This window comes from Macrotis lagotis, chromosome 1 (genome assembly GCF_037893015.1).
Source record: "Macrotis lagotis isolate mMagLag1 chromosome 1, bilby.v1.9.chrom.fasta, whole genome shotgun sequence".
NCBI classification, from domain to species: domain Eukaryota; kingdom Metazoa; phylum Chordata; class Mammalia; order Peramelemorphia; family Peramelidae; genus Macrotis; species Macrotis lagotis.
In genome coordinates, this window is record NC_133658.1 from 36,135,186 (window position 1) to 36,279,364 (window position 144,179).

Consider the following 144,179-nt stretch of genomic DNA (forward strand, 5'->3'; position numbering starts at 1 on the left):
ATTCACATTCAAAGTTATAATTACTAACTCTTTATTGACCTCCATGCTATCTTCCCTCTGTTTGTATTTTTCCTCTTTTTTCATTTTATCCATATTCCCCAACATTTTGTTTCTAAATATCACCTTCATTGTGTTTGTCCCCCTATATCCAACCCCCAAATCCCTTTCTTTTCTCTTTCCCTTTGCTCCTTCTTCCTTCCCTTCCTTCTGTTAGTTTTCTTTTTCCTCCCCCTCCCCTTTCCCCCTTTTAATACTTGAAATGTAAGATAAGTTTCTTAACTTAACTGAGTGTATGTATGTTAACTTTAAGCCAAATCTGATGAGAGTAAGATTCAGGTGGTTCTCACCTCCTCCCTTCTTCTCCTCTATTGCAACATGTCTTTTGTACCTCTTAATGTAATGAGATTTTCCCCATTAAATCTCTTCCATCCTCCCATTTCTTTATTGTTCCCCTTTTTAAGGAGGTCGTGTTTTTAAATCATACTATCTGAGTCACAGAGAAATCATGAGTGTCCAGCACTCCTGGCTAAGTATATTCTCTCTAATAGAGTTACAATTCTGGAGAGTTATGAGAGTCTTTCTCCCAGGTGGAGATATAGCCAATTTCATCTTACTGGATAGCAGTTTTTTTCTTTACCCCTTTTTAAAACCTTTTCATGTGTCTCTTGAGTCTCCTGTTTGAAGTCCAAATTTTCTATTAAGTGCTTGTCTTTTCATCAGGAAAAGTTGGAAGTCTCCTATTTCATTAAATGTCCATCTTTTCCTCTGGAATAGAAGAGTCAGTTTTGCCAGACAGTGAATTCTTGGCTGCATTCCAAGCACCCTTGCTTTTCAGAATATCACGTTCCAGGCCTTTCATTCCCTTAATGTTGATGCAGCCAGGTCCTGTGTAATCCTTACTGTGGCTCCTTGGTATCTAAATTGTTTCTTTCTGGCTGCTTGCAGGATTTTCTCTTTTATTTGATAGTTCTGGAATTTGGCAACAATATTCCTTGGTGTTTTCATTTTGTGATCCCTTTCTGGAGTGGATCAATGTATTCTTTCAATAACTATTTTGCCCTTTGGTTCCATGATGTCAGGGCATTTTTCCATTACTAAATCCTGTCTCTTCAATATTTTCAGGGAGTCCAATAATTCTTAAATTGTCTCTCCTGGTTCTATTCTCGAGGTCAGTGATTTTGCCAATGAGACATTTTACATTTTTTTCTATTTTTTTTTTTTGGTTTTGGATTTAATAGATTCTTGTTGTCTCATGAAGTCATTAGTTTCCACAGACTCCATTCTTTTTCTTAGAGAAAAATTTTCATTTACTTTTTGAACTCTTTTTCCAATTGCCAATTCTATTTCTGAAGGAGTTTTCCACTGGACCAATTGAGGTTTTGAATTATTTCCTTTTTCATTTGTCCAATTGTATTTTCCAAGTATTTTTTTTCTTGTTGCAAGGTGTTAATTTTCTCTCTCAAATTTTCCATTTGATTTTTAAACTCCTTCCTGATTTCTTCGAGGAAGTCTTTCTGGGATGGACACCAAATCATATTCTCCTCAGAGGTTCTAGATCTCTCTGAGTTAGGGTCTTTACTATCTAGGTAGTTTTATACGGACCCACCTTTCTCTGGCCTTTCTCCTTTTTCCTAAGATCTTGTGTTGGGGGAGGGGCTGGTTCATAGAGATTTGGTGAGGTCCCTAGAGGCTTTGCTCACTGGGTTTAGTAACTCCAAGTGGGCCAGTCAGTAGGGAGTGCTGATTACTTTCTCTGGAGTGTCTGTGACCTTGATTTGAGGCCCTCTCCCTTGGCCTGGAGGGGGTGGGTGGTGCTGCTGGATACTGTTATCTTTGAACAATGTGGGCTGGGTCCCTTATATTACTCTCCCTATTCAGCTGAGGAAGATCTGCTGCCCACACCTAAGGTGGGGGGGATGGCTCTCTTACTGTGTTTGTTCTGGGAAAAGGGTTCAGCTGAAATGGAAGTATGGAGTCTGAGGTACTCCAGAGCAGAGGAGCCCAATGAATCGAAGTCTGAATTCTCTGTGCTGGAACTCACCCTCTAGTCCTGCTGGAGTGTTCCAGACTGTCAGTCCCACAGTCAAAGCTTCTGTGCCTTAGTTGTTTCTTGGACCACAGCTCCCACAGTTAATACTTCCAAGGCTGATCTTAGGTTAGGGCAGCTCTCACCCTGTCCCCACTGGCTCTCTTCTCTCTGCCCTGGCTCACCCACAATCCTTTTTTTTTTTTAGGTTTTTGCAAGGCAAATGGGGTTAAGTGACTTGCCCAAGGCCACACAGCTAGGTAATTATTAAGTGTCTGAGACTGGATTTGAACCTTCTGACTCCAGGGCCGGTGCTTTATCCACTGTGCCACCTAGTCACCCCTCACCCACAATCCTTGAAGACAGACCTTGTTTGTAGATGTTCTTCTCCTAACTTCTTTTTCTAGGTTTTGTCCATCAAATTTCTGTTAAGAGGTTTGTTTCATATTATATATGAGGGAAGATCAGGAGACCTTAGCACAGTGCCTGGCTTCTCTCTGCCATCTTGGCTAGAAGTCAAGAGTTTGCCTTAAGGGCCCCTTTACCTCATCTTTTTTCTTACTTAGCCTTAATCACTGAATGGGAATTGCTTCAATCAAATTGAGACCTGGGGAAAGGTCAAGGTTTGCCATTCATATCTGCCCTCTGGACTCAGCTACTTCTGAAGGAGAAAGTAAGGCTGGTGTCTCTGCACAGCACTCCTTCACTCAAATCCAATTCACTTGCATATCATGGCATCAAATCCTTGTTGTCATGGTGATTTTGGCTATGGGCTAGAGCTGGGTATTGCTCAGGGCTTGTAAAAGACAACAGAGATTCAAATGTGGAAAGAATTCATTGACCCAAAAATGTAAGGCCATAAACCTTATTTCACATGTCACTTCAAGATTACAAGAATTACAAGAAACATGTGGAAGTATGTTCCTTAAGAAAAATAGCCAGGCAAAGAAGGCATGATAGCTGCTATAACAACTCAGTCCCATAGGAAAAAAGGAAGAACTTTTTGAAAAAATTTGTTGTGGGAGGAGTTGGGTGGAATTAGGATGGAGCTGGGGAAGAATTAGGATGGAGCTGAGGAGGTACTAAGTAGTGGCTTAACACATGAAGTAAGACAGCAGATGTCTGGTGGGGTTAACTTGTTCAGGGTTGTGATTTAGGGCTGTAATTAATTGATAGTCAGATGTGTCAAGGAATGCTTTAACATACCTGGTGAAGTAACTTGGAGGCACCAGTTTAGACTTCTAAGATGCCAGACCAGGTGATTTCTTGTCTAGAAGACAAGATACATGGCTTGGGAGTTAGCATGAAATATAGGAGTACATACCAGACAGTACCTTTGTTAGACTTTTTAGCATAGGGCTAACACTGTAAATGGAGAAAGATGAACTGTTTTGCCAGATTGCCATGTTAGTTAAGGTTTGTACATTGGGCAGGGGTGGTGGGGGGAGTGGGGAACTTTATTAATACAAGTTAAATACCGAAGGGAAAGGAGTATAATACAAAAAGAAAAATATTATAATTACTTGTTTAAATTATAATATTTTTCTCTAATACAAAAAATGGAAAAAAGATTACAGTATTTCTCTCTGTCCAGGGTTCATGGACTTCAATAGTCCTTTTCAAGAAAGAAGAACAGACATAATATTTTGCACTGGCAAAGAATTGGAAATTATCTGGGAAGTCCATCAATTGGGGAATGACTGGACAAGTTGTGGTATATGAAGAAAATGGAATATCATTTTTTCATAAAAAAATTATGAGTAGGTAGATTTTGGAAAACTCTGAAACAAAAAAACTGATGCTGGGTGAAGAGAACAGAAACAGGAGAACATTGTATACAGTAACAGCAGCATTTTATGATGGTCAACTGTTATAGATGAAAGACAATTCTAAAAGAATTGTTATGGAAAATGTCATCCATATCCCAAAAAAGAACTATGGAGTCTGAATGCAGATCAAATCATACTATTTTCACCTTTTTAAATGTTTTTTGTTTTTTCTTTCTTGTGATTTTCCCCTTTTATTTTAATAAAAAATTTATGTGTAACATCATGCACATAAAATCTAAATAAAATTACTCTCTTAGGTAGAAAGTTGAGGGTAGAAGAAAACTTTACAAAATTGAATGTTGTAATTTACCCCGTTCAATCTCCCCCTTCCTCACATCTCTTTGCTGTTCCCCCCTTTTTAATGAGACATTATTTTTAAATCATTCCAACAAGGTCATGGACATATCATGCATGTCCATTCCTTCTAATTAAGTATATTCCCTCTAATAGAATTACAATTCTCAAGAGTTATGAGAATCTTCCTCCCAGGTGGGGATATAACCAGTTTAATCTTATCAGATAACAGTTTTTTTTCTTTTCCCTTGTTTCCCTTTTCATTTAATCTATTGAGTCTCCTGTTTGAAGACAAAATTTTCTGTTTAACTTTGGTCTTTTCATCAGGAAAAGTTTTAAGGCTCTTATTTTGTTAAATGTCCAGCTTCTCCCCTGAAACAGAAGGCTCAGTTTTGCTGGATAATAAATTCTTGGTACATTTCAAGCTCCCTTGCTCTCTGGAATATCAAATTCTAATCCCTTCAATCCTTTAATGTTGATGCAGCTGGGTCCTATATAATCCTGACAGAGGCTCCTTGGTATTTGAATTGTTTCTTTCTGGGTCATTTGTAGGATTTTCTCCTTGATCTGACAGTTCTAGAGCTTGGCCACAATATTCCTTGGTGTTTTCATTTTTGGATCTTTTTCAGGAGGGCATCAATGTATTTGTTCAATGACTATTTTACCCTCGGATACTAGGATATCAGGGTAGTTCTCCTTCACTACATCCTGAAGTATGGAGTCCAGGCTCTTTTTTTTCCTTCAAAGTTTTCAGGAAGTCCAATGATTTTCAAGTTGTCTCTCCTGGATCTATTTTCCAGGTCAGTTGTTTTGCCAATGAGGCATTTTACAGTTTTTTCTATTTTTTTTTTTAATTTTGTTTAACAGATTCTTGGTGTCTCATGAAACCATTAGTTTCCACAGATACCAATCTCTTTTTTAAGAAATTTTTCTTCATTTACCTTTTGCATCTCTATTTCAATTGGTCAGTTCTATTTTTGAAGGAGTTGCTGTTTTTTCCATTTGCCCAACTGTGTTTTAAGAGAATTATTTTTTTGTACTTGTCCAATTGTATTTTACAATGATTTGTTTTCTTGTTCTAAGATGTCAGTTTTCTCTTGCATAGTGTTATTTTTCTCTTGAGTTTCTATTCCCAATTTTTCCATTTGATTTTTAAATTCTTTTCTAATCTCTTCTAAGAAGTCTTTCTCGGCTGGGGACAAATTCATATTCTCTTCTAAGGTTCCACCTCTCTCTGAGCCAGTATTCTTGTCTTCAAAGTAACATTCAATGGACCCTGCTTTGCACTGGTCTTTCTTCTTTTGGAGTCCTTTCCCTAGGGTCTTGTGTTGGGGGAGGGGGTGGTTTGCAGACCTTCCGTGTTAAGATCCCTAGAGGACTTGTTCACTGGGGTAAGGAACTTCAAGGGGTGCTCAGTGGACCAGCCTGTAAGGAATGCCAGAAGCTTCCTCTGGATTGTCTGTGACATTGATTAGTGGTCCACTCCCTAAGCCTGTCCTAGCACAATCTGGTCTGAACCCTCAAGCTAGAAAGTTAATCAACTTAATCAGCAATCAGCACTGGGGAAGATCTGCTGGGCCTTGGGGCAAGATACAAACACCCGGGGGCTGTTACTGTGTGCTAGAGAAAGTCATGCCCTCTCACAGGAAGCAGGGGAGGAAAACTCAACTGGAAACATGGGGAAATGGCAGAAAACAGGGGGGCTCTCAGTCTAAGTGTTCCAGACAGCTGAGCTGACTGGAGAGATATCTGGGCTGCCACATTGGAACTCTCCCATAAGCCCTGCTGAGCACACAGCAAATACTTCTGCTACTGTTCTCAGGTTAGTCCCCTGGCCTCAACCTCTGCTGGATCTCTGCTCAATGCCCCTCCCCCTTCACCACTCACCCAGGCTCCCTGGTGACAGACCTTACTGTGAGATGTTCCCCTTGGCTCTTCTTTGGGTTCCTTGGATCCAAAATCTGTCAAGAGGCTTGGTTCATGTTACTTCTGAGGGAAAGCCAGGAGAGCTTAAAACAATGCCTGACTTCTCTCCACCATCTTGATAGGAAATCCAAAATTAAATGTTGAAAACTATCTTTAAATATAATTGGAAAAATAATTTTCTTAAAAAAAATTCTAAGATAGTAAGTGGCAGGGCCCAGACTTCCACAGACTTTTTCCTTCCAGAGATCTTTTACCATGTTGCTGGTTATTAGTTACAGTTATGGGAATGCAAAATATCATGACTTGTTATTGGGCCTGTCCATTTACTAGAAATTTCCCAGGAATTAAGTCAAGATGGTAGAAGAATAAGAAATACAGGGAACTCCCTGCCCCCTCACTCCCACATTCCAAACCTCCTTAAAAGAGATCCAAAATCCACATAGACCAAATATCAATGACAAAATCCAAAAAATGAGACATTTGTCTAGTCTGGGTTGGTATAGGAAGATAAAGCAGAGAAATTTGTTGATACTGGGGAAGGGGTCTAACAGGAATACACCACTAGGAGAATTATAACCCAAGGAGAGTGCAAAACAGGGTTCCAGATGCATACTGGGCAATCTCAGTGAGAATAAATACAAACTGGCAGCTCTGTTGCCCACTACCTGGTCCTGAGTCCCAACTCCATAGAGATCAAAGGAGGGTACCTGCAGGGCAGTTAGGTGGAACAGTGGATAGAGCACTGGCCCTGGAGTCAGGAGTACCTGATTTCAAATCTAGCCTCAGATACTTAATAATTACTTAGCTGTGTGGTCTTGGGCAAACCATGTAACCCCATTTGCCTTGCAAAAACCTTTAAAAAAAAAAGGAGGGTACCTGCACCCAGGGAAATGTTTTGAGGTAAGGAGTGGTTGATAACTCCAGGTGGTATATTGAGAGAGGAGCAATTTCAGAAGCCAGCAACAGCAGTGAAGCTAAGATCTCAGAAGCAGAGTGGGGTCGCAGAAGAATAACCAGGGAAGGAATCCCAGACAAAAGGAAATCCTCAAGTTCTGTTCCAACAAAGCTTTCCAGTTTGCTGGTAGTGGTGAAATCCACCTTCAGTTAAGGAATTTACAGATTGGTGATCAGACTTTTCCCTGGATCAGACCATTCTGGCAGAACTGAAAACTTATAGGTTCCCAACATGAGCTATCCCTCAGAAGAATACAACACTCCATATTCTGTGAAAGCAGCAAGAGAACTAACCCAGATCTTCCCTTCAGAAGTATGCAGAGTATGACCCAAATATCAGGTTCAAAATCATGAAGAAGACTGCAAAAATAAGCAAACAAAGAATGCCACCTTAAAAAACCTATTTTGGTGACAGGGATGCCTAAAACACACATCCAGAAGAAGAGAATGACTCCAAAATATCTGCAGGCAACATCTAGGGGTTTTTTTTTGGCAAGGTAATGGGATTAAGTGATTTGCCCAAGGTTACACAGCTAGGTAATTATTAAGTATCTGAGGCTAGATTTGAAAGCAGGTCCTCCTGACTCCAGGGCCAGTGCTCTATCCACTGCACCAACTAGCTGCCTGACACAAGAATTTTTTTTTTAGGTTTTTGCAAGGCAAATGGGGTTAAGTGGCTTGCCCAAAGCCATACAGCTAGGTAATTATTAAGTGTCTGAGACCGGATTTGAACCCAGGTACTCCTGACTCCAGGGCCAGTGCTTTGTCCACTGTGCCACCTAGCCGCCCCTACAAGAATTTTTTAAAAAAGAATTTAAGATGTTATAAAAGATGATGCTAGAGGGGAAAAATGAGATTTTTGGAAGAAAGAATTACAAAGGAAATTTATAGCTTGGAACAAGATATACCAAATCCTGCTCTTACAAAAAAAAATTCCTTGAAAATTGCAAAAGACCAAATAGAAGTTATAACTCCTTAGTTTCAGTGACTTTCTGAGACAACAAGAAATATAAAAACAAAGTCAAAAGTTTGAAAAAATAGAAGAAAATATAAGGAATGCCTAATAAAAATAACCTGGAAAACAAATTGAGGAACAATAATAAAAGTCTATACAATTTCAAGAAATATTTAAAACCCAAATATAGTAACAACTGCTCAGATCTCTTAGAACCTTAGGACAAAGTAGAAATAGAAAGAATTCTCCTATCATTAACTAAAAGAAATTCCAAAATGAAAACTCTCAGGAATACTGCTGCCCCAAAATCCAGAGCTTCCAGGTCAAAGAACAAAAAACAAGGCAAGCAGTCAGAAAGAATTTAGGTACAGAGTCACTTAAATTATATCAGTCTCTTCCATAAAGGAATGAAGAGCTTGTACTATGATTTCCTTGTCAAATTTTTTAGGGTTTTTTTCAAGGCAAATGGGGTTAAGTAGCTTGCCCAAGGCCACACAGCTAGGTAATTATTAAGTGTCTGAGACCAGATTTGAACCCAGGTACTCCTGACTCCAAGGCTGGTGCTTTATCCACTACACCATCTAGCCGCCCCCTCGCAAATATTTTAAATGCATTATTTAATATATTAATAAATGTTTTATCATTGTAATCTGATATTATTTTATTCTATACATTTAAAACCATTATTCTGAGAAGGGGGTTCATAGCTTCACTAGATTGAGAAAAAGGTCTCAGTCATAAAGAAGTTAAGAATTCTATTCTGGAATCACTGGCTATAATAACCTGCTCATAGGTTTCTCCCCTGAAATTGTCAGTTTAGAATCAATCAGTCATTCTTTTTTTTTTAAGATTTTTCAAGGCAATGGGGTTAAGTGGCTTGCTCAAGGCCACACAGCTAGCTAATTATTAAGTGTCTGAGGCCAGATTTGAAGTCAGGTACTCCTGACTCCAAGGCCAGTGCTCTTATCCACTGCGCCACCTAGCCGCCCCCATTCATTCATTCCGAAATAACTTTTTAGAAAGGGGTATTTACCAAGTTGGTGTAGTAAGAATAACTGGTACAAAACATACCCTGAAAAGTTTGTGACAGCCACAGACTCTTTTCTCAACTCTAATAACTACTTTTCTGACATCTTTATCAGATCCTAGAAAACACATTATTGGGAAAATTTCCATTATTCTGCAAAGTCCCATCTTCCTACCTCATCACCAACCTCTCCCCTCTAATTGTGAGATGAAACCACAAACTCTAAAATGTCCATTTAAAGAAGGGACTCAGTCCAGACATCTTTCTCACCTGACTCTACTACACCGGAACTTCTCTGATTTTTCCATTATACTCCAAGTCAGGGTTCTTTCCCCTCTCCCCTTCTGGCATTTTTTGGTGTCTCTTCCCCCATTATATTATAAGGTCCTTGAGGGTGGACACTTTTTTTCATATTTGTATTCCCAGTGCTTAGCACAATAACTGCCATGTAGTAAGTGCTTAATAAATCTTTGCTGATTAAATCTGTATCCTACAAGTACCTAAAGAGCCCAAAGGAAAGTGAGCTCCAGTTTAGAAAGCACACAAAATAAAGGGGTGACAGTTCCTGGTTGCCAAAAGTCCCTTACTACCATTTGTGGAGTACTGAAGAAGTTACCCTTGGTTATGATGTTAGCTGTGTCCATTCATCCTTGGTCCTTGATGAAGTTACTTTTTTTTTTTGGCAAGGCAATGGGGTTAAGTGATTTTCCCAAGGTCACACAACTAGTATGAAGTGTCTGAGGTCAGATTTGGAAGATACTTTTTTTAACTGATCTGAGGATACTGCTAGAGTACAGATACAAAAATGGGAAGTCCAACATCTTCTCAGACCTTTGAAGTTCTCAAAGACATTCTTTAGCCATAAGGGGAAGGGAGAGACAAGGTGAAAGACCAAAATCAAGGGAACCCCCAATTCCATCAGATGATTCCTTCTTAATAAGGGTGCCAAGCTCACTCCAATTTCGGAAATGAATCTAACTCACTTAATAATTTATAGAACTCCAACCCAAAGGACTGTTTTGTACTTAGTCTAAGTTCAGTATTTCGCTGACATCTATGTTCTCACATAGTTACGTTTTCAAGTCTAAAATGGTGATTTCAAAGGAGTAATTCCAACTGGATTTTATGCAGGGGTATACTAAAATGTTTAGCAACCAACACCCTCCCCTCAAAAACAATCATACTCATATATTACATGTCTTAGTTTATCCCGCATTAACGTGTTATTCCTTTTCTTAAGTACAGATCAACAACAACAAAAACCCACAAAAATTTGACTCCTGAGTTGTAGTTTTGCAATTTCTGAGGTATAGATACCCACGCTGAAAATTTAATGACCAGCTGCCTATGTGGGCTGGCTCTGGCACCCCTGATTAAATGGTTCACAAGTGGTTTATTAAATATATTTTTTAAAAAACTTTGAACCATAGGTTTAGCCCACATTAGCCACCTGGTCCAAACATCTCATTTTCAGATGAGGAAACCAAGGTCAAAGGTGATTAAGTGACTTGCCCAAGGTCATACAGAGCTAGTCTTTAAACCCAGGTTCTAGTGTTCTTTACACTCTATTACATTAGCTGCCAGAGTTCTTGTTACTATGGTCATCTTCTTTGAACAGCCTCTGGCTGCTAGAATTGCTCTAGACCAAACTGAGCAAAGTAAATCATAAGTACCATGGTAAATGTAGAGTTTCATATCCTTGGATTGTTTCCTCCATGTTCTGAGACAAGATTGTAAGAAGGAGTATTTAAAAATTTACCAATTGCTAAGTTTTGAATAGAATTAGTTTACTGACTAGACTATTGTAAGAAATTTATTATTCTCATGAAATGCTTCACTTTTCTCCTGGGCTGATTTTTGCTTGTAGAAATTTAGTCAATGGCGCAGTTAGTCAATGGCCCTGGAGTCAGGAGTACCTGAATTCAAATCTGGCCTCAGACATGTAATAATTACCTAGCTGTGTGGACTTGGGCAAGCCACTTAACCCCATTGCCTTGCAAAAACCTAAAAAAAAAAAAAAGAAATTTGGTCAAAAGGAATCTATTGTTTCTCTGAAACTTGTGATATTGTCTCTCCCATAGTCTAGACAGCATATCAGACAATAAGGATATGGAATGCCAAGTGTGGGGAAGATCACAATGGCCAACATAATGGAATAATGAATGTGTGAAAAAAAATTAAAAGTAGATGGAGAAGTCCATATGGAGGCCAAGTTGAGGAGTTTGAATTTCAAGAGGCAGCAAGGAGCCATCACAATCTAATCAGTAATAAAATGACATGGTCAGACCTCTGCAATAGAAATTGTGGTAGCTCCATTGATTGTAGAAGCATGAGTGCAAAAGCTGGGACTCAGAGAGGAGATTGTTAAATCTTTCCATGTAGATCTCAATGGCTGAAAGAGGCTGAAAACTCTTTGGAGAAAATTGTAAAGTTAGGAGAGTACTGCCCTCTGGAAAAAGCCAGGAGATGTGGTCAAATTGGTAGAAAATGGGAAAAATAAAGAAAAAAACCTCACTATAAGAGTTTGTGATGGAGGAGGAGATAAGATCAGCTGTAGTTCTGGTCATGCCTTAAAGCAAAGAATAAAAAAGAGAGAAAAAGCAGTTCAACAAATTTAATAAACTTGCTGACTCAGACAAACATTACTACATCTGCAAAGGGAATGAAAGAATTCAGAAAGAAGCTCTTCTAAGATAGTATTATTTTGAAAAATAAACAAAGAGGAAAGATTTATTGCATTGAATATATTATTTGAGAAGAAATTTAAAAGGCAGTAAGATTTACAAGTTGTTATTATGCTGAATGTATTATTATACTAAATATGCTATATATATCACAATTTCATAATTTTAACATGGATTTTTATTGAGAAAGGAGGGGAAAGATTGAAAAATATACTCAATTTATGAGCAATTCTAATATTTTCTTATGATCCATGACTATCTCAAGTGGAAATTATAGAATAGGATTTTACTTTTACTTCCCTCTTAAGTGATAGATACAACCTATTATCAGATTGACTAGGGAAGGGAGAGAGATGGGAGGGAAAGGAAAAAAATTGAAAGTCAAAATCTTACCAAAAAACCTGAATGTTGAAAACTATCTTTACATGTAATTAGAAAAAGATAAAATACCAAAAAAGACATAGATATAAGAATGAATTATATGATTCGGTCCTGGAAAAATATTTTCAGGAATGTTAAAACTTAGAATTAGCTGAAAAAATTAGGGAAATTAAGGACAACAAAAAGGTGTGATGTTGTTATTGTTTTTGTTTCTCTTAAAATGTGGTGAACCAAACAAACAAAGTAAACCCTAATTATCACAGGCAGTTTAGAATTTCGTATCCTTGGATTATTTTCTCTACCTTCTGAGACTCATCCATTGGGAAAGGATGATAACAGAGAAGAGCTGCTCAATTTTTATTTCATTTCCTCTCCAAAGTAAAATGACCTCTACCCTGACAATTTTAAAACAGAAGTAAATCAGAATTGATGTCCTAACATACATAAGAAGACAATAAGAGAATACCCAGCTACCTCTGATTAATTCAAGTTTCTTGGATCAGATGAACTACAAATATGCTCAGTTATTGATATATGAAATTGAATGGAAATCAAGAGAAGTACCACAGAACTGAAGAAAGGCAAATGCTTTCCATTTTTTTTTTTGCAAGACAATCTGGGTTACAGGAATTGTCCAGATTGCCACAACTAATAAATATCAAGTGTCTGAGGTCAGATTTGAACTCAAATTCTCTTGACTCCATGGTCAGTGCTCTATTTACTGCACCACCTAGCTACTTCTGCTTCCCCAAATTAAAAAAAAAAAGTAAAAAAATAGATTGTGCAAATTATTGGTCAGTAAGTTTCATTTTGATTCTGGGGAAAATCTAGAATGGATAGTTTTTATTTTAAATTTTTTTTAATTTAAGGCAATGGGGTTCAATGACTTGCCCAAGGTCACACAGCTAGGTAATTATTAAGTGTCTGAGGCCAGATCTGAACTCAGGTACTCCTGACTCCAGGGCCAGTGCTCTATCCACTGCGCCACCTAGCCACCCCCTAGAATAGATTATTAAAGAGATAGGTGACAACAATTTAGAATGGGAAAGAATGATCATAAAGAGTCAGCACAACTTCATCAGGAAGATATGACAGATTAACTTCATTTCCTTTTTAGACATAATTAGATAAGAAGAAGGCTGAGGATGTAGTTCATTAATATTTTAGTCAATTTTTTGACAAAATATTTCATACTTTCTTGTGGAAAAGAAAAAGAAATAGGGATTAAATAAGAATGCACCCAGACAGATTCAGAACTACTCTAATAGTCTGAAGCCAAAGAGTAGTTATTAATGGTTCAATACCAATGTGGCAGTAGATTGCCTAGTGCAACCTGCACTTGACGCTGTGCTGTTTCACATTTTTATTAATGACTTGGATAAAGACAAGGCTAACAGTGTCATCAGTTCTGAAGGTGACACAAAGCTAAAGATAGCTAAAATGGGTTTACTCAATTAGGATTCAAAAGACTCTTGTAAGGCTACAATACTGAGCTGGATCCAAAGAGATGGCATTCAAAGGAGACAAACTTCCATTAAGATACAAATAATTGGGTCGGCTAGGTGGCACAGTGGATAGAGCGCCGGCCCTGGAGTCAGGAGTACCTGAGTTCAGATCTGGCCTCAGACACTTAATAATTGCCTAGGTGTGTGACCTTGGGCAAGTCACTTAACCCCATTGCCTTGCCAAAAAAAAAACCCTAAAAAAATGATACAAATAATTGATGTTACATATGAAAGGTAAGAGAAGCATACATGGATAGCAGCTCTGAAAAAGACTCAAGTATTACTATAGTTAGTAAGTGCCCTAGTCTAAGAAGGACATTGATAAATTGGAGATTGTGCAGAGGAGGGCAACTAGGATGGTGAAGGAACTTGAGTCCATAACATAAGAAGCTGGGATGATCAGCCTGATAAGAAGACTGAGAATGAACATGACAGTGTCTTCAAAACTGGGAAGGTCTTCAGGAAGAAGGATGAAATTTGTCATGTTTAGCCCCAAAAGAAAAATATAGGATCAATGGGTAGACAGTGAAAATTGGAAAATTTGTTAAGACTTAATGTCAAGGTGGAATGAGTTGCATTGAGAAGTGATGATTTCCTCTCCTTGAATGTCTTCAAGTAGAGACTGAGCTACCACTTGTCAGCTATGATAAAGTGAGGATTCCTTTGGTATTTGAGTTGGACTGAATCAATTTTTTTAAATTTGGGAAAGCAGGGACAGTTAAATGTGGTGCAGTGGATAGAATACCAGCCCTGAAATCAGGAGGACTCAAGTTCAATTCTGGCCTCAGACACTTGACATTTCCTAGCTACGGGAGAATGGGCAAGTCACTTTCCCCATTTTACCTTGCAATAACAACAAAACATATTGGAAAGCATTTGCCTTTCTTCAGTCCTATGGTACTTCTCTTGACTTCCATACAATTTCAAATATCATTGACAAAACTGCGAACATTTGCAGTTCTTCTGAGTCAAGTAATTTAAATTAATCAAGAGCAGCTAGATGCCCTTCTATTGTCCCCTTCCATATCTTAGGTTATAAGCTCTCAATTATTTCTGTTCTGAGATTTCCAGGGTAGAGGTCATTCTTTGGAAAGAAAATGAAATAAAAATAAAAATTGAGCAGCTCTTCTCTATTATCATCCATCCTCAGAAAAGGTCCTATCTCTTAACTTTCTTTTTCTTCCAACATAACTTAAAAACAATAGCAACACTATAGTATGCTTTGATCTGCATTCAGACTCTATTACATTCATATACCACAACTTGGTCAGCCGTTCCTCCAACTGATGGCATCCCCTCAATTTCCAATTTTTGTCAACATAAAAGGTTGTTTGTTCTTCTTTCTCGAAGAAAAGCACTTCATCAGGGAGTTGATGCTATGGCATGCAAGTGAATTGGATTTGAGTGAAGGGGTGCTGTGCAAAGTCACTAGTATCATTTTCTACTCAATTGAAATACATTTTAGAGATCAATTTGGAACTATACCCAAAGGGCAATAAAACTATGTATACTCTTTAATGCAGTAATATGACTACTAGGTCTGAATCCCCAAGAGGTCATTAAAAAGGGAAAATATCCATACGTACAAAGATACTTATAGCATGTCTTTTTTGTAGTGGCAAAGGATTGGAAAAGGAGAAGATTCCCATCAATTGGGGAATGGTTTCCAGTCAAAAGGGTCATGGGCATAAAAGTTGAGGAAAGGACAGAGAGCCTGGTGGAATTAGGCATTAAGGACTGGGAAAATGTATACATACTGGCTGTTCTGATTGCCAGTGAGATGTGGGAAGGTAGGTGGTAGAAAGAAATGGGGGAATGGGTTCCACATGGCCTGGTCAATTCTGTCCTCTGGAAATTGTAGGACTCTGAAATCTTTAAAACACATCAATTTCTTACAGGAAGCAAATATATTATAAACTAAGTTGTAAAGGTATTCTATTGCTTCAATATTTTGACCTATTTCCCAAGATTATGGAGTTGTTGGTTCTTGTCCTTCATTATGGAACAAAAAAATGACATCACTATATTTGAGATAAATTACACTGTGTCTGTGGCTTATGAGCCCAGTATGAGCTTGGAATGCTCTACCACAAGGTTGGGCACAAATAGTTCGTGTGAACACCTGGGGTGAGTACTCTGAAGTTACTTTTGTCATGTTTCTTTTGAACTGCTTCAAAAGCACAGCGTCCTCACTGATGAGGGCATGCTGGGGGGTCCTGTGCCAGTGTCTCCAGCGCTGCACAATCAATTAAAAAGTTCTTGAGACCTTCAGATTGTCCTAGTATCTCTTCTTCTGACCCCCTTGTGAGCACTTGCCTTATGTGAGTGAGTTCTCTACAGAAGTCTACTTCTGGCATTCTAACATCATAACAGTCCATCATAACTGCCATCTCTATAATAATGTTGGAATGCTAGGCAGTTTAGCTCGACAAAGGACCCCAGTGTCTGCTATCTTCTGCTAGGTGATCTTCAGAATCTTCCTAAGACAATTTAAATGGAAACAATTTAGTTCCTGACATGGTGCTGGCAGACTGTCCAAGTTTCACAGGCATATAAGCAATGAGGTCAGCACAACAGCTCTGTAGACCTTCAGTTTGGTAGTTAATCTAACACCTTTTCTTTCCTACTCTTTCTTTCAGTCTCCCAAATACTGAGCCAGCTCTGGCAATACATGTATCAACCTCATTGTCAATGTGTAACTCCCTGGAAGTAACACTGCCAAGGTAAATGAACCTATCCACAGTACTCATTTGCTGTAATTGATGGTTCCACATATGAATGGTGTGATGTTGGCTGATGGAGCCCAGGTCTTTTCTTGGTGTTATCCATAGCTTGTTGCAGCTAAGCTTCAGAGGCTGCATTGAGTACAAAATAGTCTGCAAACAGAAGATCAAGCACCAACACTCCCCTCCACTTTGGTCTTGGCTTGTAGCCTTTTCAAGTTGAAGAATTTGCCATCAGTGCAGTAGTTGACCTTGATGCTGTGAAGGTATTTGATGACATGGCTCAAAACATCATACTAAAAAGCATGTTAGCAAGGACACTGGGTTGGTGACTGGGAAATCTTAAGAGCATCATCCGCCATTTAGAACCCTGGCAAGCATGCCATCATGAAATTGAGTAAAATACTGATAAACTTCTCCAGGCAACCAAATTTTGACATAATTTTCCATTAAACCCACATGACTGGTGGTATCAAAGACCTTGGTCAGATCTACAAGTGCTGTATAGAGACCTCTGTTCTGCTCCTGGCATTTTTTCTGGAGTTGCCAAGCAGCACACACCATATCAACTGCTCCTGAACCTTTTCTGAAGCCACACTGGCTTTCAGGGAGGTGACCTTATTCCAGGTGAAGAATCAGCCTATTGAGAAAGACTATGGACTATGACTAAAAAAATTACTATTGTGATTGTCACAGGACAATCTATTCCCTTTACCTTTATAGAGATGGACAATGGAGACATATTTGAATTCTTGGGGAATAACCTTTTCATGCCATATGAACATTTGAGTCAGTTTTTGGATGAGCAATGGACCCCCCCCCCCCCACCTTGTAGATCTCAGCTAGGATAGAATTAGCACCAGGTGTTTTGTCACTTGAACTGATCCTAATGGCAATCAATGCCTCATCTTCAATTGGAACTTCAGCTAGAGACTGTTTGACTTCAACTTGAGACAAAGGCAATGGCTTCTGCACTGATTAAAAACACTATGGAAATGTTCAGCTCATCTCTCTCTAGGATTATGTCCCTATCATTAATCCATGTGGATCCATCAGCACTGAGTAGTTGAGATGCACCATAGGTCTTTGTCCTATAAACAGCCTTCAGGGCATCATAAAAGCATTTTGTTTTGTTACTGTCTGCATAAAACTGAATTTCATCTATCTTCTTACTGAGCCAGGAGTCCTGCATCTCTCTAAGCTTCATTTGTACTTTACTTTTGATGAAATTAAATGTTGTTTTCTTAGACATGGATGAATTATCTTGCTGGAAAACCCTGAGGAATTCTCATTTTTCATTTAGCAGCTTTTGTATTTCTCCATCATTTTCATCAAACTAGTCTTGATGTTCATAAGTGTTCTTACCCAGATGAACAAATGCAGTGCTGTATGCCAGATTTCTGAAAGCTACCCACTCTTTTTCAGCTCCAGTATTGCCAATTGTGTTTTGACTCAAGTTTTCCCTCCAAATTAGCAACAAACTGTTCCTCCTCTGAGAGACACTAATCTCTTGAACATTCTTATAGTAGTCATTTTGCCTTGGGGCTTTTTGGTTTGGTTAATATTTAGCTTGGAAAGGATGAGTCTGTGATCAGTCCAATACTCTGCATCACACGTTGCCTTTGTCACTCTGACATCCTGTCTGTCTTTTCTTCTTACAATCACATAGTCTATTAGATGCCAGTGTTTGCTCTGAGGGTGCATCCAGGAAGTTGATTTCATTTAGGCAAATATACCAAAATTTGGGGGGTTAATGAAAACACTTTTTATAGAATTTTCATCCTCCCATGTGGTAAGGAGAGTAACATCTTAATAGCCAAATGTCTTCTGTAGAAAGGAAAATCAGATACTCTTTATCCAGATGCATAAATTTGTAAAATCTACACTAAGAATATAGAAAATCAATTAAAAAATTTAAATACAAAACTATTTTTTTTTGAGACTGGGAATCATCATGTCACCCAAAGTGTAAGTGCAATGTCTATTTCTGGTCCTGAAGGGCTTTAATTAACTCTGTTTCCTACCTGGACCTTCCCAGCACCACCTCCACTCCTTTTAGACAGACCATTAGTCACTCTCTGCTCCCACTTATTCAGCATAATGGATCCAGATAGTGCAGGCACCTGATCTGCTTAACCCACAGCAACAGGATGGGCACTATCAACCTACCAGTATCAGCTTTCCCTGTAAACCTAGAGATTACAGGCATGTGATACCTGGCCCAGTCAAAAATCTATTTCCTAATTACTGTGGCCCATTTTTGTCTAAGCTTAAACTTTACAAAAGGTTTGATTCTTTTTCATATAAATTTCTTCATAGTTCTACAAATGGAGGAGTTAGTAAGGCTTATGGTTTGCCTAAATTATAGTTTTTATCACCTTCCAGGACTAAATTAATTCTTTTTTTTTTTTTTTTAGGTTTTTGCAAGGCAAACAGGGTTAAGTGGCTTGCCCAAGGCCACACAGCTAGGTAATTATTAAGTGTCTGAGACCGGATTTGAACCCAGGTACTCCTGACTCAAAGGCTGGTGCTTTATCCACTACGCCACCTAGCCGCCCCTTGACTAAATTAATTCTTAACACGAGAAGGTAATTTTTAAATATTTGCAACTTAAGTACTTCATAGCATGTTATTCAGAATTTTGTCCAGACCATACATGTAGTTAATGGTCTCAAAGATAAAGATTTTCAAACAAGAGTACAACTTTTGTTTGCAAGGTAATGGGGTTAAGTGACTTGCCCAAGTCATGCAGCTAAGTGTCTGAGGTCAAATTTATACTCAAGTCCTCCTAACTTCAGGGCTGGTGCTCTATCCACTGCACCACCTAGCTTGCCCCCACAAGTACAACTTTTTAGAAATGAAATATTCCTTTGGTCACATTGGGGAAATGTTAGCAATAGAGTTATGGACATGATAGCAAAATTATAATTATCTCTACAAGGGAGCTAGCATAATTATGGAGTAATTCCATTATTGCTTTATTAGCAGGAAAACAATAAAACTATTGGAAAAAAACAAAAATAAGTTTAAAAAGTTGTTCTTTCTTGGGGAAGTGGAGCAGATGATTCTTTTTAGATCGGTTGTAACCTTGGAATTCCCAATTTAACAATCCATAATACATCTAGAGAAATTATATTTAATTATTTTTCTTACTGTAGTTTACAAGATCATTGTTTAAAATTTTCAGGCCTAATTTGAATTGTTATCATAAATTTATTATCTTTATCTACAAAGCAACAAACCTAGAAATTAATAAGTTTTTTAACTCCACAGTTTTCTGTTTTCTTTTTCTTAGTCTCTCAGCCCAGCTGAACTACTGGGAAAGTGGCCAATGAGAAAAGAAGTTTCCCTTTCCAATCAGTCTCAGAAGAAAAAAAAAATTCTGTTCAGATGAGGCTTTAATACTAGTCAAAAAAATTAGAGGAACCACTACTGAAATATCTATTACTTTAAAACTCAAAGAAAGATATCTCACATTTATTATATTCATATACTTCTGCTTTCTACTGTTTAGTATCACTAAATGATGTAATAAGGCATGTACTACATTCATATTGTTTCTCTTCAGTATAAATTCTATGAAAAGTTAGTTGTACAATGAGATCTGCACTACATGAAAAGCCTATCTTTATTTATTACATTAAACAGAAATTGACATTATAATTAGGTTTTTTCCCAGAATGAATTCTTTCATGTTGAGTAAAAGAACTCTTTTTACTGAAGGACTCCCCACATTCATTGCATTTATAAGGTTTCTCTCCAGTATGAATTCTCTGATGTATCATAAGATATGACTTTGTACTGAAGGCCTTCCTACATTCTCTACATTCAAAAGGTTTCTCTCCAGTATGAACTCTCTGATGACGAGTAAGTTTTGACCTCACATTGAAGGCCTTCCCACATTCATTACAATTAAAAAGCTTCCCTCCTGGATGGAATCTCTGATGTTGAGTAAGTTCTCCTTTCATATAGAAGACCTTCCCACACTCATTACATTCGTAAGGTTTCTCTCCAGTATGGATTCTCTGATGTCGAGTAAGTACTGCCCTTCTGCCAAAGGCCTTCCCACATTCACTACATTCATATGGCTTCTCTCCAGTGTGAATCCTAAGATGTTGAGTAAGATCTACCTTTACATAGAAGGCCTTCCCACATTCTCTACATACATAAGGTTTCTCCCCGGTATGAATTTTCTGATGTACAATTAGGTATTTCTTCTGAATGAAACCCTTACCACATTCATTGCATTCATAAGGTTTCTCTCCAGTATGAATTCTCTGGTGTTGAGTAAGTACTGCCCTCCTACTAAAGGCCTTCTCACATTCACTGCATTTATAAGGTTTCTCTCCAGTATGAATTCTCTGATGCACAGTAAGGCATGACTTCTTGTGGAAGGCCTTTCCACATTCATTACATTCATAAGGTTTCTCTCCAGTGTGAATTCTCTGATGCATAGTAAGATATGACTTCTTGGGGAAGGCCTTCCCACATTCACTACATTCATAAGGTTTCTCTCCAGTATGAATTCTCTGATGAACAGTAAGTTGTTCCCTCAGAGTGAAGGCCTTCCCACATTCTCTACATTCATAAGGTTTCTCTCCTGTATGAATTCTTTGATGCCCAGTAAGAGATGACTTCTTGTTGAAGGCCTTCCCACATTCACTACATTCATAAGGTTTCTCTCCTGAATGAAACCTCTGATGTCGAGTAAGAGATATCTTATGACTAAAGGACTTCCCACATTGATTACATTCATAAGGTTTCTCTCCAGTATGAACTCTCTGATGCACAGTAAGATATGATTTTTTGGGGAAGACCTTCCCACATTCACTACATTCATAAGGTTTCTCTCCAGAATGTATACTCAGATGTTGAGTAATGTCTACCTTTACATAGACTGCCTTTCTATATTCTCTATATTTATAAGGTTTCTGTCCTGAATGGAACATCTCATGGTGAGTAAGAGATATCTTATAACCAAAGCACTTTCCACACTGATTACATTCATAAGGTTTCTCTCCCGTATGAATTCTCTGATGCCCATTAAGAGATGACTTCTTGTTGAAGGCCTTCCCACATTGTTTACATTCATAAGGCTTCTCTCCAGTATGAATTCTCTGATGCACAGTAAGATTTGACTTCTTGTTGAAGGCCTTCCCACATTCTCCACATTCATAAGGTTTCTGTCCAGGTTTTGCATGCAGAACAACTTGTTTGCCTTCAAGAAATGTTTTCTCACATTTATTATATCCATTATGTTTTTGTCCGATTTGAATTCTCCAATGTGGATGAAATGCTTTGTTCTCTGAAAGGAAGAATAATGGATTGATAAGAACTCTTTCCCAAAGACCCTGTCTACTCACAATTTTTATAACTGCTCTTCTGCCCCCCTGCTTTAAAGGACCAATCAAAATTTATTTATACAGGAAACTCAGTATATGCTATGCAAAAGTCAAAGAAATATAGTAACTATACTTAAAAATAGATTCAGGATTAAATTTTTTCTAAGTGTCCTAATATAAAGAAAAAGATAAAAAAAAAAGACCTATCCTACAAATGACCAACATTTCTATATAAGGTAAAGATTACATGCTCACATCTTACAAATATTATCCTAAACTTTAAGTTGTGACTAGAAAACTGAAAAGAAAAATAAGGAGAATCTATATAAACTTGTGAAAGAGAAGAGGAGAGATGTAAAGAGGCACCAGGGGAACAGCATTAAGAAGGAATAACATGGGGACTGATATAAAGCAGTTTAGAACAATAGGAAAAGCAATGAGTTTAGAGACAGGTTCAGTCCTACCTCTGCCATTTATGTCTTTTTGGTTCTAATTTATTTTTTGGATTTTTAATTTTAATTTTTTTTACAATGAACTAAAAAAAAGAACATTTCAGTAAACAAAGACGAATTTTTATTGTTTGCCTGTTTGCTTTTTTTGCAAGGCATTGGGTTTAAGTGACTTGGCCAATAGCATATAGCTAAGTAAATATTTAATGTTTGAGACTGGACTTGAACTCAGACCCTCCTGATTCAAGGACTGGTGCTCTATCCACTGTGCTACCTAGCTGCCCCAAAGAAGAATTTTTCATATTGAAACCATGAACTTTCATTCCATACAGTTTGAATGGTTTAAAAGTACAGACTAAATTTATTCCAGTAGTAACAAAACTGAGTTCCCTGTATGTATCTCTTTATAGCTGTCCTTCTCTCCACTGTGTATTTCTAATACAAAAAAAGTATACTTCTAAATGTTTTTTTGGAAGCTCTTTTTCTAATTTTTAAAATTCCATTGCTAATCACCAGATTCCATTACTCATCAAAAGCCTTCCTCTAAAACAAATAAATATAGTCAAGCAAAACAAACCTGCACATTGGTTACATCTGAGAATATATGTTTCATTTTTTACCTCTAGGTCAAGGGTTTGGACCAAATGCCAAATCCAGCCTATTGCCAATTTTTGCATGAACTTTGATACTGAGGCAATCAAAAAATTTCTTAGTAAGGATTTGAATTTAGTACCTGAAATACAGTCTGCTCTAGTCTATCAGATTCTACCAAGGAGTCAGAGTTTTGACTATTAATCATTTTTAAAAGAATTAAAGTATATTTTTTAAGGAGCAAATGTTTGCCTTCTCTAAACTTTTCCACCCTCCTCAGCTAATCAAAGAAAATCAACATTTCTGCTACAAACATGTAGAGTCAAGCAAAACATATATCCACATTGGCCCAATCCAAAAGAAAAATACACGTGTATATGTCTCATTCAATACCTGAATTCTTCAGTTCTCTACTAAGATGGGCAGTGAATTTCATCATGAATTTTCTGGAACTGTGGTGAGTCATTCTGAGTATCAGAACTCAATCTGAGATGTGGAGCTTTTACAATTTTATTACTGTATAAATTCTTCTCTTGGTTCTGTTCACTCATTTTGTATCAGTTCCTTAATCTTAGAGGTTTTTCTCAAATCATACCACTCATCATTTCTTATAGCATAATAGGATCTTAACAATTTTGCATACCATATTATTTACCACTTATGTACTGCTTGTTAAATGATTCCCTAACTGATGAGCATCCCCTTAGATTCTCATTCTTTGTTTTTTAAAGAATTATATTTTTAAATATCTTTAGATTTTTTTACTTATGACTAATCCCTTCTTTAATCATATTCTTTTTCTTTAAATGTTATTTTATTTTTTCCAATTACATGCAATGATAGTTTTCAAAATTCATCTTTCTATCCCCCTCCTTTCCTCTTCCCCTCCCCACAAGAGCAAGTAATCTGGTACAATCATGTTCAACATATTTCCACATTAGTCAGATTATGCAAGAAGAATCAGAATTAAAATGAAAAAAATGAGAAAGAAGACAATAAAACAAGTTTTTTTTTAAAAAAAGTGAAAATTAACATGCTTTTGTGTGCATTCATACTTCATAGTTTTTTATCTGGGTGCAGATGACATTTTTCATTACAGTTTTAAAATTGTTCAATTCTTGTCCTTCATTCTCAAAGAAGACCAAAATGACATCACTATGTTTGAGAAAAATCACAGTGTTTTCAATTGTGACTGAGCAGACCAATACAAGCTCAGAATGCTCTACTACAGGTTGTGCACATCTGCAGAGGATCATGCACCAACACTCCCTCCACTTTGGTCTTGGCTAGTAGCCTTTTCAAATTGAAGAATCTGCCATTAGTGCAGTAGTTGGCCTTGATGCTGTGTTTCATCTTCAGTGAAGGCATTTGATAATGGCTGAAAATATCATGCTAAAAAGCATACTAGTAAGGATACTCGGTTGGTGACTGGGAAATCTTGAGAGCATCATCCACCATCTAGAACACTGGCAAGCATGTCATCATGAAACTGAGTACAATATTGATGAACTTCTCCAGGCAACCAAATTTTGAGATAATTTTTCCATTAAACCTTCATGGCTGATGGTATCAAAGACTTGGTCAGATCTACAAATCTTGAATATAGACATCTGTTCTGTTCCTGGAATTTTTCATGGGGTTGTTGGGCAGCAAACACCATATCAACTGTTCCTCAACCCTTTCTGAAGCCACACTGGCTCTCAGGGAGGTAACCATCTTCCAGGTAAAGGCTATTAAGAAGGACTATGGCAAGAATCTTACCAGCAAGGACCAAAAGAGAAACACCAATCTGTTCCCTTTACCTTTATAGAGATGGTATATGGAGGCATCTTTGAATTCTTGAGGAATAACCTCTTTATGTCATATAACTGGGAAAATTTGAGTCACTTTTTGGATGAGCAATGCACCCCCCCACACACACACACACCTTGTAGATCTCAGCTGGGATAGAATAAGCACCAGGTGCTTTGCCACTTAAAAGGAACATATTGGCCTTCAAAGCCTCTTCTTAAATTGGAACTTCAGCTAGGGACTGATTAACTTCATCTTGAAGTAAATGGTCAATAGCTTCTGCACTGATTGATGATGGTCTGTTAGGAACACTATGGAAATGTTCAGCCCATCACTCTCTAGGATCATGTCCCTATTACTGATCAATGTGGATCCATCAGCACTGAGGAGTTGAGATGCACCATAAGACACTGGCTCATAAATAAACTTTAGGGTATCATAAAAGCACTTTAGTTGTTACAATCTGCATAAAACTGAATTTCTTCTGTTTTCTTACTGAGCCAAGAATCCTGCATCTCTCTAAGCTTCACTTATCCTTTACTTTTGACAGAATTAAATGCTGCCTTCTTAGAAGTGGATGAACCATCCTACTGGTAAACCCTGTGGAGTTCTCATTTTTTTCATTTAGCAGTTTCTGTATTTCCCCATCATTTTCATCAAACCAGTCTTGATGTTTGCAAGTGTTCTTATCCAGATGAACAAATGCAGTGCTGTACATCAGATCTCTAAAAGCTGTCCACTCTTTTTCTGTTCCACTATTGCCACCTGTATTTTGACTCAGTTTTCCATCCAAGTTAGCAACCAACTGTTCCAACTCTGAGAGACACTCTAATCTCTTGACATTAATTCTTTAAGTAATCATTTTGCCTTTGTGCTGCAGCTTTCACTGGATGTAAATATTTAGCATGGAGAGGATGAGTCTGTGATCAGTCCAGCACTCTGCACCACACATTGCCTTTTTCACTCTCACATCCTGTCTGTCTCTTCTCCTTACAATCGCATAATCTAATAAATGCCAATGTTTGCTCTGAGGGTTCATCCAGGAAGTTTTATTGCATTTAGGCAAACAGAAGACAGTGTTTATAATGAGAAGGTCATAATATGTGCAAGTCTTCAGGAGTAGGTGACCATTCCTGTGCTATTTCCAATTCCATTCCTCTCAAGGACTCCCTGCCATGTCTGATAATCTGATCCTAGTCTAGTACTAAAGTAGCCCAGAATTATAAGATGCAGAATTATATCTCTTTTCTTACATTGATGATAAGGGTCTCTAGGTCTTCATAAAATTTTTATTTGACTTCCTCAGGGTTTGTCATGATGACAGCATAGGTGCTGATGATGGTGGCATGACATTTTCCACAAGTGGCACTCTCATTGTCATGAGCCTATCCATTCACTCCTTTTGGTAGACATTCAAGAATGTTGACTAGATTAGTTTTGATTGTAAAGCCTACCCCAGCTTCATGGTGCTCTCCTTCACTGTGGCCACTCCAGAAAAATGTGTATCCAGCTTTGACCTCAGCAAGCTGAACTTCATTTGCCAGCCTCATTTTATTTAGGGCTGCTATTTGGATATGATACTTGCTGAGTTCTCTTCCAACAAGAGTTATTTGTCTTTCAGGTCTATTTGATCTTGTGTTGTCTATGATTTTGTATACTTCCCATGCATAGATGATGAATGGAATCTTCTTTGAAGAAATTTTTTTAGATTTTTTTGTGTCTTGACCTCATTGTGGGATCCCTGCCTGCAGTGGTAATCAGGCCAGGTCTGGATAAACAGACAACTTTTATGGCACCTTTTATAGCCCCTTCCTCACATCAGGAGGTGAGCAGTATAATCCTTAAAAGGGCTGCTCATTCATCCAGAGGACTGCCAAATCTTACTGCTGCTTTCAGTGGGGAAATAACCCTATGGCCTATCCAGCCTGTGTGTAAGTTATGACTACAGCTCCCAGCATTTCATTACTTACCTGTCATCACAGGACTTTGAGGAATGGTAAAGTATGGGTGATGCCTTTTGATGCATGTACAAATTGGATTTAAGTGAGCTAGAGTTGCACAAAGTCCTCCAGCTCACTTTCTGTTCTAAAATCATCAGGATCAGCATGGCAAGAAGGAGTCAAGACAACTGATGATGACTCTAGATGCAGTGAATGACCTTGGCATCATCAATGTCTAACCAAGCTCTAAGCATTCTACAGCACTTGCTTGAGCTGCTTTCATGGCCATTGGAATGAAGTATTCTCATCCATCCATTCCACCAATGGAAGACTTCACATGCTTGGGGTTGAAACCCCCCCACAACTCACTGATGAGTTTGAGACTCCCTTGGTTACCTTCAATCTGGTTTTGTCCAATTGCCAAAATGGTTTACTGGGATGTGGTCACTGTGCATGCTACAGGTTCTTGGAGCCACAGGTGAGAGTTAGGTGGCTCAGGTGGAAAGCAGCCCTAAAAAGGCCTCATACCAGAGATACTAGTCTTCCTTGAACACACCCTACACTCTTGATCACTGAACTGCTGAGAGGAGCCAAGTCCATTGTCGTTGAGCATCACACAATATTGCTCTTAATGTGTACAATGTTCTTCTAGTTCTGCTCACTTCATTAAGCATCAGTGAATAAAAGTCTGCTTTTCTGGCTTTTCTGACATTTAACCACTGATGATTTCTTACAGAACATCACATTCATATACCACATTTGTTCAGCCATTCCCCAATTGATGGGCATCCCCTTATTTACCAATTCTTTGCCACTACAAAAAGAGTTGCTTTAAATATTTTTGAACAGTAGGACTTTTTGATGACCTCTTTGGAATACAGAACTAAAAGTGGTATTGCTAGATCAAAGGGTATGCACAGTTTTATTTCCTTCTGAGCAGAGTTCCAAATTGCTTTCCAGAATGTTTGGATCAGTTCACAATTCCACTAAAAGTGCATTAGTGTCCCAGTTTTCCCTGCACCCCTTCCAACATTGATCATTTTTCTTTTCTTTCATTTTAAAAAGTCTGATACCTGGGAGGTGCTATTGCAAAGTTATTTAAATTTGCATTTTTTAATCAATAATGACTTAGAGCATTTTATCATTTGACTATAGTTTTGATTTTTTCATCTGAAAACTGCCTGCTCATACCCTTTGATCATTTATCAGTTGGGGAACTACTTGCCTCAGTTCTCTGTATATTTTAGAAATGAGTCCTTTATCAGAAACACTAGTTGTTTAAATTACTTTCTAGATTCCTGCTTTCCTTCTAATATTTGTTGCATTGATTTTATTTGTTCAAATTTTTTTAAATTTAATATAATCAAAATCATCCATTTTGCTTTTTATAATGTTCTCTATCTCTTCTTTAATCATAAACTCCTTCCATACATCTGACAGATAAAACTATTCCTTATTCTTCTCATTGGTTTATAGTATCACCCTTTATGTCTAAATCATGTACCCATTTCAACCTTATCTTAGTGTAGGGTATGAGATATGGGTCTATGCCTTGTTTATGCCATATTAAGTCTCAAATCCAATTCATGTGCTTATCCTGGCATCACCTCCCTGATAGCATGGTCATCTTCGAGAGTGAAGGACAAACATTAACATGTCATATTATTTTCCAATTTTTCCAGCAGTTTTTGTCAAATAGTAAGTTCTTATCCTAGAAGCTGGAGTCTTTGGGGTTATCAAATATCATTTACTACTGTTTCTTTTGTACCTAATCTATTCCACAGATATATCACTCTATTTTTTAGCCAGTACCAAACAGTTTTGATGACTACTGTTTTATTTTTTATTTTTTTTTTACAAATGATTAATAAATTTTATTGATTCCAGGGCCAAAATGAGCAGCATTTGGTCAGTTAAAGGTGAAAGGCACCTTGTTTTTTTTAAAAAACAAAACACACCACCACAGAGCTGCTGTGTTTCAGCCTCAAGAGTTGGGGAGAGGAAGAAATTTCTTTGGAAGAAGACAATCTTAAATTTTTTTTTTAAAAGGAAAAGAAAAGATTATTTTCACAGTGTGTAGAAAGAAGGCAAGAACAGAGGATGCACACTTGCACATCTGATGATGTCTTTTCCCTTGAGATTAATGGAGTGAATCAATATCAGAGGTAAGTAAAGTGGGAGGACTCAACCTTCCCAGGCTTCACCCCTTTAAGTTCAATTAAACAATATATCCAGCCACCCTTGTCACATACACTCCTCACCACCCTTCTAGACATGGGGACTGTTATTTAGTCACATTATTTGGGGTGTTAAGGTCAGCAACCAAAACCTACCCTGTTATGAGGTACAGAACAGAGAGGAGGCAATACAGGGAGTCCCTGCTTTCCCCATCTGGCAAGCTTAGAGGTCCATAAATGACAACTGAGGTCTTAGGTCAATGGCTTTTCAATTACAATCATATTCCTGGATGAAAGGTAACTGTGCCCAAGGGATCCTGTAGAATTAATACTAGGCCTTCCTCCTCTTTCCCACACCCTCCGCCTTGGGAGGTTTAAAATTGTATATTCCCTCTTCCCACAACATACTCTTCCCAACTAACTACTATTTATAAAACTCCCACTTGAATGGGAAAACACAATGGCCCACTAAAACAATCTCCCCCCAATACTTGTACCCCTTCTTGTTCCTCACCAACCCCTCCCCTCTGCCCAGCACTTAAAAGCTTGGACTCTTGCTTTGAAGTTGTTCAGCAATGATGTGGTCTTACTTGGCCTGCAGTCGTTTGGTGCTAGAGTGGTCTTGGGCAAGTCCCTTAACTTCTCTGTTCCCCAGTTTTCTCACATGTTGCTTTGGAGAAGGCTTCCAGGATGCTGGTGAACACCACATCTGGGGACTGAGATGCGTCCACTGCAGAATGGATCCCTCGTTTACTGCAGTACTGCACCGGGGGATAGTCTGGGAGGGGTATGCCTTTAGGTGGGTTTGTAAAGCAGTTTTGTTATCATCTGAACGTCGAACCAAAGGCTCCCCAGGGCCATCATCCTTCATGTGCTCTTTCGGGGGGTTGAGTTCCTCATGGTAGGAGCGGCCACTTGCAGAATGGATCAGCCTTCCAGTGATTCTCCAGATAAGTAGAGAGTCAGCGATGTTAAACTCAATGACCAAATCTAGCTTTTCTTTCCTCTTGTCTATGAGGTTATCAAGCATTTCTGCCTATCTCACTGTCCGAGGGAAGCCATCTAAGAGAAAGCCATTTTTGCAAGGAGGGCTATCTAGGTTCTTTTCCATCAGTTCCACAACCATATCATCACTCACCAGTTTTCCAGCATCCATGTCTTCTTGGGTCTCTGGCCCAGTTCAGGGCTGGAAGCTACCATGGCTCTCCGCACATCCCCTGCAGCCAAATGGCAAACACAGTCATTTTCAGCCAGCTTGGGAGCCTGCGTGCCCTTGCTGCCCCGGGCAGCCCCAGCAGCATGGCACGGATGCCCCTGGGCGAGCTCTCCTTCGGCTCCAGCGCCGTGGCCCCACTGGGCATCATCGTCCCCCGCCGGCCGCCTCGACCCGACAGCGCGCGGCTCCACGACCTCTGGCAGCCCCGATGACTATTGTTTTATAATATAGTTTTAGATCTAGGACAGCTAGGCCACCTTCCTTTTCATTTTTTTCATTGTTTACCTTGATTTGCTTGACTTTCTGTTGCTCCAGATGAATTCTGTTACTATTTATCTAGCTTCTACAAAATAATTTTTGGTATTTTTGTTTGATATGGCACTGGAAAGATAATCTAATTTAGGAAGGATTTTAATTTTTATTATATTAGTTCAGCCTACCCACAAGCCATTGACATTTTTTAATTGTTCAGATCTAACTTTATTTGTGAGAAAGTGTTTTGTAATATTATTCATGTACCTGGTTTTGTCTTGTCAAGTATTATCTACAGTTACTTTAATAATTTCTACTTCTATCTGTTGCTGTTTGAAATATATAGAAATGATGTTGATTTAAGTGAGTTTATTTTATATCCTGCTACTTTGTTAAAGTTGTTAATTGTTTCAAGTAATTTTTAGCGGATTTTCTAGGATTCTCTAAATATACCATCATATCATTGTATAGAGTGAGTTTTGTTTCCTCATTGCCTATTCTAATTCTCTCAATTTCTTTTTCTCCTGTTATTGTTAAAGTTAACATTTCTAATACAATATTGAATAACAGTGGTGATAATGGACATTCTTGTTTCATTCCTGGTCTTAAAGGAATGCTTTCTAATTATCCCATTAATGTATAACACTTGCTGACGGTTTTAGAAAGATACTGCTTATCATTTTAAGGAAAATTACATTTATTCCTATGTTCTCAATTGTTTTGAATAGGAATGGGAACTGTAATTGTTGAAAGCTTTTTTAGTATCTATTGAGTCAAACATGATTTCTGTTCATTTTGTTATTGATATGATCAATTATACTGATTGTTTTCTTAATATTGAATCATCCCTGCATTCCCAGTATAAATCCTATCTGATCACCATGTATTCTCCTAGTGATAAATTGCTGTAATCTTTTTAATATTTTATTTGAAATTTTATATCAATATTCATTAGTGAAACTGGTCTATTATTTTCTTACTCTATTTTACTTCTTTCTGATTTAAATTGGTGCCATAGAAGGAAATCCTTCTGCACCTATTTTTTCAAATTGTTTATATAGGTGTGGAATTAATTGTTCTTTAAATGTTTGGTAGAATTCACTAGTGAATTCATCTGGCCCTGGAGATTTTTTTCTTAGGGAGTTCATTTATGGCTTGTTCAATTTCTTAGTCTAAAATGGAGTAAAATATTTTATTTCCTTTTCTGTTAATCTGGGCAACTTATACTTTTATAGATTTTCATTTAAATCACTTAGATTGTTGGATTTATTGACAAACAGTTGAGCAAAATAGCTTCAAATTAATAGTTTCCTCCTCATTGATGGTTAATTAACCCTCTTCATTTTTGTTTTTGAGGTTTTTACAAGGCAGTGGGGTTAAGTGGCTTGCCACGGCCAGACAGCTAGGTAATTATTAAGTGTCTGAGGCCAGATTTGAACTTAGGTCAACTCCAGGGCTGGTACTCTATCCACTATGCCACCTAGCTGCCCCACCCTTTTCATTTTTGATACTGGTAATTTGTTTTTTTCTTTCTTTTTAAAATTAGATTATCCAAAGGTATGTTCATTTTATAGGTTTGTGTTATAAAACTAACTTTTAGTTTCATTTATTCAATAGCATTCTGACTTTTAATTTTATTAATCTCTTTTGATTTGCAGGATTTCTAGTTTGTTATTTAATTGGGGATTTTTAATTTGTTATTTAGTTGTATGGCCAATTTATTAATTGCCTCTTTTACTATTTTATCTATTTAGAGATATGAAATTTCACCCTAATGCCTTCTTCATCTGCAACCCACAAGTTTTGGTGTGTTGTCTCATTTCTGTCATTCTCTTGGATGGAATTATTGATTATTTCTATGACTTGTGTTGTTTGATCCACTCATTCTCTAAAGTTAATTAGTTTCCAATTAATTTTAAGTCCATCTTTCCCAAGGCCCTTTTAAAATATATAAAGTTTATGGCAATCATGATCTGAGAAGGATGTATTTAAAATTTTTGCTTCTGAATTTGACTGTAAGGTATTTAATGTCCTAATAGATGATCAATTTTTGTATAGTTGCCATGTACCACTGCAAAAAAGATATATTCGTTTCCCTCATTCAGTTTTCTCCAAAGGTCTATCATACCTAACTTTTCTAACATTATAATAACTTTCTTAAATTTTTTTCTTGTTTATTTAGTGGTTTATTTAGTTCTTAGAGGAGGTTGAAGTCCCCCACAGGTATAGTTTTACAACCTTCCTGTAACTCAATTAACTTCTCTAAGAATTTGAATGCTATATCACTTGGTGCATATATGTTTAGAATAGATTTTGCTTCATTGCCTATGGTACCTTTTAGGAAGATATAGTTTCCTTCCTTATCCCTTTCAATTAGATCTAATTTTGATTTATCTGACATCTGAACTACTACTCTATTTAGAGGCTTGATTAATGTTGTTTCTGAGGGAAGCTAGAGAGAACTCAAGGAAGTTCCCAACTTCTCAACAGCATCTTGGATCTGCCCTCTCTTTAATCTTATTTTAATTCATTTTCCCCTCCTCCTCCTCTCCCCATCCCCCATTTCCCCCATGAGTGAAACATATTTCTGTACTCAACTTGGTGTGTGTGTGTGTATGTATTCCCTCCTTTACCCAATTCAGATGAGTTACAGTTAAATGTCAGCTGCCCCCCTCTTTCCTCATTGATTACAGAGACATTTCCTTGTACAAGCAGGAAGAGAAAAAATCTGAGGAGTTTTGAGGACATATCAGACTGTCCAATGCTTTATAAATGTTCTTAACAGAGCTATTGCTTACAACTTCTCTTCTGCTTCATTTTCATTTTGTCACCCTAATTATTGCTTCTTGGATTGACTCCCTCTATAGTCAAGAATTTTTCCCCTAAATGACAGAGTTGTTTCTTGAAATGGTTCATCTGCTCAATTTTCATTTACTCACCTAAGCAGTTGTTTCTTAGGATATCTCCCTTTGGCACCCAAGATCCTTTTCTTCTCTCCAATTGATAAATGACATCTGGTTTGGAAACTACAAATCCTGTTCAAAGACAATGGAAAAATTCTAAGGACTGTCATCTAATTTAATCCTCCTATGCTTAAAGGAAAGGAAGAGGAACAAGGGCATGGAATATTACTTATACTGTCAAGAGTATTGACGATGTTAACTGGGTTTGTCTCTTTTTATTTCTTACAAGAGATCTTAATCAATGATTTAATGGGGAAGATCAGGAGGATATTTCAGAAGAATGGGTTTGGACATTTAAAGCATCCAAAACTTTAGAATTATTCATTTAATATTTTATTTTTCCCCCAATTACATGGAAAGATATTTTTAATATTTATTTTTTAAAATTTGAATTTGAAATTCTCTCCTTCCCTTAACTCCCCTTCATTTGCTGAACAAAGAAGGTAAGTAATTTAATGCAGGTTATACAAAAGCAGTGATTCAAAACATATTGCCATATTATTCATGTTGTTAAAAAAGAAAAAAATTTAAAAATATACTTGAATCTGCATTCATATTCCATCTGTTTTTCCATTAGAGAGGGTTATTATTTTTCACCATATTCCTTTCGCATTATCTTGGATCATTACATTGCTGAAAATAGCAAGTCATTCATAGTTGATCATCATACAATATTGTTGTTACGATGCACAATGTTCTCATTCTGCTCATGTCACTTTGAAGCAGTTCAAGTCTTTCTAGGTTTTTCTGAGAGCATTCTGCACATCATTTCTTATAGCATAGTGGTATTCCATCACAATCATAATATACAACTTGATGGCAAAGAATTGGCAATTGATGAGGTCCTCAATTGATAGGCACCTCATCAATTGCCAATTCTTTGCCATCACTAAAAGAGCTACTTCAAACTATTTTTGTATATAAAGATCCTTTCCCTTTTTGTTTTTTATCTATTTGGAATATAGGAGTAGTAGTAATATTGCTGAGTTAAGGGATATACATAATTTGATAGTGCTTTGGGTATAATTCCAAATTGCTCTTCAGATTCAATGAATCAGTTCACAACTTGGGTAGTGCATAATTGTTTCAATTTTCCCATATCCCCTCCAAAACTTGTCATTTTCCTTTTCTGTCATATAAGCAGATAGTGATTTAGAGCATTTTTTCATATGGTTATAGATAGCTTTGATTAGCTTCATCTGAAAACCATGTGTTTATATTCATTGATTAATTATCAATTAGGGAATGGCTCTTATTTTGATAAATTTGACACAATTCTCTATATAAAATAAAGCCTTTATCAAAGAAACTTGCTTTGTCAGTTATGATTAAGATTATTTTTTTTCCTTTTTTCAAGACAATGGGGTTAAGTGACTTGATTTTTTCAAGGCAATAGGGTTAAATGACTTGTTAAGATCACATAGCTAGCTAAGTATTAAATGTCTGAGGCTGGATTTGAACTCAGGTCCTCCCGACTCCAGGGCTGGTGCTCTATACACTCTGCCATCTAACTACCCCCACAGGTATAATTATTCATTGTATTTCTCTTCTTCCTATTTCCCATATATCCTACTGTCTCCTTTCACCCTGACCATTCTGAAAAGTGTTTTGCCTCTAATTACAACCTCTATCAATATACTCTCCATTTTTTTTCACACCCTCTCTTATCCTTTTCCTTATCCCCCTTCTTTTCTACTTTTTATTAAATATGTATATATATAATTCCCTAAGGCAATTCAAATGAAAGCAAAGTTTATGCACTTCCTAAGACCTCCCCCATTTTCCACTCCACTAAAAAAGCTCTTTTGTGCCTCTTTTATTGTGAGATAACTTACCCTGTTCTACCTCTCCTTTCCCCCTTCTCTTTATGGATTCCTCTTTCTCACTCCTTAATTTTGATTTTTTAACTATCATTACATCAAGTTCAATTGACACCAATGCCCTCTGTCTATGTATACTCTTATCACTGCCCAAATAATGAGAAAGTTCTTAGGAATCACAAGTATCATCTTACCATGGAGGAATATAAACAGTTTAGTCTTATTGAATTCCTTACAATATCTCCTCTTCACCTTTTTATCTTTCCATTGAATTTGAAAGTCAAATTTTCTATTCCTTCTGGTCTTTTCATCAGGAATACTTGAAATCCCTCTATTTCACTGAATTCATATTTTCCCATCACTCACTTTGACTGGGTAGCAATTTTTGGTTGTAATTTTAGTTCCTTTTCCCTTCAGGATATCATATTCCAAGCTTTTCAGATCCTTAATACGGAAACTGTTAAATTTTATGATATCATCATTGGTGCTCCATGACATTTGAATTGTTTCTGTTTGTTTGCAATATTTTCCCCTTGATCTGGGAATTCTGTAATTGGCTATAATATCCCTGAGAAGTTTCACTTTGAGATCTCGTTCAAGAAGTCATTGGTGGGGCGGCTAGGTGGCACAGTGGATAAAGCACCGGCCCTGGAGTCGGGAGTACCTGGGTTCAAATCCGGTCTCAGACACTTAACAATTACCTAGCTTTGTGCCTTGGGCAAGCCACTTAACCCCATTTGCCTTGCAAAAACCTAAAAAAAAAGAGTCATTGGTGAATTCTTACAATTTCTCTTTCCACTCTCTGATTCTAGAAGAACAGGGTAGTTTTCCTGGATAATTACTTCAAAGATAGATGACAAGACTTTTTTTCCCTGATCATGGGTTTTAGGTAGTTCAATGATTCTTATTTCTCCTCAGTCTATTTTCCAGGTCAATTGTTTAACAAAAAGATTTCACATTTTCATCTACTTTTTTCATTCTTTAGATTTTCTTTTATCACTTCTTGATGTCTTGTGGAGTCATAAGCTTTTACTTGCCCAATTCCTCATTTTAATGCTTTATTTATTTTCATATTACTACAATAATCTTGTTCTGAAAGTAAACATAACCCCCACCCCCAAAAAGACAGAGAAACCTCAAGAAAAATAAAGTGAGAGAAAAAAAAGTGTACTTCAGTCTGTGTTCAGATATCCTTGACTCTATTTCTGGGATGGATTACAGTCTTTATCTTAAGTCCATCAGAAAAGTAGCTTCAATAATTTTTTTTTCCCACAGCTGTTACTGTTAACTGTATTTCCCTCCATTCTATTCCTCCCCACTCCCATTTATTTTATTCTCTTTCCCCTCTCTGTCCCCCCTCAGAAGTGTGTTGTATTTGATTACCCTCTCACACAATCTTCCCTCTCTTCTATCACCTACATTCCCCTTCCCTTCCCCTTTCCCCTTTCTCCTATCCCTTTCCTCTCCTTTTTTTCCTCTAGGGTAAGATAGATTTCTATAACCTATTGACTGTATATGTTATTTCCTCTCTTAGCCACTTCTGATGAGTATGAAGGTTCACTTATTCCTCCTCATCTTCCCTTCTTTCACTCCACTGCAAAAGTTTTTCTTGACTCTGTTATGTGAAATGACTTAGCCCATTCTACCTATCCTTTACTTTATACCATTACATTCATTCCTCTTTCACCCACTGACATCATCTTTATAATATATTTTTTTAGGTTTTTTTTTGCTAGGCAAATGGGGTTAAGTGGCTTGCCCAAGGCCACACAGCTAGGTAATTATTAAGTGTCTGAGACCGGATTTGAACCCAGGTACTCCTGACTCCAGGGCCAGTGCTTTATCCACTGTGCCACCTAGCACTCCTATAATATATTATTATATTCAGCTCTCTCCTATGCCTTGTCTATAGCTGCTCCTTCTAACTACTTTCATATATATATATATATATATATATATATATATATATATATATATATAAATGAGTTATAAATATCTTCTTCCCATGAGGAATACATGTAGTTTGACATCATTAAATCCTTCATAATTTGCCCTTTCCATTCACCCTCTCTATGCTTCAACTGAGTACTGTATTTAGAGATCAAACTTTCTGTTCAATTCTGGTCATTTCAACAGAAAAGTTTGAGAGTCCCCTATTTCACTGAACATCCGTCTTTTCCCCTGAAAGAGGTTGCTCAGTTTTGATGGGTAGTTGACTCTCAGTTGTATCCAAGCTCTTTTACCTTCTAGAATATCATATTCCAAGCCCTTAATGTAGACACTGCCAAATCCTGTGTAATCCCACCTGTAGGGCCATGGTGATTGAATTGTTTCTTTCTGGCTGCTTGAAGTATTTTCTCTTTGACTTGGGAGTTCTGGAATTTGGTTATAATATTACTGGGAGCTTTTTTGGGGGGGGATCTCTTTCAGGAGGTGATTAGTGGGTTCCTTCCATTTCTATTTTACCTCTGCTTCTAGGATATCAGGCAATTTTACTAGATTATTTCCTTGAAAAATGAAGTCTGATTTTTATGTAGTCCAATAATTTTTAAATTATCTCTCCTGAATCTGTTTTTAAGGTCATGAGATATCTCACATTTTCTTCTTTTTCATTCTCTTGGCTTTGTTTATTGTTTCTTGATTTCTCATAAAGTCATCAGCTTCCCTTACCTCCATTCTACATTTGAAGGAGTTGATTTCTTCAGAGCTTTTTTTTTAGGCAATATGGTTATGTTTCTTGCCCAAGGTCACACAGTTGAGTAATTATTCAGTGTCTGAGGTCGAATTTGAATGCAGGTGCTCTAACTCCAGGACCAGTTCTCTATCCACTGCACCCCATAGCTGTCCCTTCAGAGAGGTTTTTTATGTCCTTTTCCATCTGGCCAATTCTAGTTTTTAAGGCATTCTTCTCCTCATTGACCTTTTTAATTGCTTTATTTTCATTTGGCCTAAACTGTTTATTTATTTTCATGCATATTTACATGCATATTTCCATATTACAAAATTTCCTTCCATCATCCCTTCCTACCCCCTCCCCTCAGCAGGGAACAGTCAAGTTTACATTTTACATACATATTTTGTTAAATATGTTTACAAATTAGTAATTTTTGGTATAAAGAATTAGGATTAAGGGAAAGAGATACTTAAGAGATAATTTTTATAAAGTGTTCATCAGATTCAGAAGGATTGCTCTTTTTCTGCATGTTTTGTTTTGTTTTGTTTTTCTTCCTCTGGTTGGGAATAATATAGTCCATAACCAGTCAGATACAATAGTCCTAGCTCTCTGGACTATGGAGAGAAGTTGCTTCCATCAAGGTTGTTCATCTCATAATGTTGTTGATGTGTACATTGTTCTCTTGGTTCTACTCCCTTCACTCAGCAATAGATCCTATAAGTCATTCCATGCTTCTCTAGAGTTTGACCATTCATAATTTCTTACAGAACAATAATATTATATAGTATCCATGTACCATAACTTGTTTAGTTATTCCCCAATTCATGGGAATTCACTCACTTTTCAATTCTTTGACACTACAAAAAGATCTTCTGTGAATATTTGGGAACATGTAGGATTTTTCCCATTTCTTATAATTTCTTCTGGATATAGACCTAGAATTGGAATTGCTAACTCAAAGGTGTGTGAACAGTTTTATTGCACTTTGGGCATAGTTCCATACTGCTCTCCAGAAAGATTGGATCCTTTCGCAACTCTACCAGCAAAGCACCAATGCCCTAATCCGCCCACAACCTCTACAGCATTGATCATCTTCCCTTTTTCTCATCTTGGCTAACCTAATAGGTGTGAGATGATACCTCAATGTTGTTTTAATTTCTCTAATCAATAGTGATTTGGAGCATTTTTATAGGATTATATATAATTTTAATTTCTTCATTTGAAAACTGTCTGTTCATATCCTTTGACAATTTATCAATTGGGGAATGACTTGCGATCTTATAAATTTGATACAATTTGCTATATATTTTAGAATTGAGACCTTTATCAGAATTCCTGGTTGTGAAGATTATTTCCCAGCTTTCTGCTTTCCTTTTCATTTTGGCAGCATTGATTTTATTAGTGCAAAAACCTTTTTAATTTAATATAGTCAAAAATCATTCATTTTTGAGTTTATAATGTGCTCCAATTCTTGTTTGGTTATAAATTTATCCCTTTTCCATAGATCTGATAGAGTATTTTTTGGTCTATTAATTTTATCTATGGTATCACTTTATGTCTAAATGCTGTACCCATTTTGAGCTTACTTTGGTATAGGGTGTGAGATGTGGATCTATGCCTAGTTTTAGCCATACTATTTTCCAGTTTTCCTAACAATTTTTGTCAAAAAATGACTTCTTATCCCAGAAGCCAATGTCTTTGGGTTTGTCAAATAGTAGATTACTAAAGTCCTTTACTACAGTTTCTTTTAAACCTACCCTAATTCACTGAACCATTACTCTATTTCTTAATCAGTATTATGCAGTTTTGATGACTGTTGCTTTATAGTACAGTTTTAGATCTAGTAGAGCTAGGCCACTTTCCTTTACATTTTTTTCCATCATATCCCTTGCTATTTTTGCCCTTTTATTGTCCAGATGAATTTTGTTACTATTTTTTCTAGCTTGGTAAAGTTGTTATTTGGTAGTTTGATTGGTATGGTACTGAAAAAGTAATTTAATTTAGGTAGAATTGTCATTTTTTAGCTTGACCTAACCATGAGCATTTGACATTTTTCCAATTATTTAGATCTGACTTTATTTGGGTGAAGAGTGCTTTATAATTGTGTTCATATAGTTTCTGGGTTTGTCTTGGGAGGTAGATTCCCAGGTATTTAATCTTGTCTTCAGTTATTTTAAATGGAATTTCTCTTTTTTATCTCTTGCTTTGGGGCTTTATTGTTCATATATTGAAATGCTGATGATTTGTGTGAGTTTATTTTATATACTGCTACTCTGCTGAATTTGTTCATTGCTTCAAGGAGTTTTTAAGATGATTTTCTTGGGTTCTCCTGGTATGCCATCATCTCATCTACAAAGTGTGAAAGTTTTGTCAATTCTGATTCCTTCAATTTCTTTTTCCTTCTCTTATTGCTATGGCTAGCATTTCTAATACTATACTGAATAGTAATGGTGATGATGGGCATCCTTGTTTCACCCCTACTTTTATTAGAAATGCTCCAAGTTTATCCCCATTAAATATAATATTTGTTGATGTTTTAGATAATACTATGTATTATTTATTATTTTAAGGAAAATTCCACTTATTCCTAAACTTTCTAGTGTTTTTAAAAGGAAAAAATGTTGTAGTTTATCAAAGACTTTTTCTGCATCTATTGAGATAATCCTATGATTTCTGTTGGTTTTGCTATTGATATGTTTAATTATATTGAGTGTTTTCCTAATGTTGATTCCATCCCTGCCTGCCTGGTATAAATCCAGCCTGATCATAGGGTATTAAATCCTGCTAATAACTTACTATAGTCTCAGTGGTAAAATTTTATTTAATATTTTTGCATCAATATTAATTAGGGAGATTGGACTATAATTTTCTTTGTCTGTTTAGGTTCTTCCTGGTTTAGGTATTAGCACCATACTAGTATCATAAAAGAAGTTTGGCAGAATTCCTTCCTTGCCTATTTTTTAAAATGGTTTATATAGAATAGGAATTAATTGTTCCTTAAATGTTTGGTCAAATTCACTTTGTCTTAGGGAGTTTATTGATGGTTCCTTCAATTTCTTTTTTTCTGAAATGCGGTTATTTAAGTAATTTATTTTCTCTTCTGTTAATCTAGGCATATTTTTGTAAATATTCATCCATTTCATTCAAGTTATCCAATTTATTGGCATACAGTTTGGCAAAATAGCTCCAAACTATCTCTTTAATTTCCTTCTCATTGGTGGTTAGTTTACTCTTTTAATTTTTGATACTGGTAATTTGGTTATCTTCTTTCTTTTTTTTAAAATCAGATTAACCAAAGGTTTCACTATTTTTATTGGCTTTTTCATAAAACCAACTCAGTTTTATCATGAGATCAATGGTTTTCTTGCTTTCCATTTTATTAATCTCTCCCTTAATTTTCAGAATTTCTAATTTGGTATTTAATTGGGGATTTTTAATTTGTACTTTTTCTAGCTTTTTTAGGTGCATATCCAATTCATTGATCTCTTTCTCTATTTTATTCATTTAGGCATTAAGAGATATAAATTTCCCCCTCAAACCTGCCTTGGCTGCATCTCATAAATTTTGGCATGATGTCATAATTTTCTTGGATATAATTATTATTTCTATTGTTTCCTATTTGATCCATCCATTCTTTATGACAAAGTTATTTAATTTTCAATTAGTTCTTGGTTTATCTTTCCCTGATCCTTTATTACATATCATTTTTATTGCATCATACACTGAGAACTATATATCTATTATTTATGCCTTTCTACATTTGATCATAAGGTTTTTGTGCCCTAGTACATGATCAGTTTTGGTGAACATGCCATGTACTGCAAAGAAAAAGGTACATTCTTTTCTATCCCTATTAAGTTTTCTCCAGAGGTCTCTCATATCCAAGTTTTCTAAGATTTCATTCACCTTTTTAACTTCCTTCTTGTTAGTTTTCTTGTTAGATTTATCTAGTTCTGAGAAAGGGAGAGTGAGATCTCCTGTTATTAAAGTTTTGCTGTCTATTTCTCCTTGTAATTCACTCAGCTTTTCCTCTACGAATCTGGATACTATGCCATCAGGTGCATACATGTTTAGTAATGAAATAGTTTCATTACCAATGATGCCTTTTAAGAAGTTGTAGTTTCCTTCCTTATCCCTTTTAATGAGATTGATTTTTGCCTTTACTTTGTCTGAGATTAGGATCGCTACCCCAGATAGTTTTACTTCAGCTGAGGCATAATATATTCTGCTCTAACCTTTTACTTTTACCCTGTGCATATCTCTCCGCTTCAAATGTATCTTTTATAAACAACACATTGTATGATTCTGGTTTTTAATATATTTTATCTGCTTCTGTTTTATGGGACAGTTCATCTCATTCACATTTACAATTAACATTATTAATTCTGTATTTCCTACTTTGCTATCTTTCTTCACTTATATTTATCTCTTTCCTTTTCTCCTATTTCTCCTAACCAAATTTTTACTACCTTTCCCTTTTGACTTTTCTTTTAAAAATTTAACTTTGAGCTTATTTTCACCTCTACTTTCCCTTTAATCAGTCCCTTCTTCCCTTATCTTTCCCTTTCCCAGTTCACCCCCTTCCTTGTAGATTAAGTTAGATTTTTAAACCCATGTGGGAAGGTATCTTATTCCCTCACTGGGCTAAATCTATTGAATGGAATTTACTCAGCATTCACATTCTTGGGGAGGCTAAATGGTGCAGTGGATGGAGCACCGGCCCTGGAGTCAGGAGGACCTGAGTTCAAATACGGCCTCAGACACTTAATAATTACCTTGCTGAATGGCCTTGGGCAAGCCACTTAAACCCACTGCCTTGCAAAAAAAAAAAACCTAAAAAAAATGAAAGACAAAGCATTCACATTCTCCCTTCTTTCCCCTCTAAAATTATAAATCTTTATATTTCTTCTCTTGGAGTTATTTATCACTCTAATATTGATTGCTTGAAAACTCCCATTGTTATCAAGATATCATCACAGATAGTTTACTTGATTGCTTGATTAGCAGCATTGACTCAAATTGTATCAAATTATAATAATAATCATTTTTTACCTTACCTGCTTTCAAGTACACACAACCACCCTCATGAGCCAAAGTATCATCCAAATCCATATCATTTCTTAAACTATTTGTGCCCCTCCCCCCAGGCCAATTTTCTTTCACTTAACACCTTGTTAAGTGAAGCAAGGCCTATTTTCTCTCCCATTTCACCCCCCTACCCCTACCTGGGGCACTTAACCCCTTGTTAAGTGAAACACCTGTTAAGTCAAACCCTGATTTAATTAACTGTAAGAGTCTTAAAGATCTCTAAGTACTGGGAGGCTCTAGAGGTCCCAACTGAGAACCTTACAAATAATGGTACATTACAGAGACACTGACTCAGGTCCTTTCAATTTATGACACCCTCATTAGACAAAGTGCTAATCACCATGTGATAAAAGTGAATCAAAGGATAATGAGAAACTTAAATTTAAAGTTAACACCCCTGCTTTTCTTCAGGGCTTTTTATTTCAAACATAGTGATGTCATCTTGGACCTCTACAATAGAGAGATAAGATCCAATTATACCCATATCCTTTAGGTTCATCCTCTTCAATTATATTCTACTCTCTAAATAGCCTTAGAGAAGTAAAGTGCTAAAGAATTAGAAGTGTTATATCTTCCCTTTTAGAGCTGTATACAATTTGATAGTCTTGACCAAATTTTGTTTTGATTTGATTTGTTTTTTTCTATTCCCTTTTCATTTACCTTTTTTTTTTTAATGGAACTTTTGTGTTCTGAATTCTCTGTTCAGTTCTGGTCTTTGTGTCAGGAATTTTTGGAAGTCCTCTATTTCATTGAACATTCATCTTTTTCCCTGACAGTATATGCTGAATTTTGCAGGGTAGTACACTCTAGGTTGTAATCCCAGGTCCTTAGTGCTCTTAAAATGCTATTCCAGTTCTTCTAATCCTTCAGTATTGAGACTGATAGGTCCTCTGTGAGTATGATTTGTTCCCTTTGTATTTGAATTGTTTTCTTTTTGCTGCTTGCAATATTCTCTCCTTTATTTGAGGGTTCTGGAATTTGGCTATTACTGCCCTTGGAATTTTCGTCCTGGCTTTCTGGAGGGGTTCTGTGAATTCTTTCAATGGTTATATTGTTATCGTGTTCTAGTAGATTTGGGCAGTTTTCCCTTATAATTTCCTTCATGATGTTTCCTTTTGTTAGTCCAGGCTCTCTGGTATTCCAATGATTTGTAGATTGTCTCTCCTGGATCTATTTTCCAGGTCATTCATTTTTCCCTAAAAGGTACTTTACATTTTCTTCAATTTTTTAGCCTTTTTATTTTGTTTGATGGAATCTTGTAGTCTTGTAGTTTCACTGGTTTCTATTTGTTCAATTTTAATTTTTAGGATTTTATTTTCTTCAATTTGCTTCTGTGTTTCCTTTTCGAGTTGGTTATTTTTACTTTTAACAGAGTTGATTTCTTTGGTCAACTTTTCATAATTTTCTTTCATGACTTTCATTTCTTTTTTCCATTTTTCTTATTCCTCTCTCCTTTGCTTTTTAAGTTCATTTTTAAGCTCTTCAATGAGCTTTGGTATTTGAGTCCTATTTATAGACTGTTTTGATACTTCCCCTATGAGTGATTTTTCATTGCTTTCTTCTTCAGACATGGCATTGCTGTCATCTTTGTTTGTAAAGTAGTTTTCTATAGTGAGTGCTCTTTTAGCATTCTTGTTCATCTTTGTTGTTTTAGTTCTGCTCCTGGGGCTGGGGTCTGATGCATTGCTTGTTGCTGGTCAAGATATTGCCTATGCAGTCCAGGCTTTGCCTCTACAGAAATTTTTATCTTCCTTTATGTCTAGGTTCTAACTTAACAGTGGATTGTTCCCAACCAAATCCTGTCTTTTACCCTAGTGTTTTCAGGGTTCAGAGTTTTTTTAGGGTTGGGATCCTCCCTATTGGTTTGCTAACTAGTTGCTGGGACCTCTGCTGTTATTAAGATGTTGGGACCTGGATTGTGCTGTAACAAAAAAGTTTCTACTGGCTTTCCCTGCTCTCCTGTCTCCTGGACTTTACTTATCCTTTCCCCCCAAAGATAAAGACCTTCACTGAAGATCCTCTACAATGACTACAGTTGAAAATTTCTTTGAATCTTCTCTTTTTCTTGGTAGGATCTGTAGTGTGAATGTCAGAGCAGAGGCTTCATTTATCTTTGGTAGATGAAAGCTCCAGAAGCATGTTAGCTTCCCAATGCTATCCTGGCTCTGCCTCTAAACTGGTTTTTAACATGTTATTTTCCTTGGTATTTTTTTGTATCTCCTTTACCAAGCTGCTGACTTGACTTTAGTGATTTTCCTGCATTGCTCTCATTTCTCTTCCCAACTTTTCCTCTACCTCAGTTACTTGCTTTTCAGTCTTTTTTGAACTCTTCTATAGCCTGAGACCAATTCTTATTTTCCTTGGAGGCTTTGGATACAGAAGCTTTGACTTTGTCATCTTCTGAGTGTATATTTTGATCCTCTCTGTATCCAAAGTAATTTTCTATGGTCATATTCTTTATTTTCTGTTGCCTGCTCATTTCCCCAGTCTATGATCTGATTTTAATGTATTTCCAAAGCTTTTGGGGATTTATGGGATACCTGCCCCCAAGGACTTTAATTTTCCCTATGTCTTATGAGAGGCTCCAACTGCTCTCCTGGCCTGTGCTCTGGTCTGTGGATGACCACAAGTACTCCCTTCTGCCCTGGAGCTGTGAGGAGAGTCCCTGCTTTGCTATGGTAACATAGGGCCCAGACTGTAATCTAGATCTGAGTATGGGGAAAGCAGCAGAGTCCTGCCCCAAGGATAGCAAAGAGACCTCTACAGTCTCTCCCTACCCCCTTACCATCTATGAACTGAGTACTCTGGAAGCAGTTGCTGGGTGGCTCCCCAGGTTCCCTGAGCAGGGTTGCCCTGAGGCCTGCACTTGTCTGGGCTCTGCACTCACTTTGGTGCAGCAGAGTTCTCAGGTCAACCCTCCAAGCACCCTTGGTGATTCCTGGGTCAAGAGGTCTGGAAATTGCTCCACAGACCCAGGCACCCTGTGGGTTCTTCCTGGAAAACTGGAAATGATTTGCTCCTGCCTGGGCTATGCTGCAGCTCTTTCCAATGCCGGTCTCATGGATCTACCAAGTTATCTTGGGCTAGAAAATTGTTTCACTAAGTCTTTCTATTGATTCTCAGTCTAGAATTTGGTTAGTGTCATAATTTTACAGTATTTGAAATTTTCTGAGGAAGAGTTTCTGGAAATTCCTGCCTCCACACTGCCATCTTGGCTCCATCCCCCCATTTCCCAATTTTTAAAGAATCATTTTCTTTGTTGAACTTTTGCACCTCCTCTTCCAATATGACCAGTCCTACTTTTTAAGGAGTTTGTTTCTTCAATGAATTTTTGTACAACTTTTTTTTAGCCAATTCTGCTTTTTAAGGTGTTTTCTTCACTGATTTTTTTGTGCTCCTGCTACCTTTGGTCAGTTCTGTTTTTTAATGTGCTATTTTTTCAGTATTTTTTTGGTGCCTCCTTTACCAAGCTGTTGGCTCTTTTTTCATGATTTTTTTTGTATCCCTCATTTCTTTTCCCAATTTTTACTCTACCCCTCTCTTTTGATTTTCTAATCTTTTTTGAATTCTTCAAGTTATTCTTTTGGGGCATGAGATAAATTTATTTTATTTCATTTTATTTGCTTTTTGCAAGGCAATAGGGTTAAAGTGACTTGCCCAAAGTCACACAGTTAGGTAATTATTAAGTGTTCTGATGTTGGATTTGAACTCAGGTCCTCCTGGCTTCAGGGTCAGTGTTCTATCCACTGTGCCACCTAGCTGCCACAAAATTTATATTTTTTGTTGAGAATTTGGATGTTGCAGTTTTGAGTTTGCTCTCTTCTGAGGCTGTATTTTAATCTTCCCTGTCCACATTACAACTTTCAAAGATCAGGTTATTTTTTTCCTTGATTGCTCACTTATCTATTTCTTGATTATTAATTTCATATTAAGTTCTACTCCCAATGTGGATGGGGCACTGTCCCAATCTTTGGGATTTTTTGTGCATCTATTTTTAGAGCTACTTTGGGAGAATTGGAATAGGGGATCATATAAGCTTTCAATTTTTCCAAGCTGGTATGATGTTTTGTGCCCTAGAATTGTGACCAGGATACTTGTTCCCCTGTGGTCAAAAATCTCTGGTGTGCTAGTGCCTCTCCTTGCCCTGGGACCGTAATGTGGATCAAAATACAAGTTATGCAACAGAGTTCTGCATCCAATGCTAGCAAAAAGATATCTGTAATATCTTTCGGACTAGTTGTCTAACCTCCTCACAATCTGAGGGCTGAGAGCAGCCAAACCACTATGGATTCAGTCAACCTTAAGGCCTGGTGTTGGTTTCCTAGGGAGAAGCCCTGTGCTGGACACCATTCCACTCTTACCTCCATGCAATAGACCTTTCTGGACAATTTTCTACATTATCTTGTTTTGGAAAATTGTTTCATCTTACCCTTTATGGTTTCTGCCCACAGTGAGTTTTTGTGGGTTTTTCCCACAAAATTCTGCCAGAATTTGTTTGGGAAGGTTAATGTTTGAAGAGGAATTTGAAGTACCTACCATTTTTCTAAAATCTTCCTAAAAGACTTTAATTAGTAGTTTTATTCAATAGGAACATTTTATATATGCTGGTATGTGCATAGAGATTTTTTTTTTAGATTTTTCAAGGCAATGGGGTTAAGTGGCTTGTTCAAGGCCACACGGCTAGGTAATTTATTAAGTGTCTGAGGTCAGATTTGAACCCAGGTACTCCTGACTTCAAGGCCAAAGTTCTATTCACTGTACCACCTAGCCACCTGTGCATAGAGATTTTAAGGAAGGATCTGAGATCTGATGCAAAAGGGAATGGGGAAGATAAATATTCAGGGACCAAAAATCAATTTGCTAATTTCCAGTCCTATAAAACAAAGATTTTTTAAACTAAGACACAAAGAACAAGTACCCTGAGTCTTGGGCAAAGAAGCATTAAGAATTTCAGATTTTTTCACAGCAAACAATAACTGTTAAAAACTTAAGACACAAATAATGTAGCAATTCTACTTGAGAAGACAAAGAACTGGAAATCAAGGGGTTATGGTAGTTGTTGTTCAGTCATTTCAATCATGTCTGATTCTTCATGACCACATTTAGGGTTTCCTTGAAAATGATTTCTTGAATTTTTTTTTAACAGATGAGAAAACTGTGGCAAACTAAGTCAAACACAAATAAATGTCTGAGTTCAGATTTGAAATCAGGAAGATAAATCTTCCTCATTCAGGGTCCACTAAGCCACTTAACTTCCCAATCTAAGGGGTTGCCCAACAATTTGGAAATTTTTAAACAAAATATAGCACATAAATGTATCAGAATGTTATTGTGGTGTACATGAAAGGAATATTTCATGGAAGTTTTAGAAGATTTGCCTCAACTTATCCAAATTGAAGTAAGCAGAATCGGAACAATTTATACATTAACAACACCACCACAAAGACAAACAATTTTTGAAAGATTTCAAATCAGTAATTAATGCAATGGTCAACCATGATTCCAATGGAACAATAATAAAATTCTGACAGAGAGGTGATAAACTTAATATATTGAAAGAGACACATATTGTTGGACATGGCTAATAAGGGAATTTGTTTTGCTTCACTATGCATATTGTCATACATGGATTTTTTTCTTTTTCTTTTTGCATTGTAAGGGAATAAAATGTGGGGACAAGATAAAAAAGCTAATTTTTTGAAACTGAATTAAAAAAATCTTGAAATAGTGCAAATATTTGTTAAAGGAAGAAGCAATCATCCCAATGGGCAGGTTCTTACTCATAGGGGACCAGCTGTCCTTACCCAAGCAGACCAAGTTCGCATAGTTTTCCAGCATCACATCCCTGTACAACTCTTTCTGAGAAGGGTCCAAGTATATCCACTCCTCTCTGGTGAACTCCACAGCCACATCTTTGAATGTCATAGATTCCTGAAAAACAAGAAACATTTGTGCTTACTCAGGAATCATTGCTCCTCTTGATTTTAGAAAAGTGAACATGAAAGGAATTTTAAAAGATTTATAATGTTTGAGTTTTAAGGACCTCCAAGGCATCTATTATTATTAAGGGTTCTCACTGAGGACTCTCAATGAAGATACTCTAATTCAGGATAATATTAATTTGTAGGTAGTTTTCCTTTTACAACTTCTATCAACGCATCCTATTTCTATCCTTTGAAGTCAAGCAGATAAGTTGACTCCTTCTTCTACTTGATGGATCTTCAAATAGTTGAAGACAACCATGTCATCCTAGGTTTTCTCTTAAAAACATCAATTTATAAGTATGATCGATATTCCACTCAGGTTGGCCTCCTCTGTTCATCTCCAACTAAACACTGTCCCTCTTAAAATGTGAGCTCAAATTTGGAATTAGCCCAAAGGCAATAAACCTGTGTGTTCTTTGATCCAACAATACCACTATTAGCTCTATATCTCAAAAAGATCATAAAATTGGGAAAACTCCCTCAGATTCAAAAACATTTATAGCAACTCTTTTTGCAGTGGCAAAGAATTGAAGATTGAGAGGATGCCCATCAATTGGGGAATGACTGAACAAACTGTGGTATATGTATATGATGGAATACTTTTGTTCTATAAGAAATCATGAGGGTGGGACTTCAGAATAGCCTGAAAAGATTTGCATGAACTGATGCTGAATGAAAGGAGCAGAACCAGAAGAACACTGTACACAATAACAGCAACACTGGGTGATGAACAACTATGATGGACTTGTCCATTTCAGCAATACAATAATCAAAGACAATTCTAAAAGACTTGTGATGGAAAATACCATCCACATCCAGAGAAGGAATTGTGGAGTTCAAATGCATAATAAAACTTACTATCTTAAAACTTTTTTAAAGTTGTCTTATATATTATTTTTCTCTCATTTTGGTTTGATTCTTCTTTCACAAATATGATTAATATGGACCCATGCTTAGCATGATTATATATGTATAGCCTATATTAGGTTGCTTTTGTCAGGAGGGAGGGGGAGAGAAGGGAAGGAGAGAGAAAAATATGAAACTCAAAACCTTGCAAAAAAATGATTGTTGAAAACAATAGGTAGGATAGTTCATTGAAGAAGAGAGTATTGTCCATAGGGGAGAACTTGGTGGTGGTGGTGGTGGTGGTGGTGGATGAGGAGATGGAATCATGCCTCTAAAAAGGAGGCTACCAGAGATTCAGTATGCAGAGAGGGATGACCCCAGAAAAATTGGCTGAACTTCTCTTGTACACATCTAGTCTTGACTCCACTTGACTCCACTCTACCCAAAGGACAGAAGTTGTTCAGGACTGGGATTGAAGGAGAAGGCAGGTCCTTGTTTATGGGTTTTAGGGACTCTTCAGAATTTCTCCTCAACTCTATTTTTCCCAGTTCATCAAGGAGCAACTCAGAGCACAAGAAGGATGACCCAACCTGGTCTGCCTCCCATGGAGCCAAATTATGGGGGGACTGCAGTCCTCATCTCTGTTGTAGATCTCTTTGAGACCTCCTCTGGGATGACGGGGCCTGCTTGTTTATCAGTGAAGTAAGGTAGAGGGGTTCTGGTCTGAGATGTTTGAGTGACTCTTCTACTCTCTTGGGGAAGCCCCATCTCTGGAAATGCACTCTATTTTCAATGTGCATTTCTAGAATCTTCTGGACTTCAGGACAAGGGAAGGAAAGGGTGCTAGGCAAAACTGTGAGGGATTGCCTAGTTGAAGGGTGTCTGGTCAACTGAAAGAACTCAGTATTCAATATGTCTTTTGATTTAAAATCCTTGGTCTATTTACTCAGCTTGATAGACAGGTCCCTGTCATCCTGTTTTGTTGCTGGGTTCTTGGATTTCTCTGGTCTGGAAGTAGAGGCCTCAGAGCTGGTAATCAAGGAATTGATTATATGGAGCTTCTCTCATTGGACTGGTCCAGTCCAATATTCCCTCAGGTCAGAGACCATGGGGGAGAGACCAGGAGCCCATCTCAGTTAAAGGAGTTTGGACCAGGAGTGGAGACAATAGGGATTTCCCAGATGAGCTTAGGTTCAAACTTTGGTCACAAGACAAAGTAGACATAGTCATCCCCTCTGAGCAAGAAGACCTTGATGTGCTCAGCAGTGGGGGAGCTGCGGGAGAGAGGAATGCAAGTCTTTCTCACCAGATAGCAGGCACTTGGCTTCCAAGGCCACAAATTACAGGTGGAGCAGGTGGGATCCTTACACAGCAGTTTCCAAATGCTGCTTTTGTTGGGAATCCCAGTTCTGAGTCTTTGAGATGCATTTTGACTTTTCTTTAAAGCCAGCAGCAGTTCTCATTAGCTGTTTTCTAACCAATGTACACATAGACAAGAGATGGTAGAGATGAACTGGTTCAGTGTCTCCCCTTCTCTCTTCTCTTCTCCCCTGGAGACATCCAATGTTCTTTTGCATCTCCTGAATCAATTCCAAAAAATCCTCTCCAGCTCTGGTGACTTGTTGAGACCTTGTCTTCTTATACAAAGCAAGCATCCAGCACTCACATCCCAAAACTACAGCACTCGATCCAATCAACTTCCTTCCTTTCAGCTTCCTTAGCTTCCATCTACCAGCCACATGGAAATTCCTGGAGGGAATGCTCAAATGCCCCTCCTTTTGTGCACCCTATTATCCTCTGGCCTCTCCTTCGGGACAGATCTCTCACCTGGAGGACTTCTCAGTCAGTCCAGGATGGTTCTGGACACCAATATCACCCTAGAAATCACCCCTTTATCACAGTTCTACCCCCAGATATTTTAATCACTCTCTGCTCCAAACCCAGGCCAATCTTCCCAGGAATCTTTTGAGATATTTCCCCAGGAAAAAAACACCAAGAAAGAGGGTTTTAAATCAAGCCATTTGCATGCATTATTTTCTTATGTTTTTCCTGGAAAATACCAGGAAAAGAGATTTACATTAATATCTCGAGATAAGCCCCCAAATTGTTACTAATGGCTCAAGAATACTTAGTTCGAGTGATTAAAATGGTTTTTTTTTTATTACTATATCTTAACAAAATGGCATACCTCTCTCATGGTGGGAGAGAAGGGCCAACTTCTTCTAAGTAATGAATATAGACTATGCTAGAAGGCACAAATGGGAAATAAAATAAAGAGGTTAAAGGGCAGTGGACTTGGAGTCTCAGGACCAGGACTGCAATCTTGGTTCCATTACTTACAACTTATACAGTTAGGTTTGGTTTGCTCTCCTCTAAACCATTAAGCTTTGATGAAGCATATTCTAGGGGTCAAAAACAATTCAAGGCACCAGAGATTTAAAAGAAGGAAAACAAAGAGTCCCTGTCCTCCAGAATCCAGAGGGAGATTAACACAACATGCAGAGCACTGAACACAAAGTAAATGCAGTAAGTAGTGTTATGGGGGTAGGAAGGAATAATCAGAGGATGTGTATGGCTCCTTCTCACACTCAGTCTACTTTCCAGGATGGTCACAAATTCAGGGTTCACAGAATATGGGAAAGGAATCCATCTACACATTTTGGAATGAATCGATATTTCAGGAAGCAGCAGATTCTACTCACCATGCTGGCCCTGACTGTCAGGGGGACAGATGCCATTCCTTCCTCTTCAATGTTCTCACCTCCTGGGGAAGGGCAGAAGCCACAAGAGGCAGAGCTGGGGAGGAAAGGGAATGACAAGTTAACATTGACTACAATAGCAGAGCTTACAGTCACAGGCTGAAGTCCCAAAACATGGTAGTAGTCTAGAAAGGCTTATCCCCCTTCCCCTCCCACCTTCCCATGTCACCTCCCCACTGAGGTGACTAGTAAAGAAGCTCCTGGGCTGTTTCCATGATACAAGTCAAGTCAACAAATACTTATTGGACATCTATTAGAGGAAAAAGCATTTTGCCACATGCTGGCTAAGGGAGAGAGAGGAAAGTATCATATTTTCCCATGCATAAGACACACTTTAATTTTGGGTCCCAAAATATGAATAAAGTTATTGAACTCATTTTATTCATTATAAAACTCATACAACTCCTCATCACTGTTGTAACTCCCTTCCATTAGCTCATTCTCATCTGTGTTGGATGAGGAATCCCTGTCTTAGGAGAGGCTCTGATTGCTCTCCTGACTGTGCTCTGGTCTATGATTGGCCACAAGCCCTCCTTGGGCAAGTCTGGTGTGTGGACACATGCTTAGTCTATTCCATTTCATGAATCTGAAGCACCCAAGTGTGTGTCCTCCTTGGAAATAAGTCACTTCTTTTTCAGCAGCAATTCTTGGCTCCTGCTGAACCATCTTTGTGGACACAGGAATTCTACTTGCCCTTTGCCCTTCAATCTATCTTTCAATTCCCTCTCTATCTCAGGCCATTTGACTGACTTACCTCTCCTGGTCAGTCTCAGTTGGAGGAGGACCAAACTTAGGTTTAACAGCACTATTTCCATTCACTTTTGCAACTGGATCACTTAGAGCTTGAATTCAAAATGGATGGAAATCTTTTCTGAGCCATTTCTAGGTAGAATGTGGTAAATCATAACCTAATATACTGGTAACAAATGTGAAGGCAACAAGCTCAAAAAAGTGGGAAATGCAAGTCAAAAAATCTATAATCTCCATATAAGAGGCTCCCAGGTTTTAGACCCCAAATTTTTTGAAAAAGGGTACATCTTATACATGGGGAAATACAATACCAAAGGGAAATACTCTTTTTCCCCTCAAGGAACTGACATGATCCTGAAGAGATATTGAATAAGCCAGGAAAACCAATGGGCAGTTAAGGAGGGCCAGACAACTATTAACTGGGAAGTAAGAAAGGCTTCCTGGGGAAGGTGGCATCCAAGGTAAGTGGTAAGTTCTAAAGGAAGATGGGGATGATAAGAGGGAAAGACTAGACAAGACAAGAGTGTCTTCTAGGTACCATGGAAAGTTCTATTGTAGTTCTCAGCTGGGAAATAGAATATTCAGTTTTAGAAACATCTTGGAGTGTGACTTTGCTGGAACAGATATAAAGGGAATATGAAGGCAATTAAAAACTATGAAATCAAAGTATGTTGAAACCAGATAGTGAAGAGTATTAAAGTTGTACCATATTTCCCTATGTATAAAATGCACTTTTTTTTTAAAAAATTTGGGGTCTAAAAACTAGGAGTGTCTTATTCAGTGATTGTACATTTTTTTACTTGCATTTCCCTCAGGAGAGCAGTCAGAGCCTCTCCTAAGATAGTGATTCCTCATCCAACACAGATAAGGACAAGCTAATGGATGGGAGTTTTGAGAGTGATGAGGAGTTGTGTGAATTTTATGAATAAAACTCGAGTTCAATAACTTTATGTAATACCTTTTTGTGGGAACACAGGCTATTGTAACAGCCATGACACAAATCATTTCCAAGTAAACCGCCACCTGGACAGTCTCAGGAGCTGGCATGCCTCCCTAAGAGATAAGGTGCACTGGAGTCCTTGGGAGCTGGACATTCTACCCCACAGCCCAAGGACACAAGACACAGCTGTGTTTTACCACCTCCCCCCAACATACCCCATTATGCTGTAACACAAGATGCTACACATACACCCTGCTTGGTCATTCTCTTCCCCCCCATTACCTCATTTTCTTTGTTCTACCCCGGAAGACCTAACAGTATATATGTAGAAGCTAAGCAGTAATAAAATTGAGCTAGAGGCATAAGGCAGTGGTGGCTTGACTCCTTATTCTAAGCTCCCCTCTGGGAGGGAGGTCATCACTGTGGGCCCCAAGGTGAAGCAAGCCACAACAACTTTTCTTTCCAAATTTCTGGTCCCAAAATTAGGTGTGTCTTATACATGGGGAAATATGATATTTACTCTCATTCAGGATCTGAAGATCTCAGAGGGCCCTCAGAAACCAGCCAGTTCATCCCATCCCTAACTGTAGAATTCTTCTACAAGACACCTGAGAAATGATCATACTGCCATTACCTGAAGATGTCCAATGAGGGAGAGCACCCTCCCTCCCAAGGAAGCAATTCCACTTTGGGAAACCTCTCTTTGTTGGAAAGTATATGACTTTCTATTAAGTCTAAATTTGCCTCTTTCTTAGTTCCATCCCTTGCTCTTGTATTTATCTTTTAGGGTGAAACAAAAAGGAGCCTAATTCTCCTTCGAAATGAGGGCCCTTCAAACAACTGAGAACAGTCATCACATTTCCTGGGAGCTTTCTATTCTCCCAACAAAAAAAAACTCCTTGATTCCTTCAATTGATTTTTGTATGGCATGTGCTACAAGACTTCACCATTATTGTTCTATTTTTTTATTTTTTTCCAAGTGCATGCTTATGAATTCCATATTTTTCAACAATCTCCTTTCCTTCCCTGATCTCTCCATGGAAGCTAACAATCTGATGAACATTGCACAGTACAGTCCTGCTTAGTCATGTTGTGAAAGAGGAATTAAAACTAAGGGGAAAGAAAAGAAAGAACATAAAAGATTATAAAAGATGAACATAATGTGCTTCATTCTGCATTTTTTTTTAGGTTTTTGCAAGGCAAATGGGGTTAAGTGGCTTGCCCAAGGCCACACAGCTAGGTAATGATTAAGTGTCTGAGACCGGATTTGAACCCAGGTACTCCTGACTCCAAGGCCGGTGTTTTATCCACTATGCCACCTAGCCACCTTACTACGCCACCTAGCTGCCCCAATTCTGCATTTTGACTCCATAGTTTTTGCTTGTTTTTTTTCTAGATGTGGATGTCATTTTCCATAATAGATCTCTCTGGAATTTTCCTTGATTATTGAACTGCTGAGAGGAGCTATGTCTATCACAGTTGATCATCACATAATGTTGCTGTTAATGTACAATATTCTCCTAGTTTTCCTGATTTCACCCAGCATCACTTCGTGCAAATATTTCCTTTCTAAAGTGTGGCCACTCATGATTTCTTACAGAACACTAATATTCCATCACATTCATATACTATAACTTGTTCAATCATCCCCTAATTAATAAGCATCCTCTTATTTTCAATCCTTTTCCACTACAAAAAAAAGCTGCTATAAATATTGTTGTACATGTAGGTCTTTCCCCCCTTTTTACAATCTTTTTAGGATACAGAACTAGTAGCAGATCAAATAGTATGCACAGTTTTATTTCCTTTTGGCCATAGTTCCAAATTGCTCTCCAGAATGACTGGATTAGCTCACTTCTCCAACAACAATGCATTAATGACCCAGGTTTTCCCACATCCTCTACAGCATTGATTATTTTGCTTTTTTGCCATATTTAGCCAATCTGATAGACATGAAGTGGTACATTAGAGTAGTGGTACATTAATGTGCATTTCTCTAATCAAGAATGATTTGGAGCTTTTTCTTATAGAACTGCAGATAGTTTTAATTTCTTCATCTGAAAACTGCCTCTTCATATCCTTTGGCCATTTATCAACTGGGGAATGACTTGTATTTTTATAAATTTGACTCAGTTCTCTGTATGGTTTAGAGATGTGTTCTTATCAGAAGCACTACCTGTGAAAATTGTTTTCTAGGTTTCTGCATTCCTTCTAATCTTGGTTACATTGGTTTTATTTGTGCAAAATCTTTTTAATTTAATGTAATCAAAATTATCTGTTTTGCATTTTATAATTTTTTATCTCTTGCTTGTTCATAAACTCTTCCCCTCTCCATATATTTGACAGATAAACTATTCCTTGTTCTCTTAAGTGACATTTGCTTTCCCCCTTTTTGTCTAAAACATGTACCCATTTCAATCATAGCTAGGTATAGGGGGTGAGATGTGGGTCTATGCCTTGTTTCTGACATACTATTTTCCAGTTATCCCAGCAGTTTTTATCCAGCAGTAAATTTTCATCCCAGAAGTTGGTATCTTTGGGTTTCTCAAACAGTAGATTAGAATATTCATTTGCTACGGTTTCTTTTGTACCTCATCAACTCCACTGATCCACTACTCTATTGCTTAGCCAGTACCAAACAGTATTGATAACTGGTCCTTTATTAAAATACTTTTAGATCTGGAATGACTTTAGCAATAAAAAAAGAAAAGAATGAAAGAATTAGAATAGACAATGAGGAAATAAAACTCACTCTTTACAGATGATAAGATGGTACACTTAGGGAACCCTAGAAACCACTTGAAACAATTAACAACTTCAGCAAAGTAGCAAGATATAAAATAAATCCATATAAATCATCAGAATTTACATATATATATGTATATATATATATATATATGCACATGACCAACAAAGCCCAAAGCAACAGGTAGAAAAAGAAATTCCATTTAAATGAACTAATCAACACAAAATACTTGGGATTCTACCTCCAAAGACAAACCCAGAAACTATATGAACACAATTACAAAACACTTTGCACACAAATAAGGTCAGAACTAAAAAATCTAGGAATGCCCATCAACTGGGGAATGGCTAAACAAGTTATGGTACATGAATACTATGGAATACTATTGTTCTATAAGAAACCATAAAAGGTTGAACTCTATAGAAGCATGGAATGACTTATGGGATCTGATGCTGAGTGAAGGGAGTAGAACCAAGAGAACAATGTACACATTAACAGCAATGGGAGATGAACCATGATGGAAGCAACTCACCTCCTTAATCCAGAGAGCTAGGACAACTGTATCTGACTGGTTATGGACTGACTATATGATCCCCAACCAGAGGAAGAAAAACAAAACAAAACACACACACAAAAAAAAACCCTTCCGAATCTGATGGAACACTTTATAAAAATTATCTCTTATGTATCTGTTTCCTTTAATCCTAATTCCTCATACTGAAATGACTAATCTGTAAACATGTTTAACACAAATGTGTACATACAATGTTAACCTGTTAGCTGATGAGGGGAGGGGAATGGGAAGGGAGGGTGGAAAGAAATTTTGTAACTTAAAAATATATAGGTATATAAATGAATGTTGAAAAACTTTTATAACATGTTAGTATTTGGAAAGAGAAAATGTCAATAAAAAATAAAATAAAATAAGCAACTGGAAAATGTTAATTGCTCACAGGTAGGCTGAGAAAATTAAAATAAAAATGACAGTTCTACATAATTTAAATTACTTATTCAGTGTCATACCAATTCAGCAAGAGCAACAAAAGGTCAAGAATAAGAAAATTAATGCAAAAAATGCAAAGAAGGTGGCTTAACCATACCAGTTATATTATAAAGCATCAGGTATGAAAACTGTCTATGGAGAAGTAGATAAGAGGTGGCTAGGTGGCAGTGGATAGAGCACTGCCCTGGAGTTAGGAGGACCTGAGCTCAAATTCGACCCCAGACACTTAATAATGACCTAGCTGTGTGGCCTTGGGCAAGTCACTTAGCCCCATTTGCCTTGCAAAAAAAGAAAAAAAAAGAAAAAAGTAGATAATGGAATTGATTAGGAACAAAAGAAATATTAGTAAATGACCATAGTAAATCTACTGCTTGAAAAACCTAAAGACACTAACTTCTGGGCTAAGAACCATTGGACAAAAGCTGCAAGTAAAGCTGGAAAAGAGTACGGCAGGAGCTAGGCAAGGCTCTCCGTTTCACACCCTATACCAAGATAAGGTCCAAACGGGTAGAAGATTTAGACTTGAGGGATGATTCCAGAGGCCAGTCAGGAGAAAAATGTCCGCTCTGTCAGATGTACGGAGAGGGGAGAAGTGAATAATCAAACAAGCGCTAGAGAATATTGGAAGTGTTCAATTTCAACTGTAGTAGATAAGGTTTTGTACAAAAACAGCGAAGGCAGCCAAGATTGGAATGAAGGCAGAAAGCGTGGCAACAATTTTCCCCCTAGTGTTGTGGGAAGGACTCCTGTGTGAAACAGAGAGCACTTGGCTGCTTGTTAGCTCCGCAACTCCTCTAAAACAAATGTAAAGCTCCCGGGCTCGGTGTGCGGGGCCCCCGGGTTAGGTGTGCGGGGCCTCCGGGCTAGGTATGCGGGGCCCCCGGCTAGGTATGCGGGGCTCCCGGGCTAGGTATGCGGGGCCCCCGGGCTAGGTAGCCCCCGGGCTAGGTATGCGGGGCTCCCGGGCTCGGTGTGCGGGGCTCCCGGGCTAGGTAGCCCCCGGGCTAGGTATGCGGGGCCCCCGGGCTCGGTGTGCGGGGGGGCCCCGGGCTCGGTGTGCGGGGCCCCCGGGCTCGGTGTGCGGGGGGGCCCCGGGCTAGGTAGCCCCCGGGCTAGGTATGCGGGGCCCCCGGCTAGGTATGCGGGGCTCCCGGGCTAGGTATGCGGGGCCCCCGGGCTCGGTGTGCGGGGCCCCCGGGCTCGGTGTGCGGGGCCCCCGGGCTCGGTGTGCGGAGGCCCCCGGGCTAGGTGTGCGGGGCCCCCGGGCTCGGTGTGCGGGGGGCCCCGGGCTAGGTGTGCGGGGCCCCCGGGCTCGGTGTGCGGGGCCCCGGGCTCGGTGTGCGGGGCCCCCGGGCTCGGTGTGCGGGGGGGCCCCGGGCTAGGTAGCCCCCGGGCTAGGTATGCGGGGCCCCCGGCTAGGTATGCGGGGCCCCCGGGCTAGGTATGCGGGGCCCCCGGGCTCGGTGTGCGGGGCCCCCGGGCTAGGTAGCCCCCGGGCTAGGTATGCGGGGCCCCCGGGCTCGGTGTGCGGGGCTCCCAGGCTAGGTAGCCCCCGGGCTAGGTATGCGGGGCCCCCGGGCTCGGTGTGCGGGGGGGGCCCCGGGCTCGGTGTGCGGGGGGGGCCCCGGGCTAGGTAGCCCCCGGGCTAGGTATGCGGGGCCCCCGGCTAGGTATGCGGGGCTCCCGGGCTAGGTATGCGGGGCCCCCGGGCTCGGTGTGCGGGGCCCCCGGGCTAGGTGTGCGGGGCCCCCGGGCTCGGTGTGCGGGGCCCCCGGGCTCGGTGTGCGGGGCTCCCGGGCTAGGTAGCCCCCGGGCTAGGTATGCGGGGCCCCCGGGCTCGGTGTGCGGGGCCCCCGGGCTCGGTGTGCGGAGGCCCCCGGGCTAGGTGTGCGGGGCTCCCAGGCTAGGTAGCCCCCGGGCTAGGTATGCGGGGCCCCCGGGCTCGGTGTGCGGGGGGGGCCCCGGGCTCGGTGTGCGGGGGGGCCCCGGGCTAGGTAGCCCCCGGGCTAGGTATGCGGGGCCCCCGGCTAGGTATGCGGGGCTCCCGGGCTAGGTATGCGGGGCCCCCGGGCTCGGTGTGCGGGGCCCCCGGGCTAGGTGTGCGGGGCCCCCGGGCTCGGTGTGCGGGGGGCCCCGGGCTAGGTGTGCGGGGCCCCCGGGCTCGGTGTGCGGGGCCCCGGGCTCGGTGTGCGGGGCCCCCGGGCTCGGTGTGCGGGGGGGGCCCCGGGCTAGGTAGCCCCCGGGCTAGGTATGCGGGGCCCCCGGCTAGGTATGCGGGGCTCCCGGGCTAGGTATGCGGGGCCCCCGGGCTCGGTGTGCGGGGGGGCCCCGGGCTCGGTGTGCGGGGGGGGCCCCGGGCTAGGTAGCCCCCGGGCTAGGTATGCGGGGCCCCCGGCTAGGTATGCGGGGCTCCCGGGCTAGGTATGCGGGGCCCCCGGGCTCGGTGTGCGGGGCCCCCGGGCTCGGTGTGCGGGGGGCCCCGGGCTAGGTGTGCGGGGCCCCCGGGCTCGGTGTGCGGGGCCCCGGGCTCGGTGTGCGGGGCCCCCGGGCTCGGTGTGCGGGGCTCTTCACGCGCCGCCTGCAGCCTAGCTTTATGTTTTTTAAAAACACACTTATTTTTCTCCTTTCTCCGCCTCCCGATTAAACAAAGCCGGAAGGGAAAGCCAAGGCTGGAGGCCAGGTGGCCGGCCATGAACTCCGCGGGGCGGGGGGTGCGGGGCGTGGGCGGGGGGCGCGGGCGGGGGGTGCGGGGTGGGGGGTGCGGGGCGCGGGGCGCGGGCGGGGGCGCGGGCGGGGGGCGCGGGCGGGGGCGGGGGGCGGCCCTGGGCCCGGTCCCGCCGCTCCTCTCCCCGCTCTCTGGCCTCTGCCCCCGGGCGCCCCGGGCCCCCTCTCGTCCGCCCGCTGTGGGGGCTCCGGCCGCTGACGTCACCCTGCCCGCCTCGGGCGCCAGAGCAGACCCCCCGGGCTGCCCCTGCCTCTCCTCCGCGCTGGGGGGGGTCCGGGTGCGTCACCTTGGGGGGCAGTGCGGGGCGCCCCCTTTGTACGCGTCGGTCTCTTCCCTCCTTTCGGGAGGTCTGCGCGGGGCCCGGGGAGGGGCTCGGTGAGAGGAAGGGGCTCCCTCGGGGCGGGATGGGGGCGCCACGCCCGGGAGCGGCGGCACTAAGGGGGGTCCCCGAGACTAGAGCAGCGGGGCGGGGCGGGAGGCTGGGGGCGGGGCGGGGCGGCTGGGGGCGGGGCGGGAGGCTGGGGGCGGGGCGGGAGGCTGGGGGGCGGGGCGGGGCGGCGTCCCTGATTGGCTGCCGCGCGGGCTCGCCCGGAGGAGGCGTCGCCACGGGGGGCGGGGACTTGGCGGCGCACTCGCAGCGCCTCGCGCGGACGCGGCTCCCTCCCGGGCCCGCGCGCGCCCCGCCCTCGCCGCCCCGGCCCCGGCCCCGGCCCCTACTCACCCCGGCGGGCGATGGCGGACTCGGGGCCCGGCCCGAGCCCAGAGACACCCGCTCACCGGGACGCTGGAGGCGAGCAGGCGGAAGCGGAAATTAATTTCTCCCTCCTCCCCTGGGCGCGCGGCCATGGAAAGGGTTAAGGCGCCTCCCAGAGGCTTCTGGGAAACGTAGTCCCGGCTGAACGCGCCGCCGCCTCCCCGGGGTCCCAGCCGCGGTCACGGCCGGGGTCACGGCCAGGGTCCCAGGAGCGGTCCTGGCCGGGGTCACGGCCGGGGTCACGGCCAGGATCCCAGGAGCGGTCCCGGCCGGGGTCACGGCCGCGGTCACGGCCAGGGTCCCAGGAGCGGTCCTGGCCGGGGTCACGGCCGGGGTCCCAGGAGCGGTCCCAGCCGGGGTCACGGCCGCGGTCACGGCCAGGGTCCCAGGAGCGGTCCCGGCCGGGGTCACGGCCGCGGTCACGGCCAGGGTCCCAGGAGCGGTCCCGGCCGGGGTCCCGGCCCGGCTCCCCGCGGCCGTGGCAGTGAGCGGAGGCGCGAGACGCCGGGGCGCGTCCCCCCCAGCCCCGGGGCCCGTGTGGCGTCCCGGGAGGAGCGAGGCCGGGGGTGGGGGCACTCCTGCCCGCGTGACCAGCCGGCGGCCCCCGCCCGTGACGGGACCCCGGGGGCTTCGGGGCCCCGATGGCCGCGGGCCGGGCCAGGCTTCAGCCGCGGAGGAGGCTCGCGGGCCCCGGGCAGCTCCCCTTACCCCCCCGAGCCACAGGTGTGCTTGTGCCGGTGCCAGCCATGCCCGGGGCTCGTCAGCGACTCCTGCGCCCGGGGGGGGGGGGGGGCTGATGTACACCCGGTGTGGGGGGCAGAAGCAGCCCGCGGCTCTTCACTTTGGCACAGTCTGCCCGTCCGGGACGCCCACTCGCCTTCGCAAGCTTCCTTCCTGCCCTGGTCACTGCCAAGTCCACTCACTGTTCTCACTGGAAGGGGGGACGGGACAGGAGACACTTGAAACACACTTACCTTGGAGCAAAGAAGTGGAATCAAGAAAAACAAAAGCACACGGGGATCAGGTCCGAAATTGTTGCCCGATCCTTCACCTCCCGTCTACCCCTCTGCCAAGAGGTGGGCCTCTGCCCACTTCGCTGTTCACCACTTCATAAAAATCCCCCCAAATCCCCATCTCATCATCTCTTAAAATTAGTTCCATCCCATTTCAATGTCATCGTTTGTTCAGCTATTCTTCAAATAATAGGCATCATCTTTCTTAGGTTTTGCTATTAAAAAGTATCACTACATTTTTCTGGCCTATAAATATGACCCCATCGCTTTTATTTGGGGGGTATAAGGATATTTCCAAAAATATTTTCCTGTTTTTGTCATTTTGTTGGCTTAAGAAAATTTCCTCATATGTTGATAGCTTAGATTTCTTCCCTTGTGGAGGTTATTCACATGCTTTGACTATTCATTTATTAGGAAATTACTCCTGTTTTTATTTTTAGACCTCTTGCAGAGAGTCATACAGCAAGTAAGTGTTTAAGACCACATTTGAATTCAGGTCCTCCCGACTTCTGTTTCACAAAATTGTTCCAGAATTGCTCATGCTATTACATATTTCTATCAATTCCCTACATGACTTGGGTGAGTTGGATTTATATCTTGCTACTTTGCCAAAGTTTTGACCTATTTCACTTGATTTTTTACTAAAATTTTTTAAAAATTTAAAATATAAATTACTATATCATTTGCAAAAGCAGTCGTTTCCTCTTTTCCTTTGCTCAGTTTATTTATTTGTTACTATTACTTGCATCAAGTGGCACAGTGTATGTAGCATCAGCTCCAGAGTCAAGAAAATCTGAATTCAAATGTGGCATCAGATTTTTACTAGCAGTATCACCCTGTTTGCTTCATTTTCCTCAACTGTAAAATGAACTGGAGAAGCAAATGGCAAACCACTCCAATATCTTTGCCAAGAAAGCTCAAAAGGGGGTCAGGAAGAGTGGGATGGGACTAAAACAACCAAACAATAGAAATAACTACTATTTCAACAACTCTATCAAATAATATGACAATTTCTATCTTTGTTTTTCCCAGATCTTATTGAAATGTTTATTGTTTATTATTATGGAATGTTAACTCTTGGTTTTGAATATGTTGTTGAGTTATTACTATTCCAATTTAAGAAATGATCCACTTATTCCTATGTCTTCTAATGTCTTTAACATAAAAGGTGTATTTTCTGAAGAACTTTTTTTTTACTTCTGTCATTATCAGGATTTTTTATTACTTTGTAATTATCGTGGTTCATTATGATTAAAATTTTCCTTATAGCAAACCATACATTGCTGGTATACATCCAATTTAGTAATACTTTATAATTTTAAAAATGTTGCTGTAATGTTGTTGCTAATACTTTATTCAACTTTTGGCATCAAAATTCATGGAGATATGGGTCTATATTTTTTTCTGTGCTTTAACTCTTCCTGTTTAGGGTATCAGTCATTAAGAGAAATAATTGTGGAGGAGTCTACTTTCCTTTTTACCACTAGCAACTGCTGTCAACTTATTGCCACCAAAAGGAAGATAAACACAAGAACCCTGGTAGCAGCAGCACTCCCCAGGACCTCTGGTACTATTTTCAGCACAGCCTCCTGTGGAGAAGACCAGGGTCTTCTCCAACTTCAAACCAGCTGCCATTCCCAAGGCAACCACAGGCTTACCTATCAGGGCATGTTGAGGGATACGTGGGAGGCACCAGGTGCCTGACCACCATCTCCCCGGGGACCCTGTTGTGGACAACACAGGATCAGCAGGATGAGCCAGACTTCAGAGAGTTAAGGAAAGAATGAAAAGAGAAGAAATAGAGACCCCTGTTGTAGATGCTCTTCTTAAATTCTGCCACAAAGGAAGGAGACATATGGCATGAGCAATAGAAGGATCAAAGTGGGGTTTCATTGAGAGACTTGGGCTTGCTTGCTGGCATTAGAAAAACAGACAGTAGCCAAGGAGAGATTACAGATAAAGTGGAAGTATCCAAAGGACAGGCGGTAATCTGCTGGAGATGGGATGGAAGATGTACAGGTAAAGGAGTTTGCCTTGGCAAGAAGAGTCATTTCATTATGTGAGACCAGGAGGAGGACATAGCAGCAGAAGGCATCTGAATGCTATGAGGAGGAGAGAAGAAGGGAATGGCCTCAGGTGTTTAAGTAAAATATGCAAGCTTCTCAGTTGAGAGTGAGGGGGGAAGGGAAATCCAAAGGAAGGTGAAGGAACATGAAAAGACACACTAGATGGTGGGACACTGAATTAGAGAAATATGAGGACTGTCTGGAAGCAGTTAGGACCTAGCTGAGAATCTGTAAGAAGTCTGTGGTGGACCCAGGCTGAATGGCTGTTTAATGTTCTCCACCTTTGTTCAGCAGATGTGAAGGAGCAAAGGCAGCAGAGCAGGGTAATGATCTAAGGCTGACGCTGCCAGGGTACAAGCAGTGATAAAAGGGGATAAGCAATTCACCAGGAGATGCAGAATTTAACTGATTCACTAACTTATCAAGGGATCAAGATGGGGGAAAGAGGAGAGTGTGGCTAATGCAGAGGAGATGGCCTGGGAGAGAACTGAGGGGTCCAAGAATTGGAGGTCACGTTGTAAATGAAGAGCTAGGCTTGATAATATAAGACAGAGGGAGACATGGAAAGCCAATAGATTGTGATCGGATAGGGAATTTTAGAGTTCATGATGGTGAACTGAACGATGGTGTATTTGTGGTTGATAGTAAGATTAAGGGTATGACCAACTTTATAGGGGCTGAGTTGCAGTCAAGTAGGGGACCAGTGGAAATGAGTAAGGGGAGGAAATGGAAGGTTAGCTTCCTTAGGCAATATATGAGATCATAACCTAGTTTCTAAATTTATGCTTTTGAAGGAAGTCTTGCTTCTTTTTTCACCTTCATGGTCTACTCATGCAAGTTTTTTATTGAGAGCATCCTGTTCATGATTTCTCACAAAGAATAGCATTTCATCATAATCACATACCACAGTTTATTCAGCCACTCCCCAACTGATGGGCATACCCTCAATCTCATTTCCTTGTCATTAGTAAAGTTGCTATAAATTGAATAGCCAGTTCTCAAGGGAAAAAATTCAAACTATCAACATCTATATGAGAATATTCCCTTGATCACTAACAAGAAATTTAAATTAAATGAAATTTTAAAATTACATCATTTCCCATCTGACAAAAATAGAAAATAGTTTCCCATCTGACTGACAAAAATGGAAAATATTTTTTGTAGGGATTTGGGGAGGACTAGTATTGGAGTTGCAAATTGTTTTATCCATTCTGGAAAGTGATTTGGATCAATCTCCCCCAAAAGTTACTAAAATGTGCCCTTATACTCCAAGGAAATTAAAGAGGCAAAGGATCATATTTATGTACCTCCCCCAAATGTTTACAGTAGTACTTTCTGTTATAGCAAAAACCCAGGGAAAGCCACCTAAGTTGGCTGTAGGCCCTTATACACAAATCTCTAATAAATCCAGACATTTGTGGTAAGAGTAGCAGAACAACAAATGATCTTGATAACTTTGAGATGAGATGGGTGCTTAACTTTTACCAACAGTTTTGTGAATACAAGGTAAGGAACTAACCCCAAAGTAGCATGGCTACGTTAGGAGGCTAAATGCTACCAAACACCCTATTAAAAATAGGACCCCAAACTCCTGCCTCACGCCAAGCACATATCTGCTTCCTGAGGGCTGTGCAGCCTGAATGCTCCTAAGGCCAATGTCAGGTTAGATAAGTGATGTGACTTCCCTTTCCTTCCCCTTGCTGCCTTCCATTTACCTCTGCCCTCTGTATTGATTGGCTCTTTATTGCCTCTCTACCCATTTATTCACCTGTGATTGAAGCATTACTTACTCCCTGCTTTGCAGTCATCAGGGGACTTTCTTGATGAGTATCCAAATAACTAAGGTGTGACTGCCCCCATCTCCACTCAGAGGGACCCATTTGTGGTCCTAACCCCTTATTCCATAAAGTAATTAGTATTCAATAAGGATTTTATTTTTTATTGGGAATGAGAAAATTTATGGGGAAAATAACAGTGATAAAAATGGGAGAAAAGAAAGGATTGGCAATGAAACATTTAAAAAATATACAGAAGAAAACCTTTAAAATAAAATTTAAAAACCTTAAAAAAGACTATTGTTAGAAATAGCATGCTGGGGCAGCTAGGTGGCACAGTGGATAAAGCACCGGCCCTGGAGTCAGGAGTATCCGAGTTCAAATCCGGCCTCAAACACTTAATAATTACCTAGCTGTGTGGCCTTGGGCAAGCCACTTAGCCCCATTTGCCTTGCAAAAAACCTAAAAAGATAATAATATAAAAGAAATAGCATGCTAAATTTAACATTTTACTGTTTACTTTTTTCATAATGAAATGTTATATTTGTTGTTTGCCAAATTTACATTTTTTAAAAAAGAAAATTTGAAAACTCCCCAAGGATCATTCACACTGACTGGGAAGAGGGTTAAAAAGTAATGCAAGTTGAGTATCTCCTAGAATAGTATGCACATTTTTCTTGTAAATCTCCATCCTTCTTATTCCACCTTTCAACTCTATCTGGCATCTTCCTGAAACTTTACTAGATTGTTCTACGAATTTCTTCCTTCCTGGGGCTTTTCTGCTGGAGATGCTGATTTGCTACAGGTGTCTAATACATCTGTTCACACTTAACCTGTGATTTTCAGAGTTTTTTTCCCCCTTCACAGCAGGATAGGAGAAAAACTCTACTTTCTTATTTATGAAATGTTTCTGAAATTTTACTTCTGCAGGATTAAGATGTTTCTATAAAACATTCCCAACATACGACATTAAGTATTGGTGGACTTGGTCCTGAAAAACAGTTGTAATCATGTGTGGTGAGATGTATAAAAGATCAAAGAATATGTCAGGTAAGCCCCTAAGGAGGAGCTAGAGAAACCACTAGAGAAATGTCAATTGAAGGCTCAAGAACTCACAAGCGCTGGGATATGCAGCATGTGCTGTTCTGTACACAAGCAGATGATCTGGACAGGGTTCAATTATGGGAGCTTGACATTTAACAAGCAGGGTGGCGCTCTATGCTCCCCACTCCCAACATCTGGGCCATTCAATCGCTATTCCTTTACTTTAGGAAATGTCTGGCTCCCAGCAAAGGTATACTTACACAGGAGAGGTAAAAAGGAATTGGATGTATAATAAGAATTTTATATGAAACAAGTGATTTAGTCCTATATACAAAAATTCACTAAACATGAACTGTCACCTAATCAGCATCTGATGGAAGGAATCCCGATGAGGATTAAGTAATCTCAATTTTGATGACGTTACAATGGTCAGATAGACTGATGCTTAAATCTCATCCTAAATGCAAAGCAGGGCTGCTAAGTTAGGTGTGTTACACATTCCACCTCTGGTTCTAAATTTCTTCAATAACTGCACACACACACTCATACCTATTAAACAAGTTCACACACTCCACTTAAGTCCACACACATGTTAAACACATCCATTCACACATTAAACAAGGCTACACACCAGTTAAGTATGTCCATTCATGCACATTAAACACGTCCACCCGCATGTTAAACACATCCATTCATGCACACATTAAAAAGTCTATTCACACACCAGTTAAACATGTCCATTCACACACGTTAAACACACATTCACACACGTGTTAAACAAGTCCATTCACACACATGAAGTCCACCAGTTAAGTCCATTCATACATGTTAAACACATCCACACACAGACTAAACAAGTCTCCCTCCCCCCGTGTCTCTTGGTAAACTCGGACATGGACGGATGGACGGACACACAGACACACACAGACTCGCACACGCGCGCTCCCCCCCCTCAGGTGGGGCATTCTGGGGGCGGCGGCGCGGGAGTAGCACGCCCTCCCGGGGATGCCCTCCAGGGGGCGCCGCCCCCAGTCCCAGCCTCAGCGGTTCTGGCCCGGGGGTGTGGCTTCTCTGGGGCGTGGCCTAGCGGGGGCGCGGCCTCGCGGGGCGTGGCTTCTCGGGGCGCGGCATCTCAGGGGGCGTGGCCTCGCGGGGGCGTGACCTCGCGGGGAGTGGCCTCTCGGGTGTGGCTTTCTCGGGGGCGTGGCCTAGCGGGGGCGCGGCCTCGCGGGGCGTGGCCTCGAGGGGCGTGGCTTCTCGGGGGCGTGGTCTCGCGGGGCGTGGCTTCTCGGGGCGCGGCATCTCAGGGGGCGTGGCCTCTCGGGGGCGTGGCCTCTCGGGGTGTGGCTTTCTCAGGGGCGTGGCCTCGAGGGGCGTGGCTTCTCGGGGGCGCGGCATCTCGGGGGCGTGGCTTCTCGGGGCGCGGCATCTCGGGGGCGTGGCCTCGCGGGGGCGTGGTCCCCCTGGGATGGCTCCTTTGCTCAGGGGCTGCCCGAGGCGCTGCTCGCTCCCCTCTGTGCAGGAGGCGGAGGCGGCGCGGCTGAGGCGCCCCAGGCCGCATCTGAACTCAGGCCTCCTGACCGCGGGCTTGCGCCCCTCCCCACGGGAGCCGGCGATGGCGCCGGGGGGCCTTCCAGCTCCGCCATCGACTGTTGCCAGGAGCTGGCGCAGGCGCTGGAAGCCAGGAAGTGCCCCGGGACCAGGGGCTGGGCGCCAAGCTAGCCCAGCCTCGGAACTACGCGTCCCAGAATGCCGCCTCCCCCCGGCGCCGGAAGGGCAGGGGAGGGAAGGAGCCACTTCCGCTTCCGCCCGGTTGGCGCTTCTGACAGGCCCCGTTTCTCCGCTGCGGCCGGGCCGAGGCCGAGCCCGAGCCCGGGTGAGTAGGGGCCGGAGCCCGCGCCGGCCGGCGGGGAGGAGGCGGCGCGCCCCGGAGGCGGGGGAGGAGCAGAGCCAGGGGCGCGCGCGGCCGCCGGCCTCCCTCGCCTGCCAATCAGCGGCGCCGCCTCCCGCCCCGCCCCCGGCCCCGCCCCGAGCGCCCCTTCCTCTCCCGGAGCCCCCGCCCCGCCGCCCCGGGGAGCGCTCCAGCCCCGCCAGCCCCGCAGGAGGGCCGCGGGGCCGCGGGGACGCCCGAGGTCCGCCCCGGGGCCGGGGGCAAGCGGAGAAGGGGGCTCCCCCGGCCTGCTGGGGCGCGATGACGGGGAGAAGCCGCCGAGCAGCTCGGAAGCGGAGCCCGGGGGCCCGGCGGACGCGCGCCGGCCGCAGAGAAGCCGCCTGAGCCGCAGCCCGGGCCGCGGCCGGGACCCAGGAGCAGCCCCCGAGGAGGGGGCCTGGCCGGCCCCTGGGCGGACCTCAGCCTAGCCGCGGATGCAGCGGGCCCCCGTTCCTGAGCTCGGCCAGATTGTCCGTACTGGGTGCCAGCGTCTTCACTTTCTTTTCTTTATTTCACGGGGGGGGGAGGAGAAAAAAATGTGTATATTACAAAATGCAAACTAAGTGGAAAGGCAGCATGCCTAGAGCAAAGCAGAAGAGTTTGTATTTTTTCTTAGAGGCAACGTGGAGCTTCTAAGGAATACAGTAGGGAGGGTTATGTCTTACGAGACAGACCATCCAAAAGTCATTCGAAGGAATCTAGAATTTCTTTGTCTTTGCGGAGAAAATTTTAGAGAAATAGGCCAGCAACAAAGCTATGTTGTGCCTTTCTGTGCTGGCCTCGTACAGAAACAATCTTATATATTCTGTACTTTTCTGCTGACAACTTCCCAGGAGAATCATCTAGTCCTGGCCCCCAAAGTTGTCTCGAATTTGAAGGAAGTTGAAGCTTACAGGAGGGTACTGAAATAATGGAATGCTGACCAGCTGCACAAATAATTGTCCTTGACCATTTCTGACTTGATTCCCTAAACCACACTTGGGCAGAAAGTATAGCATTAGTCCCTCCCAACCCACCTTACTTGCTTGACTTTCCCTTTAAAAGTCTCTTTCTACTGTCCCTGCCCCCTCAAAATTGCTAGTTCTGATTTGGAACTCATCCTGCTTAGAGGACTGTAATATACTTTATATGTCCCTCCTATCTTTGGGTCATTGTGTCTGTGAATTCTTTCACCCCTTCCTAAACCTAAGCAACATCATTTTAAACTTCACGTGTGACAACTGTTCCCAGATGTTTGTTACCCTCATTTGGAAGCAGGATTAGATTCATTTTTGATTCACCCAAAGGATAAATGCAAGGGCAAGGGGTAAACTTAGGAAGATGCGAATTTAGTCTTGATAGAAGGTCATACTTACTAACAAAGAGCTTTCCCAGAGTGGAATGGGCTGCCTTGGGAGGGAGGGAACTCTTCCTTCATTGGAGGTCTTCAGGTAATGGCAATATGATTACTTTGGGGCATGCTGTGGAAGAATTCTCAAGTTAGGGATGAGATGAACTAGATGGTTTCTAAGGGCTCTCTGAGCTCTTCAAATTTTGTGAATAAGTGCATGTATAACCTTTTAAGACTCTTCAGTATTTGGTTTCAACCTAATTTGATTTCAGAGTTTTTATTGCATGATTATTTCCTTCATATCTATTTTAGCCAAACTGGACTTTTCTGGAACTGAATTTTCTTTTCCCACTGGGGAACTACAATATAATTGTCCATGGGGACTAGAATACACTTCTGTCTTGTCTGACCTTTGCTCCTAGAGTCCTTATCTTTCTTCAAAACTTACCTTGGATGCTATGGTCCCAAGAAGCCTTTCCTGCTCCCCAGTTAATAGTTCTCTGTTCTTCCTCAACTCTCCATTTGTTTCCCTGTACAGTATCTCCTCATGATCAGGTCAGTTCCTTGAAGGAAAGGATCATTTCCTTTCCCCAAACCCCCCTGTACCTGGCAACATGCTTTTCTTCTAGTAGTATCTTTAATAAATATTTGTTGAATTGACTTGTATCCTTCCCCTACTAGTGAGGAGGTAACATGAGAAGTTGGGAAGGGAGGGAATAAGGATTTTTAGAATACCCACCATGTGCTGGGATTTCTTGCCTGTGAATGTGGATTCAGCTAAATATGGTCCATGTTAACTTGTAATTCCCTTCTTGTGACCTCTGCCCTCCTCCAGTAGGTGAGAGCATTGAAGAGGAAGGAATGGCATCTGTCCCCCTGACAGCCATGGTGAGTGAAATCTGCTGCTTCCTGAAATATTGATTCATTCCAAAGTGTGTGAATATATTCCTTTCCCATACCCTGTAACCCCTGAACTTGACCATCCTAGAAATTAGACTGTTTAGGGAAGACTTGTACCTGCACTGTTGGAATTGTCTTAAGGTATCATAGGTCTTTGGTGGTGCACAAAGAAGTTCTTTGGAAAATAAGGTTCTAGCTCATTTCAGCTTTGGGACACGATTCCCAGTTTCTCACCCTTTGATATCCTGAACAGAATTTAGGAGATTATGAAGATTAAGACATTGGCCTGGCATTAATTAGATTGGTCCAATTAAGTGATATTCCATAGTAATATTAATCTGTTGTTCATTGGGCCATTATACTGTTTGATTTCCTGTCTGTAGATAAAAATGAATATTCTTGACTTCCTTAGTGACAGCAACAAAACTGCTTTTACTGACACTTAACTCTTGACTAACAAAAGAATTCCCAAGTCCTTGAATACTTCATCCAATTTTAACTGTTCTGAAATCAGATCTGTGTTTAATTACTGTACAAACTGCAATTGCATTGGATACAAAGGGCAGACAGTCCACTGTTTTCCAAGTCTGTGACAAGTATTTATTTCACTAGTAGTTAATATGACTTGAATAGGTTCTTGTGGGGATTGGATTTCCTGCATGTCAGGGTAAGCTACCCCTGAAACACATATCCTTGCCAGGGTCAATGTCGGACCTTTTATATTTCAGTAGATTTCATTGAGAATGAATATACTTCCACCCTAAATCCCTGTACTTCTCCAACTTGCTTCTCACTGTCCCGTGTCCCAAGGCTGATGATGAACACTCTCCTGGGATGAAGGTCCCATGGTAATGGGGTCCCTGCTTGGTGATTTCCTGGATTTCCAAAAAAGCTTCTTTCCTGGTTCAACATTGTTTGGTCAGGGCTGCCCCAGACAAATCATAGTGACCAGGAATTGTTTGTAGTTTTGTCCCAAAACTAGTGCCTGTAATTTTAAATGTATAAACTATTTCAGATTACCTGCCGTTATAAAGAAGGGGGTGGGATGGAAGGGTGGTAGAAAAATGTGAAACTTAAATTCTTATCTTTGTATGAATGTGTATATCATTAAAAAATATTAATGCCTGGCAGCATAGTTACTTTAGAAACACTGTTAGGTTTAGAGTCAACAAAAGTGAACTCCAATTCCAACTCTGTCATTTGCTCTCAGTGTAACCTTAAGCAAATAACTTTACTTCTGTGATCTCATTTTTCTTCTCTTAAAATCAGGGAATTCCATTCCCTCCCTTCCAATCATAAATTAATGATCCTTTGACACATGAATTTTCTGAGCTCCCTTTCAACTCTTATTTCTCTGCAATATAGTATCCTATTCAGAAGATGTAATAGTTCCCCCCACTGTGCCCTGAGCTTGCTGATGTATCTGGAATTTGAAATATTATGTTCGCTTCTGAGCACTGCATTTTAACGACAGTTAGTTGGACATGAACAGAGGAGAGCCACTTGGATGGCAAGGAGATCATACTTATTATTTGGTGCTTTTAAGAGAAGACCTAAGACCTGGTAGTTGTCTTCATGAAGATCTATCAAATAGAAGGATTCGATTTAATTCTGCTTGACCCCAGAGAATAGAAGAAAGCATGGATAGAAGTTATAAAAGGAAAACTGTCTGTTGATTTTATCCTGAATTAGAGTATCCTCATTGAATACCCTCAATATGATACTCAGATATGTGCCTTAGAAGACATTAAATTCCAAACACTCTTTGAATCACCCTCAAAATTCCTTTCAAGTTCACTTATCTAAATTCAAGGTGAAGATGGGTAAGCATAAATGTGTTTTGTTTTTCAGGAATCTTTGACATTCAAAGATGTGGCTGTGGAATTCACTAGTGAGGAGTGGGTATACTTGGATCCTTCTCAGAAAGAATTGTACAGGGATGTGATGCTGGAGAACTATAAGAATTTAGTCTGCCTGGGTAAGGGACAGCTGCCCCTTTGAGGTAGATCCTGCCCACTGGAATGTCTGCTATCTCCCTCAGTAAATACTTTGTTCTGTTTCAAGATTTTCTAAATTCAGTTTTTTAAAAATTAATACTTTTTCTCTATTACATTGAATGTCCAGCTTTTCCCCCAAGAGTATATTCAGTTTTTTTGGGTAGTTGATTCTTAGTTGTAATTCAAGCTCATTTGACTTCTGGAATATCATGTTATAAGCCCTACAATCCTTTAATGTAGAAACTCATAAATTTTATGTTTATGTTTTCCTGACTTTGGCTCCATGCAGACCAAATTGTTTCTTTTTAGCTGCTTGCAATAATTTCTCATTGACCTGAGAACTCTGAAATTTGTCTATAATATTTCTAGGAATTTTTGTTTTGGGATCTCTTTCAGGAGATGATTGGTGGATTCTTTCAGTTTCTATTTTACCTTCTTTTTCAAGAATAGTAGGGCAGTTTTCCTTCATAATTTTTGAAAGATGATGTCTAGGCTCTAATTTTGATCATAACTTTCACATAATCCAATAATGTTTAAATTATCTCTCCTGGATCTATTTTCCAGGACAGTCTTTTTTTTCAGTGCAGTTTCACATTTTCTTCTAGTTTTTCATTCCTTTGGTTTTGTTTTGTTGTTTCTTGATGTCTCACAAAGTCATCAGCTTCCCTTTGCTCACTTCTATATTTTAAGGAATTATTTTCTTCAGTGAGTTTTTGTATTTACTTTTCCACTGGGCCAATTCTGCCTTTTAAGGCATTCTTCTCCTCATTGGCATTTTGGATCTTCTTTTCCATTTGACCCTGTTGATTTTTAACATGTTATTTTCTTCAGTACTTTTTTGTGTCTTCTTCACTAAGCTACAGACTTATTTTTATGATTTTCACTCATCACTCTCATTTCTCTCTCCAATTTTTCCTCTACCTCACTTACTTGATTTTCAAAATCCTTTTTGAACTTTTCCACTATCTGAAACCAATTCATATTTTTCTTGGAGATTTGAGGTGAAGAAGCTTTGACTTGTTATATTCTTCTAGATGTTATTTTAAGCTTATCAACATGATAACTATCTGTAGTTAGATTTTTTTTCTTCTGTTGTTTGCTCATTTCCCCAACTTAAGATTTGATTTTAACTCTTTGTTAAGGTGGGGCTCTGCTTCCAGAGTGTAGGGCACACTGTCCCAAGCCCCTCTGTCCCTGAATTGCTGGGGCCCAGTTTACTGAGGCGTGGCTTGGCTGCACTGTGCTCCTCTATCACCCTGGTGCAACAGACCCTTCCCACTGATCCAGCAAGATACTGGAAATGGGTGGGAGCACTTTAAATTTATTTTTTTTCTTCAAAGATTTTATTTATTTTGAGTTTTACAAATCTCTCCCTAATCTTGCTTCCCTCTCCCCACCCTCACAGAAGGCAATTATACATTGTTTCCATGGTATACATTGATCCAAATTGAATATGATGAGAGAGAAATCATGTCCTTAAGGAAGAAAAATAAAGTATAAGAGATAGCAAAATTACATAATAAGATAACTTTTTTTTCCCTAAATTGAAGGTAACAGTCTTTGGTCTTTGTTCAAACTCCACAATTCTTTCTTTGGTTTCCTCCATAAGTCTATCATATCTAGGTTTTCTAACAATCTATTTTCCTCCTTAACTTCTTTTTTTTGTTTTATGATTAGATTTATCTAAATCTGAGAGTAGAAGGTTGAGGTCTCCCACTAGTAGAGTTTTACTGTCTATGTCTTCCTGTAGTTCTTTCAGCTTCTCTTAAGAATTTGGATGCTATTCTATTGGGTGCATACACATTCAATATTGAAATCACTTTATTGTCTATAATATCTTTTAGGAGGATATAGTTTCCTTCCTTATCTCTTCTAATGCCATCTATTTTTGCAGCTGCTTTGTCTGAAATAAGGATTGCTACCCCTGCTTTTTTCACTTCACCTGAAGCAAAATATATTTTTGCTCCAACTTTTACCTTTACTCTATATGTATCTCTCTGCTTCAAATGAGTTTCTTGTAAGCAGCATATTGTAGGATTCTGGCTTTTAATCTACTCTGCTATTCTCTTATATTTTAAGGGAGAGTTCATCCCATTCACATTCAAAGTTACAATTACTAACTCTTTATTGCTCTCCATGATATCTTCCCTTTGATTGTATTTTTCCCTCTTTTTCACATCCTCCATATTTCCTAGTAATTTGTTTCTGAATACTGCCCCCTTCAGTGTGTTTTCTCTCATATCGACTCCCTCCCCTTTCTTTCCCTTTCCCTTTTCCTTCCCTTCCTTCTCTTAGTTCTTTTTTTCCCCTTCCCTGTTTCAGTCTCCCTCTCCCCTTTCCCCCTTTTAATACTTGAAATGTAAAATGTTTCTTAAGTTAACTGAGTTGTGTGTGTGTGTGTGTGTGTAAGTTAACTTTAAGCCAAGTCTGATGAGAGGAAGATTCAGGTGTTTCTCATTTCCTCCCTTCTTCCCCTCTATTACAATCGGTCTTTTGTACCTCTTAATGTAATGAGATTTACCCCATTCAATCCCCTCCACCCTCCCATCTCCTTCCTGCCCCCCTTTTTAAGGAGGTAGTGTTTTTACCTCATTCTGAGTCACAGAAAATCATGAGTATCCATCACTTCTGGCTCAGTATATTCTCTCTAATAGTTACAATTCTTGAGAGTTTAAATTAGAGTCTTTCTCCCAAATAGGGATATAGCCAACTTTAACTTTATTTTTCTTCTGAATTGGCTTAGCAAGGGAATAACGTTCACATATATAGTAAGGTATAGAAATCTGTTACTCTACAGAAAAATAGAATGAAAAGGGGGTTAGGAAAAAGGGAAAGGAAGAGTTGACTGGAGTAGGTGATAATCAGAAGCAAAACATTTTTGAGGATGGTCAGGATGAAAGGAGAAAAGAGTAGGATAAATGGGAAAATATGGAGTAAATACAGTTAGTAAAATTCTTACAGCAAATTTTTCTGCTAAAGGCTTCATTCTCACATACCTAGAGAACTGAGTCAAATATATAAAAATAAGGGAATTCCCCAGTTGATAAATTGAAGATGCAGTTTTCAGTTGAAGCAATCAAAGCTATCTGGTCATATGAAAAAATGCTCTAAATCTCTTATTGATTAGAGAAAAGCAAATTAAAACATTTCTGATGCACCACCTCATACATATCAGATTGGCTAATAGGACAGAAAAAGAAAATGAAAAGCATGGAGAGCATGTTGGAAAATTCAAACAATAATGCACTGCTGAAGTTGTGGAGTGATTTAGTGATCATAGAGAGCATTTTGGAGCTATACTCCAAAGAGCTATCAAATCTTGCATACCCCTTGACTCATCAATACCACTGGTAAGTTTATATCCCAAAGAGATAATAAAATCCAAGGACAGGACTATAATATACAAAAATACTTAAAGTAGCTTTTTTAGTAGTGGCAAAGAACTGGAAATTGAGCCGGTTCACATCAACTGAGGAATGGCTGAACATGTGGTAATTTATGATTGTGATGGAATACTATGATATAAGAAATGATGAGCCTTGAAAAGGCTTGAACCTTAAAATAGTTACATGAACTGATACAAAGTGAAGTGAGCAGAATGAGAGTATTGTATGTAGTTGCAGCAATGTTATTTGATGATCAGCTATGAATGACTTAGCTATTCTCAGCAATATAATGATCTAAAACAATTCTGAGGGGCTAATGGTGAAAAAATAATATCTATCTCCAAAGAAAGAATTGATAGAGTTTTATTTTTTGGTCTTTATTTTTTTTTCTTTACATGACTAATATGGAAATATGTTTTGCATTATAGCTAATCTACAGTAAATTGATCTCCTCAGTTGGAGCAGAGGTAGGGAAGTGATGGAAAGAATTTCTGACTAAAATCTTTAAAAAACTAACATCAAAATATTATATTTCCATGTAATTGGGGAAAAATAAAATATTAAATGAGTAATTCTAGTCCTGAATATTTTTTAACGTCCAAACCGATTCTTTGGAAATTTCCTCCTGCCCTTCTTCACTAAACCATTGAACTTTTTTTCTAGTAAGAAGTGAAAAGAAACAGATTCAGCTAGCATAGTCAATGCTTTTGACATTATAAACAGCATTCCATGACCTTGTTCATATCAAGGATAGGGAGGATTGAATAATTAGAAGATAGTCCTTAGAATTTTTCCATTGTCATCAAACAGGATTTGCAGTTTCCAAACCAGATGTCATATACCAATTGGAGAGAAGAGAAGGATCTTGGATGCCAAAGGGGGACATCCCAAGAAACAACTGCTTAGGTGAGTACAAGAAAATTGAGCAAATGAATCATTGCAAGAAACAATTCTGTCATTAAGGAGGAATACTGTTGGCTATAGAGGGGAAAATCCAAGAAGCAGTAATTCAGGTGACTAAAAGTAAATGAAACAGATGAGTCATTATAAGCAAAAACTGTTGTAAAACATTTGCAAAATGTTGGATAGGATGATAGTTCTTAGAACTACTCAGACTTTTTCTCCTCTGGAGAAATTCTTGATTTCCTAAGGTGATGTCTCTACAAAGAGGAAAGGGTGAAGAGGAGCAATTGACACTTGAATGTAATTCATCTGAATTGGTCAAAGGAGAGAAGAACACATATGCACAGAATTGATTACCAAAATATATTTTTACTTCTTTATGGAAGTAGGGTTAGGGGAGAAGAGACAAAATGAATTAGATTAAAATTAAAGAAGGGATGAATCTTAAGTAAACAAATTCTAAAGATGTTTAAAAATATACTTCTTTTTGAAGTGGCAAAGAGTGGGAATCCAAGGAGGTGCCCATCAGAAAGGGAATTGTTAAGGTATATAAGTGGTAATCGAGGTGATATACAAATGTGGTAGATTACTATTGTGCTATAAAAAATAATGAGGGTTGTGGTTTGATAAAAATCTTGAAGACTCATATAAACAAGTGATTGAACAGAACCAGGAGAATTTATATAGCATCAACAATATTGTAGAGAAGAACAACTCAGAAATTCTCAGATTTCTGATCACTATAATAAACCACCACAATTTCAGAGGACTCATGATGAAACCATTGACCATATCTTGATAGAGAGGTAAAGGACTCAGAATATAAAAATGACACATATGAGACATGGATGGGCCAATGTGGAAATTTATTTTGCTTGACTCTCATTTATTTGTTTGATTATATATTTTCCAATTATAAGCAGAGATAAGTTTTCAATATTCATTCTTTTGCAGGCTTTTGAGTTCCACATTTTCCTTTCCCCCTCCCTTCCCACCTTCCTTCCTATGGCAGCAAACATGAAATAGATTATACGTGTAAAACCTTGTTTAACATATTTTCATATTAGTGATTCTGTGAAAAAATAACTAGAACTCAGGTTAGAAAAAATGAGAAAGAAAGAAAAAACATAAAAGAACTTTTAAAAAGTGAACATAGTATGCTTTGTTCTGCATTCAGCATCCAGTTTTTTTCTCTGAATATGGATGACTTTTTCCTTAACTCATCTCTCAGGATTGTCCTTGATCACTGAACTGCTGAGAGGAGCTGCAGCTATTATAGTTGATCATCTCACTTGCTTTTATTATGAAGAATGTTCTCTTGATTCTGCTCACTTCATTCACTATCAGTTCATACAAGTCTTTCCATGCTTTTCTGAAATCAGGTTACTCATGATTTCTCACAGAACAATCGAATTCTATAACATTCATATACTAAAACATGTTCAGCCATTTCCCAATTGATGGGCATCCCCTCAATTTCTAGTTCTTTGACATTATAAAAAGAGCTTTAAATATTTTTGTACATGTGGATCTTTTCCCCTTTTGTATGATTTCTTTGGGTTACAGACCTAATGGTATTGTTGGATCAAAGGGTAAGCAACAATTTTATTTGCCCTTTACCCATAGTTCCAAATTGCTCTGCAGTTTGGTTGAATCAGTTCACAACTCCACCAACAGTGCATCAGTGTATTAGTTTTCCCCCTTTTCTCCAACAAAAAAATTATTTTCCTTTTTTGTCATTTTAGTCAGTCTAAAGGGGTAACTTAAAATTATTTGATAGAAAGGTGAAGGATTCAAAGTATATATGAGGCATATGCACACATATTTTTCTTTTACATAGGACCAGTGTGGAAATTTGTTTTGCTTGAATTTAAATCTTTGTTAATAGGAATTTTATTTTTATTTCATTCTCAGCTGGAGAGAGAGGAAAGATTAGAGAAAGCAGATTTGTAATATTTAAAAAAAATTTAATTGTTTAAAAATGACTAGTGCAGCAAAACTGACTCCTTGGCAGAGACTGATGGACTAAAGCAGGGGTTGGCAGGCTATGCTAAATTCAAGTCTCTACTAAGAAATTTTTTTTGTTTGGATCAATAGAAAAGATTTTTCTTTAATTTAAAACTTAAAATATTCTCAACTGATAGTCCATGCAGAAATTGGTAATAGGCTGCAATTGTCACTTAGTCCAAACCCTTGAACTCAAGGAATAAAATTAGACATATATTCTCAGATATAGCCAATGTATCGATTTGTTTTGCTTGACTATACTTATATGTTATAGAGTAGGACTTTTGATTTGGTGAGGGAAAGAAAATTTGGTGAGTAGCAATAGAATTTAAAAAAGAAATAGAGCTTTCAAGAAACATTTAAAAATACACAGTGGAGAAGAGGACAGCTATAAAGGGACACATATAAACAACAGGGTTTTTTCAGTTTGTTTTTATTTTTATGAGGCAGTGGGGTTAAGTGACAAGCAGCAGGATTTTGTTACTACCAGAATAAACTTATCTTTTTAAAAAAAATCATTCAGACCTTATGGAATGAAAGTTCATAGTTTCTAATACAGAATTTAAAAAATTCTTCTTTGTTTACTGAAAGGTTGTTTTGTTTTTTAATTTCTTTTAAAAAAAGAAAAAATTCAAATTCAAATTTCAAAAAAAGAGAACCACATAAGTATGTGACCAAGGCAGGATTGAACCCAGATGCTCTGCCTCTTAATCTATTGTTTTAACTATTGAACCAATCTGCTTTTTGCCAGTCTCTCTTCCTTCTTAAGTCAGTTCCCCTGTTCTCTCCTCTCCTCTTTCCCAAGTCTATATAGATTCTCTTCATATTTCAAGATGTAAAAGTCATATTATTTGTTCATGTACACCTTACCTTATATTCAAATGTTTTGCAGAACAATTCTTTTTCATCCCTCTTTTTATTAGGGCACTTAGAAAAAATTTAATCGTGATTCTATTGATTTAAATGTTTCAACTATGTTTTATTGATTTTAAATAGCATTTACTGAGTTCCCTCTGTAATGCAAATTATATTGAGCCTCTCAAGCAGGGAGGCAAGATAACAGTCATAAAATTCAAGAACCCTTGGGAAAGAAAGGAAAAGAGACAGTACTAATCAATGCATTATTCTTCCTTTCAGAGAACAAAACACTTAGTTCACATTGGAGAATTCAAATTGGACAAAAACAGAATGGATATAATAAATGTGAGAAGACCTTCCTTGAATACAAAGAACTTGTTCTGCATGCAAAACCAGGACAGAAACCTTATGAATGTAAGGAATGTGGTAAAGCCTTCCATTACAGCTCAGGGCTTAGTCAACATAAGAGAATTCATATAGGAGAGAAACCTTATCAATGTAATGAATGTGGGAAGGCTTTCAGTAGTAAGGTGCAACTAATTGACCATCAAAGAATTCACACTGGAGAGAAGCCTTATGAATGTAATGTATGTGGGAAAGCTTTTGGTAGGAGACCAGTACTTGTTCGACATCAGAGAATTCACACTGGAGAGAAACCTTATGAATGTAATGAATGTGGAAAGGCCTTCTATGTAAGGGCGAAACTTAATCAACACCTAAGAATTCATACTGGAGAAAAACCTTATAAATGTAATGACTGTGGAAAGGCCTTCTATGTACGGGCAAAACTTAATCAGCATCTGAGAATTCATACTGGAGAGAAACCTTTTGTATGTAGTGAATGTGGGCAGGCCTTCATTGTGAGGGCCAGGCTTAAAGTCCATCAGAGAATTCACACTGGAGAAAGACCTTATGAATGTAGTGAATGTGGAAAGGGTTTCATTCAGAAGAAATACCTGATTGTACATCAGAGAATTCATACTGGAGAGAAACCTTATCAGTGTAGAGAATGTGGAAAGGCCTTCTCGGTAAAGGTAGACCTTACTCAACATCTGAGAATTCATACTGGAGAGAAACCTTATGATTGCAGTGAATGTGGGAAGGCCTTTGCTAGAAGGGCAGTGCTTACTCGACATCAGAGAATCCATACTGGTGAGAAACCTTATGAATGTCATGAATGTGGGAAGGCCTTCTATATGAAGGGAGAACTTACTCAACATCAGAGATTCCATCCAGGAGGGAAGCTTTTTCATTGTAATTATTGTGGGAAGGCCTTCAACGTGAGGTCAAAACTTGCTCTACATCAGAGAGTTCATACTGGGGAGAAACCTTATGAATGTAATCTGTGTGGGAAGTCCTTTAGTTATAAAATAGCTCTTACTCAGCATGAGAGGTTTCATTCAGGAGAAAAACCTCATGAATGTAGAGAATGTGGGAAGACCTTCAACACAAAGTCACATCTTACTGTTCATCAGAGAATTCATACTGGAGAGAAACCTTATGAATGTGGAGAATGTGGGAAGGCATTCAATAAGAAGTCACATCTTACTGTGCATCAGAGAATTCATACTGGAGAGAAGCCTTATGAATGTAGAGAGTGTGGAAAAGCCTTCACTCTAAGAGCACAATTTACTGTTCATCAGAAAGTTCATACTGGAGAGAAACCTTATAAATGTAATGAGTGTGGGAAGGCTTTTGGTCACAAAAGTTCCCTTATAAGACATCAGAGAATTCATACTGGAGAGAAACCTTATGAATGTCATGAATGTGGGAAGGCCTTTTATATGAAGGTAGAACTTACTCAACATCAGAGATTTCATCCTGGAGGGAAGCTTTTTATTTGTAATGAATGTGGGAAGGCCTTCAATGTAAAGTCAAAACTTGCTTTACATCAGCGAGTTCATACTGGTGAGAAACCTTATGTATGTAATCAGTGTGGGAATTCCTTTAATCATAAAATATCACTTACTCGGCATCAGAGGTTTCATACTGGAGAAAAACTTTATGAAAGTAGAGAATGTGGAAAAGCCTTCAATGTAAGAACACAATTTACTGTTCAAACGACAATTCATACTGGAAAGATTCCTTTTGAATGTAATGAGTGTGGGAAGACCTTTAGTCAGAAAAGTTCTCTTATGAGACATCAGAGAATTCATACTGGAGAGAAACCTTATGAATGTCATGAATGTGGGAGGGCCTTCAACAGGAAGTCACATCTTACTGTGCATCGGAGAATTCATACTGGAGAGAAACCTTATAAATGTAATCTATGTGAGAAGTCCTTTAGTCATAAAATATCTCTTATTCAGCATGAGAGGTTGCATTTGGGAGTGAAACCTTATGAATGTGGAGAATGTGGGAAGGCTTTCACTCTGAACAAACACCTTACTGTACACCAGAAAGTACATACTGGAGAGAAATCTTATAAATGTAAGGAATGTGGAGAGGCCTTCAGTAAGAAGAGTTCTTTTACTCAACATCAAAAAATTCATACCGAAAAAACCCCACCTATAATGATAATTTCTCTTTAATGTAATAAAGGTAGGCTCTTCATGGAAAATGCAGAACTTCAACTGGACACCTAACTCTTTAACATAGAATTCATACTGGAATGAAACCACATGAATGTAATAAATGCCTTATCCCATCATTGTTTAGTGTTTACTAAATGTGAGAAAACTGAGGAGGAAGCCTGTGAGTGTAATAAATATGGACTGTCCTTTTAATTTTCCAGCCTTTCTCAGCATTAAAGGATTCATGCTGGAGGGAAATCTCATTACTGGAATGACTGCTGAAAGGCAATCTGAAGGACAATTTAATCAGTACCATAAAATTCAAAAGGTATAGTAGCCATATAAATGTGAATTAGTCATATATTTTTAAAAGGAGGACAGATCCTTTAAAGATAAGCAAATTTACATTAAGAAAGAAATTTAATTGTTATAAATATAGGAATACCTTCACAAAAGATATTTCCATCAGTATTCTCTGTCTTTGAGCTTATGTCTTTCTAAGTCTTTGAAGTACCTCTAGAACTTCTTACTATGATTATTTCTGTTGTGTATGCCCTTCACTGGCTGGTCTGACAACTGACTAGGACAATGAACTGGTTATAGTCAAAATGTACCATAATGAACCTTTTTTTGATTTAAGAGGCAGCATGCTACCTTAATCAAACCAGGTCTGTTTCTGTCTACTCCAGTTCTCCTTGGATATATGGAACTGATCCAATAATGTACTTAAGAAAAGGGGAAGGGGACAAAGGCTTCAAAGAAAGGAAAAAAGGACCCCTAAATAGTGATTCTAGGAACTTTCTGAGTATTGTCTGTAGGTATGTGAAAGCTGATGAAAGCATTTATTTTAGTTTTTATTTATGTCCATTTAAATAATTGTGTCAATTGAATGCAAATTAAATTTTTTAAAGTAATAGACATTTCAGTAGCAATTCCTTTAATTTTCTGAGTGGGATTAGAATTCCATTGGAGTAGGTTTTTCTTCATTTTGGGACTGATTAGAAAACAGAAACTTCTTTTCTCTTTGGCCACTTTCCCAGTGGTTCAAATGGGGTGGGGATTAAGGGAAAAAAAATTCTGAGTTTTAAAACTTTCTCATTCCTTGTAAATACAGACAATAAATTTATGACACCAAGTTCAATTGGGGCTTGAATTTTTTTAAAATGATCTTGCAAATTATAGTAAGAACAAGAATTAAGTAGAATTTAAATTGAATTCTAAAGTGATAATCAGTCTAAAAAGAATTGTCTGTTCTTCTCTCTTCCAAGAAAAGACCAACATTTTAAATTTGTTTTTCCTTTTTTTTAAATAATTATTTTCCTACTATTAAAGTAGGAAACTGGTAATATTAGCTTCATAATTATATTAGCTCCCAAGTTGCAATAAATATAAATTTGCTGTTTTGTCCATTTCTCTATTGCTAACATTTCCCCAGTGTGATCAAGGAATATTTCATTTCTTAAAATTTGTATTTTTTTGATGCTTTACCTGTGAGACTATAAACTGCGTGTGTGACCTGGACAAAATCTGAATAATATGGTATAAAGTAATTAAGTAGCAAATATTTTAAAAGGTACCTTGGTATGCTGAGAGTTAATTTAGTTCTGGTGGGCAATGAAAACTATAATTTGAGCAATCCAGAACCCTTACTAAACCCTGCATCTCCCTGTAGAAATGTGAAAAAAATTTCCATGTAAAAGAATCAAAACTTTAATAAAGTTTAAACTGCAACAAAATGGGCCACAATAATTAGGAAATGGATTTTTTGGGGGCCAGGTGGCACATACCTGAAATCTCTGAGTTTACTGGGAAAGCTTGAGGTTGGTAGATTAATGATGCCTCCAGGAATTCAAAATTGAGTGAGCTAAGTAGATCAAGTGTCTACACTACTTGACAACATTATACTGTGTCACTAGGGACTGGCTGTCTTCCTAAGGAGAGGGAAATAGGACCAGGTAGGAAGCAGAATCATCAAAGTCCTTGTGCCAATCAGTGTTGGGGTCAGTGCCAGAAATAGACGCTGTATATGGGCGACATGGTGATTTTCAGTCTCCAAAAAAATAGGCTTTGTATTTAATTTTTTTTATATTTTTAACATTTAGGTTTTGCAAGCTTATGCATCTGTATAACATGTTTCTCATTTCCCTTTGAACAGAGGACATTTAGCTGTTTAGTAACATTAAGTTGTTACTTCTTACCATATAAGATGATAAAAATTCTGTAAAAATTGTGTTCATTTTTTTAAAAAGTGCTTTCATTAAGCACCAAATGTTATCCTTACTTCATTTGTTCTTTGTGTAATCTTGAGGAAAAGATGAAAATATTTAAGCAGCAGAACACCTCTACTCCTTGCTATTTGCTGTTTTCAATTCCTGTAAGAAATTGATATTCTGTTTTAAAGATTTTCACAATCCTACAGTTTCCAGAGGGTAGAATTAACCAGAACATGGGGGGGGGGGGGCGGAAGGTTCTTCCCCCATTTCTTCCTACTACCTGCCTTACTACAACTCACTGGCAATCAGAGAGCAGCCAGTATGGAACATTTATGCCTAATCCTACCAGGATCTCTCTCCTTCTCTCAACCTTTCTACCTATGACTTTTTTGACTGGATATCAATCTCCTTATTTTCCTCTATAGTAGAAACCTTGGAATACCTACTGTATTCCCAAAGACTTTGTGTAAACTTAATGGATACAAAAAATAGATATTTGATGATTGTCATTTGCTATGTTAAACTGTAAACCAATATTCATTTTAACTATATAGATGATCACACCCTTTAATTTAAACCAGTGTAACTTATATGAAGTAGACTGTTTGAGGACTGTAAATTTTGTTAATTTGTTGCTTTTTAACTTTATCCTGATGAAAATTGATACATTAATTAATCTTTCATGGGAAAATATGCACAGCCTCCATGAGGAGTGTGATGCCTTGCACCCCTAACTGTTAGAATTAATTTCAGAAGGAAATAAATTGCTGGGAAGTGTAAGACTCTCTTTTAAATGGTAAAGTTTACAACCTTTTTTGATCATAATTATCACTATTTTATTCCTTGAATAATATGAATTTATAAATTGACTCTTCCAAAATTGTTTTTTAGGAGTAAATAGGATTAAGAAACTGATGTTTAGGGGTGGCTAGGTGGCACAATGGATAAAGCACCGGCCCTGGAGTCAGGAGTACCTGGGTTCAAATCCGGTCTCAGACACTTAATAATTACCGAGCCGTGTGGCCTTGGGCAAGCCACTTAACCCCATTGCCTTGCAAAAATCTAAAAAAAAAAAAAACTGATGTTTTAGTATACTAACAAGAGATGAATCTCTAAATTTCAGACCCAACCTAGGAAAAAGTATAAGATTCTTAAACAGTAAATCCTTTTGATCTCTGAATTCTTTATAAGTTTCAGTGAAACTAAGCAACTTTTTCTGTTCAAGGATGAAAATATACCATTTCCTAGTAACTTAAATACTAAAATTGCAGTGATCCCTCTTTATGTTTAAGAATGATGGTATAGTTTATAGATTTGAATCTAAAGCAACAATAGGAAAAATCTTTGTAGTCCATGAATTAATACAAAGGACATTTAGATGAGTACTGAATCTGTGAGCTCTTTTGTCCTGTCTTATCATTAGAGCATGAGTTTGACCATGGATCATCTCATTGATGGTGAAAACCATCCTTCAGATTTCTTTAAGTTCTGGTTTAAGGATTGTGGGTGTTGGCTAATGGTAGCACTAATGGTGATTGGTATCACTGTGTGAATCTACTACTGCTTCAATGGGGGAGTATAGAGGTAAGGGGAAGATAGTTGTAATTAAATGGATAATTAATTCTAAGAATCTTTTTCATATAGAGAGAGGGATCTAAAATTGGGTGGGTTTTTTCCATGGATTGAAAAAATCTCTTCTATACAAAACATTTTGCAGTTATACTTTATAACATTTTGAAGTAGAAAACAAATTTCCCAATGTTATGGGAGAGTTTAACATTTAACCAACATATTTAGAACAATAATAATTGAAAATGGTTGCATGTATTTGAGATTCATTTTTCTGAAGCCATTTAATTCATCTTCAACTGCTTTCTCCAATAATTTTATTTTCCACCTGATTAAAGGTGAACTCAAGAGATCCTTCTAATAACTGAAGTAATTAAAGAGTTCTTTTAGGGTGATCATTACTGTAAAGTCAAGGTTTGGGAAAATAGGGTTTTATTCTTAAGGGGATCAACCAAGCTAACCCTGTATAGCAACTACTTTTTTTCTCTTCAGCTGTAGTTCTGTTTCCTAAAAGTTAACTTAAGTAAAGGGGAAAATGGGTTTAGTACAGAGCATAATTTTGAGAAATGAAAATTGAAGGAAGATTGATAAAGTTTTTTTGGTCCAGATAGGATAAGGACTTGTAACTAAAAATGTCATATGAATACTGTTGTGTAATAAAAATGAAAGAGAGGCATAGCCACTCTTAGTTTCATTTGCTAATTCAATATTCTTCTTACTTTCAGTTTTATTAATCTCTTCTTTGACTTTCAGGATTTCCAAATTGGTATTAAATTGGAGATTTTTAATTCTTTTTCTAGCTTTTTAAATTGCATACCCAATTCAGTGATCTCTTTCTCTAAGCTATTCATGTATACATTTAGAAAGAGAAAATTTCCCCTATGGACTGCTTAGTTTGTACACTGTAAGTTTTGGGGTTTTTTTTAGGTTTTTGCTAGGCAATGGGGTTAAGTGATTTGCCCAAGGCCACACAGCTAGGTAATTATTAAGTGTCTGAGACTGTATTTGAACTCGGGTACTCCTGACTCCAGAGCTGGTGCTCTATCTACTGCACCACCTAACCACCCCTCACCATAAGTTTTGATATGTTGTCTCATTATTGTCATTCTCTTGGATGAAATTATTGATTGATTCTAAGATTATTGTTTGACCCACTCATTATTTAAAATTAGGTTATTTAGTTTCCAAATAATTTTTAGTCTTTGCATGGCCCTTTGTTACATATAAATGTTAATACATCATGAGCCGAGAGAGTTGTGTTTAATATTTTTGCCTTTCTGTATTTGATTGTGAGGTTTTTATGCACTGATACATGGTCAGTTTTTATGTAGGTGCAATGTACCACTGAGAAAAAGTATATTCCTTTCTATCCCCATTCAGTTTTTCTAAATTCTGTTCCCCTCCTTAACTTCTTATTTATTTCATGGTTAGATTTATCTAATTCTGAGAGAGGGGAGGTTGAGATTCCCTACTAGTTTAGTTTTATGATCTATTTCTTCCTGTAACTCACTTAACTCCTTTGAGAATTTGAATGCTATACGACTTGGTGCACCTTTTAGCAAGTTGTAATTTTCCCCTTTTTAAAATAGGTCTATTTTTGATATACATTGCTATTCTACACATTATTTTATCCAAGAAAAAGGATTACTATCCTTGCTTTTTTCAACTTTATCTGAAACATATTATATTCTGTTCCAGTCTTTTATTTTTACTTGGTGTGTATCTCTCTGCATCAAATATGTTTCTTGTAAACAACATATTGTAGGATTCTGCTATCTGTTTCTGTTTTATGGGACAGTTCATCCCAATAACATTTGTTTGTCCTTTGTTCTCCAAAGAAAATCCTGACATCAGGGAGGTGATGCCATGAACAAGCATATGAATTGGAGTTGAGTGAGGGAGTGCTGTGTTAAGTCACCAGTCTCACTTTCTCCTCCAGAGTCATCCATGTCCAGTTCCCAGATATGAATCAGGACAACTGGAGAAGGCCCTGGATGTGAGGCAATTAGGGTTAAGTGACTTGCCCAAGGTCACATAGCTAGTACATATCAAGTACTTGAGGCTGTGTTCAAACTCCTGTCTTCCTGATTTCAAGGCCAGTGCTATGTCCATTGTGCCACCTAGCTAACCCAAAAGAGACCTAATTTTCTTTTCCCCTAAACTCTCCCCCTTTTTTGAACATCTATATTTCCTTTTTTTCCTTGTTTTGTTTTTTTATTTTGTTATGTGCAGCAGTGGGGTTAAGTCACTTTCCCAAGGTCACACAGCTAGTAAATATCAAGTGTCTGCGGTTGGCTTTGAACTCAGGTCCTCCTGACCCCAGGGCTAGTGTTCTATCTTTGTGCTACTAGTTACTCCAAACCATTCACATTCACAGTTGTAATTACTGTATTTCCTTCTATCCTATTTTTCCCTTGTTTGTAGTTTTCTCTCTCCTTTCTATCCTATTTACCAGTGTTTTGCAAACACATCCTCAATCTGCCTTCCCTTTCCCCTCCTTATTCTACCCTTTTTTCTATCAGTCCTTTCTTCCCTTCTCTTTTTCTTTTTCCCTTCTAATTCCCTGTAGGGTAAAATAAATTTCTAAACCCAAATGAATGAAGACTAGTACCCCCAGTGTGAGAGTTGCTGAGTCCTTTTCAGGACTGTTTTCTACCTTTGATGTCCATCTAACTCTCATTTGTGTCTCCAAGATGATGTAGCTTGCACAGCAGCCACAGTCCATTAAATTGTTTTGACCAACAAACTAAATTACGTTGAGGGTAACCAAGATGGGTCTCAAAACCATCATTGAGTTAAGGAGCTGTCTATCCCAAGTATGTGAAGATTTTCCTTGGTGGAATGGGCAGATGAGAATAATTACTTCCAACAGTCATAGAGGAAACTGAAGCAGGTGCTGTGGCGTGCTTAGAGCTTGGTTAGACATCACCCAAGATATTCACTGTATCTTGAGCCTTCATCACTTCTGTCTTGCAACTGAACTGTGATGATAGAGTGGGGCTGACAATTTCCAGCAATACTTCCTCACTTAAATCCAGTTTATTCACAAAAGACATCACCCATAGCACTTAACCATTTTTATCTATCTCAAAGTTCTGTGACAACAGGCAAATGATGAAGCAGCAGGTGTCGATATCCTGGGAGCCATAGTTATAACCTTGCAGACAGGTGGTGCAGGCCATAAGATTGTCCCTTCACTAGAAGCAGCTGGATTCTGCTGGTGTCTGAGCAGTTTTTTAACAATCACACTTTTTCAAAGATGATTCCTCTCACCTTCAGAGCCAGGAGTGTGCACATGCTAATAGACAACACTAGGTCCAACAGACCTGAAAGATGAACAGGTCTTGTGAGAGAACTTGGCAGTTATCACACCAAAATAGCAACCCTGAGTGAAGTATGACTGGCAAATGAAGGCCTGCTAATTTAAGTTGGAGCTGGAAATGTTTTCTAGAGTATCCACAGATAAGGGGAGTGCCTTGAAGTTGGTATAGGTTTTGCAATCCAAACTAATCTTGTCAACAAGCAGGTCTCCCAAAAGGAATGAACATGAGACTCAGTATAATGCAATTACTACTTGCAGGAAAATTCCATGCCACCATCATCAGTGCCTAAAGCTCCCTCCTTGATGAATCCTTGATGACATCAAAAATTTTATGAAGAAGAACATCATAAGCAATGTGCCAAAAGAGGACAAGCTAATAATTCTGGGTGACATTAATGCTAGAGAAGGTATAGACCAGATGTGGCCAAGTGTCTTGGAGAGTTATAAGGTTGGAAATAGCAACAGCAGTGGTCACTTACTACTCAAGACCTTCCCATCACAAATATTGTCTTCCATTTACCTAAACACAAAACTTTGGGAATGCACCCTTGAAGCAAACATCTAATAGACTATGTAATTATAAGAAGAAAAGACAAGATGTGAGAATGACAAAGGCAATGGGCTGATCTGATCTTAGACTTATCCTTTCCAAGCTAAATATTCAGATTCACCTGAAGCAGTGGCCCAAGGCAAAATGACTACTAGATGAATTATTGTGGAGATTAAAGTGCTCATTTGAGCTGGAACAGTGTGTTGCTAATTTGTAGGTGGGGGGAGTTTGTAAGGCAAATGGGGTTAAGTGGCTTATCCAAGGCCACACAGCTAGGTAATTATTAAGTGGCTGAGGCTGGATTTGAACTCGGGTACTCCTGACTCTAGGGCTGGTGCTCTGTCCACTGTGCCACCTAGCCACCCCAAGTGTGTTGTTAATTTGGAAAGGAAGTTGAGCAGCACACATCAACTGAGGAGAAAAGGTGTGGGCAGTTTCCAGAAATTTGGAGTACTTCATTGTATTTGCTCATCTGGGTCAATTGCAAATATCAAGACTGGTTTAATGAAAATGATGGAGAAATACAGGTTGCTAAATGAAAATGAGAATTCCAAAGGGTCTGATTGCATCAAAAGTAAAGTGTATGTGTGACCCTGGGGAATTCATTTAACACTGATTGTCTCGTACAACATCCCCTGCCAAAAAAAAAAAAAAAAACTAGACAGGATTCTTGGCTCACTAAGAAGACATAATTCAGTTTTATACTGACAAGAATCCAAAACACTTATGATGTCCTGAAGGACCAAAGACTTAAGGTGCATCTCAACTGCTCAGTGTTGATATAGCCCCATTGATTAGTGATAGGGACTTCCATGTTCTCAACAGACAGTAATCAATCAATGGTGAAGCCATTGACCATTTACCTCAGGCTGAAGTCAATTCCTCCCTAACTGAAGTTCCAACTGAAGAAGAGATTTTTGAATGCCATTAGGCTCCTTTCATAGGGCACAAGAACCTGGTGCTTACTCTATTCTAGCTGAGATTTACACAGTTTGTGTTGTGAGGGAGAAGGGGGGAGGTTCTATTCCTTATACAAAAGTTGACTGAAATTTTCCAGATCATCTGTCATGAGGTTATCTCCCAAAAGTTCAACTAATCCTCCATTGTCTATCTCTATAGGGAATAGATTGTTTTATGACAATCAGGGTGGGATTTTTCCTCCTAGTCATTGCTGGCAAGATTCTTGCTGGAGTCCTTAATAGTCTGATCCTTCACCTGGAAGGTGGTCAGCTACCTGAGAGTCAGTCTGACTTCAGAAAGGACTGAGGAAGCCAATATGGAGTTTGCTACCCAGCAACTCCAGGGGAAATGCTAAGCGCAAAACAGAGTTCTGTATATAACATTTGTAGATCTGAACAAGCCATAAGGACTTACTGAAAATTATATCAAAATTTGCCTGCCTGAAGAAGTTCATTATTCAGTTTCATGATAGCATTCTTGACTGATTCTGGATAGTGGACAATAAATAAGACTTGTGTGCCTGTTCCCTTGCTTTTTTATTCATGATGTTTTCAGCCATGTTGTCAAATGCTTTCAGTGAGGATGAACATGGCATCGAGGTCAGCTACAACACTTGGTAACTTTTTCAATTTGAAAAGGCTTCAAGCCGAGATCAAAGCAGAAGGATTGTTGGTGCATGATTTCCTATTTGCAAATGATTGTGCACTCAATGTAGCTTCTGAAGCTGAGGTACAAGAAAGTAGGGATTGATTCTCTGCTGCTTGTACGAATTTTGACTTAATTAACTCCAAGAAAACACAAGTGCTCCATCAGCCAGCACCATACCATCCATATGGGGAACCATTGATTACAGCAAATGAATAAATTTTGAAAATTGTGGATAAGTTCACAGTATACTTTTCAGGGATGTACACATTGATAATGAAGTTGTCACAAGTGTTTGGGAGGCTCTGATGGAAAGCATAGAGAAGAAATATAAGACTGCCCACCAAACTGAATGTCTACAGAGCTATTTTGCTGACTTCATTGTTATATGTGTGTGAAATCTGGACCATATACTAGCACCTTGCCAGAAAACTGAATTACTTCCATTTAAATTGTTTTAGAAAATTGTTTTAGAAAAATTCTGAAGGTCACTTGGCACGATAATATACCAGATACTGAGGTCTTTTCTTGAGCTAAACTGCCAGGCATCCAAACTCTTCTATAGAGAATGTATTGGACTCAGACTTGCCACATTATTTGAATGCTGAATGTGTGCTTGCTAAAAAGACTTATTTTATGGAGCACTCAAACAGGGAAAGTACTCAAAGGGTGGTCAGAAAAGATGATACAAAAATATTCTTAAGATCTCTTAAGAACTTTGGAGTTGATTATGCAACATGGGAGACACTGGCACAGAACCATCTAGTGTGATATGCCCTCATCAGAAAGGATGCTGTAATCCATGAGCACAGCAGAATTGAAGTACAGAGGGCATAGTACAGAGAACCCACTCCAAATGTTCACATGACTTATTTTTGATGAACATTATGAATTCATATTGGTCTGATCAATCAGTCATACACAGTGTAACTTGATTCTAACAGAGTTGTCATTTGTTAGTCTTTGAGAATGGACAACCACTATCACCATCAGCTTCTTTGAGCCAAATCCAAAGAGTAAGATTCCAACAATTCTCCCTCCCCTAGTTTCTTTCTCTCTGATGTAATAGGTTCTTTATGCCTTTTCATATGATGTAATTTATTCTATTCTGCCACTCCCTTTCCTCTTGCCAGTATAATCCTTTTTTCCATCCCTAAATTTTTTTATATCATCATAACTTAAGCCCACACCCTCTGAGTATACTCCTTCTTATAGAGATTCTATATTCTAGAATAAGTGTCATTTCCTGTAAACAGCTTAATTTTATCAAATAATACTTTTTTAATCTCCTGTTTGTTTATGTATCTATTGAGTCTTGTATTTGAAGATAGAATTTTCTATGTAGCTCTGTTCTTTTCATTAGGAAATTGGAAAGTCCCTTGTTTTATTGAAGGTCCATCTTCTGAAAGAGTATGCTAGTTTTGCAGGGTAGTTAATTATTGGTTATAATCCAAGCTCCTTTGTGCTTCAGAATGTCACATTCCAAGTCCTCCTATCCTTTAATGTTAAAGCTGCTAAATCCTGTGTAATCCTGTATATTTCCTTGGTATTTTAAATATTATTTCTGGCTATCTGCAGTATTTTCTCCTTGACTTGATTAATCTGGAATTTGGCTACTATATTCCTTGTAGTTTTCACTTGAGAATCTTGTTCAAGTGGTGATTGGTGGATTCTTTCGATGTCTATTTTACGCACCGGTTCTAGGAAATCAGGGCAGTTTTCCTTGATAATATCTTGAAAACTGTTTACAGGCCCCCTTTTTTTTATCTTGGCTTTCAGGTAATCCAATAATTTTAAAGTTTTTTTTTCCTGGATCTATTTTTCACATCACTTGTTTTTCCAGTGAAGTATTTTACTTTTTCTTCTATTTTTTTCATTAAATTTTTTTTTACTGATTCTTGATGTCTCATAAAGTCATTAGCTTCCACTTATCCAATTCTAATCTTTAAGGAATTATTTTCTTCTGTTAGCTTTTACATCTCCTTTTCCATTTGAGCAGTTCTGTTTTTAAAGGAATTGTTTTTTCATTGATTTTTTTTCCCATTTGACAACTTTTTTTTTAAAGTTGTGTTCTTCCATTTGGCCAATTGTACTTTTTAAGGAGTTGTTTTCTTCAGTCAATTTTTGTGTTTACTTTTCAAAACTGTTACCTCCCTTGCATACCTCTCATTTCTTCCCCAATTTTTCTTCTATCTCTCTTGATTTTTAAAAGTGGAAATTGAGGGGATACCTATCAATTGGGGAATGGCTGAACAAGTTATATGCATGTTATGGAGCATTATAGTTCTATAAGAATCATGAGCAACCTGACTTCAGAATAACAGGAAGTCTTGGATGAACTGAGAGTGAATCAAGCAAAAACCAGAGGAACATTTTACACTTGAACAGCAACATTGTGTAATGATCTCTGTGATAGACATCGCTCTTCTCAGTAGTACAATGATCAAAGATAATTCTAAAAGACTCCTGATGAAAGTACTATTCACATCTAGATAAAAAACTTATGGAGTCTGAATGCAGAGCATTGTTTAAAATTATGTTTTTTTCTTTCCCTCATGATTTTCCCCCTTGGTTCTGATTCCTCTTTCACAACATGATTAATATGGAAATATATTAAGCAAGATTGTACATGTACAAAACATATTAAATTATTTGCTACTGTGGAAAGGGTGAAGGAAATGAAGTGTGGTAGAAAAATGTGGAACTCAAAAGCCTGCAAAAGGAAAGTTGGAGAATGAGAAAAAATTTAAAATTCATCAAACAAGAGTTAGCATTATATGTAAATGGAGAAACACTAAACATTTCCAATAAGATCAGGGGATAAATCAAAGATAGACATTGTCAAATATTATTTGATATATTTGTAGAAATCCTCATTATTTTTGTTGTCCAGTCATTTCAGTTGTGTCAAACTCTTCCTGACCCCATCTAGGAGGTTTGCTATTTCAGTTGCAATGAGGTAAACAGTGTTAAGTGACTTTCCCAAAGTCACATAATTAATGAATATATGAGACCAGATTTGAATTAAGGTCTTCCTGACTCTAGGCCACTTAGTGCCATCTGATGCTAATTATAGTAATAAAAAACTTGAGGGAATAGCATTGGACAAAGAGGAAAGGAAATAATAGCTTTTACAGATGATATGTTCATTTATGTGATAGAAAACCCTACACATTCATTTAAAAAAAATCAAGCAAAGTAGCAATATATAAAACTAATCCACTGAAGTCTTATAGAGAATTGATGAAAATATGTAAGAACATAAGCAATTCTGGAGCACCTAGGTGAAATAGTGGATAGACCACTGGCCTTGGAGTCAGGAGGATCTGAGTATAAATCTGACCTCATATACTTACTTAGCCATGTGACCCTTGGCAAGTTGACTTAAAAAAAAAGAACATGAATAATTCTCCAATAAATATTATCAAAGGAAATGAATAGCCAGTTCTCAAGGGAAGAAATCCAAGCAATCAACATCTTTGTGAGATAATTCCCTTAAATATTAATGAGAGAAATGTACATTAAAACAACTCAGGTATTTGATCTCATGCCATCAGACTGACGAAATAGCCAAAAAAAGGAAAATATTTTTTGGTGGGATTTAGGGAGGTCAAACATACCTGTATTGGAGTTGCAAGTGGTTTTATCCATTCTGGAAATCAAAGAGGGAAAGTATCATATTTATGTACTTCAAAAATGTAGTAGTGCTTTTTTTGTAGTAAAAACTTGGGGTGGGAGGAGGAGATGCTGCTTAATTTAGAAATAGTTGAAAAAATAATGACATTTGAATGTGATGGAACATTATTTTATTTTAAGAGATAATGAAAGAGATGGATTCAGGAGACCTGTGGGGACTTTCATGAAGTGGTGCACAGGGAAGTGGGTGTATTCCCACCTTCTAGCAGAGGCACATCACTAGAAGTGAAGGGTGAGGCATACATTTTCTGATCTGGCTAATGTGGAGATATGTTTTCTCTGATTCTACTTATTTGTTCCAAGGTAAGTGTGTTTAAATTGTATCTTGTTCTGGTCCCCCCCCCCCCCCCCGCCCCAATTCTAGTTAGTTTAGTAACTAAATTTATGAGTAGCCAGTGTAAATTTTTTTTTAGTTTTTTTGCAAGGCAAATGGGGTTAAGTGGCTTGCCCAAGGCCACACAGCTAGGCAATTATTAAGTGTCTGAAACCAGATTTGAACCCAGGTACTCCTGACTCCAAGGCTGGTGCTTTATCCACTATGCCACCTAGCCGCCCCATAGCCAGTGTAAATTAACAATAACTGGAAGAATGTTTGCAAAGGGCAGTATTAAAGTCATGCACTTACAGATTGTTCCAAGGATAAAGAGCACAACAGTTACTTGCATACTTTCGCCCACCCCAAGACCATGTGCTATATCAGGGGATGCATTGACTCCTGGCTGTAGGACCTCTTGGTTCTAGGGTACACAAATCTGATAAGCTCCAGACCTAGGTGGTAAGACCTTCTTACCACCATCAGAACAACAATTGATCTTGATAACTTTGAGATGAGGTGGTTTCTGAACTTTAACATTTTACTGACAACTGAGAAGACGTATATTTGGGGGCAGCTAAGTGACGCAGTAGATAGAGCACCAGCCCTGGAGTCAAGAGAACCTGAGTTCAAATTCTGCCTTAGACACTTAATAATTACCTAATTGTCTCATCTTGGGCAAATCACTTAACACCATTGCCTTGCAAAACAAACAAACAAAACAAACAACAACAACAAAAAAAAAGATGTGCATTTGGAAATGAACTAAACCCAAGGTGGTATGGCTAAGTTAGACTGTCTGCTACCACAAAAGACCTCAAATGCCTGGCTCACTCCAGGCACACATCTGCATTCTAGAGGCTGTGCTGTCTGAGGTACTTCCAAGGAGGATCTGAGATTAGGTAAGTGACTTTTCCTGTTTTCTTCCCCTTGCTGCTTTCCTCTTCTACCAGCCCATGCCTCTGTCTGAGTCATGCATGCCCAGGCTCTCCTTCCCCTGCCATTTGCCCCTGCACACACTAATTACCTCTGAATTTACTCTCTCTCTCTCTCTCTCTCTGCCTAATTATTCAAGTGTGATAAAAGTATTATTCCCTGCTGATGACCTTTCTAAGTGGGTATTCAAAAAACCAATGTGGGCCTGCCCCCAAGCCCAACTAGAGGGACCTCCCTTGTGGTCCATCTTCTTATTCCAAATATTAATTAGTATTCAATAAGGATTTAATTTTTTATTGGATATGAGGAAATGTATGGGGGAAATCAGTCTTTGGTATAGATAGTGTTCTTTATCATATGTTCCTTTAGAGGTTCTCTTGGGTCATCACATTGCTGAGAAAAAGTTAAGTCATTCACAGCTGATCATCCTATAACATTGCTGTTATTTTGTATAAAGTACATTTACTATTGCATCTGCAAATATAAGTTTTTTTTACTGAGAGAATCTATTCGTTTTTTATAAAAATGGCATTTCATCTTAATCACATGTCATAATTTTTTTTAGTCATTCCCCAATTGATGGACATCCCCTCAATCTCCAGTTCCTTGCCAACAGAGATCTACTATAACTATCCATATACATACATAGAGCTCCTTTTATTCCTGTGTTTCATTTCTTCTAGATTATAGACCTGGTAGCAGCACTACTAGACTAAAAGGTTAACATGGTTTTATAGCCCTTTGGGCATAGTTCCAAATTACTCCAGAATTGTTGAATCATTTCACAACTCCTCCAACAGAGCATAAATATCTCATTTTTCCTATATCCCTTCCAACAAAATATATTTCAAAGATTTATAGTGTTATACATGTCTCTAAATGCTTTGTATACAGAAACATTATATTTGATGATGATTTCTTTGTTAAAGAAAATTTAAAAATTTCTCACAAGGACCACCCACTGTGAATGGGAAGGGGATTAAAGTAATACAAATTTGGTATCTCCTAAGTGACATACAGATGTTTTATCTTGAAACTCCTTCCTTCTTATTTCCTTCCTCCTCATCTCCTTGAGATGCTGCATCTCCACCTAGAGAAGCCTGAAGATGGAAGAAATTTATAGAAGAGGCTAGGAAAATCTCAAGGAGATGAGGTGTCTACTAAGTCTGTTCACTTCTAAACCTCCTTAATGAGTTTTTATTACAATTGGATAGAAGCCAGTGAATTTCAAAGTTTTTTTTTCCTGTCTTCACAGAATGATAGAAGAAAAATGGTTCTTTTTTTTCTTACTTATGAAATATTTGTTTCTGAAAATTCCCTTCATTGGATTAAAGCATTTGTATGCAATTTTCCCATCATACAATATTCAATAATGATGGGCCTTTGTATTGTAGATTGTAGAATATATTAAGAAGCAGCTAGAGAAGCCACTAGTTAATGTCTATTTAAGTCTCTAGAGTTACCCCACAGGACTGGAATATTGTAACCATGTACCATTCTGTACACAGCAGATAATCTGGATGGGTTCAATCATGAGAGTTTGCCTTTAAAAAGGGGGTCTCTGCTTCCCTTCTCACATTTTGGCCCATTCAATCCCTATCCCCTTACCTTTGAAAATTTTTTACTTCTAACCTGGACTATGGCTCACATCAAATGTTTTCTTGCATATAGGAGGTAAAAAGACATTTAAAGTATAACATAAATTATATTTGATACATGTGGTTTAGTCATATATAAGAACCACCAAACATAAAAGACACCTAATCTGTATTTGACAGAAACAACCTAGATCAGGATTAAATAATTTAAATGATTTTTATAACTCTGGGTACAATGGACTGATAGACTGATTACTTAAACCTCATCATAAATGCAAAAAGCAGAACTGCTAATAAGACATTACATTTCACCCCAGGCTTTTCATCCTTTAACAATGTCTCTATAGATATACACACACACACACACACACACACACACACACACACTGCTAGTAAAATGATCAGATTTTGGTCAGTTCTTTTGGTGTTGGTTATCCTTTCCAAGACAACTGGAGTAGTTGACAGGGGGTCACCTCCTTTTCTGTCCCAGAGTTGTATGAACCTACTTCAGCCCATGGTGTGATATGACCAATAGACTGGTTGAATTCTCATGGTCATAGCCAAGAGATACTCATTCACTTAAGATTCACAGAAAAATGGGAACCAAGATGGTGGCATGAAGCTAAAATGCTCCTGGAGCTTTTCTCTATCAAAGATACATGAAGCATCTACTCTGACATTCACACTACAGATCCTGCCAAGAAAAAGAAAAGATTGAAAGAAATTTTCAACTGTAGACATTGTGGAGGATCTTTAGTGAAGGTCTTTCTCTTTGAGGGAAAAGGGGAAGTAAAGTCCAGGAGACAGGAGAGCAGAGAAAGCCAGCAGGAGGCTTTTAGCCACAGTGCAATCCAGGTCCCTACAACTTAATAATAGCAGAGGTCCTGGCAGCTAGATAGCAAGCCAGCAGGGAGGATTCCAATCCCAAGCAAAGTCTGAACCCAGAAAATACCAGGGTAAAAGACAGGACTGGGTCAGGAACAATCCACTGTTAAGTCAGAACCTGGACATAAAGGAGAAAAAAGAAGGAAAAAACTCTGCAAAGGCAAGGTCTGGACTGCATAGGCAATATCTTGGCCAACAACAAGCTAGAGATCAGACCCCAGCAAAATAAAAGCTTGGATCTATACTCCATATATGCCAGGAGCAGAACTAAAACAACTTTTCATAATTTTCCTGCATGACTTTCATTTCTTTTTTCCATTTTTCTTCTTCCTCTCTCCTTTGGTTTTTAAATTCTTTTTTAAGCTCTTCAATGAGCTTTTGTATTTAAGTCCAATTTATCAATTGTTTCAATACTTCCCCTGTGAGTGACTGCTTTCTTTTTCAGCTTTTCCCTACCAAAGACAAATGAAGCCTCTACTCTGACATTCACACTACAGATCCCACGAAGAAAAAGAGAAGATTCGAAGAAGTTTTCAACTGTAGACATTGTGGAAGATCTTCAGGGAAAAGAGGAAGTAAAGTCCAGGAGGCAAGAAAGCAGGAAAAGCCAGCAGGAGCCTTTTAGCTACAGCACAAACCAGGTCCCGACAACTTAAGATAAACCAACTAATTGAAAATTAAATAACTTTGTCATAAAGAATGGATGTACCAAATAGGAAACAATAGAAAAATTAATTATATCCAATAAAATTATAATAACGAGACATCATGCCAAAATTTATGAGATGCAGCCAAGGCAGTTTTGAGGGGAAACTTTTTATCTCTAAATGCCTGCATGAATAAAATAGAGAAAGAGGAGATCAATGAATTAGCTATGCAACTAAAAAGCTAGAAAAAAAAACAAATTAAACATTCCCAATTAAATACCAAATTAGAAATTCTGAAAATCAAGGGAAAGATTAATAAAATGGAAAGCAAGAAAACCATTGATCTCATAAATAAAACTAGGTGTTGGTTTTATGAAAAAACTAATAAAATAGACAAACTTCTGGTTAATCTGATTTAAAAAAAGAAAGGAAAAACCAAATTATCAGTATCAAAAATGAAAAGAGTGAACTAACCAGCAATGAGGAGGAAATTGAAGAGATAATTGGGAGCTACTTTGCCAAACTGCATGCCACTAAATTTGTGTGAAACAGATGAACATTTAGAAAAATGCAAAGTGCCTAGATTAAGAGAAGAAATAAATTATTTAAATAACCCCATTTCAGAAAAAGAAATTGAAGAAACCATCAATAAACTCCCTAAGAAAAAGTCTCCAGGTCCAGATGAATTTACAAGTGAATTCTACCAAACATTTAAGGAACAATTTATTCCTATCCTACATAAGCTATTTTAAAAAATAGAGGAGGAAGGAGTTCTGCCAAACCCCTTTTATGACACCAACATGGTACTGAAACCTAAACCAGGAAGAACCAAAAACAAAGAAATTTTTAAACCAATCTCCCTAATGAATATTGATTCAAAATTCTTAAATAAAATTGTAGCAATGAGACTACAGCAAGTTATTACCAGGATAATACACCATGAACAGCTTGGATTTATACTAGACAAACAGGGATGGTTCAACTCCTTTTAAAAACACTAGAAAGTTTAGTAATAAATGGAGTATTCCTTAAAATAATAAATAATATCTGTCTAAAACCATGCACAAAGGTTATATTTAATGTGAGTAAACTTGGAGCATTTCCAATAAAATCAGGGGTGAAACAAGCATGCCCATTATCAGCATTACTATTTAATATAGTTTTAGAAATGCTAGCTTTAACAATAAGAGAAGAAAAAGAAATTAAGGGAATCAGAATTGGCAATGAAGAAGCAAAACTTTCACTCTTTGCAGATGATGTGATGGTATACGTAGAGAACCTGAGGAAAAAAATCATCTAAAAACTCCTTGAAACAACGAACAAATTCAGAAAAGTAGCAGAATATAAAATAAACCCACATAAATCATCAGCATTTCAATATATAAACAACAAAGCCCAAGAGCAAGAGATAGAGAAATTCCATTTAAAATGACTGTAGACAACTTTAAATACCTGGGAATCTACTTCCTAAGACAAACCCAGAAACTGTATGAACACAATTACAAAACACTCCTCATTCAAATAAAGTCAGATCTAAATAATTGGAAAAATGTCAAATGCTCATGCTTAGTTTGGGCTAATATAATAAAAATGACAATTCTATCCAAGTTAAATTACTTATTCAGTGCCATACCAAACTACCAAATAACTACCAAGCTAGAAAAATAGTAACAAAATTCATCTGGAGCAGCAAAAGGGCAATAGCAAGGGAACTGATAAAAAAAAATGTAAAGGAAAGTGACCTAGCTCTACCAGATCTAAAACTATACTATAATGTAACATTCATTAAAAGTGCCTGGTACTGCTTAAGAAATAGAATAATCGCTCAGTGGATTAGGATAGGCTCAAAAGAAACTGCAGTAAATAGCTACAGCAATCTACTATTTGACAAACCTAAAGACTTAGGGAAAAGAATACACTATTTGACAAAAATTGTTGGGAAAACTGGAAAATAGCATGACTAAAACTAGGCATAGGTCCACATCTCACACCCTATACCAAAGTAAGGTCAAAATGGGTACAGGATTTAGACATAAAGATTGATATTATAGAGAAATTAATAGACCAAAAAATACTCTATCTATCTGATCTATAAAAAAGGAATAAATTTATGACCAAACAAGAATTAGAGCACATTATAAACTGCAAAATGAATGATTTTGACTATATTAAAGCTTTTACACTAATAAAAATCAATGCTGCCAATATTAAAAAGAAAGCAGAAAACTGGTAAACAATCTTCACAAGTAGAAGTTCTGATAAAGAATTCATTGCTAAAATATATAGAAAGAATTGCATCAAATTTATAAGATCACAAGTAATTCCCCAATTGATAAATGGTCAAAGGATATGAAGATAGTTTTCAAATGAAGAAATTAAAGCTATATATAATCATATGAAAAATGTTCCAAATCACTATTAGAGAAATGCGAAATAAAACAACAGTGAGTTATCATCTCACATCTATTAGATTAGCCAAGATGAGAAAAAGGAAATATAATAAATGTATGAGTGGTTGTGAGAGAACTGGGACTTTGATTTGTTGCTGGTGAAGTTGTGAAAGGATCCAACTTTTCTGAGAGCAATATAGAACTATGCCCAAAGAGCAATAAAACTGTTCATACCCTTTGACTCAGAAATTTCAATTCTAGATTTATATCCAGAAGAAATTATAAAAAATGGGCAAAGTCCTATATGTTCCAAAATATTCATAGCAGCTCTTTTTGTAGTGGCAAAGAATTGGAAATTGAGGGGATGCCCATCAACTGGGGACTGGCTAAACAAGTTATGGTACATGAATACTGTGGAATATTATTGTTCTATAAGAAACCATAAATGGTCAGACTCTAGAGAAGCAGCCTTATGGGATCTGATGCTGAGTGAAGGGAGGATAAACAAGTGAACAATGTACACATTAACAACATTATGAGATGAACAACCTTGATGGAAGCAGCATCTCTCCATAGTCCAGAGAGTTAGGACAACTGTATTTAACTGGTTATGAACTATATTATCCCCAACCAGAGGAAGAAAAACAAAACAAAACACAGGGAAAAAAACTTCTGAATCTGATTAACACTTTATAAAATTTGTCTCTTATGTATCTCTTTTCCTTAATCCTACTTCCTCATGCCAAAAATTACTAATTTATAAATACGTTTAACAAAATATGTATGTAAAATGCTAACCTGACTTATCCCTGCTGAGAGGAGAGGGGGTGGGAAGGGAGGATGGAGGGAAATTGTGTAACTTGGAAATATGCATGTATATAAATGGATGAAATTAAATTAATTAAAAAAAAGATTCACAATGAACAAAGTCAGGCTTGGGCTTGCCTAGACAGACCTGACAAAGGACATTATTTCAGATACCCTGAGCTCAGGACAAATTGAAATTGAGGTACTGCTAAGGAGGCATTCTGGTAGAGGCAGTAAGGAGGAGGAGACTCTCCTTTTTACACATTTACTGAGTCATTAGCTCTTCTGTCTTGGAAGCTACTATGGAAACTCCACATATTCTCAAAGTGCAAGAACCCTTTTAGCCTGAAGTCACAGGTGACCCAAAATTCTTGCTTTTGACCTGTACTAAGAATGGCAATTCTGGACATTGCAGGGCATGGTTTTATAGTCTGTTTCTTCTTTGCTGTGTGGTGGACAAGCTGTTTCACTGGAATATCTTTGGGGCAGAAGCCCCATTGTACCTGCAGAATATCCAGGGCTAAGGAGGAATGGAACTGAGACTACTGGGTAATCACTAACCCAGTGATACTAAGAAAGCTGGTTCTGACTGGGACTAATCTGTGAGCAGATGAATGACTCAGATTCCTGAAGTCTGCTTTCTTCCTGATGTTGGAACTGTTTTGTGCTGTCTCAGATCTAGGACATGGGGCTGGTTGATGAGAACACATATAAAAATAATAGTGCTTACTATGTGTTAAGTCCTTTACAATTATTATCTCATGTGATTGTCAGGACAACTGTGGGAGGTAGGCACTGTGATTAACCCCATTTTACAGAGGAGGAAAGTAAGGCAGCCAGAAGACTGGCAATTTGCCCAGTCACATGGCTAGCAAATGTCTTGCTAATTAAATTTTTCCTGGGATAGGTTTCACAATCAAAACTAATCTAGTACACAAGTGTCTACTATTACCAAAAAGAGTGAACAGGTTTGTGACAATGAGATTGCCACTTTCAGGAAAACACTGGTTTTCCATCATCCATGCTAATGTTCCCACCATGATGATCCCTGATGAAGTGAAAGAAAAATTTTATGAAGATCTGGAGACCCTTATCTCCTAAAAAAGGACAAGCTTATAATTCTGGGTGCCTTTAATGCTAGAGTTGGCTCAGACTCAGATATGGCAAGGAGTCCTTGGGAGGAATGGAGTTGGCAACAGCAAAAGCAAAAACTACTGAAGACTTGTGCATCTTTTGAACTCACTATGAACACTGTCTCTCATATACCTAAATACAATAAAACTTTCTAGATTCACCCTTGCAGTAAAAATTGTCATCCAATTGGCTGTGTGATTGCAAGGAGAAGACAATGTGTCATACAGAGTACTACTGAACTGATCACAGATTCAAGGTCTCCAAGCTAAATATTCTCATTCAACTCAAGAGGTGGCCCCAAGGCAAAATGAATATCCAAAAAATTAATGTTGAGAGATTAGAATATTTCTCTGAATGGAAATTATTTGTTGCTAACTTGGAGGAAAAGTTCAACCAATATGCATATGGCAAAAATAGAGTGGAAAAGAAGTGGGCAGCTTTCAGAGATTTGGTATACAGCACTGCATTTACTCAACTGGGTCAAAATACTTGAAACCATCAAGACTGGTTTGATGAAAATAATGTGGAAATACAGACGCTACTAAATGAAAAATGAGAACTCTACAGGACTGACCAGAAAAATAATGATCCATTTCTAAGGCAGCGTTTAATTCTATCTAAAGTAATCCTACAAGCAAAACTTAGAGAGATGCTGGCCTTTTGGCTCAGGAGGCAGATGAAATTCAGTTTTAGGCAAATAGTAATAATTCAAAGTGCTTTTATAATACCCTGAAGGTTATTTATGGGCCAAAGACATATGGGACATCTCAACTACTCAGTGCTGATGGAGCCCCATTGATTAGTGATGGGGAGGAGATCCTAGAGCAATGGACTGAACACTCATTCCTTAGTGTTCTTAACAGAGCATCATCAATCAATGCAGAAACCATTGAACTTCTACCCCTAGCTGAAGTTCCAACTGAAGAAGAGACATTGAATGCCATTTCAAGTGGCAAAGCACCTGGTGCTGATTCTATCCTGCTGAGATCTACAGAGTAGGGGTCCATTGCTCATCCAAAGCCTGCCTCAAATTTTCCAAATTATATGGCATGAAGAGGAGGTCATCCTCCAAGAATTCAAGGGTGCATACACCGTCCATCTCTATAAAGGTGACCGGAATAGCTTGTCCCGTTATAATCACAGGGATGTTTCACTCCTAATCATTGTTGGGAAGATTGTTGCCAGAGCCCTTCCCAAAAGGCTGATGCTTAGCTGGAAGATGGCCACCTCCCTGAGCCCGTCTGGACCAGAAAGAGTGGAGGAGCAGTGCCCATGGTGTCGACCGCCCGGCAACTTTAGGAGAAACACCACCAGCAGGACAGAGGTCTGAATACAAAATCAAGACAAGGAAGCCCTGGAGGAAGTGGGGTCTGATAATCGGTAACCCTTTCCACGCCTGCGCTGAAGGCGGAGGCGGGGATTGAGTCATTTCCGCTTCCTCCCAGCTGTCAGTCTTGAACCCTGCTTTCCAGGTCAAGGCCAGTAGGGTCTCGGGAGAGGCCGAGAGCGGCCAGAGGGGGGCGCTGCGGCCACGCTCGCGATATTTCAGCTTTACCCACTCGCGAGACCCGGGAGCCAATGGGCGGCGCCGCTGCTGCCCCGCTTCCGGTTTGGGATTTTTCCCCCCCTTCACTTGGAACTTCCGGTCTGACCCGCGGGGCTCCTGCTCTTTGGGAAGGTGCTGGAAGGCGGCCCCGCCCCCAAGGTGCCCCTGCTCCGCCGGAGCCCGGCCCGGGGCGCCCCGGGACCCCCACACCGGTGCCGGGGAGCCCCAGAGAGAGCACCGGCAGCAAGGAGGGAGGCCTGCTCGTGGGCACGCGGGCGTCGGGGCCGTCCTGCGGGGATGAGCGACGTGGGCCGGCCCAGAAAAGTGGGCCCTGAAGGGGAGACTCGGCCAGGCGTGAGAGGGGACGTGTAGTTCCAGTTAGAGATTCGCAAAGGGTTCTGCAAACACAGCGCCAGATTAATGTTAGTCATTGTTATTGTTAGATGTAATGACTTTATGTACATTTGTGCGCTTTTTTGTATTGGCAAAGAATGAGGAACGGTGGGATACGATGGGGGGAATGGAGTGCTCTTGCCACTAATATAGAAGGGGAGGTTTTGGAGCGCACAGGGAAGACTGGGATGAGCTGATGCATCCTGCAGAGAGCAGAAGCAAAAGAGCAACAGACATGGAAAAGCGCTTTGGCAGCCCGACCTCGGCAATAAGCGGAAGACCAATTATATAACATATCATCCACGTGTTGACAAAAAGGAACAGACTCCGGATGTAGAAGGACATTTTTTTTGAGCCTGTCTAACATGGGAATCTGTACTGATTGTGCATATTGGTTGCAAGTCTTTTGATTTTCTTTTAAATTGGCAGAGAGGAAGGAATGAGAAAAAAAGTAAATTTTATATATTAAAAAAACAAATTACAGAACAATTTGGAGGCACCATGTGAAGAGCTCTAAAATCAGAAGAGATTGTATTTTATCTTGGAGGATATGTATTGCTACAAAAGAATAAATCAGAAAAGGTGAAGTCTTGTTGTGCTTGCCTTAGGAAGTTATCAAGAATCTGAAGAATAGAAAGCTCCCTTGAAATCGGAAGCCCTCATTTGGAAGAAGGATTAGGCTCATTTTTGCTTCATCCCAAGGGATAAATTACCGAGGGCAATGGATGGAACTTAGGATGGTGCAAATTTAGACTTGATAAAAGGACATACTTAACAGAGAGATTTCTCAAAGTGGAATGCGTTCCCTTCAGAGGCAGTGACCTCTTCTTTGTTTCTCTGATCTCTCTGAACCATATGCTTCATAGTGGTATCACTGAGTCAATGGGGATATACAGTTTAGAGACTTATTTGCTCCAACCTATTTTTCTAGCCTGATTTCATATTCCTCACATTATGCAGAATATGATCAAACATATTTGTCCACTTGCCCATATAAGAAACCCTATTTAAGGGGTGGCTAGGTGGCGCAGTGGCTAGAGCACCAGCCCTGGAGTCAGGAGTACCTGAGTTCAAATCTGGCCTCAGACACTGAAGAATTACCTAGCTGTGTGGCCTTGGGCAGGCCACTTAACCCCAATGCCTTGCAAAAAAACTAAGAAAAAAAAAGAAACCCTATTTAAGGGACCTCTTTAGTTAATGGCAATATGATCATTTCTTGGGTGTGCTGTAAAAAAGAATTCTTAAGTTAGTTAAGGCCCTCTGAGATCTTCAAATTTTGTGAGTAAGAGCAAATCCAAACTTTAAGACCCTTCAGTACTTGGTTTCAACCTACTTTGATTTCGTAGTTTTTAATTGCTTGGTTTCTCCCTTCATTATCTATTTCACCATCAGGCTGATGGTGCTGGCACTAAATATTTCTATCTCCCATCTGTGAACTACAGTAGAACTATCCATGAGACCTAGAACACATTCCTGTCTTGTTTGGCCTTTGCCTCTTCGATTCCTTATCTTCCTACAAAGCTTACCTTGAATGCCACCTTCCCCAGGAAGCCTTTCCTGCTCCCCAGTTAATGGTTCCTCAACCCTCCACTGGTTTTCCTGTGCTTCTGCAGTATCTCCTCAGGATCATGCCAGTTTGAGGGGGAAAAGATTATTTCCTTTGTTCCTTTCTCCCCCTCCACAACCCTCTTCCCTGCTACCCTCCTAGCCCCCAGCACATGGTAAAATGATTTTGCTCTATTAGGTATCTAACGATTTGTTGAATTGATTTGTATCATGGGAACAACCCAGGATCTTCTTCTACTTCAGTGGGGAGGTGACATGGGAAGGCAGGAGGAAAAGGGAAATAAGTTTCTAGAACACCCACCATGTGCTGGGACTTCTTGCCTGTGAATGTGGGCACTTCTAATGTGGTAAATGTTAACATGTAATTTCTGTCCCTCCCCAGCTCTGCCTCTTGTGACCTCTGTCACAAGATGAGAGCATTGAGGAAGAAGGAATGCTATCTGTCTTCCTGATAGCCAGGGCCAGCATGGTGAATGGAATCTTCTGCTTCCTGAAATCCCAGCTCATTCCTAAATGTGAGATAGATTCCTTTCCCATACCCTATAACCCCTGAACTTGTGGCTGCCCTGGAAAGTAGACTGAGTGTGAGAAGGAGCCTGGCTATTCCTTCCTACCCCCAAAATACTCCTGCATTTATTTTGTGTTCAGTTCTCTGAGTGCATATTGTTTCTCCCTCTGGACACTGAAGGATAAGGACTCTCTGGTGCTTAGTAGAAAGTGCTTCATCAATGCTTGATGACTTAGAGGAGAGCAAACCAAACCCCTAACAGCAGAAGGGATTCTTCAGAGACCTCTCAGGTCTTAAAGTACTGAACCAATATTGCAACCTAGGTCCTGAGACTCTAAGTCCAGCCCATGCCAGGGCTATATGGTTTGACTGGTTGTTATTGTTTGTCCTTCATTGAAGAGAATTGTGATATCAGGGAAATGATGCCAGTGCCATGAAATTGTATTGTATTCATGTGAGGGAGGACTGGAAAGTCATCAGCTTAACTTTCACCCCCTGAGGCCAGTGCACCAGTGTACATCAGGAAAACTGGAGATTGTCCTGGATGCATTGGGAAACTTTGGCCTTTTAAAGTTAAAGTCTTTCCTAGGTCTCAGTTTGAGGCAACTAAAATCCAGTGATTTCAGACTAGGAAAGAAATGAGTCAAAGGCATCTTCTTTCTAGTCAAAAAGGCAAAAAATCAATCTGGGAGGAGAAGACCTTCAAAATTTCTAGCCAAAAGAGGAATAATTGCTATATACCTTCACTTTGAGCCAATCAGGGCCTAAACAGTAACCAAATGGGGCTTGAACTGGGACTTCTTGGGACTGGTGGATTGGTTGGTTGTTGTTCTTCAATCTTGAATTGGACCAAAATGACTTCATTGTGATGTGAGTCAAGTTACAATGTGTTCCTCTGTGACTGATTAGATCAATGTGAGCTTGGAATGCTGATCCAAACGTCACACAAAATAGTCCCTCTGAACATTTAGGGTGAATTCTCTAAATTTGCACATCACACCTTTGTTTTGAGCTACTTCAATTCTGCCTTACAGAGCACAGCATTTTTTCTAATGAGGTCAGGCCATAGTGGATCATCCTGGACCATTGTCTCCCTTGTCACACTATCAATTCCAGAGATCTTAAGAGAGACCTTGAGAATGTTCTTGTATTGATTTTTCTGTCCACCATGTCAGTGCTGTGTGAGTTCCCCACTAAGCAGTTTTTTTGGCAAGCATATATTCAGCATTCAAACAAGGTGGCCAGTCCATCAGAGTTGGTCTTTCTTCTGTAGAATTTGAATGTTTGATGGTTGAGTTTGAGAAGACTTTAGTGACTAGTTTCCTATCCTGCCATCCGATCTTCAGAATCTTCCTAAGGGGGCAGCTAGATTGTGCAGTGGATAGAGCACCTTCTGTAGAGGGTCAGCCCCTGGGAGTGATTTTCACATATAACCTTGGTGACTTTTTCCATCAAAGATACGTATGTATTATTGTTCATTGTGTGGATTTGTTGGCTCTCCAGTGAACCCTGACTTGGGATAATCTGTGACTGTGGAGGCGGTTGTAGTTTTTTCTGATAGAGAAGTATGCAGATTTCTAAGAAAAAATATTGTAAATTTACCCAGGAAACTGTGAAACGGGGTCTCCTTTAACCAGTCATTCCTGAGATAAGTTTTTGTTATAAAAAGTCTGAATTTCCAAAAATAAATTTGGTAGATTTTTACATCCCAACCTTGCATGTTTAGGTATGTTTTCTACTCGACCCAGTTCTCGTAAGTTCATGTCCAGACCCACACCAGAGCTATCACAGGCAATAACCTGCCCTTAAGTCAGGAGGACCCGACTTCAAATCCAGCCTCAGACACTTAATAATTATCTAGCTGTGTGAACTTGGGCAAGTCACTTAACCCCATTGCCTAGCAAAAACAAATAAACAACAAAAAAAAAGAATCTTCCTAAGACAATTCAAATGGAAGCCATCCAAGTTTCTGGCTTGGTGTTAGTATTCTGTCCAGGTTTTGAAGCATACAATAATGAGGTAGAGATAGGGTGGGTTCAAGGAAGACTAGTACCTCTGGTCTGTGGTGGTGCAAAAAGGAGTTACTTGGAAAACAATGTCTGATGTTGTTCTAGGTCATACCTCCTAGGGAACACATGAATCTTAGTTTCTCACCCTTTAATATCTTCAATTTTGGAAATTATTAAGATTAAGAAATTGACTGTACATTAATTAGATTGGTTTAGTTTGGGCATTTGACAAAATAACATTAATCTGTTGTTCATTTGACCAGTATACTGTATGATTTCCTGTGCAGTAAGTATAAAATGAATATTCTTGACTTTCTTAATGACAGCAACAATGCAACTATTCCTCGGATATAACTATTGACTGGCTAGAGAATTCCCAAGTCCTTGTCCAATTCAACTAATCTTCTCTTCTGAAATCAGATCTGTGTTTAACTTTTGTATGAATTGTAACTGCATTGGATACAGAGGGCAGGAAGTCTATTGATTACTAAATGTGTGACAAGTATTTATTTCATTAGTACTTCATATGACTTGGAATAGATTCTTTTGGGATTGGATTTCCTGCATGTCAAGTTTGACCACCCATTGAAATATCCATCCTTCCCAGGGTTCATATAGAGAGCCATGTATGTTTATGCCTAGACTCTTTTAAAGGGGCCATAGTGAATGAATATATTCCCACCCTAAAACCTCTCAAGTCTATCTCCCAGACTTCAAGTTGGTAGAGATTCTTGGTTCGATATTGAAACTAATAGATCAATGTTATTGATTCCAGAAATCCTGAGATGCAACAAAAGTATGGATCGATTCTCTGCTTCTTGTGTTCATTTTGGTCTAACAATTAACACCAAGAAAACACAGGTGTTCCATTAGCCAGCATCATACCAGTCATATGTGGAACCATTGATTACAGCAAGAGGAGAAGTTTAGAATACTGTGGACAAATTCACTTATCTTCCCAGTGTCCATTCCAAGGAGGTACACATCAACAATGACGTTGACACAGGCATTGCCAGAGCTAGCTTAGAGCTTGGGAGGCTCCAAAAGAAAGAATGGGAGAAAAGAGGCATTAGACTGACTACCAAACTGAAGGTCTGCAGAACCATTGTGCTGACATCTTGGCTATATGTTTGTGAAACCTGGACAGTCTACCAGAACCACTTCAGGAAACAGAATCACTTCCATTTAAATTATCTTATGTAGATTCTGAAAATCACCTGGTAGGAGAAGATACTAGACACTCAGGACCTTTCTCCAGCTAAACTGCCTAGCATTCCAACATGATATCAGAGAGAGCAACTACGATGGACTGTACATATTGTTAGAATGCCAGATATATGCTTGACAAAAAAAAAAAAATTTATAGAGAACCCACATAGGGCAGCACTCACAAGGGGGTCAGAGGAAGCAATACCAAGATATCCTGAAAGTCTTATTGAAAAATTTTAGAATTGACTGTACAGCATGGTAGACACTGGCCCAGGACCACCCAACATGATGTGCCTTCATCAGTGAAGGTGCTACACTCTATAAGGAAGGCAGAATTGAAGGCGCTCAAAGGAAACGTGACATCTGTACGTTTAGTGCACCCAGCCCAGGTGTTCACATGGACTATTCGTGTCCAACCTGTGGTAGGGCATTGTCTCAAACATAGTGGTGTCATTTTGGTCTTCTTTGATAATGATGGTCAAGAACCAATCCTGCTAGTGGTAGTATTTCCAAAGTGACTATGCCATGGAGGCTGTGCCATTGAGAGAGAGGGAGGCAGGCAAGGAAGGAGAGAGAAATTAGAGTTCTACAAGATGGAAGAAGTGGGAGAAGAAAAGATTTCAATTGAAAGCAAATATCCACAGAGCAGGCATTCCAAAGTATTTTATGGTGAGTCATTGGGAGAACAGGGGAGAAAGAATGGTAGTCATGGATTGGGTATTGGGTGGAGAATGGGATATATAAAATAATAACCAGGGGTCCAGAATCATTAGGATAGGTTGGGTATGATCAAGTTAGATCAATGAGTTCAGAAGGCTTATTAGCTTCTGTAGGGGTTCAGCCTCAGAAGGGTGAGGTGTTGGGCAGCTCAGGAGAGACTTGACCATTGAATAGAGCTAATGGAATGGCATTTCAGTTTTATCCCTTCAAGCCAGGCCAAGAGATAGGTAGGTGGAGGTAGTAGGAAGAAATGGTATGTCTTTGTCTCCTGTAGGCAAGAAGGTCACTTTGTCAGTGAGAAAAGTCCGTGCAGGAGGAGACCAACACAAGATGATGTGGCATCTCTTTGATCTTCCTCAGGGGAATACTCCATATGGATGGTCACCCCTCTCTGTGATCTCCATGGGGCAGGAAGTGAGCCTGTGGCCAGGACTCAGTACATATTTCATATTGAGGCTGCTTTACCAGTCATCCCAAAGATTATTGTCCTTGGTCATTATAAAGGACCCCAGTTGTTGGTTTAAGCCCCGAGTTGCTCTAGTTGCTCTCAAAGCTGCCCTTTGAAGCATTGGAGTATTTGAAAATCATACAGAAGGCCCTCCAATGGTGGCTAAATTCCTGAGTTCCCTGTGTTGCATTCTAGAGCCACTTCTTCCTCCAGTCCCTCATTATCCTATGTCCCAAGGCTGATGATGAATGCTGTCCTGGGATGGGGTCCCTGGTGTGGGGTTCCCTGCTTGTTACTTTCTAAGTTTTTGGGAAGAGCTCCTTCCCTGGTTAGATATTGTTTGGATATGCCTACCTACCATAGGCAAATCACAGTGACTAGGGAGTGTTTGCAGTTTTGCCTCAGGACTAATATCTGCCAGCATAGTTACTTTGGAAGTACTATTGAATTGAGACAGTGAACTCCCAGTAAAAACTTAGACAAATAACTTTACTTCTCATAGCCTTATTTTCCTCTTCTTTAAAATCAGGGACTTGCATTTTATAATCTTGAAGATCCTTCTAATCCTACATTAATGCATGAAATAAAGATTCTTTGAGGTCCTCTCCAGCTCTAAGTCTCTACAGTGTAGTGTCCTGACCAAGAGCTGTGATTGCTTCCCTCTTCTCTGTCCAGGTCTTGTGCTTTATCTGGAATCTGGAATATTATGTTTACTTCTGAGCACCACATTTCAAGAACAGTGATTAGTTGGAGAATGAACAGAGGAGGCCAACCTAGTTGATTAGTAGATCATACTTACTAGTTGTTTTTGAGAGAAGACCTAGGGGAACATAGTAGTTGTCTTTAATTGTTTAAAGATCCTTTGAGTAGAAGGAGTCAATTTAATTCTTCTTGACCCCAGAGGATAGACATAGGATGCATATATGTAAGTTATGAAAGGAAAACTGTCTACAAATTTGTTACTCTGAAGTAGAATATTTTCGATGAGTATCCTTTGTGGTACTCAGATTTGTGTCTTGGAAGACCTTAAATTCCAGCACTGTTAGAATCACCCTCTAAGATAAAGTAAGGAATTATTCCTGGGTAAGCAAAATGTGTTTGTTTTTCAGGAATCTATGACATTCAGGGATGTGGATGTGGAATTCATCAGGGAGGAGTGGGTATCCTTGGACACTTCTCAGAAAAAGTTGTACAGGGGTGTGATGCTGGAAAACTATGCGAACTCGATCTGCCTGGGTAAGGACAGCTTCTCTCTTTGAGGTAGAACTTGCCCACTGGGATATCTGCTTCCTCCCTTAACAAATACTTTGGACTTGTTCAAGAGTTTAAATATTTGTTTTAAAAAAATTAACATTTTCTTTCTTCCATCCCCACCCTTCCTTCCCTTACATTGTAAAACAAGAAAAAAAATCTATGTAAGAAATATGCATAATCAAGCAAAACATATTCACATATTGACCATATCCATAAGTATGTGTCTCATCCTATAATTGAACTTATCACTTCTCTGTCAGAATTTTTATTATTATTCCTTTGGAATTATTGTTGATTATTGCATTAATCATTGATCTTATACCATTCAAAATCGTTTGTCTTTGTGGTGTTGTTAATGATAAATTTTTCTGATTCTGCTTACTTCATGCTGTAAAAGTTGTTGCAAATTTTCTAAAACTTTCATGAAACAATCTTCTCATGTACATCACAATAATCTGTTGTATTTATATGCCATAATTTGTTTGGAGATTACCAAAGTAATGGGTAACCCCTTGACTAGGACCCTTGACTAGGACACCTTAAGTGGCCCAGTGGAGAGATCAGTGTGCCTAGATTCAGGAAGGCTGATCTGGGTTCAAATCTGCCTTAAATATTTACTTGTTATGTGACCCTAGGCAAGTCACTTAACCCTGTTTGCCTCAGCTATCAAATTATCTGGAGAAGGAAATGGCAAACCTCTCTAGAATCTTTTCCAAGAAAACCCTAAATGGGGTCATGGAAGTGTCAGATATGGTTGAACCTCAAAACTTATGGTTTTGGAGATAGACCACAAATTCTTAGTTCTTTGGTCAAAACTCAGGATACTTGTTCTATGTCTTCCTAGTCCAAAAAAACCTTTGTTTTATAGGTTGGAAATTGGCAACTTGATTTTTGGTCCCTAAATGTTTAACTTCCCCAATCCCTTTTGTTTCAGATCCAAGATTCTCCCTAATAATCTCTGTGCACCTATCAGCACATATAAAATATTCCTATTGTTTTTAGAAGAGAGTAAGTAAAAGAAACTAATTTCTTTCTGAGTCCAAATCTATATACCATTCTCCAGGAGTATAAACTATCCTTAGAAATTTTATGTACTCTGGGTCTTTCTAGAATGTCTACTTTTTTCTAGTGAAAGTCTAGACCAGAATTATTTCTTTTTCTAAAGTCTTTTGGGAAGATGGCAAAGAAAAGGCAGTATACATATATAAGAGGGTATGGGTGTCAGTTGAATATAATAAATGGTGTCTAAAAATCAAAATTAAGTGGTGACATAAAAGAATGCATTAGGAGAAGGGGAAAGGGAGAAGTTGAGTGGGCTAAATTATCTTGCAGTAAAGAGACACAGAAGAACTTTTTCAATGGAAGGAAAAATGGGGAAGATGGATGGGAGTGCTTGAACCTTACTTTCTTCTGAATTGGCTTAGAGAGGGAATAATATACATATTTAATAAGGTAGAGAAATCTCTGTTACCCTACAGAAAAGTAAGATGGGATAAGAAAATGAGAGGGAAGGCTTTGATAGAAGTGAGAGTGGAGCAGGGAAAGTAATAAAAAAAAGGAAAATACTGGATGAGAGGATGATAGGAGAGAAGAATAGGATAAATGGGAAAATAGGAAGGAGAGAAACTACAGTCAGTAGTCCTCCCTGTGTAAAAATTCTTACCACAAGTTTTTTGAATAAAAATCTTCATTTTTCATATATAGATGTCTGAATCAAATTTATTAAAATAAGAGCCATTTCCCAATTGATAAATTGTCAATGGATATGAGCAGGCAGTTTTCAAATGAAGTAATCAAAGCTATCTATAGCTATGTGAAAAAAATGGTCCAAATCTTTATTGAAGAAAGACATGGAAATTAAAATGATTTTGAGGCATCATTTCAAACCTGTCAGCTTGAATAATTAATTGGACAGAAAAGGAAAATGACAAGTGTTGGAAGGAATGTGGGAAAATTGAAACAATAATGCACTACTGGACTTGTGAAGTGATTCAGTGATTCTGTAAAGCTCTTTCAAACTATACCCAAAGAGCTATAAAATCAAGTATATATATATTGACTTAACAGTACCATTACCAGATCTGTATTCTAAGAGATAAAAAATTTCATAGAAAGAACTTATATATAAAAAAAATTTAAAGCAGCTTTTTTTGTGGTACAAAGAATCAGAAATTGAGGTTGTACCCATTGAGGAATGGCCTAATTATACTTTATGATTATGATGGAATATTATTGTGGTAAAAGAAATGATGAGCAGGTTGCTCTCAAAAAAGCCTTGAAAGAATTCCAAGAACTGATATAAAGTAGAATATTGTACATATTTACAGCAATATTATATATGATAAATAGTTTTCAGCAATATAATTATCTAATACAATACAGAGGGACTAATGATAAAAAAAAATACTATTCCTCTCTAAAGAAAGAACTGATGGAATCTGAATACAGATTGAGGCATACTCTTTTAAAACTTCCTTTTTCTTTTTTTTTTTGCTTTGTGTTTTTTTTTTTTACAACTTGACTGTATGGAAATATGTTTTGCATCACTGCTAATGCATAACCTACATTAAATTGCTTGTCTTCTCAGTTGGGGAAGAATGGGAGGAATGGAGGGAGAGAATTTCTACTCAAATTTTAAAAATGAATATTAAAACATTATTTTGGCATGTAATTGGGGGAAAAGAAAATATTAAGTAAATAATCCTAAAGTGTTCAATAATTTTAAAACTTAAAACTCGTTGTTAAAGAAACAAAACTAGCTAATAGTGCTCTTGACAGTATAAGCAACATTTCACTTTTGTTCCTATCAAGGATAAGGAAGATTGAATTAATAGTTGACAGTCTTTAGAATTGTTCCATTGTCAATGAAGAGGATTTACAGTTTCCAAACCAGATGTCACCTACCAATTGGAGAGAAAAGGATTTTGGATGCCACAGGGAGACACCCCAGGAAACAACTGCTTAGGTGAATACATGAAAATTGAACGGATGAATCATTGCGAAAAACGACTATTTGTCATTAGGAGAAAGCTACACAGAGAGATCTTCCAAGAGTTATTCAAGTGACAAAATGAAAATGAAGCAGATGAGTCAATGTAAGCAATAGTTTTGTTGAGGAACATTTGTAAAACGTTGGACAGGGTGTTATGTCCTTTGAACTCCCTCTCTGGAGAAATTATTGGTTGCATATGGAACAGTATAAACAAAGAAGAAAGAGGGGCAGTTAGCGCAGCATAGAGCACTGGTACTGGAGTCAGGAAGACCTGGCCTTGGGCTGTTTGAACTTGGACAAGTCACTTAACCTTATTGCCTTGCAAAACCCTTCTCTCCATCACCCCACCACCCCCAAATAAAAGAGAAAAGGGTGAGGTAATAGTTGACACTTGAAAGTAAGTCCTCTGAACTGGTCAAAACAAGGAAGAACATACACACAAACACACATAGAGTTGGGTATAGAACTATGTTTCATTCCATGGGGGATATAGGGTGAGGGGAAAAGAGAGAAAATGGATTAGAATAAGATTAAAGAAGGAGTTAATACTAAATAAACTATTAAGTTTCTTTAAAAATTATATTTCTTTTTAAAGTGGCAAAGAATGGGAATCTTTGATGCCCATCTGTTAGTGAATGGTTAAACAAGTGGTATATAAGTGGTAAACAAAATGCTATAAAAATGTGACAGAATCCAACTATGTCATAAGCAATGATAATAGGTATGATTTGACAAAAACCTGGAAGACTTGTATAAACAGATACAAAGTGGGTGCAGGAAGCAGGAGGAGAATTTATACAATGTCAGCAATATTATAAATTGAACAACTTTAAAAGTTTTAGGATTTCCAATTTCCATAATCACCTACAATAATTTCAGAAGACTCATGATTAAACCCATTGCCCACCCCATGACAGAGAAGGAAAGGACTCAATGAGTGTAGAATGAAACATATATACATGTATTTTTCTTCTGGACAGGGCAAATGGGAAGATTTGTTTTATTTGACTCTACATGTTTGTTACAGTAATTTTGTTTTCCTTTTATTTTTAGCTGGGCAGGGAGGAAGAGAAGACAGATTTTTGCTGCTTAAAAAATAAAATTTAATTATTTAAAAAGAAAAATATTTAAAAAGAAGCTAAAGTCTGATTCTTTGGTATAGACTGATGGACTAGAACAGGGATTAGCAGACTATGGTCCAGTTGCTAAATTCAGGTCCCCATTAATTTTTTTGACTCACAGTAAAGATTTTTTTTTATTTTAAAATTTAAAACATTTTAAACTGAAAAATCATTAAAAAATTGTCAATAGGCTAGATTTGGTACTTGCTTCAAAGCTGTGAACTCAAGTTAAAAAATAAGAATACATTCTCAGATGTTCTCAATGTGCAGATGTATTTTCTTTGAATTTTACTTATTTGTTATAGAGGAGGGCTTTTGATTTGGGGAGAGAAAGAGATTTTAGTGAGTAGCAATAGAATTTAAAAAAGAAGAAAAATTTCCAAGAAACATTAAAAAATATACAATGGTAAGAAGGACAGATATAAAGATATACATGCAAGTAACACAGTTTTGTTAATACCAGGCTAAGCTTAGTATGCACTTTACATTTCTCCTATCCTCCTTTTCAAGTCTAAATAGATTTCTTCATTTTCTTCTTTTCAGTTTTTTCCCACCCTGTCTCAACTCAAAATGTGGGTGATTATTTGCAAGATATGAAAGCCATATTTTTTGTGCCTATAATTCTTATATTCAAATGTTGTTCATTTGCAGGATAGTTCTTTTTCATCCCTCTTTTTTTAGGACACTTAGAAAAAATTTAATCCTGATTCTATTAAGTATATTAATTATGTTTCATTGGATTTTAAATAGCATATATTGAGTTCCCTGTTTAAATAAAGTTAGACTGAGCCTCTCAAACAAGGAGGCATGAGAGTAGTTATAAAATTTATGAACAGAGCTTTTGAGAAAGAGAAAAAAGAGACTGTACTAATCAATTCATTATTTTCCCTTCAGAGAACAAAGCATTTAATCTATATTGGAGAATTCAAAATGGACAAAAACATAATGGATGTGAAATGTGAGAAGACCTTCCTTGAGTACAAAGAACTTGTTTTGCATGCAAAACCAGGATGGAAATCATATGTATGTAAGCTCAGGGCTTAGTCAACATAAGAGAGTTCATATAGGAGAGAAACCTTATAAATGTAATGAATGTGGGAAGACTTTTAGTATTAAAATGCAACTGATTGATCATCAAAGAATTCGCACTGGAGAGAAGCCTTATGAATGTAATGTATGTAGGAAAGCCTTTAGTAGGAGACCAGTCCTTGTTCAACATCAGAGAATTCACACTGGAGAGAAACCTTATGAATGTAGTAAATGTGGAAAGTATTTGGTAGGAGGATGGTATTTACTTGACATCAGAGAATTCACACTAGAAAGAAACTTTATGAATGTAATTTATGTGGAAAGGCTTTCTGTATGAAGGGAGACCTTACTCATATCAGCAATTTCATTCTAGATGGGAGCTTTTGTATTGTAATGAATGTGGGAAGGTCTTCAATGTGAGGTCAACACTTACACCAGAGTTCACATTGGAGAGAAACCTTATGAAATTAATCAATGTGAGAAATGTTTTAGTAAAAAAAAAATAGCTCTTTCTCAACTTGAGAAGTTTCATTTAGGAGAGAAACCTTATGAATATAGAAAATGTAGGAAGACCTTCAACACAAAGTCATCTCTTACTGGGAATCAGAAAATTCATACTAGAGAAAAACCTTATGAGTATAAAGAATGGAAAAGCCTTTATTCTAAGAGCAATTCACACTATAAAACATCCTTATGAATGTAATGAGAGTGGAAAGGCCTTTAGTCAAAAATATTCTCTGATGAGACATCAAAGAATATATACTGGAGAGAAACCTTACGAATGTCAATGTGGGAAGGCCTTCAACAGGAAATCGCATCTTACTGCTCTTCAGAGAGTTCATACTGGAGAGAAACCTTATGAATGTGATCAGTTTGGGAAGGCTTTCAGTATGAAAATTTCTCTTATGAAACATCAGAGAATTCATACTGGGGAGAAACCTTATGAATGCCTTGAATGTGGGAATGCCTTCACTCTGAGGAAACAACTTATTATTAATCAGATAATTCATACTGCAAAGATTCCTTAGGAATGTAATGAATGTGGGAAGACCTTTAATCAAAAAGATTCTTTTTTGAGACATCAGAGAATTCATACTGGAGGAAAACCTTAAAAATGTCATGCATGTGGGAAGGCCTTCAGTAGAAAGTCTCATCTTACTGTGCATCAGAGAATTAATACTGGAGAGAAATCCTATGAATGTAATCAGTGTGGGAAGTCCTTTAGTCATAAGATAACTCTTACTCATCATGAGAAGTTTCATTCAGGAGTAAAACTTTCTGAGTGTGGAGAATGTGGAAAGGCCTTTAACAAAAAAAGTCACATCTTACTGTGCATCAGAGAATTCATAGTGGAGAGAAACCTTATGAATGTAGTGAATGTGGGAAGGCCTTCAGGAAGAAGGCAGTATTTACTAAACATCAGAGAATTCATACTGGAAGGAAACCTTATGAATTTAATGAATGTGGGAAGGCCTTCACTCTGAAGAAACAACATTCATTGGAAAATGCATACTGTAGAGAAACCTTATTAAGTGTAATAAATGTGGGGAGGTCTTCAATAAGAAGAGTTCTTTTACACAACATCAAAAAATTCATACTGGGAATAAAACAACAATGACTATAATGGTAAATCTTATTTATTGTAATAAATATAGGTAGAGTTTTCATGTAAGTTCAGGACTTACTGGACAACTAACTCATCATAAAATTCATACTGGAGAGAAACCACATGAATATATTTTAATACCTTATATCATTTTTAGTGTTTACTTAGATCAGAAAACAAGAGGAAGCATTTGAGTGTGATAAATGTAGAATATCCTTCTTTGAGTTTTCCAGCCTTTCTTAGCACTAGAGAATTCCAGTGGAAAATCTCATAACTAGGGTGACTAGAAATGCAATCTGAGAAGACAATTTAATCAATTCTAGAAAATGTTCAAGGTATAGTAGCTTTGTAACTGTGATGAATTTGTTATATCCTTGCTTAAAATGAGAACATATCCTCTAAAGATTAGCAAATTCATACTAGAGATAAACTTTATGATTGTTATAAATATAGGAATACATTTATTTAAGGAGACAGATCCATAAATATTCTCTGCCCTTGAGCATATGTCTTTCTAAGGCTTCAAACCTCTGGAACTTCTTAGTATGATTATTTCTGTTGTTATATGTCCCCTTCATTTCCTTGGTATAGTTGATTACTATGATCTGAAAAGTGATTCCTTCACCTGAACTGGTTATAATTAAAAATTCATCGGATTGGATTTTGGAGGAGCAGAGAGGTAAGAGTTCAATAGGCAGATGTGACAGTCATTCGCATAAAGATGACAATTGAATCTATGGAAGCTGATGAGATCACCAAATGAAATAGTATAGTGACAACAACCCTAGATAGACCCCGGGAGGACCGTTATTGCTAGCAGGCATGACCCAGATGAAGATTCAGATAAGGAAGCCAAATTGTCAGATACATACGAGGACCTTTATATATGTACTGATTCTGAGACCTTTTTTTGCCCTGTCTTCTCATTAGACTATGAGGGTAACCCTGGATTAGCCCATTGATGGTGGAAACCATCCTGCTAAATCCTGGGTACTTGGGCCAAGTTTTTAAGTAACTAATGGTGATTGAGATCAAAGCCTGAATTTACTATAGCTTCAGAGCAAGCTGTGTGAAGATAGAGAGGAACCCTTATCTCCCTCTTGGGAGGATAAGATAGAAGACAGTTCTAATTTAATGGAAAGATAGTTAATTTCAAAAACCATCTCCATATAGAGAGGGATTCAAAAATGAGTGGAATTTTCTAAAGTTTTGAAAATTTTCTGACAAATCATTTTGGAGTTATACTTAATAATATTTTCAAGCAGAAGATAAAATTCCCAACATTAAACCAAGGGTTCAAGATTTAATTAACAGTCTCATAGCAACAGTAACGGAAAATGGCTGAACCTCCTTGAGATTCATTTTTCTGAAGTCATTTAATTCAGCTTCATCTACTTCTTCCAGTAATTTTATTTTCCACCTGATCAAAAGTGAATTCAAGAGATTCTTCTAATAACTGAGGTAATCAAAGACATCTTCTTTAGTCTGATCATTACTCTGAATTCAGGATATGGAAAAAAAGAGTAATGCTCTTAAGGGGTTCAACCTAGACTGTCCCTGTTCAGTAACTGCCCCTATTTTTTCAGCTACAGTTCCCAGTTTCCCCAAAGAAAGTTGTTATGCATGTATAAGGGGGGGGGATGGATTTAGTTAAAGACATTATTTAAAACTAAAGGAAGACTGATAAAGTTTTCTCAACCAGGTAGAAAGAAGGACTTTGAATAAAAATATTATCTCAATCTTGTTTTGTAATAAAAAGATAAGTCTTAGTCTGCTTACAAGACTTTTCATTATCTATTTTCATAAGCATTAGTATCATTCTGCACACTGACAGTCAAAGATGCAAGATGTCAAAAAAAAAAAACCCCAAGTCTCTAAACTGGGAACTGTTTCTCTCTCCTCACATGTAAATTATTAATGATGCTTGTCCTTTATTCTGGAAGAAGATCATGACATCATGGAGGTGATGCCATGACAATCAGCTGAATTGATTTTCAGTCAAGGGGTGTCTGTGCTAAGTCACCACCCTCATTTTCATCTCCAGAGCAGCTGGGTCCAGTGGCCAGATATGAATCAGGATGACTGGAGATGACCCTGGATGCGAGGCAGTCAGGGTGAAGTGACCTGCCCAAGTCTCACAGCTAATAACTGTCAGAGACTGGATTCAAACTCCAGTCCTCCTGATTCCTAGGCAAGTGTTCTATCCACTGTGCCACCTAGCTACTGCAAAATTATTACTGCCTTGTTGGTCAGATAAAGTTAATGACTGCCTTTAATTTAGATTTCATTTTATGCCATATGTTTACTTTAGAAATTGTTTTAGAGACAGTTCATTTGACTACTGGAGAAAATGACCAAACTTCTTTTTCCAACTTCTTATACTAATTTTTACATTTGTTTTTGTATTTTATACCTATTCAATTATTATTAAATTAATTAAAATTCATGTATTGGTGTTCAGTGATAAATTTCTAACTAAACATTTACTTTGAAAAGAAAAAGTTTTCAAATCACAGAAGATAGGCCTGGATTTAGAGATCAAGGTGAATGAGCAAGCTGAAACCTATTGAAGTTAAATAACCTGGTTAACTTCCAAGTTATTTGAAGCAGAACTCCGGGATAAAAGAAAAGCTGCAACCCAAATCTTGTATGATTTTCCTTGTACTTCACTGCCACTTAAGAGGATGCAGAAATCAAAATCACATGGTTTTTTCTTACTTTCTTCTTTTTTTTAATTTATTTGTATTAAAGATATTATTTGAGTTTGATAATTTTCCCCCCCATCTTACTTCCCCCCCCCCCCCCCCGGAAAGCACTCTGTCAGTCTTTACTTTGTTTCCATGTTGTACCTTGATCCAAATTGGGTGTGATGAGAGAGAAATCATATCCTTAAAGAAGAGAAGTCTAAGAGGTAACAAGATCAGACAATAAGATATCTGTTTTTTTCTAAATTAAAGGGAATAGTCCTTGCACTTTGTTCAAACTCCACAGCTCCTTATCTGGATACAGATGGCACTCTCCTTTGCAGACAGCCCAAAATTGTTCCCAATTGTTGCACTGATGGAATGAGCAAGTCCTTCAAGGTTGAACATCACTCCCATGTTGCTGTTAGGGTGTATGTTGGGGGCGGGGGGAAGAGGCTTGGCGGTCGCTTAGCGGGGGAAACATAATCCCCTTATAAGGGAATGTTACAGAACTCGGCCCCTCATTGAGTAAGAGTTCATGGGAGGGAGGACAGAAGGGATAAAAGTGTCTGCTGAGAGGTGGGGAGGGGCGGGATGTGATCACAGAAGAATAAAGACTCATTATCCACCTCAGGCGCTCTGTCTGGTTCTTCCCCCATCAAAGAGTGGGGGCCGGAGGTACCCCAAAGACTCATCATGCGTTGGACTGGTGAGTAAGAGGACGGACTAGCATAAAGAAGCCGGCGTTGTAAATAAAAACCCGGCAAGTGGCACCCGGAACAGGGACCTGATTTTGCTAGGGAACGTCTGAATCCGCTGGTCGGATTCTCCAGACAGCCTCGGTCGTTTCTGACCGGGAGGAAGGAGAGGGCGTTTACTCTCAGATATTGCCTGAGGGACATATCCCTATTGTGTTGACTATGCTTCCTTTCCCTTCCCTTTCTCCTTCTGCTCTAATCACGCTCCTTGCCGTGCTGGCCTGTCTGATTGTGCCCTGCTGCCTCCTTCTCTTTTGCCGAACGGGAACTTTCCAGTTCTGCCACCTGTTAGGATTGCAGCCTCGGCTAGTAGACAGCATGGGGGGCCGGAATAGTATTCCCGCCTTTCAGCCGGAGGAGAAAGGGGTCGTTGCAGCGCAGCTTTATAAACTCTGCGCTAAGCATGGCTGTAAATTACCTATCAAGACGTGCCGTGCTTTTGTTGAGAATATCTGGAACATCTGCCCTTGGGTGCAACATAGTGGGATCCAACCAGATAAATGGAAGGTGGTAGGGCAGCAGATGGCCTCCTATGATGACACCTGCCCGGGAAAACTGACCCCTGAGGATTTTACAGTGTATAAGATAGTGGGTGCAGCCCTGCATCCCCAGAAGGTGACTTTGGCACGACCAATCAGCACTCAGGTGGGTAGCTCGTTGGCGGGATCGGATTCAGAGAGCTCAGAGGAAGAGGGAAGGCCACCCCCTCCCCTGTATCCATGGGAGGAACTTAGAAGAAACAATGGGGGAACAAGGGGCCCCCAGGGAGAAGAAAATGCCGCATGCCCCTCCTTACCGAGACAGAATGAAAAGGGGGAGGGCGATGAATGTGGCGCACTTAGAGATTCAGGGCCGGAAGTTTCCGAGCGCAGGAAGGGAGGGGTGCAAACAGCCCTCAGGGGTGGCAGGAAGAGGAGCGTGAGGAGGTGGGACCGGGAGGCTGCTGACGAGGAGGGAGAAGTCCGCGCTGATTGGACAGCTGCCGCGCCCCAGGCTTGGCGGCCCAGCCAGGAAACAGAGGCAAAAAATCCCCCGTGTTCCTTGTCCGCCCTTCAGAGATCCCCTCAAGGGCTCCGCCCATCCGGCCTACTTGCCACCAGTGCCTCCATAGCAATAGAGAAAGGGGAGGAGGTGGACTGGGATGACTGGGGCCTCTACCCGGTATTTACGGACCCCCTTACCGGAGCCCGAGACTACCGCCCTGTCCCTTTTAAGATGCTTAAGGAACTTAAGGAGGCCGTGACTAAATACGGCCCAAGCTCCCCTTATGTAAAAAGACTGATGCAAAACCTCTTCGCTACGCACCCTTGGACCCCTGCTGACTTTGACGAAATTGCAGCCGCGTGCCTGGATGCCTCCTCATATTTAGCTTTTAAGGCTCAGGCCCGCAGAGAGGCCTCTAAGCTGGCAAAATCCCGGGGTTATACTCCCCTGGATTTAGCCATTGACCTCCTGTGTGGAACTGGAGCCTATACTGACCCTGCTGTTCAGGCCCGGTATGGCCAGTTTGAGCTAGAGACTGTTAAAGAAACACATGTTGCAACTTGGGATAAGATTGGAGCCATGAAAGTGGGGAGAGCCACACAGAAGTTGGTTGGGCTGAAGCAGAGAGCAGATCAGACACCCCTCTCGTTTGTGAACGAGGTTAAAGAGACAGTGACTCTATACTTCAGGCTTTCCGTCTCTACAGAGACACCCCTTTTAATCTTATTACTGACAGTATGTATTGTGCCATGCTAATCCCTCGTTTAGAAGATGCCTTCATTTCCTCGACTTCTTCCATTAGCCCACTCCTTATACAGCTACAATCCTCCCTCCGTGATAGAAACCACCCCGTTTGTTCTTCACGTGCGCTCTCACGTTTCTTCCACCGGCCCCATATTCCAGGGCAATGCGGAGGCAGATAGGGCTCTCTTGTTAAACCTGTCCACACCTGCCCAGCTGGCACATGGTATCACTCGTCATCCAGGTCGCTCCGGCGCCTATACAGCATTCCCCGGAAGGAGGCTCGCCAAATTGTGCGCTCCTGCACTTTTTGTGCTCCCTTTAGACAAGCCCTCCCCGCGGAGGGGTCTAACCCACGTGGGGACGGCCCCAATGCTCTTTGGCAGATGGACATTACTCACCTGGGTCGTAAGTACATCCATGTCTCGGTGGACACCTTCTCCTCCTTCACCTTCGCCTCTCTACAGCCAGGAGAAGCGGTTAAACACGTTCTCTCACATCTATATGCCCAGATGGCTGTCTTAGGCGTCCCCTCGGCTATCAAAACCGATAATGGGCCCGCCTACACCTCGAGAGCCTTTGCTTCCTTTTGCAAAGAATTTTCCATTTCCCATTCCACCGGGATCCCTTACAATCCCACTGGCCAAGCTTTGGTAGAAAGAGCAAATCGCACACTCAAAACTACGCTCTTTAAACAGAAAGGGGGAGTTGGCAGGTCACTGACCCATTCAGACCTGTCTCAGGTACTATTTACCATGAATTTCCTACAAGTCAGGGATGACGGCACTACAGCCGCCCAGAGATTTTTCTCCCCAAAAGGACATGCTAAGAAAGAACCAACACTCCTGCCCTCTCCCACCAAGGCCCTACCAGGCTCTAAAGTCATGTGGAGAGATGAAGAGGGAGGTTGGCATGGCCCTGTAACGGTAAAGAACAGAAGACAGGGCCACCTGTCATTTCATCCCGAGGATAAGATAGAAGAGCCAGAAAGATGGCTCCCTGTTTACAAGATAAGAGACCTTGATTAATGCCCAACCCTACGGGGTGAGAGGAATTTCTTCCTTTTTCAGGCCTTCTGATCGTCGTAGGGATCCTTGGAGGTGCTCCATCTGAAGGAAATCCGACATGGGGAATACTCCGAGTTATTCCCTCTCCCCTTCCGGTAGCACGGAACTCCCCGATCTACCCTCGCCTGCTAGTGACCAATACATCGATGGGGCTCCCTTCTGCATATATGGACCCCGCTGAAGCACTGGTCCAGAACTCCTTCTGCTGGGACCTGAACAACTCCCTATGTTTCGACATCGGGGAAGAAAATCGGTCCTGGAACTTCAACTCCACAGGGCAGAACGATTTTAACTATAGCACTGCCCCAACTGACCCCTGCGTCGGCCTTTTCCCGCAGACGACTGTCAGCCCAGCAGGGACAAAAAAGGGGACCCAGCTCCGAGGCCTTCTGGGTTGGCGACCCCTGGTGAATCAAACTCAACGGGACTTCACGATTCCTCGGTGGGGCCCCTCATGTGTGGCCACAGGGGAAGACATCGAGGATCCCATACCATGGAGGGATTGCCAGATGGCGGGAGGGTACCCCCTTGAGGGTGAACAAGGACGCTGATTCTGGGAATCACCCTACTTGTTGTCTGTTTCTGCCGCCTAGCTAGGCGACAGAGGGGCTATATGCTTCTTACTCAGAAAGCCTTCATGGCCATGGAGACGGGGGAGGATCCCCAAGTCTGGCTAGCTGCCATGCATGACATGTGACACCTAGGGGTAAGACGAGGTAAACCCCAAGACGGGCAACCTCTCCTAACCCAGCCACCTAAGACAGGCCCTGAGGGTGTCGGGCGCCTAGGACGGGCAAGGTCCTGGGTTGAAGGAGATGACCTAAGACAGGGTTCCTCGCCCCCGGCTATCAGAGGCCAGTAGAAATGACACCGCTTAAGGCTAACCTCAGCACCACTTAAGGTCACACCAAGTGATAACCTTGTAAAACAGAAAGGGGGAGATGTTGGGGGCGGGGGGAAGAGGCTTGGCGGTCGCTTAGCGGGGGAAACATAATCCCCTTATAAAGGAATGTTACAGAACTCGGCCCCTCATTGTTTAAGAGTTCATGGGAGGGAGGACAGAAGGGATAAAAGTGTCTGCTGAGAGGTGGGGAGGAGCGGGATGTGATCACAGAAGAATAAAGACTCATTATCCACCTCAGGCGCTCTGTCTGGTTCTTCCCCCATCAAAGAGTGGGGGCCGGAGGTACCCCGAAGACTCATCATGCGTTGGACTGGTGAGTAAGAGGACGGACTAGCATAAAGAAGCCGGCGTTGTAAATAAAAACCCGGCAAGTGGCACCCGGAACAGGGACCTGATTTTGCTAGGGAACGTCTGAATCTGCTGGTCGGATTCTCCAGACAGCCTCGGTCGTTTCCGACCGGGAGGAAGGAGAGGGCGTTTACTCTCAGATATTGCCTGAGGGACATATCCCTATTGTGTTGACAATGCTTCCTTTCTCTTCCCTTTCTCCTTCTGCTCTAATCACGCTCCTTGCCGTGCTGGCCTGTCTGATTGTGCCCTGCTGCCTCCTTCTCTTTTGCCGAACGGGAACTTTCCAGTTCTGCCACCTGTTAGGATTGCAGCCTCGGCTAGTAGACAGCATGGGGGGCCGGAATAGTATTCCTGCCTTTCAGCCGGAGGAGAAAGGGGTCGTTGCAGCGCAGCTTTATAAACTCTGCGCTAAGCATGGCTGTAAATTACCTATCAAGACGTGCCGTGCTTTTGTTGAGAATATCTGGAACATCTGCCCTTGGGTGCAACATAGTGGGATCCAACCAGATAAATGGAAGGTGGTAGGGCAGCAGATGGCCTCCTATGATGACACCTGCCCGGGAAAACTGACCCCTGAGGATTTTACAGTGTATAAGATAGTGGATGCAGCCCTGCATCCCCAGAAGGTGACTTTGGCACGACCAATCAGCACTCAGGTGGGTAGCTCGTTGGCGGGATCGGATTCAGAGAGCTCAGAGGAAGAGGGAAGGCCACCCCCTCCCCTGTATCCATGGGAGGAACTTAGAAGAAACAATGGGGGAACAAGGGGCCCCCAGGGAGAAGAAAATGCCGCATGCCCCTCCTTACCGAGACAGAATGAAAAGGGGGAGGGCGATGAATGTGGCGCACTTAGAGATTCAGGGACGGAAGTTTCCGAGCGCGGGAAGGGAGGGGTGCAAACAGTCCTCAGGGGTGGCAGGAAGAGGAGCGTGAGTAGGTGGGGCCGGGAGGCTGCTGACGAGGAGGGAGGAGTCCGCGCTGATTGGACAGCTGCCGCGCCCCAGGCTTGGCGGCCCAGCCAGGAAACAGAGGCAAAAAATCCCCCTTGTTCCTTGTCCGCCCTTCAGAGATCCCCTCAAGGGCTCCGCCCATCCGGCCTACTTGCCACCAGTGCCTCCATAGCTATAGAGAAAGGGGAGGAGGTGGACTGGGATGACTGGGGCCTCTACCCGGTATTTACGGACCCCCTTACCGGAGCCCGAGACTACCGCCCTGTCCCTTTTAAGATGTTTAAGGAACTTAAGGAGGCCGTGACTAAATACGGCCCAAGCTCCCCTTATGTAAAAAGACTGATGCAAAACCTCTTTGCTACGCACCCTTGGACCCCTGCTGACTTTGACGAAATTGCAGCCGCGTGCCTGGATGCCTCCTCATATTTAGCTTTTAAGGCTCAGGCCCGCAGAGAGGCCTCTAAGCTGGCAAAATCCCGGGGTTATACTCCCCTGGATTTAGCCATTGACCTCCTGTGTGGAACTGGAGCCTATACTGACCCTGCTGTTCAGGCCCAGTATGGCCAGTTTGAGCTAGAGACTGTTAAAGAAACACATGTTGCAGCTTGGGATAAGATTGGAGCCATGAAAGGGGGGAGAGCCACACAGAAGTTGGTTGGGCTGAAGCAGAGAGCAGATCAGACACCCCTCTCATTTGTGAACGAGGTTAAAGAGACAGTGACTCTATACTTCAGGCTTTCCGTCTCTACAGAGACACCCCTTTTAATCTTATTACTGACAGTATGTATTGTGCCATGCTAATCCCTCGTTTAGAAGATGCCTTCATTTCCTCGACTTCTTCCATTAGCCCACTCCTTATACAGCTACAATCCTCCCTCCGTGATAGAAACCACCCCCTGTTTGTTCTTCACGTGCGCTCTCACGTTTCTTCCACCGGCCCCATATTCCAGGGCAATGCGGAGGCAGATAGGGCTCTCTTGTTAAACCTGTCCACACCTGCCCAGCTGGCACATGGTAAGTATCACTTGTCATCCAGGTCGCTCCGGCGCCTATACAGCATTCCCCGGAAGGAGGCTCGCCAAATTGTGCGCTCCTGCACTTCTTGTGCTCCCTTTAGACAAGCCCTCCCCGCGGAGGGGTCTAACCCACGTGGGGACGGCCCCAATGCTCTTTGGCAGATGGACATTACTCACCTGGGTCGTAAGTACATCCATGTCTCGGTGGACACCTTCTCCTCCTTCACCTTCGCCTCTCTACAGCCAGGAGAAGCGGTTAAACACGTTCTCTCACATCTATATGCCCAGATGGCTGTCTTAGGCGTCCCCTCGGCTATCAAAACCGATAATGGGCCCGCCTACACCTCGAGAGCCTTTGCTTCCTTTTGCAAAGAATTTTCCATTTCCCATTCCACCGGGATCCCTTACAATCCCACTGGCCAAGCTTTGGTAGAAAGAGCAAATCGCACACTCAAAACTACGCTCTTTAAACAGAAAGGGGGAGTTGGCAGGTCACTGACCCATTCAGACCTGTCTCAGGTACTATTTACCATGAATTTCCTACAAGTCAGGGATGACGGCACTACAGCCGCCCAGAGATTTTTCTCCCCAAAAGGACATGCTAAGAAAGAACCAACGCTCCTGCCCTCTCCCACCAAGGCCCTACCAGGCTCTAAAGTCATGTGGAGAGATGAAGAGGGAGGTTGGCATGGCCCTGTAACGGTAAAGAACAGAAGACAGGGCCACCTGTCATTTCATCCCGAGGATAAGATAGAAGAGCCAGAAAGATGGCTCCCTGTTTACAAGATAAGAGACCTTGATTAATGCCCAACCCTACGGGGTGAGAGGAATTTCTTCCTTTTTCAGGCCTTCTGATCGTCGTAGGGATCCTTGGAGGTGCTCCATCTGAAGGAAATCCGACATGGGGAATACTCCGAGTTATTCCCTCTCCCCTTCCAGTAGCACGGAACTCCCCGATCTACCCTCGCCTGCTAGTGACCAATACATCGATGGGGCTCAGCCCAGCAGGGACAAAAAAGGGGACCCAGCTCCGAGGCCTTCTGGGTTGGCGACCCCTGGTGAATCAAACTCAACAGGACTTCACGATTCCTCGATGGGGCCCCTCATGTGTGGCCACAGGGGAAGACATCGAGGATCCCATACCATGGAGGGATTGCCAGATGGCGGGAGGATACCCCCTTGAGGGTGAACAAGGACGCTGATTCTGGGAATCACCCTACTTGTTGTCTGTTTCTGCCGCCTAGCTAGGCGACAGAGGGGCTATATGCTTCTTACTCAGAAAGCCTTCATGGCCATGGAGACGGGGGAGGATCCCCAAGTCTGGCTAGCCGCCATGCATGACATGTGACACCTAGGGGTAAGACGAGGTAAACCCCAAGACGGGCAACCTCTCCTAACCCAGCCACCTAAGACAGGCCCTGAGGGTGTCGGGCGCCTAGGACGGGCAAGGTCCTGGGTTGAAGGAGATGACCTAAGACAGGGTTCCTCGCCCCCGGCTATCAGAGGCCAGTAGAAATGACACCGCTTAAGGCTAACCTCAGCACCGCTTAAGGTCACACCAAGTGATAACCTTGTAAAACAGAAAGGGGGAGATGTTGGGGGCGGGGGGGAAGAGGCTTGGCGGTCGCTTAGAGGGGGAAACATAATCACCTTATAAGGGAATGTTACAGAACTCGGCCCCTCATTGAGTAAGAGTTCATGGGAGGGAGGACAGAGGGGATAAAAGTGTCTGCTGAGTGGTTGGGGGGAGCGGGAATGTGATCACAGAAGAATAAAGACTCATTATCCACCTCAGGCGCTCTGTCTGGTTCTTCCCCCATCAAAGAGTGGGGGCTGGAGGTACCCCGAAGACTCATCATGCGTTGGACTGGTGAGTAAGAGGACGGACTAGCATAAAGAAGCCGGCGTTGTAAATAAAAACCCGGCAGGTGTACAGTGTTTTTCTGGTTCTGCTCATCTCACTCAGCATCAGTTCATGCAAATCCCTCCAGGCTTCCCTGAAGTTCCGTCCCTCCTGGTTTCTAATAGAACAATAGTGTTCCATGACATACATACACCAAAGTTTGCTAAGCCATTCCCCAATTGACTTACTTTCTTCTTAAAGTAGATTCACAGAGGTTTAAAAATAAGAATCCTAATAAGTTAGTGATCTCGGGTATCCAAAAATTCCAATTGTTCTGTGATCTCAAGCTTTTTTCCTCAAAAATATAGATCATAGTCCATCCACATCTGTCCATCCTGTGCAGCTCTTATCCATGTTCTCCCATAAATTCTTGCTCTATGTGATAAGGGCTAGATTTATATTTTTTGCACTGGATACCATCTCACCCACATCATCTGCCTCTACCAGGCAGATTGTATATTGTCTTTTCAACAAGCATAATTTAGAACCATCAAAATTTTTTAAATCTACATAAAATATAATCTATATACTGATAAAGATACATATCTATTAGCCTAGTAAGTATCAAAAAGGGAAATAAGGCTAATCTCATGATCTCTTTGTCATGAAGCTCACTCCTTTTTCTAGATGATTTTTAATCTATTTCATAATATCAAACAATTTTTATAATAAACAATTTTGTCAAGGTTAGGTGCAGAGAGGTCCTTGAAAGAATTCAGACTATCTCCCAGTTTAACAGGCATTTCTTAAACACTGAAATGCTGTAGAATGTTCCTTTCAGGTGTGTAAGTCTATTAAAGGTGTACTGTGGATGTTGGAAGGGGACCTAGACAGGCCAGGGACAGATAGGATGGACATGGGGCAGTTAGAAATGACAGAATTTGTCATAAAATCATAATGATGTTTGTTAAGGTGGACTGTATATGTCAAAGGGAGGCCCAGGAAGGGCAGGGACAAATGGTGCTGATAAGGGGCAGCTAGAAAAGATAGAGCTTATAATTTTCTAAATCAAGTTCTGGGTTCAACAAGGGGACTCGATATAAAGAAGGTTGAAGTCTCATCAATTTAATCATGTTATGTAGTTTTGCTAGAAATCAGTACTCTATAGTTTTCAGATCTTGACGTATCCCAAGGCTTCAGTGATCATCTCTTTGAAGATGCTCCCCTAAATTATATATCCAGTCCTAATCTCTCCCCTGAGTTTTAATCTTAAACCATCCATTTTCTTCTCCCTGAACTTCCAGTAGGTATTTTAGACTCATCATAGGCACAAACCTCATTATTCAACAAAATGTCATACCATCTTCTAATTTTCTCTATTTCTGTTGAGCATATCACCATCCTTCCAATTTCACGTCCGTCTATTTCTTTTCCCTTTCATAGTTACGTGAAAGCCCATCTCTGGGAAGCCTCTGATGTTGCTCCTGATCTGTGCTCTTCATTCAAAAGTTTCATTGATATATTGCCTAAAAAAATTTACCCTCCAGAAATGACTGTTTCCTTCTTCCTACCCCATCACCCAGCACCATGTCCCTCTCCCTGATCTCCATCTCAGTGGAGAAGTGGGAAATTCGAGCCTCTGGTTAGCAGAAATATACAGAAGTGTTTGGTCCTGAATCTAACTTGTTTCTCCTCAGGCATGGGATAGTAGGAACTGATCTGGAGAGGATTTAAGCTTAGTGCCTGATTTCAGCACTAGCGAGATGGATGGGGAGGATAGAATAGCTGTTGGACATAGGGGAAACAGAGGCACTTCCCCCACCCCACCCTTCCCTATGAACCCCTTCATTTAGACTGGATCTGGTGCTCGCTCACTTCCTTTATTCATAGGCAGCCCTTCTCTAACACTTGCTAGTGTGAAGCCAACAGGCGATAAGTGAGCCTTTCCTCCCTTCCAGGAACTTTCATTTTGTGGAAAGAAACTAAAACTAGACTTACATTCAATGCCCAGGCATTTCAGGGAGAAGCCCCAAGAAATGGGGAATAAGTACAGGGCCTCCTGGAGGAGTCAATATTGGAGCTGTGGATCTCCAGGCTGGAGTACAGGCATATGTCTTGGTCTGGATTAGGCAATGGGCCTCAAACCCCATCCCATGAGACTTTGAAGACCTATGTGTGCAGATGGTATCAACTGTTGGAAGAAGGGGTCAGATTATTTCTTAAACGTGTGAGAGAGATGGACCCTTTTGAAATCTCAGCCCCTTCTCAGAGTAAGGTGTTATTTCTAATGAAAATAGAAAAAAAGTGACCCTATGAAAAAATGCATATTACTTTATCTCACATTTAAAACCACCTATGATCTGGCTCCATTTAAGTTCATTTGACCTTACTCTTCTTCAGGAGTGAGGTTTCAGGGAAGAGTAGTACTGGTGGCTTCAAGAAGCTTTAGCATGCATAAGAAGCCACACTGTTAAACTGTTTTGACAGGCTAAATTAGATTGAGGGTAAATGACAGACTTTAGACTCACGGATGAGTTGGAAGTTGGAGGAAGAGGGGGTCCCACCCCAAGCATGTGAAAATTCCTGGCAACATGGGTGGATAAGAACAGTTTGTCCCAACAGCCCTGAAGGTGGCATTACCTATTAACTACTTAGAATTTGGTTAGACACAGAAGATGCCAATCATCCACTGCATTCCAAGCCATTGCCAGTTGCCTTGACTTTTATCTTGCTACCAGACTCTGATGACTTTAGAAGAGAGAGGTCAATAAAATTGTGCAACTCTGCCTCATTTAAATCCAGTGTATGTGCGCATCAAAAAACATCTTAACCAGTTCAAAGTCTTGTGGCAACAGGCAAGTGATGAAACAGTAAGTGTGGATATACATCGGGAGTGCTAGTCACAACTGCATTCAGCCCAAACCATAGGGTCAACTTCTCGTTGAATTGAAGCAGCAGCAGATTGGACTGCCCCCTGCATGTCTGTGCAGTGTTTTATAAGGACTGTTCTGCTCACCTCCTGGTGTGAGGATGGCACTAGAAAAGGTAGCTGCAATACTGTCTGCCTCACCTAACCTAATCTTAGGTAGCTTATCCTAATAGGAGGGGAATCCTACTTTAAAAAGATGAAACAAAAAAAATTTATGGTTATGATTCTACTACCACTGGCACATGTGTGGTATCATATGTGCTCCAGGCTAAGAGCTATGAAGGGTTAACACAGAAATAGCTATGTGCTTTAAAAATCAAGATGTACTTCAGAGCTTAGATAAGGGAATAGCTACATGTCTGAGCTAACAAGATATATTCCCAGGCTCAGATAAGAAAGCACATTCTGAGAAAATACCTTCTGCACTGTTCTCAAAGCATTCTGCACTCTGGTTCTCAAAACACTGTTTGGTTCTCAAAACATTCACCTAAGACAAACACAAGGAAATGTATGGTATGCATGTGAAGAAATGCTTGCTAAAACGCTTATGTAAGTGGTTACGTAAATGAAAAGTATAAAAGTATGTATACTGTGATCAATAAACAAACCAGCTTATGCATAACATTGGTGTGTGTCTGAGTTCCCTCCTAGCAGACTCAACATACATGAAATGGGTGCATTCTTCTGAATAACTTGGAATCCAGTATACCTGAAAGACTAACAGCATCACTTCTAAATAACAGCCCTGACTGAGACAAAGTTGAAAATCGAGGTTTGAGCTGAATATATGTTTTTCTGGAGTGGTAGCAATGAAATAGAATACTGTGAATCTGGTGTAGGTTTTGCAATCAAAGCTAATTAACAAGTTTTTATTTTTCCAAAAAGGAATAAATGACAGGTTCATGACAGTACCATTTCCATTGCAGGAAAGTGCCATGTCACTATCATTAGTGCCTATGCTTCTGCTATAATGAATCTGTTGAGATCAAAGAAACATTTTTGAAGACCTGGAGACGCTCATAAGCAATGTGTCAAAAGAGGACAAGCTTGTCATTCTGAATGACTTTAATGCCAAAGTAAGCAAAAACTATCAAATATGGCAGAGAGTCTCCAGGAGGAATGGAGTTGATCACTTATTACTGACAACTTGAGCATCTCATGATCAACATTATCTTCCATTTACCTAAATGCAATAAAACTTGGTGGATACACCTTTTCAGCAAACAATGACATTTAATAGACTTTGTCTTTGTAAGAAGAGATAAACAGGATGTGAGCGTGACAAAGGTGATGTGTGGCACAGAATGCTGGACTACCCATAGACTTGTCCTCTCCAAACTAAACATTCACATTCAACAAGAGTGGAAGTAGGTCCTAAGTTAAGAAAACTTCTCATATGAATACAGAAGACTTATTGTCAACAGGTTAGAGCACTTCTCTTTGTGTAAAAAGTTTTGTTACTAACCTGCAGAGAAAGCTGAGCCAACACACTGTTGACAGCTATGGAGTAGAAAAGGAGGGGGCATCTTTCAGATATTTGATATACAGCAAATAGCAATTGATTTGGTGAAAATGAAGGGAAATTCTGAAGCTACTAAGTTAAAAAGAACAAAAATTCTATGGGAATTTACCAGGAGGATAGAGATCGATATCTCTAAGAAGGCAGTGCTTAACTCCATCAAAAGTAAAATACTGGCAGAGCTTAGAGCATTGCAGAATTCTTGGCTCAGGAAGAAGGCAGATGAAATTCAGTTTTATGATTGTAGTAGTAATCCAAAGGGCCTTTAGAATACCCTCAAGACTATTTATGAGTCAAAGACCTTCTTGAATTTTCTCACTTTTTAATTTTTTATTTTTCTAATTACTACCAAAGATAGTTTTCAACATGAATTGCATTGCATAAGGAATTGCATTGCATGAGGTTTTGCAATCAAAGCTAATTAACAAGTTTTTATTTTTCCAAAAAGGAATAAATGACAGGTTCACGACAGTACCATTTCCATTGCAGGAAGTGCCATGTCACTATCATTAGTGCCTATGCTTCTGCTATAATGAATATGTTGAGATCAAAGAAACATTTTTGAAGACCTGAAGTCAGATGTGAAGATATCAGATGTAAGATGTGAAGAGAAATTCCTTTGCAAAATCCTTTTGCAAAATTTTAAGTTCCACATTATTCTACCACCCATCCTTCCCTCCCCCCTTCCCAAGGTAGTAAACCATCTGATATAAATTATATATATACAATTGTGTTTTACATATTTCCATATTAATCATGTTGTGAAAGATGAATTAGAAGTAAGGGCAAAACATGAGAAAGGAAGAAAAAAATATAAAAAAGTTTTGTTTTGTTTTTAAAAAGAACATATAGTATGCTTTGCTCTGCATTCAAACTCCCTCCATAGTTTTTTCTCTGGATGTGGATGGCATTTTCCAAAACAAGTCTCTCTAAATTAACCTTGATCACAGAAGTGCTAAGAGGAGCTGGAACCATCATATTTGAACATCTTACAATATTCTCCTAGTTCAATTCATTTCACACAGCATCGAACTCTTACTTTTGACAATTGATCACCCTCCTCTTCTAGATACTCTCTCCTTTCTTGATTTTTGTGACAATGTTCTCTTCCTGATTCTCATTATACCTTTCTGGCTGTTTCTCTTTCTCTTCTGCTGGATCTTCATTTAACTTATACTCTCTAACTGGTGTTTCCCAAGGCTCTATCCTGGGCCCTTCTCTCTTTGATGACTATGGATACCATGGAATTATTTTTCATCTTTATGCAAATGACTTTGAGATCAATAGATTCAGCCCTGATCTCCTTGCTGAGCTCTAGTCCCATATCCCCAGTTGGCTTTTGGCCTGGATAAATTATGGGCATCTCAATCTTAACATGTCCAAACATGGGCTCCCTAAGAGCTTTCTTCTCTTCCAAACTTTCTTATTACTTTTAGGGACACCATCATCTCCTCTCTCTCAGAGTCATTCTCAACTTCTTGTTAAGAGAACAAAGCTAAGTGGTACAGTGGATAGAGTGCCTATACAACTCTGGACAAGTCACTTTACCTCCATTTGCCTCCACTATAAAATGAGGATAATGATATCACCTTCCTCAAAGGGTTGTTTTGAGGATCAAATGAAATAATATTTGTAAAAGTGTTTAACAGTACCTGGCACAATAGGTGCTACATATATGCTAACTATAATAATTATAATCACTACTACTATTACTACTATTTCAACCAAGCCCTCTTTTCTAATCTGTTGCTTAGTCTTTTGGTTTCTGTCTTTACAACATTTCTAATATATATCCACTTATCTCCATTCACAGCCACCATTCTGGTGATCACTTCCAAACACTCTTTTTCTTGGTGTCAGATGTGAAGAGAAATTCCTTTTAAATCTCTATTAGGGAGCTGGAGATCTTTTGACCTTATATACCAATTACCTTCAAGGCAGAAACTTCCCATTTGTTCTTTAGGTGAGTAAAAATGTTTTACAATGGGGGTATCTAGATAGCACAGTGGTTAGAATACTGGATCTGTGGTCAGAAAGATTTGAGTTCAAATTCAACTTCAGATAACTATTTGAGTGACTCTGGACAAGTCACAATCTCAGTTTCCTCTTCTGTTTACATGAACTGGATAAGGAAAATGGCAAGCCACTGCAAGATCTTTGCCAAGAAAAACCCTAAATGAGGTTGAGTAGATTTGGACACAATTGAAACAATTCAGCATCAACCATAAGTCTTTATACCCATTAATATCTTTCTGTAAGAAAACTCAGTAAACTGAGTCTTTTCTGCTTGATATTTTCTATAAACAACTCATGAAGTTTTGCATTCTCATAACTTCATATCTTCTAAGAATGAATTTGATCCATTAAGTGTTAAGAGAGGGTTGGTCTGTTTAAAGTTGTTTGTTCTCACAGTCTATGAGTGATTGTTTAAGGATCAGAAAAGATCCCAGAAGATTGGGATTACCAGTGAAAATGTTTGAGCTGGCAGATGGAGTGTCTATCTGGAAGTTAAATTGGGAAACCCACAAATGTAAAGCAAAGAATTGATTTTCCCAATATGAGGACTTCTGTTATAAATATACAGAATGATTGTTCTAATGTCAGTTGTCCTAATGAAAATTTTTCTAAATTTTTGCTAATATCCAGAATAGGTTAGAATTTTCTTCATCTAAAAAAAAAGTAGATTTGTTATAGATGCTCTAAGACTTTAAAGGAGTCTTAGTCCTGAATTTGGCATTGCTCCTACACTCCCTTTGTCTACTGGTAATAACAAAGTCAATCCTTTACTGAATGAGTTGTAAGGGAAATTGCAAGACTACAGATTTTGTAGTCAGTCATGCATCAATAAACAAACAAAAAAAACCCATTATTAAATATTTACCATGGAATGTGAATTCAGGGGTGTTAGAAGGATCAAATATAATACTTTAAAACAACTTGGATCTCAGTAGAGCCTAAAGTGGCCTGATAGCCCTCCCTTTGCTCTTATTTATATTCACGACCCTATGAACAAAGGAATGAGTCCTGTCAAACAAATAGGACTCCTAGCACCCCATACCAAAAAGGTCTCCAATTGCTAGTTAATGCAATGTTAACTATGATTATGTACTAGTTAAATGTTCACCAACAGGTATCAGAAGTTCCACTCTAACTTCTTGGTGCCACACACTGGACCCGTCAGCAAGAAAAGGGCCATTCAGTCTGAGGGGCAGTCCTATCCCAGATACTGTTGACCATTAACATTCTTGTCCACTTATAGAACAGCTGTCATGTCCCAGATATCATACAGCAAAGGAACATCTTCACATGGAAGCCTGATACCCCATTTACTACATATCCTGAATACTTACCCTCTGAAGAGACCCCCCTGCCTCATGGCACTTGTCCATCCAAGATTAAGGAAAAGGAACCCCAAAATGGACCTACACACCATCTGGATTTCTGTGCCTATACCAGGTGGCAACCAGTGATTTCAGCTGTATCCTATTACTCAGATCCCATTACCAAAGTGACCTGCCATGGAACTCCTCTTTGTGTCCCTTCCCTCAATATCACAAGTTTCATCACTTATTTTTCCTTCTTCCTATGATCCTCAAGTACAAAATCAGAGCTCGCTTTCATCCCAAGGCTGGTAACATGATGGAGCTAATCTCCTAACACTTGGTCCTGTGACTCTAAGGACTGATTTTTTTACATTTGAATCTATTCAAAATGGACCCCATGAATAAAAAAAGAAAGGAATAGAGAAAAGGAACACTTTTTTTTCTTGACATGAATTCTACCATTTAGATGAAGCTCAAAACATACCACACTGTCACCATACCAATTATTGACCACTTGTGAACATGGCAAGTCTATGTGTTTTTTGTGTATTCTTAAATACTTATGGTAAATGGCTCATAAAGAGACCCACTTGTCTGAAGAACCAAACTTCTCTATTTATCAATTGATGTTTCTCCATACCTTGGCCTGTAACAATATGAAAAATAAAACTTTTTCCTGATTTGGATTCCAAATGGTTCTAACTTCTTTCTGTGACAAAGGCACGAGTTGATTTGATTTGCATTTCTCTCATTTTCAATGTGACAAAATATTCATGATTGTTAAGTGTTTGCAATTCTTCTATATCATATTATTAAATATATAGTTAAAAAACTACAGATAGAAATGGTGATTACCAAGACAGCTTCTAGGATGGGTCATAGATACTTTCTCTTATTTTCTTCTCTTGCTTCCTAAATTTGCATATCAGGGTAATGTCATAGATATGGTTCACCCAGATTTAAATTTCAAATCTTTTTACTGATTTTGTTTTTATATCATCTTCATTCCCAAATGTATTCTTCCTCCCTTCCCTATCCGACTCAATTAAGAAAAGGAAAAAAAATCAGTTCAGTCCAACCAATTATTTAACATGATGGATAGTATTTCATATCTATAAATCCCCAATGTAGCAAAAATGGAAGGCATATTTTTTTAACTGCTCTCTAGAGGTTAACTTTGTAATTAATTATAAATATATAACATTCAGTTTCTTTTATATAGATTGTTTTATTTACATTATTACATTTATTGTGTGAACTTTCCAGATTTTATTTCTTTTGCGTTGAATCAGTTCATAGATACCTTTCCACGGTCTGGATTTTTCATATTCCTCCTTTATTATGGGACCTCTTCAGATTCTCATTCTTTACCACTTCAGAAGGAGTTATATATATTTTTGTACATCTCTAGTTAAGAGTTTATTTTGTTAGGCCTAATCTCTTCCTTAATCTAGCCTCCTCTTAACCTCTCTTTTTCTCTTTTGTCCCTTTTCCTTCTATTTCTCTGTTGAGTGAAATGTATTTCTGTGACCAACTGTGTATGCATATATTTTTCCTTCCTTCAGACCAAAATTCAAGTGCTAGTTGCTCTTTCCAACTTCTTCCTTCTCCTTATTTGCATAAATATCTATTTGTCCAATGTGAAATTTCTCCAAAATTTCCTTTCCCTTTATTCCTTGTCTTCTCTTTGAAATCATGACATAGAAGAACCAGTTTTAGAATTTATCTAATTAAATTCCTTCTTATGATCTTTGATGTTAGGGTTCATAGAGGACACATATATCACCTCATATTTGAATGTTAGCAGTTCATCCTGGTTTATTTCCTTATGATTGTTCATTTTCTGTGCGATTTCTATACAAATTTAATCAAAAATTTTTATCCCTGTGGGATTATATCCAATTTTGCTGGATAAGTTATTTTTGTTTATAAATCTATGTCCTTTGTTTTCTGGAATATCAGAGACTACTATATCTTGAGAGAACTTATTGTACCCAAATTCTTTCTTTCTGATTGCTTATCTTTTTTTTTTAACCTGGAAGCTCTGAATTTGGGCAGTATTCCTAAATTTTCATTTTGAGATTTCTTTTAGGTAATGACTGGGGGAAGTTTCTATTTCTACTTTGTAATCTGAATCTGAGAAAGCCGAGCAGTTATTGTTGGTTTTGAAATTTGTCTAGAAATGGTCTAGATTTTATTTAGCCATTAATTTCAGGTAATTCAATGATCCTTCAACATTTTTGCTCCTCAATTTGTTTTTAAAGTTAGTTATTTTTGTTATGCATATCTTACATTTTCTTCTGTTTTTTTCAGTCTTTTGATTTGTTTTTATATTTCTTATTATCTCATAGAGTCATTGAAGCTAGGGAGTCATGACTTCTATTTGATCTATTTTAATTTTCAAGTTTTTTTCCTTAGACAAGATTTTGTATGTCTTGTTCCAAGCTGTGAATCCCTTTTATTATAAGTCTTTCTTCCAAAGCTCTCATTCTGCCCCCCCCAATACTATTATTTAAAGTTTTCCTAGTGGTGTACTCCTAGCTAGATCCCTTCCCCAGTATCCACAAATTTCTCTGCGTATCTTTCTTTACTACCTTGACTGGACAAATGTCTCACTGTGACTTTTTCTTGAATTTCCTTATTGAAATAGATCTGGTGTGGCTTTTGTATCTATTTTTTTTTAGATTTTCCAAGGCAATGGGGTTAAGTGGCTTGCCCAAGGCCACACGGCTAGGTAATTATTAAGTGTCTGAGGTCATATTTGAACCCAAGTACTCCTGACTCCAAGGCTGGTGCTCTATTCACTGCGCCACCTAGCCACCTCTTTTGTATCTATTTTAAGGAGATTTAGGAGATGAGAGGGTTTGGGGAGCCCAGAATTGACTGTACTTCTACTGTTCTTCTATTTTGAAAATCTAGAAAATTCTATAATTTTACCTTATAGAATTTCTAGTAAATGGACATATCCAATAACACAACAGGCTGACTCATGAAGTTTTGCATTCTCATAACTTCAATGGAAGAGGACAAACTAAAGCTAAGGACCAACCATGTGGTGAAAGATCCCTGGAAGAAAAAGGTCATCATTCAAGCCTGAACTCTGCCATTTACCAGCTCTGCAATTCTAGTTGATGTTTTAAAATTAATTAATTTTTCCAATTACATATATAAAGATAGTTTTTCAACATTCATTTTTGTAAAGTTTTCTCCCTCCCATTCTTCTCTCTTCTCTATCCTAAGTAATTTGATATAGATTATTCATGCATAATCATGTTAAACATACTTTCTTATTAGTCATACTATGAAAGAAGAATCAGAACAAAAGGGAAAATCAATGAGAAAGGAAAAAAACAAAAAATAAATTGAAAAAATTGAAAATAGTATGCTTTGATCTGCAGTCAGACTCCATAGTACTTTCTCTGGTTGTATTTCCCATCACAATTCTTTTCAAATTGACTTTAGTCAATTTTTGAGAAGAGCTAAATCTATCACAATTAAGCATCACACAATGTTGCTGTTATCATATATAATGTTCTTCTCATTCTGATCACTTCACTTAGTATCAGTTCATGTCTTTCTAGGTTTTTCTGATATCTGCCTGCTCATTATTTCTTATTGAACAATAATATTCCATTACACTCATATACCACAACTTGTTGATTTATTCCCCAATTGATGGGCATCCCCTCAATTTCTAATTCTTTGCCATCAGAAAAAGGACTCCTATAAATACATGTTAGTCTTTTCCCTTTTTTATGATCTCTTTGAGATACAGACCCAGTAATGGTATTGCTGAATTATATGCACATTTTTATACCCTTTGGGTATATTCCAAATTGATCTCTCTAAAGGTAATAACAATTCACAACTTCACAACCAGTGCATTAGTGTCCCAGTTTTCCACATCCCCTTCAACATTAATCACTTCTCTTTTCTTTCATATTAACTAATTTGACAGGTATGAGTTAGTACCTCAGAGTTGTTTTAATTTGTATTTTTCTAATCATAATGATTGAGAGCATTTTTTTCATATGATTAAAAATAGCTTTAATTTCTTCATCTGAAAACTGCCTATTCCTATTCTTTGACCATTAATCAATTGTGGAATGACTCGTATTCTAATAAATTTGAATTATATCTATATATATTTTAGAAATAACATCTTTATCAGAAACACATGTAAAAATTGTTTTCTAACTTTCTGCTTT

The 144,179-nt window shown here is 39.5% G+C and overlaps 2 protein-coding genes, 1 long non-coding RNA gene and 1 pseudogene across 13 annotated transcripts; 2 read left to right on the top strand and 2 right to left on the bottom strand.

Annotated features, from left to right (window-relative positions):
• Positions 1 to 19,865: 19,865 nt before the first annotated feature.
• On the bottom strand, positions 19,866 to 61,141 carry LOC141495773 (uncharacterized). Its single transcript, XM_074197488.1, has 5 exons — positions 61,082 to 61,141; positions 52,140 to 52,233; positions 48,412 to 48,538; positions 33,002 to 33,097; positions 19,866 to 21,609 (listed from the first exon to the last, which is right to left on the bottom strand). Exons 2-5 carry the CDS (start codon positions 52,173 to 52,175, stop codon positions 19,940 to 19,942), a joined length of 1,929 nt encoding a protein of 642 aa, XP_074053589.1. The 5' UTR covers positions 52,176 to 52,233; positions 61,082 to 61,141; the 3' UTR covers positions 19,866 to 19,939.
• LOC141495788 (adenylate kinase 2, mitochondrial pseudogene) lies at positions 28,395 to 29,958 on the bottom strand (annotated as a pseudogene).
• A 7,605-nt stretch (positions 61,142 to 68,746) lies between the features above and the next one.
• Positions 68,747 to 83,146, top strand: LOC141495723 (uncharacterized). Of its 9 annotated transcripts, none has more exons than XM_074197364.1 (5): positions 68,747 to 68,888; positions 71,108 to 71,160; positions 73,024 to 73,150; positions 77,366 to 77,461; positions 80,603 to 83,146. In XM_074197364.1, exons 1-5 carry the CDS (start codon positions 68,762 to 68,764, stop codon positions 82,852 to 82,854), a joined length of 2,655 nt encoding a protein of 884 aa, XP_074053465.1. In that variant the 5' UTR covers positions 68,747 to 68,761; the 3' UTR covers positions 82,855 to 83,146. The 9 variants fall into 9 exon arrangements, with proteins under 9 accessions (XP_074053465.1, XP_074053474.1, XP_074053494.1 ...); XM_074197373.1 differs by having other exon boundaries at positions 71,111 to 71,160; XM_074197393.1 differs by having other exon boundaries at positions 68,873 to 68,888; positions 70,695 to 71,160.
• A 23,032-nt stretch (positions 83,147 to 106,178) lies between these two features.
• Positions 106,179 to 119,521, top strand: LOC141495816 (uncharacterized). 3 transcript variants are annotated; one of them, XR_012470859.1, is made up of 4 exons: positions 106,179 to 106,469; positions 114,010 to 114,136; positions 116,966 to 117,249; positions 119,162 to 119,521. It is a non-coding gene; the product is annotated as an uncharacterized LOC141495816 (long non-coding RNA). The 3 variants fall into 3 exon arrangements; XR_012470861.1 differs by having other exon boundaries at positions 116,966 to 117,119; XR_012470863.1 differs by lacking the exon at positions 106,179 to 106,469 and adding an exon at positions 112,188 to 112,401.
• Positions 119,522 to 144,179: the final 24,658 nt, after the last annotated feature.

Coding starts and splice junctions, on each gene's coding strand:
- LOC141495773 (XM_074197488.1), bottom strand. CDS start 52,175: ATGGCATCTGTCCCCCTGACAGTCAGGGCCAGCATG. Junction 33,098..48,411: donor TGCGAACTTGGTCTGCTTGG/GTAAGGACAGCT, acceptor GTCTTTGAACAG/GATTTGTAGTTTCCAAACCA. Junction 21,610..33,001: donor CCTAAGAAACAACTGCTTAG/GTGAGTAAATGA, acceptor TCTTCCTTTCAG/AGAACAAAGCATTTCATCCA.
- LOC141495723 (XM_074197364.1), top strand. CDS start 68,762: ATGCCGCCTCCCCCCGGCGCCGGAAGGGCAGGGGAGGGAAGGAGCCAC. Junction 68,889..71,107: donor GAGGCCGAGCCCGAGCCCGG/GTGAGTAGGGGC, acceptor GCCCTCCTCCAG/TAGGTGAGAGCATTGAAGAG. Junction 73,151..77,365: donor TAAGAATTTAGTCTGCCTGG/GTAAGGGACAGC, acceptor GTCATCAAACAG/GATTTGCAGTTTCCAAACCA.